Here is a 133503-nt window from a genome sequence, read left to right as displayed (position 1 = left end):
GGCGTAGCACAACATTCTGGGCCCTGTAGGAAGGCATTTTCTATGGGCCCCTCCAGGCCCGTATTAAGACAATATGGTGCCCCCCCCTGTCAAAAATATCAGACATAATATAGGAGATTTCTCAAATGTAATTTACTAACTTGTCCAACTACATACATGTGGGCATATGAGCAGTGAGCACTATATTCAAATGTCTCAATTCAAAATGTCGATCAATTCAAAAAGCCAAAATCAATACTATATATTGCAGCATTGTGGGTACAGTCAAATACGTATTTTTCCGACTTTATTTCACGGGAACTGAAAGCAACTCCTCTGATTGGTCAAAAACTTTCAAAAGCATCATGGAAAAGCTAAAACTGCTTTAAAGGGATGGGCGATACCACACTTTTAGGATTCGATACCATACCAATACTTTTTCTTGCATTTTCATCGATACCGATACCATTAATTTCTGATTGGCAAATTTTGTCAGTAAATATATTGTTACATTTAAGACAAATCACAAGACAAATACAGACCATTTATACAAAATGTATTATGGTCAATACATAATGAAATTTTAATTAAAATAAATAACATAAATATGAATGAAATAAATTAACAAAAACATACACATTTTCACTTTTCTTATTTCTCAAAAGAAGAAAAAAGACCAATCTTGGTAGTGCTGGACTGGCCTTGGCTGTGTCGCTGTCGGCTGTGTCACACGTTGACGCTCGTTCGCTCATCTCCTGTCATGTGACATGGGCCAGCTCAATACGCCGCCAGGTACAGGGGTGTCCCGGCACATAGTAATTTAAGTAAGTAATCTAAAACAGCTGAAAGTGATGCATACACCCCCAATTATTATTAACGTGTTCATATTTTACATTCATCACTATGATAAGATATATTGGGGGGGTTAAACTGGCCACTTTTGATTATTGTTAAAACCCCCCCCATCCCACAAATGATACATTTGCGCGTACTTGTGGACCAACTCAACTCTGACAGACTGGGGGAAGGGGGGTGATAGTGGTCATGTTATATTGAATATGAAAATATTGTTAAAGCTTGTGTCATGTGGTGCCCCCCCCCACCCAACTGGTTGTGAATGGTTGGTGCCCCTGGGCACTGGCCCACTTGCACTTATGGATAATCCAGGCAGCAAAATTACGAATCCTACTATGGCCACGCCAAGACCCGCCCTACGAAGCAGCTCGATTGGTTGGGGTTAGGCATTTGACCTCGAGTGGTTAAGGTTAGGGTTTAGGGGATTGGTCAGGGGATAGGACCTGTACATGTAAGCATGGATGCCTGGCCAATAGTATTGTGTGAATGCTATTGAAGGGCGGGTCTTGGCGTGGCCATAGTGGGAAAAAGAATATCACATCCGGGCATGGATTAGCTATTCATTCTAGCATCTTTTTGGGCCCTCCTCACATGAGGGCCCTGGGCACCCAGTCCCCTTTCCCCCCCCCCCAGTCCGACAAAAAAGCCTTTTATTAAAAGTTTGTTTAGATTTTCTGAAATTATCCAGTACCAAAACAGAAAATAAAAGAAGAACAAAGGAATTAAAATGTATAATGCTTGATTCACGTTGTTTGAAAGATTTCTGAATACCTTGCACTTGTATGGTGCTGGTAAGTCACTTATGCGATTGGATTGCCTCTCTAAATGCAGATAACGAAGCTGTAATGGCATTTTGAGCCCAGAATGCACCCAGCCTCACTATCGTGAACTATGATACAGTTTGGCTTCTATCAGCGGCATTGTCATCAGCCGGGTTTTCATTATGGAGCTGGCTTATTATGCTACACTGTCCTTCGGTTTCCCCCAAAACCAGCATTAGGGCATTCTTTGTGTATTTTGCTGTTTGTAAAAGTGCGGAATAATGCTCAACATATGAGTAATTTAACAGCCTTTTTAATCCTGTGCTCTAAATTTTAGGTTTACAAACCTGCCTGCAAACCCTTTTTTTTTTTTTTTTTTCAGCTCTGCTGTGGAAAGAGGTAATTGTTATTTTTGTGAAGTGCAACACATTTGCAGTGCCCTTTGACCTACTGCAATGTTAATAAAGATTTTTTACTAGTTTGAGTTGCCCAAACCTCAATCATACAGCTTGCAGAAGAGAAATGATTTTAGGTTTACTATTTTGCCATGGAAATATGAGAACTTGTTGGAAAAGATTGAATAAATTGAGGTGTTGGCAATCTTAAACACTCCACTACATCCAGGTTTCTACTGGACTATTCTTTCTTAATTTCTTCTATTTCTTTTCTTAACTGTCTTACATGTGTCAGTGGATCAAACATGGCGGCTTGAGGCAGCCCCTCGGTGGGTTTGTCGGTCTGTTCGGAGCGGTCAACCTGTCCTCCGTCCAGTTACCGTCCAGCTGTCAGGATATCCAGACACAACACGTGCAGTGTTTTGGCCCGTCAGGCAGGCCATTAGTAAACTGTCTGCATACACACAGGCTGGCATGCTCACAGACTCATATGTTACCGCAAATAGCAGCAGCTGATAAATGAGTGGAGCACCATCTGCCCTGCTTGTGGAGGGGAAGTGGACACGGAGCAGCGAGGGAGAGAGAGGGGGGGGTGGGGGGGATAAAGGAGTGGTATATGCCACTTTGCTTTTGCTGGTGGGGGAAGAACTGTATATGAGTGAATCATAGCATGACAGCAGAAGCAGGACAAGCCACGAGAAATTAAGAGTTAAGGCAATCCTGTTGGATATTGGGCCCTAGGTACGGAAAGGTTTGAACCCAGAGAGCAGGATGAAGAGGATATATTGCACATATGTCCTGACCAACGCTGCTGCTCAGTCATGCTGCAGAGCAGAGCTGACGTTTAGTGGACCAAACAGCCTGAGTGGCTGCAGGGCCACACAAATCCTCAGACTGCAGTTACTAGGTGAAGTTGCCTTAAATAGAACGGAAGTAAAAACAGTCTATTTAGGGGGAAATAGTGTTGGTCTTTGTGGTTGAGAAGGTGTATGTATATAGGAAAAAAAGAGAGCGACACAATGGGTGAGAAAGAGTGTGTGCATTCATGCATTGTGTTCACATTCGTCTTCAATCAAATATGTTGGGACAGTTTCAGCGGTGTCACACACACACACACACACACACACAAGCACAAATATTCTACGCATGCATTCAAACATCTGTCAACAGTACACCCACAAACTACACATTCTAATCACTGCTGTGCTGTTGTAATTCTTTTTTTATTACAACTTTGGTCTTATATTTTCATAGTTGTGGCGACATTGGTAAAAAGAAGTCAGGTGAGGCAAGGCACATTGATATCAATCCCCCAGGTTACTTCACTGTAAGTTATTTATTAACGGTAAAATTATAACCCAAAAGTGAACCTATCTGACCACATTTACTGGGCACAGTCACAGGAAAGGCCGTTTTACAGTCGCCGCATCCGAGTTTGCGTCAAAATGACGTAGATCTCGCTGGCGCGACAGGATTTTGAGTGCGCGTCCAGAGGGCGTGCACCACTGTATTTTTTTCAGTGGCACGCGACAAAGCGGAAACAGGAAGCCTGAAGGAGCTCAAGGATTACCGGATGCCAGGACTCTCAGAGTGACTGCAAGACTCTCTTGTAAACTTACCGGGTTAAGAGGAGTTCTTTCATGACGAATGAAAGGTGTGATCCGACAAAGTAGGTCTGTCAGTACCTGATCCGTTCCAACTGCACAATCCGTTCTGCGCATGCGCAAGATGTTCACGCATGCGCACATGATAATACCGTTTTACGACCTGCCCGATCTGTTCCACGCTAGCCTCCACCCAAGCTAACGGCTAATTCGGCTAACCGCTAGCCGACAAAAAACGCATGCGCAGAACGGATCGTGCAGGCAGAACGACAGCTAGATTCAGTCTAAAATAACGTTAAGTCAAACATAATGGGAAAAGCAGGCTACAGCAAAATTAAGACTTTACAGTAACAATAAAGACAAGTATTGAGTGATTGTATTTTAAATGAGCACAAGTAGAACTGACGTAACAGCTGTTATATATGTTAACGTTTGTTTTGAAGTTTTATTTTGAGGGTCTTTTAATAAAGGTTTGCATGCTGTCTCAGCTACCGGTTAGCCAAATTAGCTGTTAGCTAAACTAACGTTAGCTTAACTGTGGAGGCTGACGGACGGCAGACCGCTACAATCAGCTAGCGGTTAGCCAAATGAACTCTTAGCTAAAGTAACGTTAGCTTCCCAGTGGAGGCTAACGGCAGACCGCTATTATCACCTAGCGGTCTGCCCGAATTAGCTATTAGCTAAACTAACGTGAATTAGCTATTAGCTAAACTAACGTTAGCTTCCCGGTGGAGGCTAGTGTGGGAACAGATCGGGTAGTGTCGTATATCATCGTACCACAGCGCATGCGTGAACATCTTGCGCATGCGCAGAACGGATTGTGCAGTTGGAACGGATCGGGTACTGACAAGGTCATCGAATCAAATCAAAGCATTGACGTCAATGCTGCTGCCAGTTCTGCCGTTGTTCATCTTTTTCTTCTTCTAGTCCGTAGAAATAGCAAAGTCGGTAGCCTTTGCTCACTAGCGCCACCGCTGTTCAGGAGAAGACTGCAACTTGTGTCCCGACCACCACGCGCGGGCATAAACGGGTACGGCGCTCCCATGACGTCACACTGGCGCTCGACAGGCCGGCTGCGGCGAGTATACCCCGCGTTTGAGTGTGGTCCATTATGCCATTGGTTCCAAAACTTGTTGACATCAAGGACCTCTAAACTGACACGAATAAGACCACAGACCCCCATTTGGTTTTGATTTTGTCCCAATCTGATAGGATTTTTGCTTTTAGATGTTTAATTACAGAAAGTGTATGAAACCCATGACCAAAATAGTCCTACATTCTGTCATTGTTACTTATGGATGGAATTATAGTGACAACAAATATTCCCCTTTTTGCTGAGGACCTCCTGGAACCCCGTCAAGGACCCCTGGGGGAGAGGTTCCCTGACCCCACTTAGGGAACCACATTATTAATAAACGTACACAGGTATGATGTGGGAACTTTAAACCTCCAGTGCACATAAACATGGATACATTTTTTGTGTCCATTTGTTAAGCTTTTAAAATGAGGAATATTTGCATGTTCATATGTAGATTCTGGATTTTTTTTTTTAATGAAGAAGAAGGAGTAGATGTAATTTTAACTGAATAATTTAACCTTTTATCGCGGAACAACATTATCAAAGCAGGGTATTTTTGAAATGTCTTTAAAACAATGTCTGGAGGGGATCTTTAAAATGAACACGAATGCACACTTTGTTAGGCATGCTTCAACTCTATCTTCATCCTTTTTATGCGATGAAAGAGAGAGAGAGAGAGAGACAGAGAGAGACTGTATGATATTGATGTGTGGTTTTCTGGCATTATATGGTTTAAAATACTAACTAAATGGCATTTACAGCTGCCGGTGAGATCCTCATGAGCATTATTTTTTGATGTCAAACCTATAATAATCCAAATCAGCCAGCTAATTAACTTTGACCCCATCCTACGCACATGTTCAACTTCTCAACAATGGCTGTACAAACACAGACTTAATACAACTTTGGTTCTCGAGACATAAAAGCAAATAGCTGAGCAGGGCTTTCTGTTGTGACATATTAATTCATCTTCACAGCATGCTGTGCATGTTGGTGGTCTGCTGTACTCACGTAGCTCACTCGGTTCTGTTGGGACAATGTGACTTCATTGTTCACACAGGCCTCAGGCACACGTCTCGGTACCAGGAAACCGCTGATGTGATTGCACTGAGAAAGATGGGTGGCCCCCCACACATGTATAGTTAAAAGTTTGTTGACGCTGTCTTTTGGAAATTCAAACAAGTCACTGCATGTCTCTCTAAAAGTCTACATTCTCCATAAAATCCAAATTGTCAGGAAGTCTGACAGGAGACATAAATATTGCTGCATATTACAGATGTAGCAGTGGAGACTAACAGATCAGACAGTTATGCCGTGAGCAAAGAAGATGTAAATAATAATAAGAAATATAGTATAGTAAGTAAATAAGTAATATTAACCCTTAGAGAATGGAGATCCCGCGGGCAGCGGGAGAGGTCATTGTTTACATCAGTGGTTCTCAAACTTTTTTCAATAATGTACCCCATTTGAATTGGGTTTTTAAGCCATGTACCCCCTGACCAGCGATAGATTTACCAAACAGCAGCCATGTCACTGAAAAACATTTAAATGCTGATGTTAAAAAAAACTTTTTAAAAAGTCGGTAGAAAGAAGGAAGTAAGGCAAGAATAGTAACAAAAACTTAGAGAATAGCGACAAAAACTTCGTAAAATCGAAAAAAAAAAAAAAAAACTTCAAAAAAGTGACAAAAACCTTGAAAAAGGCAGAAATGTTTTTTGAAAAAAGCGAAAAATAAGGAAGGAAGGCACTTTATTAATTTATTATATTTATTTATTACACTTTATTAATTTGGTTTTGGGAGTGTTCTCCAGGGTCTCTAACGTCAGCTGCACTGAAACATCAGGGGGCAGGCAGGCACTAAGCTGTCGCTCAAACGTACTCCAAAAACTAATTACCCAATGGGGACGCACCACTGTAAGACCTGCCCACGCGAAAGGTTTGTGCCAGAATTGCAAACAAAGAGTTTGGAAGCGCAAACGAGAAAAGCTGGGAGCGCAAACGTGATGGAGAGCACAAAAGACTGATCATTGAGAAAGAAGCAGAGGGAACTGTAAACAAAAGGACAGAATATCCAACAAATACAAATCCATTAGTTTACGACTACACAAATGTTTTGTTTGCAAGTTTTACCTTTGAGATGACAACTTTTTAGCTTGAGTTAGATATTTGAGAAGTTTTGCTTGGAATTAAAAGCACAAAAATATCCCATAATTATCTGTATTGTGGCCAAATGTTCATGTTTTGTTCTCCCTGAATTCAAAGCTGCGTGTAAAAACAGACCCTTTAGAGAAGGGTGTCAAACTAATTTTCCCTAAGGGCCACACTGGAAGAAGAGAATCACACCAAGGGCCAGACATGTAGAGTTTGACGTGCTTTTGTTACTGCATGTCACTTTTTTTTTTTTACATTTTGGTAGCTTTTTTCCTAATTTTTGTTGTTTTTGTTCCGACTTTTTGTGGCTTTCTCAGACATTTGACACCTTATTGTAAATTTGTTGACATTTTTGTACGCTTTTTGTCGCATTTCTGTTGACATGAGCCCCTACAAAAGTTATCAAACGAGTTCCTTAGCCATCATACAATTTAGCAAATAAAGCAAAACCATGATACATTTTTTTTAAAAACGTATTCACAGCCTGAATATGAAAACTCTCTGCTTCTTCTGGGAGAATTTCTGGAGTCTGAGTTGGCAAATCTGCCATATTCTGCTAAGAGAAAATGCGGTCAGAAAATTGTAGTTAAAAAAACACTTTCCTGTGTTTTTGGTTTGGCGTACAACTAGGTGGGCCAAAACTTATTGTGAACCCAAATTGATACACGTGCCGGATCTAAATATGCAAGGGGCCGGATTTGGCCCGCAGGCCTTGAGTTTGACACGTGTGCTTTAGAGGTTTGGGAGTGAACTTGTAGAAAGTTGACTTGACTCCCCCTCTCAGCAAAAGCTCCTCAAAGAAAAGATTTGAGTTTTAAGGCTTCAGCAGCAGCTGTCAAGGGGGGGGAGGGGTCTCCCGGTAACAGACCAAACTCAAACCCAAGTGTCCAACACCGGAGAGCTAAAGGTGTCTAAAGGGAAACACTTATCCACAAGTGCTAGATTTCACAGTTAAACTAACTGCACTATCACGTTTGGGCATATAAGAGATTTTTATTTAAAGGGGTGATAGAATGATTATATAGGGTATTTCACACTGTTCCTTATGGTCTCCTAATGGGGTATGTACATTAGTTGGGCTGAAAATGGCCTGGTTGAAATTTTGTTGGCCCTTATGCATCCCTGTGTTTTGGCCCTATTTGTAACAAGAGCTTTTCTTCCAAATATGGTATGCTCGTGAATATTTAGATGAGCTGCGCGCTGATTGGTTGAGCAAATTGCCATACGCAGACATTAGAGAAGCGACAGAATCTCATATTCCAGACACTGCAATGTTCTATTACCAAATTCACTTCTGAGACTTTTTTATGTGAGAAATCAACTATATAAAGCTCAAATATGGGCCATTTTATGAAAATTGATGGCTAATTGCAAATATGGTAAGACTTATGGTAATGTCGGACTTCAGTGGCGGTGCTGCTGCCTTGCCGCCCGCCCAGCCTTCCTTCACAGACCCTCCGTTAGGCTGGCAGCCCTGACAGAGCTCCAGGGCCTGCAACTCCCCTCTTCCTGCTAGCTAAATGGCCCGTTGTGTGAGAGTGAGAGCGCGGTCAGCGAGCTTGTTACACCTGCAATCTCTTACCACATGTTACACACATGTCACGCCACTTAGCTATACAACATCTAAATGTCTTATAAAGCTAACAACGGTGTCCAATTTCAAGTTAATTAATATTTGTGAAGTTTAGCTAGGTGTTTCGTTAGCTGCGACTGTCACTTCAATCCTATCTATGTGTAGCTACAAATGATGGATAGTTAGCTTCATTTTTGGTCGTAATTTGAGTATATTAACAGTTTGAATTTTGTCACGCCACTTATACAACATCTAACTAAATGTCTTATAAAGCTAACAACGGTGTCCAATTTCAAGTTAATGACAATTTGTGAACTGTAAGCGTTTTGTTAGCTGCGACTGTCCCTTCAATCCTGTGTGTACAAGATTGCGACTAGTTAGCTTCATTTTTGGTCGTAATTAGAGTATATTAAGTTTTAGCTGCGACTGTCCCTTCAATCCTAGCTGTGTGTAGCTACAAATCACGGATAGTTTGCTTTATTTTCGGCGTAATTCCGAGTATATTTACAGTTTGAATTTCGGCACGCCAGTTATACCACATCAAAATGTCTTATAAAGCTAACAACGGTGTCCAATTTCAAGTTAATGAATTTTTGTGAATTCCAGAGGAATTCTAAGAGGAGGCTAGCTAGCTCCATCCAGCCAAGAGGCACAAGAGGCGTGTATTTCCCCAATCGTTTGTTTAAATAACTCAACACATTATAATTACACACATTAAAAGATTAACTGAAACCTGTGGTAAGAGATTGCTGGTGTAACAAGCTCGCTGACCGCGCTCTCACTCACATACACCGGGCGTTTAGCTAGCAGGAAGAGGGGAGTTCAGGCCTTGGAGCTCTGTCAGAGCAGGGGCATTTAGTTGTCTATTACCCCAAGAGACGCTGATTTTGCGCTAACACAAGCAGCACCGGCGCTGAACTCCGACACACAGTCGAACAAAATTTGCAATTAGCCATCCATTTTCGTAAAGTGGCCCATATTTGAGCTTTACATTTGTTATGGAATAGCTACTTATTAGTAGTGTGCTTAGAGGAGGATCGACAGCATTATGAATGATTTAAAAAAGCAAGCAAACATTCGAATGCATTATCAAAATTTGAAATATTATACTTATGATTATTTTGTAGTGGTGATATTGACGTGTTTTTTTTATCATGGATCTTAAGGGCTGTTTTATGTAATGATTCAAGTGGTCTTAAGGCTGTCTTACCTGCTTGAGACCAACTTGTCATGCAATACAAAAAGTGTGGAACAATCATTGCACTTAAGTAGGTATTTGATGCCTTAATGGTAAGAGAGTTTCTTATATGTCTGAAATTTATAAGGTTAAATTTCAGTGTACTACTCATTTTTTTAACATGTTTTTAAAGGTAAGAGTTTTTTTTTATGTCAAACCTATAATAATCCAAATCAGCCAGCTAATTAACTTTGACCCCATCCTACGCACATGTTCAACTTCTCAACAATGGCTGTACAAACACAGACTTAATACAACTTTTGTTCTCGAGACATAAAAGCAAATAGCTGAGCAGGGCTTTCTGTTGTGACATATTAATTCATCTTCACAGCATGCTGTGCATGTTGGCGGTCTGCTGTAATCACGTAGCTCACTCGGTTCTGTTGGGACAATGTGACTTCATTGTTCACACAGGCCTCAGGCACACGTCTCGTACCAGGAAACCGCTGATGTGTTTGCACTGAGAAAGATGGATGGCCCCCCCACACATGTATAGTTAAAAGTTTGTTGACGCGGTCTTTTGGAAATTCAAACAAGTCACTGCATGTCTCTCTAAAAGTCTACATTCTCCATAAAATCCAAATTGTCAGGAAGTTAGAGAGGAGACATAAATATTGCTGCATATTACAGATGTAGCAGTGGAGACTAACAGATCAGACAGTTATGGCGTGAGCAAAGAAGATGTAAATAATAAGGAAAGTAATATTAACCCTTAGAGAATGGAGATCCCGCGGGCAGCGGGAGAGGTCATTGTTTACATCAGTGGTTCTCAAACTTTTTTCAATAATGTACCCCATTTGAATTGTGTTTTTAAGCCATGTACCCCCTGACCAGCGATAGATTTACCAAACAGCAGCCATGTCACTGAAAAACATTTAAATGCTGATGGAAAAAAAAAATAAATAAAATTTAAAAAGTCGGTAGAAAGAAGGAAGTAAGGCAAGAATAGTAACAAAAACTTAGTTGAAGAGTTGGGTCCAGGGTGACACCCAAATATTTGAATTCGTCCCCATTTTTAATTGTATGCCCATTTACTAAGACCTCAGGACATTCCTTAAGTTTGCATCTATTTTTAAAAACATGGTTACCGTCTTTTCAGTATTCAAAGTAAGACATGAGTTATGTAACCAAACAACAACCTTATGCATAGCATTTGTTAGTTTTAAAGCAACCTCTGTGGCATTCTTCCCATGAGTGTACAGCACAGTATCTTCTGCATACATTATTAAATCAATATCATTACATACTATCCATCCATCTTCGTCCGCTTATCCGGTGTCGGGTCGCGGGGGGAGCAGCTCCAGCAGGGGACCCCAAACTTCCCTTTCCCGAGCAACATTAACCAGCTCCGACTGGGGGATCCCGAGGCGTTCCCAGGCCAGGTTGGAGATATAATCCCTCCACCTAGTCCTGGGTCTTCCGAGGCCTCCTCCCAGCTGGACGTGCCTGGAACACCTCCCTAGGGAGGCGCCCAGGGGGCATCCTTACCAGATGCCCGAACCACCTCAACTGGCTCCTTTCGACGCAAAGGAGCAGCGGCTCTACTCCGAGCGCCTCACGGATGACTGAGCTTCTCACCCTATCTCTAAGGGAGACGCCAGCCACCCTCCTGAGGAAACCCATTTCGGCCGCTTGTACCCTGGATCTCGTTCTTTCGGTCATGACCCAGCCTTCATGACCATAGGTGAGGGTAGGAACGAAAACTGACCGGTAGATCGAGAGCTTTGCCTTCTGGCTCAGCTCTCTTTTCGTCACAACGGTGTGATAGATTGAATGCAATACCGCACCCGCTGCGCCGATTCTCCGACCAATCTCCCGCTCCATTGTCCCCTCACTCGCGAACAAAACCCCAAGGTACTTGAACTCCTTCACTTGGGGTAAGGACTCATTCCCTACCTGGAGAAGGCATTCCATCGGTTTCCTGCTGAGAACCATGGCCTCAGATTTAGAGGTGCTGATCCTCATCCCAACCGCTTCACGCTCTGTTGCGAACCGATCCAGTGAGTGCTGAAGGTCGCAGGCCGATGATGCCATCAGGACCACATCATCTGCAAAGAGCAGCGATGAGATCCCCAGCCCACCAAACTGCAACCCCTCCCCACCCCGACTACGCCTCGATATCCTGTCCATAAATATTACAAACAGGATTGGTGACAAAGCGCAGCCCTGGCGGAGGCCAACCCTCACCTGAAACGAGTCCGACTTACTACCGAGAACCCGGACACAGCTCTCACTTTGGTCATACAGAGATTGGATGGCCCTGAGTAGAGACCCCCTCACCCCATACTCCCGCAGCACCTCCCACAGTATCTCCCGGGGGACCCGGTCATACGCCTTCTCCAAATCCACAAAACACATGTAGACCGGTTGGGCATACTCCCAGGCTCCCTCCAGGATCCTTGCGAGAGTGAAGAGCTGGTCCGTTGTTCCACGACCAGGACGGAATCCGCATTGTTCCTCCTCAACCCGAGGTTCGACTATCGGCCGAACCCTCCTTTCCAGCACCTTGGAGTAGACTTTACCAGGGAGGCTGAGAAGTGTGATATCCCTATAATTGGCACACACCCTCTGGTCCCCCTTTTTAAAAAGGGGAACCACCACCCCAGTCTGCCACTCCTTTGGCACCGTCCCAGACTTCCACGCAATGTTGAAGAGGCGTGTCAACCAGGACAGCCCCTCCACACCCAGAGCCTTGAGCATTTCTGGACGGATCTTATCAATCCCCGGGGCTTTGCCACTGTGTAGTTGTTTGACTACATCAGTGACTTCCCTCCTGGGAAATCGACGACAATCCCCCATTATCCTCCAGCTCTGCCTCTAACATAGAGGGCGTATTAGTCGGATTCAGGAGTTACATATCATTACATACTAGTGGAAGGTAATTTTTATATATATATATATATATATATATATATATACACTAAAAAGAAGCGGTCTGACCCCCATGGTACATCTTTTCAGTGGGGATAATGTATTGTTCATCCGCACACAATGATGTCGTCCACTCAGGTAAGATTTGAACCAGTTTTCTGTGCTTATTGAAAGATTGTAGTTTGCCAATTTGCTTAGTATCTCATGATTAACCGTATCAAAAGCCTTGCTTAAATCAAGAAAAACTGCTCCCACCACTCCACCTTGATCTAAATTTGTTTTAATTTGTTCAAGGAAGTAGCAGCACACTGTTTCAGTTGAGTGTTTTTTCCTGAATCCAAATTGCATAAGGTGTAAAAAGGCCTTAGAGTCAAGGTGAGCAATTAGTTGCTTTACAATGACCTTTGAGATGACTGGAAGGATGCTAATAGGTCGGTAATTGCTAACCTCTTGTTTGTCACCAGATTTATACACCGGGGTCACAATAGCAAGCTTTAACAGGTCCAATATGTAATATTTGTACTGTAATAAATCCAAAAATGACACCAATGCCTCATCAGATATTAAGGAAACATGTTAAACTGAATCACTATCTTTTCTGACAACAATGCTAGTATTTTTTCTTTTTGAAATTTACATTCCGTGACTGAATTTATGTTTTGGTCTGTGTGTTGTTATCAACGGCCCAGTTTGACAGGCAGGCCGGGTGGCCAGATATGTGTGAGGAAAATAAGTATTTGAACACCCTGCTATTTTGCAAGTTCTCCCACTTAGAAATCATGAAGGGGTCTGAAATTGTCATCGTAGGTGCATGTCCACTGTGAGAGACATAATCTAAAAAAAAATAATCCAGAAATCATATTGTATGATTTTTTAACTATTTATTTGTATGATACAGCTGCAAATAAGTATTTGAACACCTGTCTGTCAGCTCGAATTCTGACCCTCAAAGACCTGTTAGTCTGCCTTTAAAATGTCCACCTCCACTCCATTTATTATCCTAAATTAGATGCACCTGTTTGAGGTTGTTAGCTGCATAAAGGCACCTGTCCACCCCATACAATCAGTAAGAATCCAACTACTAACATGGCCAAGACCAAAGAGCTGTCCAAAGACACTAGAGACAAAATTGTACACCTCCACAAGGCTGGAAAAGGCTACGGGGAAATTGCCAAGCAGCTTGGTGAAAAAAGGACCACTGTTGGAGCAATCATTAGAAAATGGAAGAAGCTAAACATGACTGTCAATCTCCCTCGGACTGGGGCTCCATGCAAGATCTCACCTCGTGGGGTCTCAATGATCCTAAGAAAGGTGAGAAATCAGCCCAGAACTACACAGGAGGAGCTGGTCAATGACCTGAAAAGAGCTGGGACCACCGTCTCCAAGGTTACTGTTGGTAATACACTAAGACGTCATGGTTTGAAATCATGCATGGCACGGAAGGTTCCCCTGCTTAAACCAGCACATGTCAAGGCCCGTCTTAAGTTTGCCAATGACCATTTGGATGATCCAGAGGAGTCATGGGAGAAAGTCATGTGGTCAGATGAGACCAAAATAGAACTTTTTGGTCATAATTCCACTAACAGTGTTTGGAGGAAGAAGAATGATGAGTACAATCCCAAGAACACCATCCCTACTGTGAAGCATGGGGGTGGTAGCATCATGCTTTGGGGGTGTTTTTCTGCACATGGGACAGGGCGACTGCACTGTATTAAGGAGAGGATGACCGGGGCCATGTATTGCAAGATTTTGGGAAACAACCTCCTTCCCTCAGTTAGAGCATTGAAGATGGGTCGAGGCTGGGTCTTCCAACATGACAATGAGCCGAAGCACACAGCCAGGATAACCAAGGAGTGGCTCTGTAAGAAGCATATCAAGGTTCTGGCGTGGCCTAGCCAGTCTCCAGACCTAAACCCAATAGAGAATCTTTGGAGGGAGCTCAAACTCTGTGTTTCTCAGCGACAGCCCAGAAACCTGACTGATCTAGAGAAGATCTGTGTGGAGGAGTGGGCCAAAATCCCTCCTGCAGTGTGTGCAAACCTGGTGAAAAACTACAGGAACCGTTTGACCTCTGTACTTGCAAACAAAGGCTACTGTACCAAATATTATATAAATATTCAAATACTTATTTGCAGCTGTATCATACAAACAAATAGTTAAAAAAATCATACATTGTGATTTCTGGATTATTTTTTTTTAGATTATGTCTCTCACATTGGACATGCACCTACGATGACAATTTCAGACCCCTCCATGATTTCTAAGTGGGAGAACTTGCAAAATAGCAGGGTGTTCAAATACTTTCCTTACTGTACCTGTAAAAACGTAAACCAAGCACGCTACAGCTGTAACGGTAGTAAAGTCATGAAAGCAGCAAACAAACGAACAGGATCAACGGAGATAGATTCTACCTGACGTAAAAAAAAGAAAACAGCATGTTTCTAACAGTTGCGTGACCAGAGACGTAACAACCCCCTGGTAAATATTGGAGATGTATTTGAAAGATGGAGACAGCTTAGATCCCAAAAGGACGCAGAGTTGGCTTATTTTCTCCTGAACAGGTAAACATTAGCTTCAGGCTAATTTATCACAGCTACTAGAGATGGGCATTTTTTGTCATTTCAACATTTGTGTACTCACATTGTGTTTTTAGTGGTTCATACTGTAATTTTAAGCCGAAAAAGTGTGTCTGTCAGTTGGTTACAGAGCTCCGCGTGAGCACGGGCTTTTATGTCAATATAGCCAGCATCTAACGTTAGCTACTCCGCTGTGCTGTGGAGTAATGTCTGGCTATGTGAGACTAGCATCTAACGTTAGCTACTCAGCTGTGCTGTGGAGTAATGTCTGGCTATGTGAGACTAGCATCTAACGTTAGCTACTCCGCTGTGCTGTGGAGTAATGTCTGGCTATGTGAGACTTGCATCTAACGTTAGCTACTCCGCTGTGCTGTGGAGTAATGTCTGGCTATGTGAGACTAGCATCTAACGTTAGCTACTCCGCTGTGCTGTGGAGTAATGTCTGGCTATGTGAGACTAGCATCTAACGTTAGCTACTCTGCTGTGCTGTGGAGTAATGTCTGGCTATGTGAGACTAGCATCTAACGTTAGCTACTCCGCTGTGCTGTGGAGTAATGTCTGGCTATGTGAGACTTGCATCTAACGTTAGCTACTCCGCTGTGCTGTGGAGTAATGTCTGGCTATGTGAGACTAGCATCTAACGTTAGCTACTCCGCTGTGCTGTGGAGTAATGTCTGGCTATGTGAGACTAGCATCTAACGTTAGCTACTCCGCTGTGCTGTGGAGTAATGTCTGGCTATGTGAGACTAGCATCTAACGTTAGCTACTCCGCTGTGCTGTGGAGTAATGTCTGGCTATGTGAGACTAGCATCTAACGTTAGCTACTCCGCTGTGCTGTGGAGTAATGTCTGGCTATGTGAGACTAGCATCTAACGTTAGCTACTCCGCTGTGCTGTGGAGTAATGTCTGGCTATGTGAGACTAGCATCTAACGTTAGCTACTCCGCTGTGCTGTGGAGTAATGTCTGGCTATGTGAGACTAGCATCTAACGTTAGCTACTCTGCTGTGCTGTGGAGTAATGTCTGGCTATGTGAGAAAAGCGTCTGGCAACATTGTTGTGAATGCTGCGGTCTCAGCCTGGCAACCCCCGTGAACTTCGAGTCTGGGCAGGAGGGGGCGGGGGAAACGACTCCAGTATTTTGAATTGGTAGTGCAGTAACTATTTTAACCGCTAGCTGCCAGTATTACACACAATATTACATATTGCACCTTTAAGACACTTGGAAAGGTGCTTTCATTAATAGATTTATTTAATACTTTAGTTAAAGGGATGGTCAAAGATTCTTTATGAGTTTTTAAGAAAGCAGTATCAAGACCATAAATGTCCTTTGCTTTACTATTATTCAGTGTTGAGAGTATTTTACTAACCTTTATATCGTTTGTGAGAGTCATAATAAAATCAGCGCTATCACAGACTAGGGAATAATTCAATGTTTTTTTAATAAAATTCTGACCCAATATTTCCACAGAATTAAAAAAATAATCATTAAATTCTGTTGCAATAGCTAGGCTATCGTTTTGAATATCATTATTTATTTTGAGCTGTATGCTATCACACTTGGGCTTATCCTTGCCAGTTATTTTGTCAATGGTCTTCCATAGTTGTTTATTATTCCCTTTTGCTTCTCTAATGATTTCAAGGAAAAAAGATGCTTTAGCCTTTCTAAGCTGCATTGTAACCTTATTTCTCAGGCCTTTATAGATTAGATGATCAGTAGTTAAACCCGAATTTAGAAACCTTTTTAGAAAAGCATCTTTTTTTCATTAGTTCACGGAGATTACTATTAAACCCAGGCAATCTTAGCTCTAGGTTTTCTGGCCATTGTTTTTGTATATCTTGCTATTATATCTTTGAGGGCTGAAATTATTTCATTGCATGCTTGCTCACAGGATTTATTTTCAACAGTGTCCCTCCAATTTGTTTGCGTTATTTCATTCTCAATTTTTATTAACTCTCTCTTTGGAATAAATGATATAGTGGAGTTACCTTTCACTGTATTTTGGTCCCTGTATCGTGATTTAGCCAGTTTCCTAGCAGCTAATAAGATTATGATCTGACAGGCCAGTAACACTGGTTGTATGTTTTAGTTATCCTTTCTGGTGTATTTGTAAAAATTAAATCCAATAATGTTTGGGAAGATTTAGTTATTCGTGTGGGTTTATTTATCTTTTGTACCATATTAAATGTTTTTGCAACATCCTTAAGCTTTTTTCTGCATGATTTATCAAGCCAGTTTAAGTTGAAGTCACCCATAAGTATAACTTCTTTTCTTTTCCATTCCTTTTTAATTGTGGGTGTTTCCTTGAATGAAAAACTCTCCCAGGTTAAGGACACACCTCTGATTAAAGGCTTACTCCAGGTCACAGACAAAGGTTGTTTATCATGGTAGTGCCAATTCTATTCAACTTTACAGAGATCTGCATTTCCTTTGTTCTAATCAAGTCTGTCAAGTCTCCCCAAAAAGCAGAAACAGCAGTTAACTTTCCTGTGGGGACAATGAGTCTTCTCCAGTATGCTAAATGTCAGACATGACCTGATGATTCTTTAGAAGCTTGAGAAGGTGTGAGCCAGACAAATGTTAATTAAGTGTAGTTAATTGATTAGATCTGGCTGCAGGCTACATAAAACCAAAAGTACATTGTTTTCAAAACATCAGCATCGTTTTTAGCTTTTTAAAACCTAACATTTGCTACCGGTAACGTCAGTACCTGAAATGAATAATGAAAACTAAAGAGTGAAAGTCTGAATGAATGCAATGTATAGGGCCAAGCTAATTGCCCATTACAGTAATGTAATGATACATATAGGCCTACATCTTTATTTCTTGATGCAAGCAGGAGGAATAGCCTACGTATTAAAGGGAAACTAGGGTTTTTTTTTTCAACCCTATTTTCCTATGTTTTTGTGTTTAAGTGACTGATGAGAAGAACAATCTTTGACATTGGTCCAGTATTAAGCGAGATTGCTGCAGTCGGCGGGAAACAAGCTACAATGTAAGTTAATGGGGCAATTGTGCAGCTTGTATTTATGTTCACATGAGTGTCTGACAACATTATGGAAAGGATTTTTAAGGAGGTCGAGCTTTCTGTTAAAGAGTAAGATCCTTTTTTAAAACATAAAAACATCCGCGAAATTACCGTTTGCTAAATCCACCAGACTCCATGTTAATTTTAGCATCGTAAAATACAATTCATTCAAATGCGACAGAAACAAAATAAAGCTATGAAAAGCCATTTTGGGTCGTTTTTCCACTTTTCTTAGCACCACAACTGTAGTTTTGTTTGAAAAAAAAAAAAAAAAAACCGTTTACCGATTTACATGTGAAAATACGTTCGCTCTATACACGCTAAAACTATAGCTTTTTTAAAGGGAGTCTGGTGGGTTTAATGCTAGCGACTTCCGAGTCGTTTCTGGTTAAACAGAAACGTCTTAAAGAGGTTTTTAAAAAGCCTCTCTCTATAGGGATCCTTCCCATAATGCGGTCAGACACTTACAATATTAATCTGAGGCCAATGAGGTGTACAATTATGGAACAGTTTGAATGAGGACCTCAAGCAATGTCCAAAAATGGAACAGTTTAAAATGAAATATAAGTAGTTGATTCTCACAGGGTACAGAGAGAAAGGTGCTTTATTATCATAGTTTGTATACGGATTAATTATTTAGATTCATTAACAGCTTCCTTTTTTCATTTTATTTAAATTTTTTGGGAATTTCCAAATGAATTTATATTTTTGATACTAAAATAACTCAATGTTGGTTACAAAAGATGCCAAAAATTATAACACACAATTGATAATATATGAGAAATTATGATTGTTTTTTTCTGTATTTTATTTTTTTACATATTCGGAAAAACAATTCAAAGAACAAAAGCCTTTCAGTGGCAAAATAAAGCACTTTCAGTGGACCAAATTGACGATGCACAATTTCCCCCATAGGGTTACATTGCTGTCTGTGGCTGCCGGTTACAGAGTTCACACTTCATACTGGACCAATTTCAAAGATTGTTGTTCCTATCATTCACATAGGAAAATAAGGTCCAGGTTGAAAAAAAACGGTAGTTACACTTTAAAATATAGTTTGATTTGATAAAAATAAATAAAAATAAAGCTTTTTTTATTGGAACCATAAAACTATATTCTTATGAATATACTACTTTCAATTCATTCATCATTTAGCATGACCCTTTAACGGTGTCAAAACAACGGAGAGAGAAAACATGTACTTGAGTACAATAACAAGGTTAGCCTGACCTCTGTTGGACAATTGTAGTAATTACATTACACTTTTTTTTTTTTTTTAACCGGAATTAAAGTAAAAAATAAATAAATGAATCTGATCAGATACATTTTTCATTTAGTTAATCTGAAGACTGAGAGTCGGCTCCTGTCAATGACAGGGCTTGGAATATTTTCTTATTTTTAGTCAGACACAATTGCTTTTTTGTTAGTCATCCAATTAGAGTTAAAACAATAATAAAATATGGACAAACTTATCTGATGCCCCAAGCAATGATTCTTGCTAATATCATAATTTTAGTATGTAAGATCACAATGATCATTAAATAAAATACCATTTTTTTTATAGCCTTAAGCCCCAAAACAGCATGTGAACCCTCCATTACTGTCACAACACACATTAAATAATCCAGTAATACTCTGCTTATATTGTTATTGACTCACTTGCATTAAATTCTTTCTCCAGTGGAGCCGCTCTCAGTTTTGTATTGTTGTGTGAAATGATTATTGAAATAGGACAAGCATTTAAAATCCAATTTGATACATGTTGAACTTAACACATTTATTTCAATAGGGTGTGATTGATTTATATTTGGCTTTATTATTTGCTTTTGAAGCATTTAATTGGTTAGAGCAAAATAAAAATCACCTTCTCTACCCAAAGACTTGGTCTTGTGACACAGAGTCATGGAATATCTTCTTTACACCAATGGCCAGGGTCGGCCCAGGGTTATCTGACCTGTGTTATCTGACCTGTGTTATCTGACCTGTGTTCAACCCGTCTTTTGTCAATTCAAACCAACATGGTTGATCCCTGGTCATGACAATTCTAGGCTGTGTCTCAAACCACCTACTTTCACACTTCAAAAAAACTTGGTTTTAAGTACATAGTGTAGATAACGCAAAAAAGTACCGGGATGACCCACTAAAAACGGCCAAAAAGTTCAGTGTGGAACGATGAACCCTGCTCGCACTAAACGGGCCAACCCGGTCTCACGGCATTTCGTAAACGGTCACGTTATTTGTATTTATTGATTCGTGTACAGGTCACAATTTTCGAACGTTACCATTTCACGAACTGCCGTGACACTGGGCTGCTCTGGGGGACGCCACAACGGGGAAATGAAACGCCACAACGGGGAAATGAAACGCCACAACGGGGAAATGAAACGCCACAACAACGGGACGGTTGTTGTTAGGACGAGAAATAACGCGGAAAGGAACTGCAACACGCCGGGCGCGATCCCCGGTCTCCGGGGTGAAAGTCCTGTATTGTTTGACCCATCCACCACCCCGACCAACCTCTTTACGCCGATTTTCATACTACTGCCTACCGTTGTCATGCTGTGATCACAAAATATGCTTTAATTTAAATACATTAAATTATAATTTGTAATCACCACACGAAAAAAAACCCGACACAATCGTGTCCCGTTCACGAATCAATAGATTCAATAACGTCACCATTTCACGAAGTGCCATGAGACTGGGCTGAAACGGCCGCCATCTTGACTACAAAGTGGAAGGGGAGGGACCAGGGACGTCGACCGGTAGCTGATTGGACGAACGCATACACTACTATTCACCGAAACGTGTTTCTGAAAACATAAGAGAGAAATAGGTCATACAGTTGCTGAATCTGTCTTATTTTCGTCTACTTCTATTGTATAGATGGCGTTCAACGGGCCCATTTGCATAAAGATGGGCATCGGACAGCTTTTTGGACGCGCAGCATTTTTTCAAATCAGTATCTACCTTCCACTCCACGCACTTTAAGCAATTAAACTCCATGCCTTCTCTTTTCTGTTCTTTTCTTTGTCTTAAAAAAAAAAAAAAAAAAAAAAAAAAAAAGATCTTTGGTGTGTATTATGTTTTTCTACCTCCAAGATGATTCTCTTGTCGTCCGTGGTGTTGTAAAGGAGACAAATGATATTTGGGGGTGTGTGTTTTGGTAAATTGACTGCATGCTTTCGCCGTTTCCCTTCCTGCCCAGCAGTCTGAACGCCCGAACGAAGATAGACCTGGCGCGTATCTTTAGCGGAGCAGAAGGCCGCTTCGCGCACGCTTCTGGGACGCGCCGTGACGCGGCTGGTGGAATAGTAACGGTATAGATCCACTTTTGCGACACGATTGACGTGTGGTGTCGCGACGCCTCCCCTCATTTGTACAGTGATGGGCGTTCCTCAATTTGCCGCATTTTTTGCAACGTCTAGCAGAAAAAAGGATCCCACGTTCTCCCGTCTCCTCTGTGCTCTACTTCTATTGGATAGTCACGTTCAACGGATTATTTTGCATAAAGCTGGGCATCGGCCAAATGTCTCAAATGTAGCGCCGCCTTCCCAGAATGCTTTTTCGGGCACGTTGAAGTCGCTTGACGTCACCCATAGGAATAGAGTGGAGCGCGGCGTGACAGAAGCACCGCACGGACAAGTGGATCTGTACCGTAAGCATTGACTTGAATGGCAGCGATTGGTCGGGTGGCATGCGATATGCGCCCGGTGGAAATTAGGGCTCCTGCACACTGCCTGCGTAGCATGAGTGTGTCAGCTGCGTGGCGTATCCATTTTTATTTTGGCTCCCATAACATGGGTTCATGGGTCCCATAACAGGTTAGAGCTTGCACACTGCCTGCGTGACACGCGCGTCTCAGGCGCATGCTAGAAATAGGACCGACGCCTATTTTTCACGCGACGCTCAAGCGTTTCCAGGCAAAATAGAATACAAAAAGATGGTTATATGTCATTTTGACACAAATACATTTAATAAATGACATATTGATGTTTGAAAGTCTCAAAACGGAAACGAGCTCATATGAAGAAAAAGAAAACAGATAGCAAAACAGTGATTTCACAAATGCACATCCTGTTTGAAAAGCATGCACACAGCATACACAGAGGTATATACACTCACCTAAAGGATTATTAGGAACACCTGTAAGATTTCTCGTTAATGCAATTATCTAATCAACCAATCACACGGCAGCTGCTTCAATGCAGTTAGGGGTGTGGTCCTGGTCTAGACAATCTCCTGAACTCCAAACTGAATGTCAGAATGGGAAAGAAAGGTGATCTAAGCAACGTGGCATGGTTGTTGGTGCCAGACGGGCTGGTCTGAGTATTTCACAATCTGCTCAGTTACTGGAATGTTCACGCACAACATTTCTAGGGTTTACAAAGAATGGTCTGAAAAAGGAAAAACATCCAGTATGCTACTGTCCTGGGGGGCGAAAATGCCTTGTTGATAGACTAGAGGTCAGAGGAGAATGGGCTGACTGATTCCAGCTGATAGAAGATCAACTTTGACTCAAATAACCACTCGTTACAACCGAGGTATGCAGCAAAGAGTTTGTGAAGCCACAACACGAACAGCCTTGAGGCGGATGGGCTACACCAGCAGAAGACCCCACCGGGTACCACTCATCTCCACTAAAAATAGGAAAATGAGGCTACAATTTGCATGAGCTCACCAAAATTGGGACAGTTGAAGACTTTAAAAATGTTGCCTGGTCTGATGAGTCTCGATTTCTGTTGAGACATTCAGATGGTAGAGTCAGAATTTGGCGTAAACAGAATGAGAACATGGATCCGTCATGCCTTATTACCACTGGGCAGGGTGGTGGTGGTGGTGGTGTAATGGTGTGGGTAATGTTTTCTTGGCACATTTTAGGCCCCTTAGTACCAATTGGGCATGGTTTAAATGCCACAGCTTACCTGAGCATTGTTTCTGACCATGTCCATCCCTTTATGACCACCATGTACCCATCTTCTGATGGCTACTTCCAGCAGGATAATGCACCATGTCACAAAGCTCGAATCATTTCAAATTGGTTTTTTGAACATGACAGTGAGTTCACTGTACTAAAATGGCCCCCACAGTCCCCAGATCTCAACCCAATAGAACATCTTTGGGATGTGGTGCAACGGGAGCTTCGTGCCCTGGATGTGCATCCCACAAATCTCCATCAACTGCAAGATGCTGACCTCTCAATATGGGCCAACATTTCTAAAGAATGCTTCCAGCACCTTGTTGAATCAATGCCACGAAGAATTAAGGCAGTTCTGAAGGCAAAAGGGGGTCAAACACTGTATTAGTAGGGTTTTCCTAATAATCCTTTAGGTGAGTGTATAGCAATTATGAGTAGTTGGCACTTGCCCCTATTTAGCATTTGTAAGCAGTATACAAACATTTTGTGAATGTAGTTGTAGGCCGCTATAAGGATTTGTGTTTATCCATCCATCCATCGAACCGCAATATGTACCGGTTTTTTTATGTCTGTCTGTGTTTGCAGTTTCACATTATACCCACAAGATGGCTCTATATTACACAGTAAGCCATGTTACATTGAGCAACAGGTGTTTTTTGAAACCTGTTTCACAAAAGTAGAATTTATAAATCCACCGACTGATGGCGTAGGTAGCCTAAATATCTACATTAACTGACCACTGCTCTGAATTGAAACCGTCATAATCATACCATTCAAGGATTAGGCTCCTAATCATTTGCACAAATTAACATTATTGCCTTAAAAGTGAGCAGAAGGTAATTTTACTCAGGAAATTTACCATGAAGATCAATTTTCTACAACGCTAGAATATGATGCGTAAATATCTTTCATTCTGTTTCTCCCCCTCTCTCTCATGGGATAAAATATACATTTCCTAAGTCATATTAACTTCCACTGCTCGCTTTTTATGCAAAGTGTACAACGGTTTGTTTTTGCAAATGACAAGTGCCTCATTGAATGGTTTCAGTTAAGAGCAGTAGTTTGTAAATGTATATTTTTAGATATATCATTCAGTCAGTCTGCTTCTGCCTCGCTTTTTCACACTTTTTTTTTTTTTTTTTTTTTACAGAGGCAGAGTTTCCGTCATTACATATTATATGCTTTGCTTCCTCGTAGGCCAATATATAGACATAGACACTGAAGAAATTGGACTCTTCCAATCTAGAAACTATAAAAGAGAATTAAGTAATAAATTCCATGCACACTGTAAACATGAATGTAACAGAGTATATTCATCAGTTATTTCCCCCCCGGCAAAATATAAGGTCAAAAACCAGTGAGGTGACCTCTCCCTGTTGTTACGTGAATGTACAGTAGTCTACACTATATAGTTACTGGTCCAGTAAATTAAAACTATAATTTGGGAGGATTGTACAATTAGGATAGGTTCTTAAAATTGTACAATCCTCCCAATTATGGTCCAAAATACAATGTACATGGAAGAGGAACAAACATGATCCTTTATTGGATCATAAAGAAAAATAAGTAAAAGGTGCATTGGTCCACTATAGAAACACACATGTACAGCACTTTATGTATTGCCCTTAGTAACAGACACATTTGGCAACTTTATCAGCCTTTTCTAATTATCTCAACAACTGCCATAATATATTCATCAAACTTCTAACAACAACAATATGAACAGCAGTCTTCATACAGCAATACAACAGTAACCATGACTGTCACAAGAATAATTATAAACAAATAATGGTCACAACTTTAAAAAATAACAGTGCTTAACTGAACAGTAATATATACCGGTTGTATTTAAAGTGATGGTTCGGAGTAATTTCACCCTAGGGTCCTTTGCACCATGACCTCGAGCCAAACACCCCCCCAGAAGCTTTTTTCAGCTGGGTCTAGCATTGGGAGAGTTAGCGTAGCAGCGTTATCAGCTGAATAGCTTAGCGCAGGGGCTAATGGACCCACGTTTGTATCTGGTAAATGACCCCACTAATAATGCCCGAAATGATACCAAACGTCTACAGTAGTACATATAGGTTATGCACTCATAAAACGATGGATTGGAAAGTTTGTAAGTACACCAGAAGTTTATGAACACTTGCCGGCTGGCTTCTGCTCTCTGTTGTTGCTGCTGCCGGCAGTAAGACGAGTGCTTAGGGCTGTCTACAAATTACTACACCGAAAAGAAATGCAACAAAAATATTTTTTAATTTAACTTTTTTTGTTAACTAAGTGCTGTAGTATAACTAGCAGGAGACAAGTAATAACTGACGTAAGTTTGGAGACATTACCTTATTTAATCATTAAATTAAATATTTTTGTTTTATCTCTTTTCGGTGTAGTAATTTGTTGACAGCCTTAAGCACTTGTCTAACTGCAGGTAGCAGCAGCAGAAGCAACAGAGAGCAGAAGAGAGCAGGCAAGTGTTTATAAACTTCTGGTGTACTTACAAACTTTCCAATCCATCGTTTTATGAGTACATAACGTATTTGTACTAGTGTAGAAGTTTGGTATCATTTCGGGCATTATTAGTGGGGTCATTTACGAGATACAAACGTGGGTCCATTAGCCCCTGCGCTAAGCTATTCAGCTGATAACGCTGCTACGCTAACTCTCCCAATGCTAGACCCAGCTGAAAAAAGCTTCTAGGGGGGGTGTTTGGCTCGAGGTCATGGTGCAAAGGACTCTAGGGTGAAATTACTCCGAACCATCACTTTAAATGCAGGCTGTTAACAATAGGGTAAACCCACTGCTGAGTGAACAGAAAAGGCAGCAGGATTAATAAATCCTGGCTGTTAGTCTGGTCGGGACCAGGCTAACTTAACCAGGCTTAATCCGCTATAGGTTTTGTGAAAGCCTTACCTACTATGGCCACGCCAAGACCCGCCCATCAATAGCATTCACACACACTACTATTGGCCAGGCATCCATGCTTACATGTACAAGTCCTATCCCGTGACCAATCAGCAAAGATTGGCCACTGTTTTATACAAAGCATGTGGGGGGCCAGCGCTGAGCTATCATTTTCTTGGTCACGGTTGATCCAGCTAACCAAACTCTTTGGTCTCCCAAGCAGGTGTAATTTAGAGTCGTCATTAAGTAACAAAACAAATCGGGTCAGTAGGAATTCGACATCCTATCACATCAGATATTGATGAGGTTTTATTTCAAAACTCATGCACTTGTTCACAATCCCAGACCATATGCAGGAAAGTTCCAGTTTGTTCAGGTTGACAGAACGTGCAGTAGGGAGTATTTCCTTCATATCTCTTCTGAGGAGTCCAATATGTCCTATGGCATATGTTGAAGTGGATCTGCTGCTTTGGGTTCTTGGAACAGTGGGAAATATTGTCCCCAAACTGTCTCCCAATTAATTACTTTCCCCTCCGAGCTCAGCTCACTTCTTTACTATTGGGAGTTCTCCTATGGATCCAAGCTTCTACTTTTCAAAAATAAAAGCTTGTGTCCGGTCCGCTATGTCTTCGTACTTTGGTGTTTTGGATGTTTTTTGAACTAAACAGTTCGGCAGTCATGCTAATGAATACAAATTATTTTTTTCAGCAGATGTCTTAGTTATAACACGAGTGAGCTAGCAAAGCAGTTCTGTGTTAAATATGTGCAGGATTTATTCAGTTTGGGGAATCCCACGGTCTCTACAAAGCTATATAGATTAGAACTATATAAATTGAATATTCATAAATGCAGTTTTTGAACTATAGAAGAAAACAAAGATTTATAATAAAATATTGGTTACCTACATTTTTAAATCATATCCCCTTTTAATGGGAGGCATGACAACCTTTTTATTGTAGCCTACCTGGCATACATTTTTTTTTTATGTTAAACTGAATTACGAATTTGCAAATAAAGCATTAATAAAATTGTAAAGTCATTGCAAGTTTCATCAAATAAACAATATAGCCTACGTTAACATCAGGGATACAACAATAGCATCCACACATCTGCCAACTATAGGCTATATGTGGCTATCGTTAATTTAAGAGTTTAAACGGTTTTCAATTGATTGTAACAATCGCGATTTCGTATTTTTGACCCTGTGGATTTACCGTTGGACACGCCCAGGCATGAGACGGGAGGCATGAGACGGGAGGCTGTAGCCATACACTATTGAACCTGGAGCCAGTTACTGTAGATCAGGGATCTTCAACAGGGGTTCCGGGACCCCTAGGGGGTCCTCAGAGACAATGCAGGGGGGCCTCCAAGTGATTGTTAATTTTTGTAAAGTTTTTTTCAAAAATTAAAAAGTCTTAACATTAATCCAACATATTAGCTAATGTAAATCCCCACTGCTTACTGGCCTATAAGTAAGGCCATCCACAGATACTGTTAATCCTAAGGATTCACTGTGTCACATGTATGTTTAACATTAAAACATGATATGTATAAAGGCTTTAGGCTGCCCTACACGTTAGGCCCAGTTTAATGTGCAACTTTATTTTCTACAATATATGTAGTAGGGGGTCCCTGATCCGTCTCTCTCAGTTAAGGGGTCCTTGGCTTAAAAAACGTTGAAGACCTCTACAGCGTAAATGTATATAAACTTTTGTTTTCATCCAGTTACCGTCCATTGTATGCATTTGTCTGCAAGCATGCATCAAACAAGAACAGAACAGTGCAAATACATTTACATCATTAAAGGAGCTACCAACACTAATACCTTGGAATCACGGTTGGGCACTGAACAGCTTTATTGGAGGTGTTCATGTATGGTGCCCTTTCTCAAGGTATCCTTAATAATAGCTTTTCAGAAACAGTTACAGCTGAGCCATTTATAAAAGCTAATATTTCCTCGGAAGTCACCTATAAAGAACTATGTCGATTTGTAATAATAACAACAACAACAATACATTTTATTTAAAAAAGGCGCCTTTCTCGGCACTCAAGGACACCGTACAGCAGGGGTGTCAAACTAATTTTCACTAAGGGCCACACTGGAAAAAGACTCACACCAAGGGCCAGACATGTAGAGTTTATTGGCGTGCTTTTGTTACTGCATGTCACTTCTTTTTAAACATTTTGGTGCTTTTTTTCCTCATTTTTGTTGTTTTAGTTCCAACGTTTTTGTGGCTTTCTCAGACATTTGTCACTTTATTGTAAATTTGTTGCTTTTTCCGACATTTTTGTACACTATTTGTCGCATTTTTGTTAACATGAAGCCCTACAAAAGTCATCAAAAGAGTTCCTTAGCCATCATAATTTTAGCAAATCAAGAAAAACAATTATTTTAACAATAACAACCTGTTTCACAGCCTGAATATAAAAACTCTCTGCTTCTGTGGGAATTTCTGAGTCTCAGAGTTGGCAAATCTGCCATATTCTGCTTTGAATGACAGGTAATTGCACTTTAAAAACCACTTTCCTGTGTTTTTGGTTTGGCGCACAACTAGGCGGGCCAAAACATATTGTGAACCCAAGTTGATATACGGACTGTATCTAATTCTGCAAGGGGCCGGATTTGGCCCGTGGGCCTTGAGTTTGACACATGTGCTGTACAGGGATACATAAGACATTTAAAAACTAAGAAAAATAAAAAATAAAAAAGGAGCAGAACGGCTGAACGCTCCGCTCCCCATGGAGGTGAGACGGGCGGAAGGGGACAGACAGGTGTATGCAGGAAAAGGATCTGAGGAAGCGGGAGGGAGTGGGACGTGGGGGGGGGGCTACTGGGGCCTACTGCTCTACTTAAACCCAAATAAATAGGCCTTCTTAGTCATTAATCTTGAATTAACAGTACGCAGTCAATTGGAATTAATTATTTGGAGGTGAACCAGTTGTACATGATGTACCGGTTAGTTTTTATTGGACATTTTGTGTAATTGTGAAATGAAGTGTAACATAATGTTCATATTGTCAGGTAAATTGCGAGGCTTGGAGCCAAAATGCAGAGTTGAGGAATTTATTGAATAGAAAACTTACAACAAAGAGTGTCCAGAGGTAGGCAGGCAGGCAGTCACACACGAAAACAATCCAGAAGACATGAAGGGAAGGAAGTGAGGCAAGCCAGCGAAACCCGACGCAAGACAATACACTGGACACTGAACCCAAGACAATGAACCGACCCGAGACAAAGACAGCACAAAGACTAAATACACAAAGGTGACGAGGTAGAAACAAGGGACAGGTGACAACGAGGGCTCGGGAACAGGTGGAACACATCAGGGCGGGGCAGACAATCAGACAGGAGGGATAACACAAGGCAGGGAGTCAAACAAGACAAAACGGGGGGGAGGGGGAGAGAGAGAGAGAAACTAGAGAATCAAACAGGAAAAACTACAAACGTCACAATCGTGACACATGTATGTTGAATTTTATGTTTACCTGTAGACAAATTCCTCATTTTTCCATGTGACATGCTGTGCTCGGACTAAATGACTGTGGGATAATTTAGCAACTAATTGGAATTAGTTAATTCGAAGATAAATGACTTAGGAAGTGTACCTAGATTGAACACTGTCTCTGTTTTCCCCAAATCTAGTATCAATTTGTTCTTTCCAGCAAACTTCCAGGAAATCATAACTCTGAAATTACAGACCCATAAAATAAAGTGTATACTTGATGCCAACTTGACAAGAAAATCATTCACATTCACGCTCGTCTGTTGGTGGACTGAGGAATGACTAATCTACAATTTTCTATGTCTAATTAGCTAAGTGTATTGATTAAATAAAGACATTCTAAATAAAGGCATGCGTATGGTGATCTCAAAACTTTGGGAATAAAGGCTAAAATGTGGACAACAAATGGGCTGCTGCTAAAACAGAAATCCCCAGATGTAAATGAAGACTGTTGTTCCCATAATCCACTGGGACAGCTAGGCTTCCACTGTGTGGCATTCATACTGGCCAACAATGACCCGTGCTCTGTGTGCGTGTGTGGTGCATGCAGTCAAACACATTTGCTTAGAATTTGTGTGTATGTTGATTTTTGAAAGGTTGTTGACACTTTGCTTAAATGGATCCTGTCAGGATGAATTGACCCTCAACTACTTCCCTTTTTCACAGTTCATTCTCTGGTTTTGGAAAGAGAAGCTGGATAATTGGCAGCGGGTACTGTGCTACTGTGCAGCAGTGCTTTTTTATGTACTACAACGTCATCACAGTGGCAACCCAGGCTATTTTTATCTAAGGGATTTACAAAATTAAGGTGAAAATCAAAATCCTATAGTATGGAAAACAGAAATCAATACACAGAAATAAGAATTTCTTGAACAAAAAAACCTCTCTGACAACAAGAGACTTAACCCAAACAAAAGTGATTAAGGGCACTGACAGTGTCACCATTATAGTACAACATATTGTATATTAGTGCACAGGATTTGAAGATAACTTCTGATTTTATTTTTACCCGTGTAAAAAGAATATATCAGAATCATTTACCCCTGTTTAAAATTTTTCAGGCTTAGGCGTATGATTGGTTTCTGTATCATTTTGTCTACTGACTTTCTTTCTCAGCAATCACATTGTTTTGGGTGTGGTGTAAATGAAGTGAAGTAAATAGCATGTTGTCACCACAGCGTGCATAAAATAGGTTGTCACTTAGCAGACAGGGAAGATCCTATCCTATGACCCTATCCAGAAATGGATTTAACAGAAACACAGAGAGGGAGAAATCAAGAGGGGGGATTAGAAGACTGGGGTGAAGGACATTTTGCATCCTTTTCAGTGTCAACTTGTTACTAAAATAACTAAATAATGTTGTGGAGCCAGAATACTGGGAGATTTAACTGACTGGTATAGCAGCTTTGATTCTCACCCTGACCAATAAAACCACAGGGCCTCACACTAATCTACCTCTCAGACCTCATTACAGTTACAATATACAAACCTGCTGTCTTTTGATTCTAGTTACAAATAGTTTTTTCTACTCTTATATTACACTATACACTATATAATAGTATTCTCTTCCATTTCTATTTGTGTAATAATATTGTAATATAACTGTATTGTGTGTGTATATTACATCCACAGTTATTATATATAACATTATATAATTCAGGTATTATTATGTAAAGCCTATTGTACAACTTATTCATATGCTTAAACTATATACTGTATGTATAAAGTTCACACATGTTGGACTACTGGACTTCTTTTTCACAAACATTTGAACAAATCAGACATATAGCCTAAGGTATTGTAATGTATATTATGTAGCTTCTAAAATATCTTATTTTATTTTGTTGATTTCATTCAAATATATCTGTTACCTGTTTTCTTATCGTTCAGATTGTTTCTGTGCTGCTGTAATGTGAATTTCCCCTCTGGGATCAATAAAGCCTTATTGTAAAATCGTATATACATTATTTCTTATTTTGGTGCACCATGCACTTTGAATGTATCTTGACTTTCATTGTGTGGAGTTTTTTTGTTCGTTAACTTTTCATTTCTGCATGTTATTGGTAACACATGAAAGAGCTCAAATGAAGTCATTCTTTTTTTTTAATTGAACTGAATTGAATATATTCTCCTCAAGCAACACAAACCTTGGCACTCTAGTCTGGACAGAAGCAGAGTCCAGTAGGGCTGTGCTCGATTGAAGAAATTCTTAGTCGACTAACACTCATTCAATTGTATCCACTAATCGATTAGTTGATTTAATCAACAGATATGTTTCTTGGAAATAAGTCATTCATCAGGGGAAAAAAAAGCTTAAAACATGACTGATCGACTAAAGAAATCTAAGTTGGCTAAGACCAAAACGACCGATTAGTCGACTAATCGACTAAGAGGGAGCAGCCCTAGTCTCCAGTCAATCATGCAGTGTCATCCACGATAAAGACTTACGGGTAATTAGGCCATTATCAGTTCCTCAAACCCTAATGACTGGTGGTTCAGTAACAAACAACCACAAATGTCACAACAGTTGGGAGGAGCAGTTAGAGTGAATTAAGTTTCGCTCGTACACACACGCACGCGCCCATCCGTACAGTAGTTACTGTACTTGCTGAGTGGGCCAATAATACAAGAGAGGGGGGGGAGGATCAACATTCCATTAAGCATTCCTCTCGCGGGACTGTCCTGGTTGAAACATCGCGAAGTTTCCTGCTATTTAGTATTTTGGTGGTGGTGGCAGCCGCAGGCAACCAGCCCGTGGAGGCAAATCCAAGAAAGGTGGAGACTCCTGGTTAACTTCCTGCCCAATAATCTTGAAGCACCACCAAGAGAGAACTGGGGACGCTGCTGCTGAGGCTGCTTCTGCTGCTGCTGCTGGGGCTGCTGCTGGGGCAAGGACGAATGGATATACCGCTCACTTTAATAGTTTTCCGGCAGTGAATCGACTAAAAACACTTTGTTGTTGATTGTACACCTACTTGGCTAGACGGAAGCTAGCAGTTAGGCTGTACGAGATTCCAAACATTGGATAGCTTGGCGGTGCGAAGACAGAAATGGGTGAGTTTTCCATGATGTGGCGCTTATGTTGTCTTTAGCTTAACGTTATATGTTTACTGTTCCTTCTTTTCGACCCAATATACAAAGCAAGTCGAACACACGTAAGGTATTCAACCAAATGTCAGTGACATAAATCATGCTTTCAGCGTTTGCCAGCAGGGAGTTAAAGTTAGCAAGCCTGTTAGCTAGCTAGTTAGCCTAGCCAAATAGCTGCCTGGTTAACTGGATAACGCCACCTCCATCCTTTGGATTTGGCTGCATGTCTAGCTAATGTTAACATGAGCTAACGTTACGTCAAAGCTGATGTCAACATGGCCTATACTGTAACTTTAGCTAGTTGGTTGAAATTCCCAGTTTATTCTCGCCTGGCTGTGCTCTGTAATCCAAAATTAGGACTATATGTGTCGGACAAACTCCACAGACAGGAAACTCCAGACATTAAGTTAGTTTCTAATGATATAGTAACGTTCTAGGTTAATTTCCCCTTTTGCAATTCGCTTTAGTTCTGATGTTACGTGTGCAATACGTCAGTTTTATTGTACACACAGTGTGTCTTGACATTCTTTCCGTGACAATGACAGTTTTACTGTAAATTCCCATACTCAAATGCATGTAATGCTTTGCTTGTCTCCACTTAACACTGGACTAAACGCACCATGGTGCTCTTTGATGTGAACCCATGACCCCCATCCGTTAACCTAACAACAGGGTATTAAAATGGCCTGATTCTCAATGTGATGGATGTAAACTAAACTTCCACTGCCAAACTTAAAACTCTGTAGTAACAACCAAAGAGGGTTGTTATTACTTGATGTGATATGCACAAGTTAAACAATGAGTGGATAATGCTCGTTTGGTCTTTTGTCACAGAGCAGACAGATCTCTTAAAGTGGTGTATGTATGACACGCCAATGACACCCCTTCGTATATACAGTACTTATTTTTCTTACACGCTGTTGGATGCTGTCCTCCTCTCCTACTTCAACGCCTAACCAATCTATCTCTTTCTCTCCCTGACCCTCTCTTTCACTGGTTGAAGCCTGAAAATATTGTAAACAAATAAATAACATAACTAATTACACTGGTCAAGGTGTTCACGAGATAGATACCAACCTTCCGTGAACTTGTGAATTTCACCAGCCATCTTCTCTCTTTTTTTTTTTTTTTAACGTGGTGTGTATGTTTACAGCTGCTATATACAGCATAGACATGCACGTGGATAGCTCAAAATGTGTACAGATAACACGCCATTTGGCTTTAGGAAAGTGGCCTGTATGTTTACGCAAAGTCCTGATGCCATGTTGCACAGAGAGTGGTTGTTGTGGTGGTCCTGCAGACGGAGTGTAGAGGAAACGCTCTGATCTACACCTATGTCTGTAAATTGCAAACGTCTTTACTGTATCATGAAAACAGCCCACAGCGTCTCGCTATATGTGTCTGTGGTTGTGTGCAGTAGGACTTGTTTAAAAAAAAAACTTTGCTATGTTGTAAAACAGGTTTTAGCCTTCAGATGTGTAAGGTTGCAGATGGTGCTTTTTGTCATTGTAATTCAGAGAACTGTTTTAAAAAAAAAAAAAAAAAAAAAAAAAAAAAAAGAAATGAAATGTGTTGCTTACACTTGGCAAGGAATAGTACAGTGATACACCACCGTGAGGCTGTAGGCGACATATGAAACTAACACCGCGCTCGATAAGCAAAGAGAATAGCAAAAAACATTGCAGGCGGTAATCGGACAACAAGCCGAGGAGTTCTTAAGAATGTGAGCCCACAAGTATAGTTGATCGCCCGATTTCTCAAACTCACTAAAATATCTGACAATCACTCCATATGAGAATCCAACAAAACAGGCTTTGTACCTAGTATCCAAACACAGGACACTAGGTTCACATGTAATGCATTGTTCTTCTCTTTGGTATGCATTTTACTCAGCTGGCTCATCTCTCAGGATATCTCAGCTGTGTTTGAACATGTCGTGTGTGTGTGTTTCTGTGTGTGTGTGTTTCTGTGTGTGTGTGTTTCTGTGTGTGTGTGTGTTTCTGTGTGTGTGTGTTTCTGTGTGTGTGTGTGTGTGTGTGTTTCTGTGTTTGCTTTCTCTGAACTTAGCTTAGGCTACATGGGTCCTGCTACTGGTTGACTAAAATCCACAAACTGGAATTTAGCTGTGTTGCATCAAGTGCTTGGAAATACTGGTGCTTTTGTCTGGTCTTACCCTCTACCTAATTTTTTCAGTTTTTTGTTGTGGTTTTTTTTTGGTAATTTTTCCCTTTTTCTTATTTTGATAGCAATTGGTGCAGAGGAGAAAGGAAATGAGGGGGGGCAAGAGCAGGGACAACATGCAACAAAGGTCCCCAGCAAGACATGATCTAGCGACATTTTGATTAGGCTACATGGACAACTTCTTAAACCCCTAGGCCCACCAGTTTCTTATCTATTTCACTAGCCAAACTTCACTGTAGGTTTCCATAAAACCTCCGAAACAAAGACTGGACATGTGCCAGAATGTCTGATTGAATATTAACCTGGCAGGCCTAAACCAATATTTATCAGCTTGTGGTTCTTGTTTGACTTCCCACTGTAGTTTTAATTTAACCCAGGGCATATTAAAAAAAAAAAAAAAAAAAAAAAAAATAAAAAAAAAAAAAAAATATATATATATATATATATATATATATATATATATATATATATATATATATATATCAAGTGCATATTAAAACCCCAGTGTGTAACGTTTGCAGTTGTTCCATTATCAAAATCTGTATTGCCCTTCACAAACTTGTCCTTTTTCATGAATATTTACCACCACCATCAATTTCAAGTATTCCTATTAGCTTGGAATTTTACATTTGCGCTTGCATGAAGAATGATGCGCCATCTTGAAATACGTTAGCCGGTAAGGGACATACAGTACATAGTGGTCCGCCTTTCGCATTTTCGACTCACAGCTGCTGCTAATGGGTATCGTCGCTTCCCGGCCCCCGGCAAGTTTGAAGAAGTAAACGTGGAGGACCACACATACTCAAAATTTCAGGAACAGGATTCTTCTTCTTTGCCCAGAAAAAGAAAACTGATTATTGAAAAGAGCAAGAGACCGGAAAAGGAGTGAACATTGGAGCTGCTTTGGAGGCACACACCAAATCCCAACTAGTTAATTGTCCTCCGGACCGCTGCAGTCTCCTTTTCTTTCTCTCTCCTTTCCGTCGGGTGGCGCGCGTGCCCGCTCGTGGTGTCCGCGCCACTCTCGGCCATGAACTCATGGATGTATTAAGAGAACGCATGAACTCCAACAATGACGGCTGATAGACGGCCTTTTGTACACCTTCGCTTTTTGAAGCGTGAAGGCTACCGTAGCTGCAATACCGCGTGGCGAGAGAGCGTTGATCGCGATATATGATCTCAACGCTAGATGGGAGCAATTCTTACACAATGCAGCTTTAAGTAGCCACATGTATCTGTTTTGGTCTTGCGCGGGCATCGCTGTTCAGAATACTGTCCATAATGCAACGCTTGTATTGTGTTGTGAGGTTGTTATTAGCTTCACTGCTGCTAGCCACCTCCATTGAGCCACAGGGACTTGCTGTAACGTTAGAGCACTCTAAAGGGTGTTTACCTTTCATTTGATTGTGTTTGCTTGCTACGTTGCCATCCTCTTGAATGACATTAAACAGAATATGTAGTTCATGAGTGGTTTTATCTGCCCAATTTAACGTGTTGAAGCTCCCCGGCGGCGCTGTAGCTAGCCGGTAAGGGCTGCTGGAAGGCGCCATCCGCATGCTGCTGCCGTAAAACTGGACACGCCAACGTTAAGTGTCACTGCGGCGACATCGGGTCCTCTTCCAGCATTGCTGGAGGACAACAGGCATCTTGCATCGCAAGAGTGCTGTACAAAAATGTAATTTTATAACTTTTTATTTGTGTATTTATTTAATTCGTATCATTTCTTCCCCAAACTCATAAAATAAATTTGGGTCGCACATAAATTGACAGGGTCGGTCGGAAAGAGGAACCAAACAATTATTTTTGTTAGGCCCAATAAAGGTCAGTTTACCTAGTCTGGTTAATCTGCTGTTTGTTTATTTGTAATAAAATGAACCCACTCTGTTTAAGATGTATCTAGTTAAGTGGCAGTGCCGAGCAGGCGCACATACATAGAGGTTTTGAAGATTCAACATAGAAGGCACCATTGCTGTCATGACAGTAAAGAAAATATTTAAAAAATATACCAGCTCTAGTCTACAATTACAATGAATTCAACTTAAAATTAAACCTGCATTGTTTAGGCTACTACCCTTAGGATTGGGTACCTTTCACATCTGAACCAATATCGGTACCGATACCTGAAATACTGTTCAAGTACCCAACGGAACTTTTTTTGGTACTTTTCCTCTGTAATTACAAAACAATTATTTCAGTTGTAAAAATAATCCCAAACCTATTCATCCTATGTACTTAGAACATTATGTTATTTTATTAGAATGTTGCACTCTAAAGAAATAAAAAAAAATCCTACAACCTATTGAATTGAATAATTATTAATTTCTTACTCACTGTAACTTTTATTCTTGTTTTTGTATATTATTATTTTTTAGCCTGTTTTATTTTCATCAAGACCGTTTTGAATTGCTCTTTAATGTTTCATGTAAAGCACTTCGAATTGCCTTGTTGCTGTAGAAATAAAGCTGCCTTGTCAGTCAGTCACCAGGGCATAGAGACCACTGAGCCTGCGGCTTGTCTCAGAGGAAGTGTAACGTCAACAGCGGCGCAACCGCTTTCGCCTCGCCATTAATATCATATCGCAGCAAACGCTGTCTGCATGAAGTTTTTAAAAACTGTAACCATACTTGCAACCACTTTATCGGCATTGCCGTGACTTCAACAAAACTGCAGCGCCCACGTAGCTAGTTTGCACTGTCTGCACCTCTGCGTGTGTGTTTGTGTCAGAGCTCTGCTCTCTGTCAACTTTCAGAGAAGACAGATAAGCTCAGGTACCGACATTTCGACATTTAACGTGTAAAAAAAAAAGGGGGCAAATTTACTGGTCGCACATGTGCGACTGGATGTAAAATTCAGTCGCACACACTCAAATTTTGGTCGCCACGGTGAGGTCATTTTAAACTAGGGACAACAACGGTGTTACAGATTTGTTATTCATCAATTAATTTTTATTACGGCAAGCCTACTGTACTGTCCTGAGATCATAATCGTTCAACAATATGCATGCATTTTTCACATCTCATCTAAAGCTGCTTAAGGTAATGCCAAACTCTGTAGCAGCCGGACATTTCAGTGGATCCAAAATGATGGAGGATGAAGACAATGAAGGGTCTTTTTTAAAAAAAAAAAAAGAATTTTAGGCATCTTTACACCAGCCACCTTTTGCATTTTAAAATTTGATGTAATGTAGAAGTCCCCACACTCCCACTCTCCCCTGAGTGGCAAATATATATATTAAATTTGGGGACAGGGGATGTTTGGGGCAGATAGCAGGTCAACAGTATACATGGTATACAGCCTCTGAAAGCTGGAAACCTGAAGAGTAATTTGAGATGCAGTGTAGTCAGCACTACACAGTATATATACAGTGTATATATATATATATATATATATATAGCGATATTATTTCACAAGATGTGTTGTAATTTCCAGGATTTACAGGCTACATTACAGTAAAGTGATGTCATTTCAGTGTTTCCTCTATGTTGATTGGCAAGTGGCGGTCCGCCACGGTTAGATTTCTTCCGCCACGGTATCAGAAAAAAACGTCTATCAGCAGTGATTGTTAGAGTCGCAGAATAGCGCGGACACTCAACTCACAACGCGAGTGGGCACGCGTGCCACTCAGAGAAAAGGGAAAAAGAAAAAAGAGATGGCATGTGTGCATCCTTGAGAACTGTAAGTCCTATAGCCTAACTTATATTGTCAGTTCATTTAAGCCTGTATTAGTCTATAGTTCTTGCACATTTTTAGTTTCACCTTCACCTGCTAGCTAAATTGCACGTGGCTGTTGATTCAATACAACGCCCTTGATATCATATCGTGGCATAGTAGGCTAAACCGTGATTATTTCATACATTCATGTCCCGAAACATATTGGGGGAAATTCATTCAACATAATTCCAGCCAAATAACAATTGAAAGTAGGCTATGTTATTTGAACATTTATAACCTAACCTAACTGGCAATGCCTCCGTTTTTGGTGTCTGCTGTGGTGCGCAGCGCAGCTCGGACCGTGCGCCGCTTCCCTTTTTTTTTTCTCCATAAACTCCGCTCTCGGCTCCTCTGCCAGTCGCTGCATGAACTTCCTCCGGGACATTTTACAGCTGGTGCTCTCCTTGGAGAGGATGTGTGTAATGATTCCAGCCAGTTGTAGCATGTATAAAGTTATATGAACACATAGACAGCTACCGGCCATCTAGGCTACGTGTAGGCCTACGGCGCCTTTCACAGAGCGAGCGCCCGGTGCTTTTCTTCTGATTCAGAACCGAATCCATCCACGCCGTAGCCTGCGTTACCGACTCTGGCTTTGCCTTCGGCCCATCGGTGATGCCCACTAGAGTCCGGATCGGGCCGAATTTTTCTGTCCGAGCCGGCCCGCGTCTGACAGAGCTGTGACCGAACCCGGCCCGAGCCCGACAGGCATTAAGAAATTTGTGTCCAAGCCCGACACAGTTAAAATCATACTACAATATATAATAAAATACTCCTACTAATGACACATGTAGGCTACGTTTGGTTGAGTGGAAAGCCCTTTTTTATTAAGCAACTGTAGGAAGGCATTCGGAAATGTCAACAGATGAGCGCATCAGCGCATTGGGGAAACAAGCGCACGTTAATCAGCTGTTAAAATGTTCAATGGGTTAACCTCTCCTGATCGCTTCGTTTCCGACCGTGATCAGAAAGCCAGGAGAGACTGGTTACCTCCAGGGCCGACGGTATAAAATGAATAACCACTAACTCTGCTCCGGTTGCATCTACAACACGTCTGCTTCCTCTTTCTCTATCTCTCTTCTGCCCACTTAGGCTACCACCTTAATGCCCTTAATGCCCACACTTGTTACTCGAGAACACCAGTTACGTTACTCGAGAACGCCAGTTACGTTTATCTGACAGACTATTATTATTACTAAGCAACCAAGATGCATCTTCAACCACGCAAAAGATTAAAAACAAAACCACGAAAATGGCCAAAATAGGTAAAAGTGATTGTATTTTCTTTGCCTTTTGTGTAATGTATATAGCCTACAAACAATTTTAAATGAAAATACAGACTCTTTTAGGAAAAGTCAGGTACCAGCAGGATTGTATTTTTTTATTTAGCAAAGTTATTACACATAAATTTCAAAAGTCCAGGCCACAGGGGGACCATCTAGCAGCATGTATGCTACTCAGCATTAATGGGCCACCTCTTTCTGAATTCCCCTATAGCCGAGCCTTGGAATTATTTTTCCAAAAGCCAAGAAAAATCAAATGCACACAGCAAGGCTGCCAACTTTGCCACTGAGGCAAATATGCAATTGGTTTCATTATGAATGGTTTCATACTATAGCCTACTTTGGGTTTTGGTTTCCCTATGAAGAATTTCTTGTAAAATTTATTTTGTAGACCTACAGTTACTCAAAAATACAGTTCAACCAAAACAAAATCAAAATATGCCTCATTGTGTGTGAATAGTGGTGAATAAATATTTGTTTGTGTTGCAGCGAAGTGTCCGTTCCGTTTAATACATAAAACATTTGGCGGCTGGGCGCGGGACTGGGGGGGGTACCGACAGATCTGCCCCCACTGCTAAAAATAATCCTAGAGGAAACGCTGCATTTTCTGAACTTACTAGTGGTTTATTTGCCTTTACCCGCTTTCTCTTTGTATCCACATTACTGGTGATTATCAAAACTCTCATTGTGAAAATATTTTGTTAAAGCACCAATAGTCAACCCTACAATATCGACATTGATGCATTTGGTCAAAAACATCGTGATATTTGAGTTTCTCCGTGTCACCCAGCTTACTTTGAACATAATACACAGTAAAAGATAGTCAGTCAGATGGTGTTGACGGGACATTAAGTCAGACTAAGCGGTGAGTGAAACCGAAGCAGAGGGACCGACACAGAGCTGTAGCAGAGCTGTATATATGTTTATGTAGCCTATATATTAGTGCTGTCAAACGATTAAAATATTGACATAAAAAAAATTACTTATTTATAATTCGTTTATTTGATTCACAGCTGCTATATAGTGTTTTAGACTTCGACAACCCAACTGCATTTTACCGCAAACTTGTGACTAGTTAACTTTCTAAAGCAAGCACAATCGCTTGTTTGCTAAGAGTCGGGTCGGTGATTGTGAATGTGTGATTGTGTAAAGGTGTTCACGAGATAGATACCACGAGATAGATACCAACCTTTCGTGAACTTTGCCAGCCATCTTCCCTCCTTGATGGAGACAGACGCTTGTGTGCACGGTGGGCTCGATGGTGTTTTCGCCTTCCTGGCAGCTAACCCTCACCTTAACCTAATTATAGCCATTGCCGCACTGTCTGAAAGACGACGTTGGGGTCTAAAAACACCAAACACTGTACGGTGGCTAATGTTACGTACCGTACGTTAGTACAACATTACGGAGCTAACGTTAGGTATGTTTATGTATGTTGAGGCTAGGTTTTACCCAGACACCTTACACTTTCCAATGAGATAGGTCTAGATGTTGAAGTCTACCATGTAGCCATTTGAGTCAGCTAAAACAAAAAGTTGTATGCCCCACTTTGTCGGCTTGTTTGTGTTTTTTTTTTTTTATGTACTGTTTTAGCCCAATTTTAACCTTGTGGCTACCATAAGCTCATCCACAGCCAGGTTCAGATGAGGATGCTAAACAGCCTTGCCTTTCTTCCTGCTATTCACCGTATCCTCTGTATGAGTGTCCCTCATATGCATGTTCCAAGATATGGTGAGAAACCTGTCTCTGAACATGTACTTGTGAGGAAATGGGACATGGAAGATGCTTTTTTTACGTGCCACATGTCACTGTCCTTTGGTAGATTTAGGACACCCATATAAAACACCAGCCCCATATATTTGGACAATTATTCTGGAGTAACTGGAGTCCATATTAACTTCTTTCCGGCAGCATTTTGTGTTGCATTTTTGTTTGTGTTGTCACACAAACTTAGAACAGCTTCACGGGACTTGGTGTGCATCCAGAGGATAGAAGTGGCCGCACACCGGGATTGCGCTTGGGGAGGAACCTCGGGGAGCGGCTGAGGCAGAGCATCCGGCTCTTCCTCTTGTCTTCCACCCATTAGGCTGTGCGGAGGGGGCCGAGTGCTGAAGAATCCTGAGCACGACTTCCTACGATCTTTTCCATGAGCACGGCTCCCGCTGCTGTAGCCACGCTCAGGAGCCCGGCGATCATGGCGACAGCCTCTCATATGTGGAAACTCCACATCTGCAAAGGGCTGGTGTTACCTGCTGCCGCTCAGAGGGTGTTGGGCTAGATGATGGTAGGTAGAGATGGTCCGATACCATTTTTTGCTTCCCGATACCGATTCCGATACCTGAACTTGCGTATCGGCCAATACCGAGTACCGATCTGATACCAGTGGGTCATATATTTTATTATGTTTTAACAACTGTATACTACTATCCCTGTATGGATGTGATATGATAGAACAGCTGTATACTACTATCCCCGTATGGATGTGATATTATTTCTATCTTTGTTTTCTGTCTGGCTCAGGTTAAACTCTTTGAAAAACATGAACAAACACAAACAATGAATGTCGTACAACTTTCTTTTATTCTCCAGTTTGACAGTCGGTTATAACGGAAAAAGAACATAAATAAACGACTTTAACGTAGATTTTCTTTAGGGTTTTATTACGTGGTATCGGATCGGTGCATAAACTCCAGTACTTCCCGATACCAGCGTTTTAGGCAGTATCGGAGCCGATACCGATACTGGTATCGGTATCGGAACATCTCTAATGGTAGGCGCTGTGTTTGACTTTGTGAAGTGGGGTGCTGTGCTGGAGTGAGGAGCTGTGCTCTGGTGCCGCGTTGTTGTGCTCATGTGCTTGTCCTCTGTTGCTCTTTCATCTCCAGTGAGGCTAAATCAAAGATGAATGAAAGAATATTGGATTGGATTTGACATTATTGTCTTTTGTGACGAGCACAGGCACAAAGTCCATGAAATGTCAGCATCTAATCCGAAGTGCAAAAAGGCTAGAAGTGGGCTATTTACAGATAGTTGGTACTACAGTAGCATACTAAATGTATTGTTTAGCAATCACTTCACTCTCTAAATGCGTAATTGTTCAGGTGTTGGAATAATAATCCCTAAAACATACTACATCCAGATACTAAAAGAAGGCCAGCAACAACCTCTTCACCCTGCTACTGTCTGGCAAGTGATACAGAAGTAGCCTCTCGGCTGCTGTACAGACTACAGAGCAGCTTGTTTCCTCAGGATGAGACTCCTTAATTTATCCCCTGCACTCTACCATAAATAATAGTTTGACATATTATTTATTCATCCATGTATATCTTTTTTTAGTAAGTTAGCATAAAGGGACTACAATAATATATAAATGAACCTTGTACCTTGAAAAGCCTTTTTTTTTTTTTTTTTTTTTTTTTTTTTTTAAAAAGATTTTTGCCATCAAGACAATAAAAGACAAGGCAAAAATGCTCAAATACATTCTACAAATATATACTATATGGTTCAAATACAATGTACTATAAAATACACTAACAAATTATCCAAACTTATGTACTGACTGACTATTTCTCCATCTATTACTATCATTATCCATTACCTGCTCCTCTGGCGTAAAGTGAGGACGTCATCATGAACTTACAGCGTGATGGCTGGGAAGACGGAAGCCTTAGCTTTCTGCTGCAAAAAGAATGAACGCTCTAGCTGTTTTTGGTTTTTATTTTCGATCATTTTATACAGGATCATTGAAACTACGATTTCCGGGGGCCATTATACAGGGGAATTACAAGTCGCCACCGCTAGTTATCGGGCCGTTTTGGACCAGGTGTAACGTAACGTGGTGACGTCATCGTTGCCGTACAACGTGATGGCGGAGACTGCTCTAGCTGTTATAGTTTTTTTTTAAGATTGATTTTAAAGCTTTAGTGCGTAACTTTACGTACCGTACGCGATCACAGAAGGCTTGTATCATGTGGACGCGGCAACAGTTTTGTTGTCGTTACTTAGAATTCCTCAGAAACTACGCACTGTAGCCTTTTCCTTATTATTTACATCTTCTTTGCTCACGCCATAACTATCCGATCTGTTACATCTGTAATATGCAGCAATATTTCTGTCTCCTCTCAGGCTTCCCGGCATGTTTGGTCTTTGACATTTTGACAGCCACATCCACTGTTTGCACATGACTGTATGCCTTTTTTTTTTTTTTTTTTTTTTTTTTTTTTGGTTATAGAACTATTGGTTATGTAATTTGTGAAACAAGACCGTTCTAAACACTTGAATCATTACGAAAGTCGCCGTTCAAAGCACGTTTGATTGTCTAGCTGCCCAAACATAGCGTCCAGGTGTGTGCAGTGTGTCCGGGCGTTCCGCTGTTCTCCTTAACCGTCTGTGCTGTGGGTAAATAAAGGTGAACAAGAGAACGGAGTCTCTCATTTAGAATCGCAACAGCTCTCTCGCTCACTTTCATGTCTTCCATTTTCTTTGGTAACACTTAGTCCTTCCTATCCGCTACCTCTCAGATCGGTGGGAAGGAATGCAGTTATGAGTTTCCTCTTTGATGATTGTGTGTGAGTGACTGAGAGAAGCACAGAGAGCATACTGATTTACGCTGTCTGCCTGGCAGTCAGCTTGCCTGCGTGGCCCTGAGTATTTTCCCCCCACCCCCCTTTTCTTTCTCTTCCTTCCTTCCTCCCCCCCCACCCCCTCCCTCCACCCATTATATCCTCCTGTCTGTCATTGGCTTATATAAGACCCATATTGTGCATACTCTTTACCTGGAAGCATTGTGTGAGGAGAGGAAAAACAATAACCTGGCAGTTCCGTTCCTCCTGCTGAACCTCAACCCAGCACACAGACCGGAAGTCACTTTCAAATATGCCCTGCACTCTGTTTGATTGCTACTCTTGAAAGTAAAGAGAACACATAGAAAATCAAAAGAATGAATCTAAGCCTTGCAAATATGTCTAGTGAAATGGAAATTTGTACTTACTCACTTAATATAACTCTTAACCACTGCGTGAGTTGGGTAAATTGACACTAAAAAAAAGTGGTTCTCAAAATTTTTTCATTAATGTGCCCCTTTTTGAATTGTTTATTTAAGCAAAAGTACCCCCTGACCAGCGCTAATCATTTTTGGTAGAAAAAAAAAAGTCTATATAAAGAGGAACAGTACAGCACTGTCAGTGATAGATTTACTAAACAACAGCCTTGTAACTGGAAAAAAAAAACATTTAAATGCTGATGAGAAAAGGAGACAAAAACTGTAAAAAAGACAGAACCTTGAAAAAGATGTTAGAAAGAAGAAAGGAAGTAAGGCAAGAATGGGTCGAAAATAGTATCAAAAACAGTGACATAAAAAAAGTAGAAGGAAGGAAGGCAAGAATAGGTCCAAAGAAGGCGACAAAAATGTCACAATTTAGGTTGAAAAAGAAAAGTCTACATAAAGAGGAACAATGTTCTGGACAACAGCCTTGTAACTATTAAACATTTTGTTAAATATCTCATGTACCCCCTGCGGTCCTCCAAAGTACCCCTAGGCGGTACACATACCCCCATTTGAGAAACACTGCTCTAAAACACACAAAAAACAATTGTATTCGAGTTAAGGCCATACCCTGATTTCTCAAACACTATGTAAACACCTTACTCCGGTTAAAATCGGAGTTCTAATAACCGGTTAACAGAGGTAGAGAACTCCTTCAGTAACCAGGGTATCCCTTCATGTATACACCTTAACCTGGCTATGATCGGTTTGAGCGTCTGCGCCACCTACTGTACAGGAGGTGGAGTTACTCTAGTCATTCTCCCCATTCTCCCCCCACTCATGTATACGGGAAGAACTGGCATAACCCGGTTATTCACTTAACCGGTTAGCCCGGTTACTGCTGTGCATGTAAACGTACTGACTGTGGTGAGGAGGAAGAAAGCTAAAATGTATTTGATACTCAACAAGAGTTCTCTGTGATGAGAATAATCCAAAATACTTCAATTTCAATGAAAACAATTATTTTAGAGAGGCAAGAATTAGAAAAATATAGTGTGTGTGTGTGTGTGTGTGTGTGTGTGTGTGTGTATATATATATATATATATATATATATATATATATATATATATATATATATATATTCCAGTTTGATGGACATGTGTGCGAGAAAAAGAATTGTTCTAATGGTTTTTCTGCCATTACACATATCTTGAAATTGACTGAATTTAATTAAATTCCTAACCGTGATATCTTGGGGTTTACCGCAGCGTTGTATAGTGAAGACTTCAACAGATTTCCCCCGGTATAAAATCGGTAACTACCAGATAATGGTAGCGTTGGGCCTATGCCTAGATGGTATGGGTTTTTACTAGGTTATGTTTTCTGTTATGATTTGATTAGCTAAAATAGTTTGTACTGTGGCAACATCTAATAGTGTTAGCTACCTTAGGAAATCTCCTTACATTAGGGACATCAATAATCTCCACCAATTTTTCCAGAAGCCCAGAAGGATAAAATGCTCCCAGGCAGGATGTGACTCATGCCACTGAGGCTTCTTGTTCCCATGTCCAATAAAAGTCTGTATTATGATAAGTTTGAAAGCATTTACAAAACGTAATTCGACATCTACAATGGTGTACAAATAATACCTTCTCTGACGAAAAAAGTCCGTGGCTATCCAACGCAAAGCTTGCCTTGATCCCTTTCCAATCCATTCATCGGTTTGCTTTCCTCACGGACTACTGTCACAACTCGGCAGCAAGTTGCGGACGAAGTGTGTGTCTGCAGAGGAAACGTGCAAGGACTCAGCCCAAAGGGCTTTGGAGGGTCTCCTTTTAGCTTTTGATCATCTCTCTCTCCTCTTTTCGCTCATGTGTCTCAGCTGCTGCAGATATGTCGGGAATCCTCAGCTGCTACTCCCCAAGGCCTAGGTGTCATGCCACTGTTAATCAGAAAGATAGGTTTCCTATTGTATGCTTGTGTGTATTCTTTTTTTTCCCTCTCTTCCACTCCTTTCTCTCGTTATCTCTCACCGCTCCTTTGATACATGCATCGGAGATAGTCGACTTTAGTTTCCCTTTTGTTCCTGGTGGGCGGTAAACCTGTGGGCAGTGTCGACTAAACCACCAGGAAGGAACTTGGCAGTGCGGTTTGTATCAGTCTCAAAGTGAATTTTGCAATAGGCAGTAGAGTCAGACACTCTTTCTTTATCTTCATATCAATCAGTCAAACACCGTGTTTAGGCCAATGAACGGGAATGCTTTTGGTCATATTATATCTCAGTCCATATCAGTGACACACAAGAAGCAGGAGAGGCTGCTGAAGTACCTGTGGTGGAGGAAGATTATTACTCATGCCTATATTTAGGGCTGGGTATCGTTCAAAAATGTTTGATGCCGGTACCAATACAAGTATCTTACCAGAAAATGACTTTGGTAGAAGTTAAAGTCACCTTTTACAAAATTACTTGGAGTAAAAGTCTTAAAGTATCTGATATTTACTGTACTTAAGTATCAAAAGTAATTTCATAATATTAAATGTACTTAATTATTAGAAGTAAAAGGCAATTCAGTCGGTGCCTAAAACCTGTTGGATAAGGGATAAAACGGGTCTTGAAATCTGTTCCCATCGGTGTTATTTTTCTCGGTTATAGAAAGAAGCAATTGCATTTTAACACACATCAAATTTCTCGTTCTCGGACACTTATTATCGTCCAGGGTTAGTATCTCATCTCAGTCTTGCACGGGCTTTTGACTCTTGCTCTATTCTCATCATTTGCTTGACGGCACACCATTTAGTGAATGTGCATTTGGCCGTAGTGCTTTTGGCTCTTAGCTTTTTGACCTCTTTCTGCATTTGTGGCAGGATAACAGAACAGCTCTTGCAGCGTGGTTGTGGCTGCTGCTGGGCCCTATGATGTTGTTTTTTGAAGGCTGTGGATAGAATCGTATGTCGCTCAATAATAGGATAGGGTTGGGCGCAGAGACCCGGTGCTAATATGGCACCAATGCCTTAAGTATCGCTATCTACCAGAGCGAATAGCAACGCAGATTTTGGTGCCTAACTTCTCTCTGATGCTCTGAAACAGACATTGCGCTAGTGACAGTTTCTGACAACATTATGGAAAGGATCCCTTCAGAGAGAGACCTTTTTAGAACCTTTCTGTTTAACCAGAAACAGCTCTTAAGTCAATAGCGCTAAACCCACCAGACTCCATTTAAAAAAGCAATCCTTTTAGCGTGTATAGAGCCAACATATTTTCACATGTAAAACTGTAAACTATGTGTTTATTGGAAAAGTGGAAAGACGACCCAAAATGGCTTTTCATAGTTTTATATTGTTTCTTTCGACTTTGAATGAAGTGTATTTTACGATTCTAAAAGTACTGTTTATTTACATGGAGTCTGGTTGGTTTAGCGAACAGAAACAGACCTCCTTTAGATATCCTTTCCGTCAGACACTTAGAATATTAATCTGAGCCTGTCAGCGGCAAAACAAGCACTTTTGTGAAGGTAAATACAATTGTTTTGCTGCTGCCGACTGCAGCGATTTCGCTTAAAACCGGACCAATTTCAAAGATTGTTGTTTTTTGAAAAAAACGGTAGTTACCCTTTGAAATAATCGATAGCTGCAGCCCTAAAGGTAACGATTTCCCACCTGCCTTGTCCACAGTTGTTGTTTTTACACTACCACAGCACCTAAGCCCTCCAGAAACCTAGGGAAAACCCTGAAGTCTACGGTCTTTACATTAAGTTTTATGATATTGGACGTTATTTTATTTATTTTTTATTTTGTAATGTGTAGGTATGTGGATATTTAAAAAAAAAAAAAAAAAGATATTTGAATGGTTCAAATCTGTGTCTTTCAAGGGTTCAGTTTAGTTTATTTTTTTTTTGTTTTTGAACAATTTTGACAGCCCTTTTGTATAGCCTGACATCATGTTAGGCCATGAATGACTAAGCAGACCTGCTGACCCACATCCACACTGATACATTAACTAAAGCTATCCAGGGAGAGAAGCCACTCAGCTTCCTGCTTTAGAAATGGAAGCTGTTGGCTTTTTCCACATTCATTTATTCAATTAACATCTCACTTGCATTCAAAAACACATGCAATGTACTTGGCTGAAAAAAAAAAAAAAAACGTAATAATGAGCTGGTAAGTTAATGCAATGTAGCTCTTCCTGGGACCAGTGTCCAGAGGAAGTACAGTGGATGAACAAAGTATTTCTCCAACATTAGCGAAAACCCCAGGGAATACCCTGATTGAACGCCCTTATGTGCTTAGACCTTGGATAGTTGTGTTCACTTTCGTTTCTCATGAATAGTTTCAGTTCTTTTACCCCCTGGGCCACTTTATAAGCCAATCAAACTATTTAGGCCAGAATCTCCCTGCTGCCGCCTGACTGCAGTGAAGGAGGAAGGAAGTTTGCTCACACACACACACACACACACACACACACACACACACACCACCTGTACTTTGCCTGTTTTTGGCTGCGTTTAATGTATTTAGAAAGCCATTTCCTCTAAGGAACAAACCAAGAAGATTTTGTCCACTGCCCCAACTGCTGGTATTTCACAGGTCAACACCCATCACTCATTCAGTAGGATGAGCCAGAGTCAGACTACTAGGGGAAGTGTCCCAGACACAGTGACATTTTGCAATCACTGCATTAATGCACCATTCTTACCCCCAAAGCTCATTTTATCAGTTAATCAAAAATCTTTAAAGGAACTTAATTGAGTCTGGCCGGCCCCCTAAACAACGATATGACAAAAATATGAAATATTCCAGGTTGTAGGTGGAGGTAAACAAGCCATGAGTACTGTGGTGGCCTCTCACTTGTACACCCGTAAAATAACTGATTAACTTGTACACACAGACTACCTTCATTTGTCGTTAAAGGCGACTGCAGATCAACCTATACAGCTGTGCTTTCACTGTCAGTGGTAACTTTCCATCCGATGTTATGCACAGTAACATGCAAATTTTAGTATTATATTTTCTTTTTTTTTGTGGCATTTGTATGCCTTTTATTAGACCGGACAACTTAGATATGAAAGGGGCACATGCTCTACCAGGTGAGCTACTGAGGCACCCAGTAACATTACGCAGGTTTAAAGGAATACTTTGTTGAAATAGTGCATTATCATGGTCTACCCTGGCTGTAGATAGGGGGGCCAATGCATTTTTTGTCTCATTGCAAGTAAGTAGGTTGTTTTTTTGTCTTTTGTTGGCTCACTTTTACTCACAACATGCTAACCGTCAACATAGGATTCCGTTCACTACGCTGAGCTAGCTAGCGGCGGCGCTGCCGGTGTTGCAACGGACTAAAACAATGCATACACAAAAAATGCGCTTGCCCACCTATCCGCATCTTAAATGATTGAGCCCCTCACTGTGTGTTTTCACTTCATCAATGTTGATTGGAGTATATTGGTTGCTAAAAATGTCTTGTTCAGCATGTGGGAGCACCTTGCTAACCAAGACTGGCTTGCTAGCTAACCTTAGGTTTGACTTTGTTGGGAAACAATTTCAGTTTTCTTCACATCAGTTTTATGTCGCATCCTGCCCTTCATGTAATTTTTCTATTGTGCTTGGTTGAGCTATTTCCACAGTACTGTGTTATTTAATAAAAAACGGTTTAAAATGAATAGGAAAGCAAAAATCCTGAAATTGTTTGCATCATTTTTTTCCTTCACTGAAGACCACAATAACTGGTGTCTTCAAGATAAAGTAAGTGGGCAAAATCCTGTACAATCCCAAACCTAAAAAGTGTGCAAACATTGTAACGTATCTGCGAACTTGTCGCTTTTCAGCGAAAATCGCCGTTTTGAATGTTGAAAATGTCATCCACGTGAATTGTGTAGATCCGAAGAGTTTTTATTTTTTGGGGGGGGGGGAGTCCGAGACCCGGTGCTAATACGGCACCAGTGCCTTAACGACCGTTATCTACCGGACCGAATAGTAACTCTGATTTCGGTGCCTTATTTAGATGCCACTTCTTCTCTCTGAAGCTCCGAAAATGGACGTTGGCGTCAACTGAAACATCGCCGCACGGGATGCTACGGTAACCCTAAACTCGACAGCAGGGTACATTAGCCTACCGTTAGCTAGCAGCCGGAGTAAACCCGGTTAAAATGCTGACAGCTAAACGGTGTAAAAGTTTGTCTGTAGTTCACTGGAGAGGATACCAACAACAGTCTATTGCTGCCGTTGTCTGAAAAACAACACAGATGTTGCGCTGACTTGAAATTCGACTCGCCAGCCTTGTGCTGCATTCAAAGTTGTTGTAAAATACCCTTTTCCCATCCGGTGGTTGTTTTTGTCATTTAACAGGAATTTACTGTTATTGTTATTACATTTTTAATAAATCATTTGTGACATGATGCGTCACCTTTTTCAGCCCTTCAGAGTTTGCAGGTATGTTGTAAGTGTATAGCAGTGTGTTCAGAGGGGATTTAAGTGATACGGAGTTGAATGGCCTGCGTTCTCAGGCAGGGTGTGTTTGTGTGGTTGCAGCGGCGCTGTAATCTCTGGTTGCTTCACATCTAGTCATCTGGAAGTTGCGCCATTAACTCTGCAGAGTTGACCGTGCATGACGGTGCATGACCGTGTCGGTCAGCGTTGCCTCTTTGTTTTGTTCACCACAGCAGACCAAATTTCTTCCTGTGGTTACATGGACAGATAGTAACAAATTACTATCTGGGGCCTTTGGCTGACTTGTTTATTTGTATTTGTGTATCGCTCAGCTTGTGCTGTCTGCTCTTCCAGTGTCTAGACTGGTTGCATTGTACTGCTTGGAGCTGACGACTTAATAAGCTTAAAAATGGTCTTATTTAAAGTTGATCTACAGTGCTGGCGGGAAAGGGAGTTTAGGGTAGCCAGAACCCACCAAACAGCAGCTGGACTCGTTACTAACAGAGAGTGAGAGAAGAGTTGTACTTGCCTCGTCTGGCAGTAAATTAAGCTCAGAGTGGTTTCACAGCCTGATCCGTAATGTCTGACTGGTCTCAACCAAACTCGATGAGGTTTACGACCCTCTTCAGCACCTTTTATACTAGATTTGGCTTTTGACCATGGTGGAACTGAAGTGGGACGTTTGTGATTAGTCTCGCTTTGCCAGACCTTCCTCCACAGTGCTGCGGAGGAGGATCTGGCTAGTCCACACAGCATTCCTGGATGGAAGAAAAACATGCTCTGGTTTATTGGCATTTCTTGAAACCATCCCAATCGTCTTGGGGCGGCGCTAACCGGAGAAAAGCTGCGGTGCCGCTGCAAAATAGGCTCGGCAGGAACTTGTTTTGGTGGAACGTGTACATTTAAAAGTTGTTTAAGCATTTTTTTTGCAAGAGCAACAGAAAACTCAGATTGGACAGAGATCTGAGGAGCAGTTAACCATAGTCCTCATTAATCCATCGGAGGTTAGAACGCCAAAACAAAGGAAGCCCAAGGCAACGGATATCCGGCCTAAATGAGTGCAATCCGGCAGATTTTCCGGCGGCAACGGAGCAATCCCGGAAGTGGAACGTTAAGGATATGGACTATGATTCTAATGACCTTTTTGAAAACATCTCTCTAATGCATGACATTCCAAGGACATTTTTTTTTTTTTTTTTTTTTTATTATCTCCAAGTGAGGAACTTTATTTCTTCAATGCAAAACCAATCCGTATGGATTCCTGCACTCTCATCCTTAGAAGAAATTTTAACCGACAATTGCAATGAGAGGGGTTTCATTGTCATCAATATATAACTGGCTTGCATCTGGCTCTAAAGCAAAGTTATCGTTTGAATATTTGCTACTACCACCAAGATCTGCAACTGAAAAACAACAAGCAACATCAGTAGACAATAAGCGATTATGGTCCGTCACTGCATCAATGCAGAATCATCCAGGTCCGCATCGCGATGCATCGAGGCAATGATTCAGTTCAACAGCCCTAGCACCTAGGGCTGTCTACTTGTGATCCGATCACTCAGGACAGATGTTAAAACCAGGTCAGAACAGCCTATACATGCAATTTCACATTAACTATTAATAGCCTAAATTGGCTTTTTTAAATTAGCTGAATACATTTTATAGTGTTTAATATTGATCTTATTTGGGCTAATTATGACGGCCAGAGAGAGAGAGAGAGATACTTTGCTGCCACTTTGCTGCAGGGTTTGTTGACACTTTGTTGGCGTTTTGTAGTGCTCAACATGGTCGGAAATTCAGTTTTTCATACTCCGTAATTACGTTGTAAACGGCACGACGTGAACGTGACCTTGTGTAGGAACTTGCTTCAAACTATGACACGATTGGTATCTGCTCTGTCAGCCTATTCTAATCAATTTGAAATGACATTATGGTGATCAGTATCTGCCCTAAAAAGCCTGATGGGAGCATCCATGGATTTCATCAGCATTCTATGAAATAATGAGACCCACTTGCTTTGAAGAACATGTTGTGTGTGTTTGGCCCTCTTGCCCCTTACTGCAGACAACCCTGTTTTTTTTTTTTTTTTTTTTTTTTTTCTTAAGTCAGTTAGACGGAGCAGGCAGCTGGGCTAAGTAGGCACTCCATTTTCTCCCTCCGCTTGAACCGCTGCTCCCCTTATCCTCCTTTTCAAAGTCTTAATGCTGAGTGTTTGATGTAGAAGGGGATAACTGTTCTGAGATCATTGGTCAGGGCCAATTTCTTCTTGGTGGTTGGCCCAGGCTGCTGTAGTGTTGGGGCCGATGTAAGTGATGTCAGAGGGACAGTAGAGACCCAGCCGTTAATCTTGTATTGCTTGGCCAATGAAGTTTGCTGGATGACTCTGCCCAGGTGTGTGTCTGTGTGTGTCGTATACACCAGGGTTTCCGCCGGGGTCTTAAAAAGTCTTACAAATTCAAAATATTTAAAATCAAAATGTTTTTAAAAGTCTTAAATTTACTCAAGTATTGTGTTCTGGGTCTTGAATAATTTTAAACAGGTCTTATTTTTCCTACATCAGTGCAAAGCTACCAGTAATGCTCTTTTTTTATTTTTGTTTATTCCATGGTGTTGTAGTTCTTTCTTTCGCTAGTCCAAATATAATTTTGCTGTATTAAGACTACACATGAGTAGGGTTGTGCCGATGGCCGATATCATCGTCCATGGCATCACGATGGAGAGCCACCATTGCGATGCCCCCCCACCCTGTCAAACACAATAATCCTAGTTGCGGGCGCTGGACAGGAAATTGACAAGTGCGTCGGTCTTAAACTAGCAAAGACACAAAGACAGGACATAGGGCTCCTTAAGTGGAAGCTACTTTTCCCCCCTTTACTGCAACCTATTTGTGAAAAAGACCATCGCTTTGAGCAGACTGGATTGGCTGTAGTGATACATTCTCTCTCTCTCTCCCTGTCAGTTGTAGCTCGCTCTACCTTCTAGTAACGTTGGACGCAGCGGTCTCGAGTGAGAGAGAAAAAAGCGTTAAAAGTGGAACGCTATCACACTTTCCTTTCTCCCCTCATTGGACTAAGTTTGTCGACACTACTCTGTGCGTACATCAATAAGTAAGTCTGAGGTCCTGTAGGTACGGGACGATGTTTATGAATGTACGTTAGCAACAGTAGGCTAATTCACGAGGGTGCTATTTTATGTGTGAGCTAATATTGCGCATCTGTTCATGTGCGCTGCAAGAGTTCTGTTTCTGTTTATTGAATGCGTTATTTGGTGCAAACATAACCGAGAATGTAGTTTAAACTCCGTAATGATGGTATGTTAGGTTATTACTGTCGCTCTGTTGAAGGCAAACGTCCCACTGTACTGTCGTTACACAGATCACGGACATCTGATTTATTTTACTGCACCATAAGTGAAAATAATTTGTAAAACCTACCAGCAGGGCACCATTTACAGAGGGCATTTAAATATATGTCTAAATATACCATCACGATGTTTTACTGTAAACATCGTCAACTGCCAATTTAGGGGACATCGCCCAACCCTACACATGAGACCAACATGTAACTTACACTCACCTGAATGATTATTAGGAACACCTCCTGAACTCCAAACTGAATGTCAGAATGGGAAGGAAAGGGGCGCCAGGATAGCTCAGTTGGTAGAGCGGGCGCCCACATATAGAGGTTTACTCCTCGACGCGGCGGTCGCGGGTTCGACTCCGACCTGCGGCCCTTTGCTGCATGTCATTCCCCCCTCTCTCTCCCCTTTCATGTCTTCAGCTGTCCTGTCAAATAAAAGCCTAAAATGCCCAAAAACAATCATCAAAAAAGAATGGGAAAGAAAGGTGATCTAAGCAACTTTGAGCGTGGCATGGTTGTTGGTGCCAGACGGCCTGGTCTGAGTTTTTCACAATCTGCTCAATTACTGGAATGTTCACGCACAACCATTTCTAGGGATTACAAAGAATGGTCTAAAAAAAGGAAAAACATCCAGTATGCTACTGTCCTGGGGGGCGAAAATGCCTCGTTGATAGACTAGAGGTCAGAGGAGAATGCGCTGACTGATTCCAGCTGATAGAAGATCAACTTTGACTCAAATAACCACTCGTTACAACCGAGGTATGCAGCAAAGCGTTTGTGAAGCCACAACACGAACAGCCTTGAGGCGGATGGGCTACACCAGCAGAAGACCCCACCGGGTACCACTCATCTCCACTAAAAATAGGAAAATGAGGCTCCAATTTGCACAAGCTCGCCAAAATTGGGACAGTTGAAGCCTGGAAAAATGTTGCCTGGTCTGAGTCTCGACTTCTGTTGAGACATTCAGATGGTAGAGTCAGAATTTGGTGTAAACAGAATGAGAACATGGATCCGTCATGCCTTATTACCACTGGGCAGGCTGGTGGTGGTGGGGGTGTAATGGTGTGGAGGATGCTATCCTATAAATATGGGCCAACATTTCTAAAGAGCACCTTCCAGCACCTTGTTGAATTAATGGCACAAAGAATTAAGGCAGTTCTGAAGGCAAAAGGGGGGGGGGTCAAACACGGTATTAGTAGGGTGTTCCTAATAATCCTTTAGGGGAGTGTATATTGCAGCCAATAAGCTTTTGTGTTATTGGTGCGAGTCTCTTTCAGATTGTCCCACAGATATAAAAGCTATGTGGAAGTGCAAGTTAAGCGGTACTTGGCTTGAAAAACCAAATTGAAAAAGAATTTAGGGCTTAGTTGATAAAGGTCTTAAATGTCATTCATAATGGTCTTAAAAATGTCTCCCAAAGTCTTAAATTTGACTTGGGGAAACCTACAGAAACTCTGATACACATGCACGTGTACCCTTTCTGTTTTTTGTTTTGGCCGTGAAGTCAGGCATGCCAGTCGAGTTTCTCTGCTATGAGTCATGTGTTAAATGGCCGTAGCACTTCGTAAAATACCTCCCTGCCAGTTAGTCCTCTGCAGCCCGCTTATTTTTAGAGGCTGCTCAACCTGCTGCACTGGAAGCAGTCCGTTTTGTTTGGTTTTTTTTGTAGCTCAAACAGGACTTTAACAATCAAGGAGAAGCCTTTTTTCGATTTATGTTGAACCCGTATTCCTGTTCTCATGCTTTTTGTAAAGGTATCTTTTGGTCTCATTGTGCATGTTACTCAGGGCTCCAGTCTGAGACCATTTTGTGAAAACAAAAATGCTTTTGTCGTGTCACGTCTGATGGACAATTAGTTAGCGGGAGTGAGAAACACAAGGCATTGTGAGGCAGGGGGGAGTGACGGGCTGCGGCTGGGAATGGGAAGATGGATGGGAAATAGCTTTTAACATGACCTCAAAATCGACATCCGCCAAGATTCAAAATCCTTTATTAATCCCACAATGGGGAAATGGATAAGAGGAAATGCTTATGTTATCATTAGTTAGCTCGTTCTTGTTTCCTAACTGCATCGCGAGTGATGGGAGCCTAGCTGGGAGCTTCATGGAGACAGCTAAAGTTGATGTTGGCTGACCTTCAGCTGTCAGTTAGCTTTGACTTCATATATTACCTTCTAATAGCTGTATTCTCACTAACGTAACAATATGCAAGAAACGGGTTGCTTGTAAATCACTAAAATAGTAGTGACTGCACCTTTTGGTAAACATACCAAGTCTTTTTGACCATGTATTCCTCATTGATTGCTATTTTATAATTTAGGTATAAGTGACATGTAAGTCAAGTTGTCACTGACCGAGACATTCATTCATTGTCAGAGCGGAGTCAATAGATTTTTTTTTTTTTTTTTTTTATTTTTGTTTTTTACCCAGCATTACCTTATTTAGGGTAGGTTTGTAAGATTTGTTCTGTGGTCATTGTGATGCTTCTGTGGTCTGTGAGGCACATCTCTATTTTCTCACCGCCGGAACAGAGTGATGCATTTTTTTTTCTCTTTTATATAGGCCTTAGTGGTCCCCTAATACTGTATCTGAAGTCTCTTTTATATAGGCCTTAGTGGTCCCCTAATACTGTATCTGAAGTCTGTTTTATATAGGCCTTAGTGGTCCCCTAATACTGTATCTGAAGTCTCTTTTATATAGGCCTTAGTGGTCCCCTAATACTGTATCTGAAGTCTCTTTTATATAGACCTTAGTGGTCCCCTAATACTGTATCTGAAGTCTCTTTTATATAGGCCTTAGTGGTCCCCTAATACTGTATCTGAAGTCTCTTTTATATAGACCTTAGTGGTCCCCTAATACTGTATCTGAAGTCTCTTTTATATAGACCTTAGTGGTCCCCTAATACTGTATCTGAAGTCTCTTTTATATAGGCCTTAGTGGTCCCCTAATACTGTATCTGAAGTCTCTTTTATATAGACCTTAATGGTCCCCTAATACTGTATCTGAAGTCTCTTTTATATAGGCCTTAGTGGTCCCCTAATACTGTATCTGAAGTCTCTTTTATATAGGCCTTAGTGGTCCCCTAATACTGTATCTGAAGTCTCTTTTATATAGGCCTTAGTGGTCCCCTAATACTGTATCTGAAGTCTCTTTTATATAGGCCTTAGTGGTCCCCTAATACTGTATCTGAAGTCTCTTTCCCGAAATTCAGCCTTGGTGCAGAATTACAGCCACTAGAGCCAGTCCCACAATCAGCTTTCCTTAGGATGTGTTCAGTTTCTGTGTCTGTAGCTATTGAGGAGGAGAGCGGGGGGGAAAGGTGGAGGGTGGGGATGTGGCCTTGACCAACTGCCATGCTTTGCTCGTTTGAAATCCATGATGTCTCTCTCTCATGGGTGAGCCAAATTCTCTGGGCAGAGACAGGGGAGGTAACCTTGCTCCTTATGACATCATAAAGGGAAGATTTCAGATCGGCCCATCTGAGCTTTCATTTTCTCAAAGGCAGAGCAGGATAACCAGGGCTCGGTTTACACCTATCGCCATTTCTAGCCACTGGGGGACCATAGGCAGGCGGGGGGAACTCACATTAATGTTAAAAAACCTCAAAGTGAAATTGTTCATGCCAAGGGACCTTTTTAATGTTTTAAAGCATTTGTCTGGATGACACAACTAAACCGATAACTAATAGGAGTGTAAATCACACGTTTGATCACGATACGATATTATATTGGTTCTTTGGACAACGATACAATATTTACTGACCTCACAAAGTCTGCCACGGTACGATGTTGATTCCATTCAGGGGCCTGCAGCCGATACAAGACGATACATAAGTCAATTTAACACAATCTGTTACATTAATATGCATTTACAAAAAGCAACTAAATTGTGATTTGGCAATTTCATTACTAAGCTATTCCAGACATTTCAATTAAAAACCAGTCTACTCTGTAGAAGTGGGAATTTCAAAATAAAGGCGCATCTTGAAGATAATGATATGTATCGATATTTTTACTTTGTATCCATAATATTGGATCATTGAGGATTTAACCTATATAATGATCCAGGTCGATGTCAATCACTGCAGAGTCCAGTCCAGAAGTTCAGAATCTTTTTGGCTTCTCTTTCAGTTTTAATTATTGTGACCATTGAAGATTATTTTAACTATTGAATTGCTCTTCAGTTTTCTATACACAGTGCTGTTCCAGCCAGAAATACAAAAAATTGGGTTATTATTAGGTTTTACCACTCTGGAATTCAATTTAACATGAAACCGACATTTGCTCAGTTGCTGCTATTGTTATTTTGAGATCACTGTTGATATTTTGTTAATTTATGTCTCCATTGTTTCTTTTTTATCAATTTCTTCAAACCCTTTCTTTCCCTAAACTTTCTCATCTTATTGCTTTCACCCGTATGCTCTTCCTGTCTCTTCCTTCTCTTTACTCCTGCTTGTTTTCTTCTTTTCTGCTCTCTCTCTCTCTCTCTCTCTCTCTCTCTCTCTCTCTCTCTCTCTCTCTCTCTCACCCACCTCCTGTTGCCTCTTTCCCCTTGCATTGACCTCCTTTTCTTTTCCTCGGTTTCCTCCCTCATGCTATCTGGAGTAGAGGTCGTAGTGGAGTATGAGTACGAGGCGCTCCATGAAGACGAGCTGACGCTGCGACTGGGTGACATCATCAAGAACGTGCGGTACATAGAGGAGGATGGCTGGATGGAGGGAGACCTTAACGGGAAAAGGGGCCTCTTCCCCGACAACTTTGTCAAGGTGAGAGGAAGCCAGTTTAGTTTAGGTTCATTTTAGAGGGTTGCCCTTTTGTCATGCCAATTTCTTGATCATATTAAAGGGTAACGTTTTTTCAACCTGGACCCTATTTTCCTATATTTTTTTGTGTTTAAGTGACTGATGGGAACAACCATCTTTGACATTGGTCCAATATTAAGCGAGATCGCTGCATTCGGCGACGGCGAAACAAGCTACAGTGTAAGTTAATAGGGCAATTGTCCAGCTTGTATTTACCTTCACAAAAGTTCTTGTTTTGCCGCTGACAGGCTCAGATTAATATTCTAAGTGTCTGACAATATCATGGAAAGGATTTCTAAGGAGGTCGACCTTTCTGTTAAAGAGTAAGATCCTTTTTTTAAACCTAAAAACATCTGCGAAATTGCGTTCGCTAAACCAACCGACTCCATGTAAACAAACAGTAATTAGTAAAATACACTTCATTCAAATGCGACAGAAACCAAATAAAACTATGAAAAGCCGTTTGGGCTGTCTTTCCACTTTTACAACCACCACAACTCTAGTTTAGGTTGCAGTAACGACATAGTTGACCGATTTACATGTAAAAATATGCTTGCTCTATACACCCTAAAAGTATTGCTTTTTTAAATGAAGTCTGGTGGGTTTAGCGCTAGTGATTCAGAGCTGTTTCTGGTTAAATAGAAAGGTCTTAAAGAGGTTTTAAAGGTCTATCTCTGAAGGGATCCTTTCCATAATGTTGTCAGACACTTAGAATATTAATCTGAGCCTGTCAGTGGCAAAACCAGCTCTCTTGTATAGGTAAATACAAGCTGGACAATTTCTCTATTAACTTACATTGTAGCTTGTTTCACCGCTGCCGACTGCAGCGATCTCGCTTAATACTGGACCAATGTCAAAGATTGTTGTTCCCATCAATCACTTAGACGCAAAAACATAGGAAAATAGGGTCCAGAGGGCTGTTTCACAAAAGCAGAAATTATAAATCCAGGATAACCGATAAAGCGAGGCTTGACCTAATCTAATCATTGCAGCCTTGCTTGGTGCGTTTCACAAAGGCCAAGCCAGGCTGAGGAGGAGCGACTAGGTCGAGCCTACCTGCGTAGGTAGCCTAAATATCTACATTAACTGACCACTGCTCTGTTTTGAAACCGTCATAATCATACCATTCAAGGATGAGGCTCCTAATCATTAGCACAAATTAACAGTTGTACTCTTTGCTTAAAAGTAAGCAGAAGTTAATGTTACTCAGGAAATTTACCATAAAGATAAATTTTCTACAACGCTAAAATATGATGCATAAATATCTCTTTCATTCTATTTTCTCCCTCTCTCTCTCATGGGATAAAACTGACCCTTTTAAGTCATTGGGTTGTAATAGAGTTAGCTTGTTGACACTGTAGAGGTGAGGTTTCATGCTGGTGTTCCATCAGAGATGATCCTATTGAAGCTGCGAGCATTATCAGACCGTAGCGGTCTGCGGCTGAGTGTTGGTCACAGGCTACAGCAGATGTTGTGACTGTTTCTTTTTTTTTTTTTTAAGAGTCACATCTGGATTGCTGTATGCCTGGTTGAAAAGAAATTAAAGATATTTCTTTGTTGAATCACGTGACTGTTTTGACAGTTTTACTAGATTTTCCATTATCCCATTACTCAGGGTTTTTCCTGGCTCACAGTGGGCCTTTGGGGGTGACTACGGACGGCAGTAATGATTGGTCCGCATACAGTTAAGGAAATAAGTCTGTGTTACCTTATGTCACAGAAATCTAAGCATTTTCCCTATTATTTCTGACAATTTGATAGCAAAAACGAATATTTTGCTTGAGCAAATAAACCCTTATTAACAAAACTGGTAAGAAAAAAATATAGGCCTGTAACAATTTTTACATAATTGTCTAATTGTCAATTATTATACATAATCGCGGTTTCTTTGTTTAACCGCAATTAATTGCTAACACTAGCTAAGGCCTTAATGACTGTTAATGGTAGTTCTTGATTTTGTTTAGATATGCCAAATTGTAATTATATGAGTGATTATTGGTCAGATTATAGATTTTATTATTATTTCAATTGTTAGTTGTTGGCACTTGGCCCTATACAAAAATGACAAGAGGGGATACAGTTAGAAAAAATGTTTTATGATATATTTATGGTTTACTTCGTAGGCTGTGTATGTGTGTTACTATATTATGTGGGTCACATGACAGTGATATATAACCAAAAGATGTATCCGGGAATTCATTGAAAACTTAAATTAGTTTAAAAAAAAGTAATAAATATTTTGAAATTTGACTGAAAGATACAATTATATTGTTAATCGCAATTATTTCTGAGGCAATACATTGTACGGTAACTTTTGGAATTGTTACAGTTCTAACAATATATCTATTTTTTTCATAAATCACCTGGAGAGTCCGGTACAGCCCGACTCTCAAGATCAAACTGAAATCAGCTCTCATATTCAAGTTGATGTTCTGCTTGTTCAACGGGTGTTTTGGTAAATTGCTCTCAATCACATTTAGAGAGGATTTGAATTGCTATTTTTATACTCAATTCTTGTCCTGTTTGGTGCTGGTGATTTATGCAGGAAAAACCCCTGGCTGTTGTTCCATCAGAGATAATCCTACTGATTATCAGACCGCGGTCTGCAGGTCAGAGTCACTTCTGCATCGCTGTATGCTCGTTTGAGAAGAAATGAAAGAGATTACTTTGTTGAATCACGTGAATGGTTTTACAGCAACACATTTTGTGCGTTCGTAATTACTCAAATCGAGCGGCATAGCGCACTCTGGCACCAAACTGGACCGGAATATACGAATATCGGTTATTCAGAGCACCACACTCGGAGCGTAGAGTTTTCTCTGGGCACTCTTTGATCGGATATTGATAGTGGTGTAGTAGAGGTTAGGGCTGGGCGATATGGTTGAAAACTGTATCACGATATAAGTTTTTCATATCGGTCGATATCGATAATTATTGATATTTTTTATGACCTATTTAAAATAATGACCAGGAGAAAAATATATTAAATTTAAACATTTTTATTTTAAACTTAACCCTGCTCTGATTATAATCCCCTCAGTTATAAAAGCAGAAATGTCAACACAACCATGGAAAACACTCAAATAATTCAAATGTAAACAGGTCTAAAATCACAATGAACACTTAACAATTATCTCTTAACATTAAGGTGCAAAATTAAAGAATAAGTAAGAAGTGCTTAATAAAGTGTCATAAAATAGTGCAAAGTGTTAGCTAAATATAAGAAACCTGAGAAGGAACTATTTTCTGCAGGTTTAGTGCTAAGTTGGTAACCTGGCTTCTGGACAGTGCTCAGCACGTCTGCCTTCGTTATTTCTTTGTAGCGTTTAGTAAGGCGCTGATGCAGAGTACCTCTCCATGGTGGTCTGCTGCTTGTGCGGTGTAGCAGCTGCAAATGTTGTTGGACGTTGATGGCGAATACGGCTGTGCTCGAAAGTGTGAGCGCGGCTAAAGTGGTAAAACAAGTTTATGGTATTACCAGTGTTGGTCTGATTTACATTGGTCTGACTACGGTCAGACTTATAAAATCCCCAAAACTGCGATACTGACTTTTCCTGTTTTATCAACGATTTACCTCGCTCGCTGCGGCACTCACTTTCCACTCCACGCCGGTTCTGTTATTGAAGAACACGAGACAGCGATGTGGCGCAACCAAACTTGATACTGTTACATGATTGGCTGTTAGAGTGTCACTCCCCACGTTGCTAGGTTGCCAGAGAGTGAGGGCCTTTGTTCATGCAATCAAACTTGATTCACAACCTCTGGTTTCTTCTGATGAAGAAAAACAAGTTATCGAACGTTTTATCGACCGCATTTTCTATTGATATTGATTATGTGTCTATCGCGATACATATCGTTATCGTTTTATCGCCCAGCCCTAGTAGAGGTGGTCCGATACCCATACCAGTATCGTTTCACAAAGAGTTTAACCTGAGCCAGACCGACAACAAAGATAGAAATCATATCACATCCATACAGGGATAGTAGTATACAGTTGTTAAAACATAATAAAATATATGACACACTGGTATCGGATCGGTACTCTTTATCGGCCGATACGCAAGTTCAGGTATTGGAATCGGTATCGGGAAGCAAAAAATGGTATCTGGCCATCTCTATGGTGTAGCCACTGGAGTCGACAGTACAGTGTTCAGATTCTACTTTGTTCAGTCTGTCAATAAATGGCAGGTAGCTAACGTTAGTAGCCAGCGGTCTGCAGATAACAGGCTGATGTCTGTCTGATGAGTTAGTGTGCATGCTTTTCTGATCCGTCTGCGCTGAGACTGATTGTTAAAGTGCATCTCTGTGCTCTTAATTAGTTGAAGCATATTTTTAGGCCTTTATTCGACAGGACATTTTACGACAGGAAAGGGAAAGAGGGGGAATGACCTACAGCGTAGGGCCGCAGGTCGGAATTGAACTTGCGGTCACTGACGGTAAGAACTTTACACAAGAACTTTGCCCAAAGGACGGAGCCTTTGTAAATGATGTGTCACCTTTTTCAGCCCTTCTGAGTTTGCAGGTATGAATATGACCGCAACAGTTAATTGGAAAATAGCGTTGGGCACACTGACTTTGATGAATTTCCGGTTTATCAGACCCCAGATGAGACAAGAAGCTAACGTTAGTGAACGCTGCGGTCCCTCTGACACGTAGGAGACGCAGTATTAAAAAAAAAAAAAAAAAAGAGAGATGCTGTATTCTCCCGACACGCTGTATTAATGTTACGGTTTAAAAGTAATCTTCCCTCAGCGTTTAGTTTTGTTGCTAAACTGTGTGTAAAATGAACGGTGACGTTAAGTGATCTGTTTCAGGTAACGGCACAGGGTACTGTCTAATTGCTGGATTGTTCCGAAATAACCGTCGGTAGCTAACGTTGACACAGGCTAAGCCTGTTGACAGCAACACTAGTGTGCATATTTATGCACAATGACACATAAAGCAAACTTGCTAAAAAAGGAACTACACACTGTTTTCAGGTAACGTTACTGTTGACATTCAAATGGGCCTGTGTGTGTGTGTGTGTTTTGAGAAATATCTTTATACTGGAAGGCTGATTATTTTATTGCCATTACCGGTTTTCCGTTTTCAGACATACAGAAGTTTAGTTTGCTAAATATATCACATTTATTTAGTTGGATATTGGATGTGAAAAGAAGGAAATGGTTCTTCCATAACATTCAGAGGTGTCAAAAGTATTCACATTCATTACTCAAGTAGAAGTATAGATACTAAGGTTTGAAAAGACTTTTGTAGAAGTTGAAGTATCAACTCAAGCTTTTTACTTAAGTAAAAGTGTAAAAGTACTGCTTTCAAAACTACTTAAAGTATAAAAGTAAAAGTAATGTAAGGCAGAGATCTTCAACAGGGGGTCCTCAGAGTCATTGCAGGGGGGCCTCCAAATTATTGTACATTTTTGAGTCTTTAAAAAAAATAAAAATAAAATGCCTTAACATAATTCCAACATAGTATTAGCAAATATAAATTCCCACTGATGATAGGCTTACTGGCCTATAGGTAAGGTAGTCCCTAAGATATCAGCCCACAGATACAGTTAATCCTAGATTTACTGTGCCACATATGTAACATTAAAATATGATTTATAAAATCATGCCAACAATTAATATTTTAATAGCTTATGAAAAAACGTGTAAGAAGAAGGCTTTAGGTTACCCTAACAATTATTGTAGGCCCAGTTTAATATGCAACTTAATTTCATACAATATGTAGGGGGTCCCTGCTACATCTCACTTTAAGTTAAGGGGTCCTTGGCTTAAAAAACGTTCAAGACCCCTGATGTAAGGGGGGGAAATGCCATTAAGGACAACAGCTTAACTCTAAAACGCGGGGACAAAATCATATGACTATAATAATGTTACAGTATATTAAAATCATACCTGCAAACTCAGAAGGGCTGAAAAAGGTGACACGTAGGCTACATCTCTTCTGTGTTTTTCAGACAACGGCAGCTACAGTCTGGTGTTAGACTCCTCTCCAGTGAAATATAGACACACTTTTACACCGTTTAGCTCTCAGCATTTTATCATGTTTACTCCATCTTTTAGCTAACGCTAGGCTAACCTGCTTGCTGCTTCCAACTGTAGTGTTGACTAGCGTCCCGTGCGGCGATGTTCAGTTCCCTCTAACGTCCGTTTTTGGAGCATCGCGCAGGCACCTAAGGCACCGAAATCCGTGTTGCTATTCGGTCCGGTAGATAACGGTGGTTAAAGCACCGGTGGCGTATTAGCACCGGGTCTGTACAGGTGTAATGGATCACGTACAAACCAATAGGGTGTCGGAATAGCTATGTTTATACTTCTCATCCAACCACAATCAAATTCACTCTCTCCGGATGGAGCGATTTGGATAGTTTTTTTTTTTAACGATGACGAGCCGGAATGAAAACAAGCCGAACTGAAATATGAGTAACGAGGCTATTTTTAAAATGTAGGGAGTAGAAAGTACAGATAATTGCGTGAAAATGTAAGGAGTAGAAGTAAAAAGTATGCTGTAAAATAATTACTCCAGTAAAGTATAGATACCCAAAATTTCTACTTAAGTAAGGTAACGAAGTATTTGTACTTCGTTACTTGACACCTCTGATAACATTGCACTTTAGGTGTGTGTGTATTTCCCACACCAGGAGTAATTTATATAGTTCAATTTTTAGCGATCGATTATCTAGTCAAAATTTTTTCTATGCAAAATGTAAAATTTTCTATTAAAGAAAAGATAGAAAATAAATATTTGTGAGTGCTGTAAAGTGGTTAGAAAAAATGAATAGGCTAAAATCGGTATCGGCTGGTCAAACTTGCCCTAAGTCTGAGAGAAAACTCTGATGAGCTATAATGTTTAAAAACATCTTCTTAATGACCCTTTAGCTAGCTATATAAAGAGGCACTGTATTGTATTTTATTTATATTAATTTGTTGTTTTTTTACCAATAATGTTTTGTGCAGGTCAGGAGGAACATTAATGAAAAAAAAAAGTTTGAGAGCCACTGATTTAGTGAATATACTATACTGATACTCCACTTAAATCAATTGAGTTCAGAGTGAAATGGAGCTGACATACAGTAAATGGTGGAGAGACTGGGCTCCGATGCTAAATCAAAATCAGGTGCTAAAAATGCTACTTCAACATCCTTTTTAATTGAAGTGCTGGGAAAATTCCAAATTCAATTCAATTTGGAAACTCAGTTTGCCGCAAATTATCCCACACGGTTTACGACAGCATGCAGCTATAGACCAATAGATACACAGTTATCAGTGGTTTTTGTAGAGTTGGGTCATAGTCATCTCTTGTTATGACTTGATAGTACACTTGATACACCCGAGTGCAGCTCTACTGGGAAATCTGCATTTTCTGTGTAAGCTATTTACACAGCTAATGTGAAATGCGTCACTACTACAGTGCAGTTTGATTTTCTGCTCCTCTCTCTTGCCTTCTTTCTTTGACCCTCGCTTCTCTCTCTCACCTCGCTCCTGTTTTCCCACATTCTACAACCCTACGTAGTGAGATAGGTAATCTGCTAAACAGCCTGGCCCAGCCACTGGGCGCGGATAGTTAAGCCTGTTGAACTTTGCTCCTGACTACGTTGCTGTCACCTGAGACGTGCGTCTGCTTCCTGCTTTCTTTAATTGGTGTTGTCGCTGAATCGGGGGGGAATGAAACATGTCTGGGGGGGAGATGGTAAGGAGTGATTCATCATGGTTAGTTTAGGATTAATTGACATGCATTTATCTTGTTTATTTGAAATTAATTTAATCAATGAAAGATTGTCATTAAGATAGAGATGTCTGTGTTGGGTATATGTTGTTGTTTTTTTTTGGGGGGGGGGAGGAGCAGTGTTTCAGGGTGTGTGATATTTTATCTGACTGTGTGAATGTAGGAATCGCACTGATGGACATTCTGAACCTTTCGTAAGGTACAAATAGTGCCAAAAAGTTAATATTGATGGATTGTCTTATTTCTATGCTCTAAGCTTCGGAACTACAGTTCCCATTATAAACAGGAAGTATAATGTTGCCATAGTTGGCTAAATTAGTTAGTTACTTAGTTAGCGGGGGGAGGGGCGATTCAACTTGAGGGGGGAGGGGTAACTAACTATTTAGTAACCGTTGAAAATAGGGGCAAGGTTGCGCGACTTGCTTCAGTCAACCGATTCGTAGCGTTAGAACCGGGCCATCGGTCGAGTCTTGGTCCATTTAGACTGATGCAGGGGATACCAATTCGTAGAGCTGGGCAATATATTGATATTATATCGATATCGTCATATGAGACTAGATATCGACTTAGATTTTGGATATCGTAACATGGCATAAGTGTTGTCTTTTCCTGGTTTTAAAGGCTGCATTACAGTAAAGTGATGTCATTTTCTGAACTTACCAGACTGTTGTAACTGTTCTATTATTTGTCTCTACCCACTTAGTCATTATATCCACATTACTGATGATTATTTATCTAAAATCTCATTGTGGAAATGTTTTGTGAAAGCACCAATAGTCCACACTACAATATCGTTGCGTTATCGATATTGAGGCATTTGGTCAAAAATGTCATGATATTTGATTTTCTCCATATCGCCCAGCCCTACCAATTCGTATCGGTGAATCTTTACACCCCTACTGCTAACGTGTCTCCTCGTTTCCCTCGCTCACTCTTCCTCGCGTCTTAGCTCCTCCCGTCGAGGAAGTGTGAGAGAGGGAGATGCGAGGAAGAGACGTGGGGACGGACGTGCCGAAGATGCCAAATGAGAAGTTCTTGACTCCATAGTGTCAGCCTTAAGATACATCAGTTATTTATGTTGTGCTGCACTGCTGTATCTGTCATGTGGAGGCGCGACTTTTATGCAGTGAAACATTTCTTACAGAAGTTAAAACGTGGCATAGATGAGAATTCTGAGAATTGCATCCTGAAACTCGTTCCCGTGTACTTTGGTCTTAAACGTAAAGCTGTAGAAGGATATTATAATAATCTTATAGTGGACAAGATTTTCTTAGCTTGTGCTGCTTACTATAGCATTTTATTTGTATTTGGTTGCTATAATTATAGTGACATTAACGCAATTAATAATCTAATTTTACTTCCCACCAAATTACACGTTCACAAATGGAAATTTACAACAGTACGTGTCAATGATTTCATTTCTTACAAAACATAGAGGCTGTAAATGTTTTTAATGTTTTTGAGTGAAATTATCGTCATACACTTGAATATTCATTTCGACTTAATTAATGCGAAACAAAAACCGTTATCGTCACATACACAGTACAATGTGGTGAAATTGAATTTCTGCAATTTAACCAAGAGGTGCAACGTTTATATCAGGCCATTTGATAAAAGACTTCCCCGTAGGATACACCAATGTTTCCTCTCTCCTCGTGGTGCATTTAAGGGATTGGAATATCCTCTGGGAATGGCGGAAGGGGGAGCGATTTCCCGGTCACAGGAGGAGAGAGGAGGCGTTGACGCATAAGTTAGATTAATGAAACAGCACCCATGGTGTATGTTAATGCAAAATCGTAAGAAACCATAATAAATCCACGGCCACAATACCGAGCTAACATTGTCCTTGGACAGCAAGGAATTAGTCTTAGGAATAAAATACAAAAATCCGTTTTCTTCATTCAAATTTACAAAATTTTATCGGTCACTTTCATTTTGATGTAAAATATTGCCTGTCATCTAATCACTAAAGACGTCTTGTATAAATATGGAAAGATTATTATTGTTCAGTATTGTAAAACATACTGTAAAAAGTTTTACAGTATGAGTAGTAGATGTATCTGTATATTTCAAATGCAATTAGGTATGGAAACCACAAATGCAGACATTTTCACATGTTGTAGTTCCAATAATTTATTAATTGTGACACTAAAGTATGCTGCATTAAAGACGGTGTAGAAAAGAATGCTTCCCATTAATTGCTGTGTCTGCTTTTTTGTTTTAGGAACTGAAGAAGGAATCCAAAGAGGTCAAGGAAACAAAGAATGAGCCCAAAGAGGAGGCCTCTCATCCTCAGAAGAGAGAGAAGAGTGCAGGAAACGTGGCCAACCTGGTTCAGAGGATGAGCTTTATCGGCATCCCGACTGGTGGCTTCCTGCCTCAGCCGCCAGCAGCTGCAAAGAGTAAGAAGCACTAGTTTTGTTTGGGTAAAATGATGCCTGTAAGTAATTGTTTGTTTGGTGCACAGGATGGGGTGAAGTGGTGTGATGTGGTTTACTGCATGGGACAACACTTACTTGCAAATTATTTGACTTGTTATTTTCCCCGTTTGCTGTGTGTCCATTCATGCATACATATAAAAAAAAAAAGGAGAAATGTCCAAGGCACTCTTTTGGCAAAAAGTTAAAAAGCCTATATTTAGATGACTATTCCATATTGAAATTGCCATCTAAATAAAAGCTCTTTAACTTTTTGTCACAAGAGTGCCTTGGACCTTTTATTCTTTTTTGAACTTTTGAGTTGTCTTCCAAAGAGCACCTTAATTATTAGTTCGAACTTCTGAGCACTCTGGACCTTTATATATTTATATATATATATATATATATATATATATATATATATATATATATATATATATATATATATATATATTATTTTCATGACTATTTACATTTTAGATTCTCACTGAAGGCATCAAAACTAGGAATGAACACATATGGAATTATGTACTTAACAAAAAAGTGTGAAATAACTGAAAACATGTCTTATATTTAAGATTCTTCAAAGTAGCCACCCTTTGCTTTTTTATTAATAAGGGAAAAACTTCCACTAATTAACCCTGACAAAGCACACCTGTGAAGGTAAAACCATTTCAGGTGACTACCTCATGAAGCTCATTGAGAGAACACCAAGGGTTTGCAGAGTTATCAAAAAAAGCAAAGGGTGGCTACTTTGAGGAATCTAAAATATAAGACATGTTTTCAGTTATTTCACACTTTTTTGTTAAGTACATAATTCCATATGTGTTCATTCATAGTTTTGATGCCTTCAGTGAGAATCTACAATGTAAATAGTCATGAAAATAAAGAAACACATTGAATGAGAAGGTGTGTCCAAACTTTTGGCCTGTACTGTATGTGTGTGTATATATATATATATATATATATATATATATATATATATATATATATATATATATATATATATATATATATATATATATATATCATGTCAGTTCCTGATCCGTTGAACATCTGACCGAGGGCTCCTCCAGCACCAGCTGGCAATCCTCACCCTGCAAACTGCTGTTCAGTCACGGAACATGACGTTAATAGCATGAGAAATGGTGCTTCTTGATTTATTCTAGTTGAATTAATCAATAGAGGCACGTGCGCGATATTTGATCAGATATAAACCAGCTTTTTTTTTTTTTTTTCTCACAAGAGCTGACCATAAGATATTAAACATGTACTGTAGATAAACTAATGCTGGCCCTTTTTAATGATGTTTTGTTGTCACTTGATCATCACACTGAGCCTATTCGGAGATGCTGTGTAGGCTACTTACACCTCCTGTTTTTCACACTGTAAGATGTCAGATTTGAAAATAAAAAAATAAAAATTAGATTCAACATAAGATAAATTCAGCTGAGACCCCACTGTACAATATACATTGTTGTAAGTCTTTTGCTTTAGTTGCGTCTTGTCCATTCATGTGCTTGCATTAAAAAAGGTGCCAAAAGTTAAAGATACGGGGGCAGTTCCCCAAATTTGGCAAAGCAGGAAAGGCTGCATGATTGAATATACACTACTCCTGTGGAGCACTTGGTTTAGAAAGAACACATAAGGGGCCCTATTTTAACTATCTAAGCGCACGGCGTGAAGCTTATGGCGCAAGTGCGAGTAGGGCGTGTCCAAATTAGGGGTGCACAATATTGAATTTTTTTTATATTGCGATATCGATAATGAATATTGCAATATCGATATTAATTTCGATATTTTTAACCATGTAAAATTACCGAAGTTACCGGAAAAAGGTGACACATCTCTATATCTCTATCACGATAACGATATTGGGTCGATATATCTTGCACCCCTAGTCCAAATCCACGTTTGCTAGTTTGACAGCGGAGCCCCGTGAGCCGGGGCATGGTTCAATTGGCTTAATTATTCACAGGTGTGTTTTGGGCGTGACATGCAATAAACCAATCATCTTTAAAAGCCAGGCGCGTTTGGACCTTGGCACATTACTCCTATGATGGCGGATTTGCTGAGCAGGCAGCAGAGAAGAAATTGATCGTATCATAATACTATTTCACATTGTAATAGGTTTGTTTAATATTTTGCATGCTGCGCACACGAGCCTAGGCTCATTCTACTAATTTGCTGTTAAAATAACAATAAAATGCTCCGTTACTGACTTTTAGACCAGACTTTCGTTGGTCAATGGCGCAAACACTTCCCGCTGCTTCAAGATAGCAGTACGCCAAGAATGCACCTGAACACACCGCCGTGTAAGACCAGCACGCCCACGGCCACACAGATGGGTGCAGGTGCGTTTGCTATTTAAACGACATGGGCGCTGGAAGGTCTTAAATAAAAGACACTTGATTGACTGCACCGGGTGCAAGATAGGGCCCTATGAGTGCATTCGAGGCTGTGAAAGTATTGGCCAATCACATTCCCTACTTTCACCCCCTCAAATCTCAGAGCTCTCCCCGACACACCGACAGTTTGGGAGTCCTGTAGAGAGTTTTCCTCAGAGCAAACGTATCGTTGTCTGGGACTTGGGATGGAAATGATTTAAACTTTAGTTGTGAACCCGAACAATCTCTAACAATCGCATCATGCTGCTCATCACAGCCACACAAAGGCTACCTGAATTATAATAAAAAATGTGGAGCTCCAGGCAGCCAAAATAGATGGCACTCGCAGCCGTTTCCAGTTACCCAGTGTTCAGGATGCCGGGTGAAAGACTGACGTGAACGGATGTTTCTGAGGGATTTCTACAAGAACAAGAAACAGTTTATTATCAAGCAAAACGACACGTTGCACATAAGCAGGGGTTCTATGGTTAACGTTATTTTACAACATACTGATGCTGGTTGCACAAAATGTAACCAGTGGATTAGGGCTGGATGATTAATCAAAAAATAATCAAAACCGAAATTCAGAACCTATAACCGACTTAATTTTACCAAGTCGATTATTTCGGTCTTTTAATCCTATTAATATTTCCGCGGCCGCCCACTGTGTGTTAATGTACTTTCCCCTTAAAACATATTACGGCCGCCGCGTGTGTAGTCACGTGACTCCGCCCCGTTTACATTAAAACTTAAATTACTTTTTTATTTTTATTTCATTGTAAAATCTACAGTTGTAGATTTAAGTTCAGTTGTTTGAAATATTTAATAAATAAGCATTAATTGCTATCTGTGTGTTGTTTCCTTATTTTAGAGTCACAAAGGATTCACTTGTACCACATTTATGTTTACATTATTATTAACTTGATTTATAAAATCATACCTACAATTATTATTTTAATAGCTTAGTATTATTCACTAAAAAGGTATATATATAAAGGCTTAGGTTGCTCTGCAAGTAATTGTAGGCCCAGTTTAATATGCAACTTAATTTTCTACAATATATGTGGTAGGGGGTCCCTGCTCCATTTCTCTTTCAGTTGAAGGGGTTCCTTGTCTTAAAACAACCAAAGATAGCAAGAGCATGATCGGGCGAAATGTCTCTGGAATAGGCTTTTGACAGCCACTTGAGCATCTCAGTCCACAAATGATATAGTGTAGAACCCAGAGCCTTCCCTAAATCGAAATAATGTGACACATCTGTTATGATTAGGTACGGAACAAGTTTGCATCATAAGAATATTAGTTTTCTTTGAACATACTCTACTTGTATCCTTCCAATATGGCAGTGACTGATTAATCCCTTTATCAGGTGATCTGAGAATGTAAATAAACACACAAAGGCCTCTGGATGAAGTTATTTGTGGTAAATGGGGACCACCCAGGGTCTTACTGTCCTCAGTCTGGACTTGGAATGCTGGTCTACACACACACACACACACACACACACACACACACACACACACACACACACACACACACACACACATGCAAGCTTATTCTCAATTCTCAAAGACTGGCATGAGCTCACATGCACAACAGGTTGGTTGACTAACTGGTATTTTCTGACCTGCTTCTCACAGAGCCCAAGAAGAGACAGTGCAAGGCTCTCTTTGACTATCAGCCGCAGAACGAAGATGAGCTGGAGCTGAAAGCCGGAGACGTCATAGACATCACTGAAGAGGTACTTTCAATGCTTGATCCAGTGTCCAAGATATCAGTTTTGGTTTTTTTTTTTTTTTTTTTTGGGATTTGAGACATACGGTGTAATATTACAACCACTCATTTTGTTTATCCACTGAAGATACAACAACTGTTGTAGTTATAACTTAGTTATTTGTGGTGCTGGCAAGTTGGAACAAGTAAGAGCCGGAAGAAGTGTTAATAATAAGTCAAGCATCATATGTGTGTGTTGCAATGTAAAGATTGGTCTTTAAGATGTTAATACTACTACTTTAATACTACAGTTATTTATAATTTTGTATTTACTGGATTTTATTTGTATTTTTTAAATGTTTATTATTTATCTATAGCAACTTACTGTGTATGTGTAGCACTAGGGGCAACAGTGTCATTTTTGTGGAACTGTTAAGCTTCCCAAGACGTCACTCCCTGAGGTACACCGGACACTCGGAGCCACCACATTTCTTTGCATTTAACATTTTGGAAAAAAAAAAAAATCACATTACGATGTCAGGTGGTTTATGTCTCATAATGTCTTCTCTGCAGGTTGAAGAGGGCTGGTGGAGCGGCGACATGAACGGCAAGTCAGGACTGTTTCCCTCCAACTTTGTCAAAGAGCTGGACGCCACGGGAGAGGACGGCGAGTCCAACGACACGGCACCAGACGAGACGGGTAAGATGGAAACAAGCCGGGGCCCATCAATGTGAAGGTGGCAACTTGGTTGGATAAACATTAGAGAAGGTGAACTGGAAATGTGTGTTTGGTTAGGCAAGATACCAAAACAAAGTTCAAGGCAGGCGCATAGTGATGGTTTTTCCTGTTCTTCATAGACTCAACTGTGGCTGTCAGTCGGCGTAGAGCTTTAAAATGCACTTCATGTTCAGGAACAAGGCCGATAAATTCCCCCCCGCTTTTACTAAGTCAGCTCTGTTAGCATATAACGTCTGCTTTGCATTTTTCAGAGACCGTTTATTCTCTGGTTGAGATATTGGAGAATTTAATGCAGAGCATTTCTTACCAGTTCTTCATGTTGTTCTCTTTGCATAATGGCCGTTAATTCATTGTCAGTAAAATGAAGTGTAGTAGTGGGACGTGCAGGTGTTACTGTAGCTGAAACAAGCCTCAACAAGAAGTTTGGCTGAGGGTTCAGTCTGCAGCTGGATCTTTCTAAGCCTGTCTGCTTGTCTGCTTGTTATGTCTTGTTGTTGTATCATTCATATATATATATATATATATATATATTCCCTGTCTTGCATCTGTTTTTCATCAGGGCTGTGGTATACTGTAGACATTCATAAGAACTATTGAGTTTTTTAATGAATGAATATTTTTTTCATATACATAGCAATGTTATAATGTAAATCTTTTCTTAGCACGCACGCACACAATCTTAGCCCCTTCTGGTGGCTGAAAGGGGAATAAAATGTGTATTTTCCAAGACAAATCATGGATCCTATCATCTAAAGCAGCATTTGTCGACTTTTTTTCAGTCCGGGCACCCTTTCAAAATATGCAAAATCTCAAGTGCATGATGAATTGAAAAAAAGTAGACCCTCTCTGACGGCCAGCACGCACGCACACACATACACCTGACAAAGCAGCATTGCCGAAGTCGATAACTGACAGAAACAATGCATGCAATAGTCCACTTTCTCTTCCACTCGCTCTATCCCTTCTTAAACACTTCAACTTTATTCAATATTAAATAAATTAATAAATACATGAATAAATAAATTAATTCATTAATAAATACATAAATAAATAAATAAAATAAATAAATAAATAAATGTGCCTTTGAAATACATCATGAAATAAATAAATGAGGCAAAAATGCATAAATAATTAAATAAATGTAAATATTCATATACAAATTAATCAAGTTTATCAGTTTAATCATTTATTTATTTCCGTTGACTTTTATTTGTGCGCTGGGTACAGAGCTGCGGTCGTGGTGCCCACGGCTCTGTTCTGAATGTGAGAGATAGCCACGCCCCCTGATTTCCATGTAAGAACCGGAAATAAATAGAGAGGGAAATAAATAAATCTGGCACTAGGAAATAAAAGTCTCTTGAAATAAATAAACATGGACTTATGAAATAAAAGTACCATGAAATAATTAAAATGAAAACCTTTTAATATATTTATTTAACTAATTGATTCATTTTTATATGAATTTTTACATTTATTTAATTATTTATGTATGTATTGCCTCTTAGTTATTTCATGATGTATTTCAAAGGCATATTTACTGTATGTATTTAGTCATTTATTTATGCATTTATAACATAAAAACCCATCTCTTCCGACTACACCTCAGATACACATAAAAAAATAAAAACCTTCAGGGTTGAAAGCGCTTAATTGGAGGTTGCTTTGGATAAAAGTGTCAGCTAAATGACATGTAATGTAATTCAAGCTCTGTCTCCCCCTGTTGTATCCCCTCCGCAGATGGAAATGGAATGGAAAGCGTCCCCACCCCCACATCCCCTCAACCTGCCTCAGGGAACGGAGTCATAGCTCAGCCCAAGAAGATCCGAGGCGTTGGCTTCGGAGATATTTTCAGAGAAGGGTCAGTCAAACTAAAGGCCCGGCTGCCAAGCTCCGAAACCGAGGAAAAGAAGGCGAGAGTAAGTGTGATGCAACCTCTGAATACACATACGTAACCGAAGAAATGCTGCTGAAGCTGAGCTCCATAGAAAAGCATTCTGATTTCCCTTTTGTGTATTTACATATGTGTCACAGAGCATTATAACATTGGCGAAAGAAACGAAAACATGAATCCCTGTGGTTCATCTTTTCATTTACATACCACTGCAAAAACAGTGTTGCTGCTAAAACAAGCCACCCATTTAGACATATTGACCATTAAATATCAGAGACATTTTGCAGCCGAATTGTATTGAAAAGTGAAATTACCAAAACAATTTTTTTTTAACGCTTTTAAACTATTTCAGAAAGTGTAAAAATTAGGATTCAATACAGTAACTATTTACTTGTCAAGACCGATATTTTTCCGTGTAAAGATACAGAGAGACATTAAAATTTCTTACAGTACATCCTACTTTAGCTCCTGAAAAATGTGCACTTTTAAATTCCACATGTACTTTATTTCCAGAGGTTGCATAAACAGGGGCAACCGTTGTCTTGGTTTTGTGTATAGATTTGGATCAGTAATATAATGGTCTAGTCAAAGTGCTAACAACATCAATTACTTTAAAATTAGATATGTCGGAAGGATATTTACTTGCAGCCCTTTTTTGACGCTAAATAGTTAAATGGCATTTGTCCTTATTTACTAAAAGACTGCACTAAGGTTTTGTATTGGCTGCATTATGTATTTTAGGGACTTCCTGTTTGCTAGCCCAAAAAAAAGTGTGTACAGCAGCAGTCTGCCCTTCTACAAACACTATGTTTACATGCACACTATCATTCCGAATATGACAATATTGGGTCTTGTAAACAACATATTCCGTTTGAATATTCAGAATAAGGCATTTTTTCCAAAGCATTTTTCCGATTAAGACATGCGGGATATGCCGATATTATTCGGGTTCTAGAAGCATTCTTAGGACATGTATACAGCGCATTTAGACAGGGTTTCTGCGGGGTCTTAAAAAGACTAACATTTCAAAATCAAATTTTTAGGCCTTAAAAAGTCTTAAATTCACTGTATTTAACAGTATTGTGTTCTAGGTCTTAAATTATTTTAAACAGGTAACTTGATTTTCCTACATCCACGCAACGCTAGCTCTAATGCTCTTTTTTTTTATTATTATTCCGTGGTGTTGTAGTTCTTTCAGCTTTCGTGATATTGGCGGTGAGTCTCTTTCGGATTGTACCACAGACATAAAACTGATTTTATTCTTCAGCTATGGGGAAGTGCAAGTTTAGCCATACTTGTCTTGAAAAAACTGTTAATCTATTAAATTTAGGGCTTAGTGGGTGTTGTGATAAAGGCCTTAAATTCCATTCATAAAAAGGTCTTAAAAAAGTCTTAACTTTGACTTGGTAAAATCTGCAGAAACTCTGTTAGAATATGCGTATCGGGTGCCTGGGTAGCCCGCCTGGTAGAGCAGGCGCACATATATAGAGGTTTACTCCTCAACGCAGCGGCCACAGGTTCGACCCCACCCTGCGGCCCTTTGCTGCATGTCGTTCCCCCGCTCTCTCCCATTTCATGTCTTCACCTTTCCTATATAAATAAAGGCTGTGAGTTGCTATGGTTATCACCAGAAATCAACCAGCCAGCAGTTAGCATGGCTGCGGTAGTCATGCATGTCCAAAAGAAAAGTCCACATTTCTGGTCGGTTGGAATATTGTCTTTTTCAGAATTGGGGCAAAAAAATCTGAATATTATGTGCATGTAAACATAGTCACCGTCATTAAAAAGATTGCATTTATCCCCATATTTAAGTGATATCGCGTCAATCCCCTACTCTTGCAGTATAAATAGCCTGGCATCTGATCCTATTTAGCAGCAACTCATGCAAATCAGATGAACAGTGTCTGGGCTCATTTACATCTGTAGTCTCAGTAAATAAAATACATGCAAAATGTTGCGCTCCTGACAGTAATTTGGGGAAATCAATTTAAAACTTCCCTCTCCGTCTCAGTAACATCTCTTCAGTCACATCTCTTCTTCATCTATATGACATGTGGGTTATCGAAATGATTTATTTCTGTGTTGTTTTGGAGGAAGTGTCTTGGGTCAGCCTGGCACAGATTTACCTTTTTTGTTTTAGAGGTCCGTTTAAAATTTTTCATTTGATTTTTATTAGGATCCCCATTAGCTGATGGAGAACATCAGCCACTCTTCCCAACAACAGATGAGACTTTTTCAGACAAAAAAACCACATGAAATAAACATAAATAATGTTGTTTACTGCCTATGCTAAAGGAACATACCCATATTCATGTGAAGTTTCTGTTTGGTGTAAATACACTTGTTTCGCTGTCCTCAGCACATGTAATGTTCTTGCATAAAAAGGCAAGCTGGATATACAATTTAAACTGCCATCCAGTTTGAGATCGATTTGGAATTTTAGCCAGCATGGAAACAATTATTCTAAATTGTAAAACAAAAAAAAAACCTGAAAACCCAATTTTAGATGTCTTTTTTTTCCTGTTTTGTTTGTAATTTATTTACTTTTTTTTTTTGGGGAGCACAAGGGAGGTTAATGACATGTTGATAAGAACACGCTGACATACAGATGTATCAGTTCCAACAGAGGCTCACTGCTTAGTTAAGCATGTAACTCCGCTCTGAAACTCTTCCCTCTTTTCCTTCTCTCTCCCCTTCACAACAGCCCTCCCACTCTCTTTCACCACTAGCACGGCTTCCTTCGCTCTCCTCCACTCCTCACATTACACCACATGTCGCATGCTCTCACACTCTCTTTGGCCTTGACCCGCCCACCTCAGCCTATCACTGCCCTCCCCTCTGGCTGCAGTAGGATCAGGGACATAAAGTATCCTGCTTATGACATTTTCACTTTTTGACTTTTTTTTTGGGGCAGTTATTGGTGATTTCTGAACTGATCAGTTTACATTTAGTACCATGCATTCTGTTAAAGCTTTAGTGCGTAACTTTGTTTATATTAATGAACGTCCGTTACATTCAAGCCGTTGCCAAATGAGTTGACACAAAGCTAATCTCGCATAGCCAGACCTTCCTCCACAGCGCTGCGGAGGAAGGGCTGGCTGGTCCACACAGCATTCTGGGATGGGAGAAAAACGTGCTCTTGTTTATTGACATTTCTTTAAACCAATCCCAATCGTCATGGGCGGTGCTACGCGCCGAGCGGAGCCACGGTGCCTCTGCAAAATAGCCTCGGGAAGGAACTTGTTTTGGTGGAACATGTGTACGTTCAAAAGTTGTTTTTGTCATGCAACAGAAAACTCATTCAAAAGCAGACATCCAATAAGATCCGGCGAAAGTTCCGGCACAACAAGAGCAATCCCGGAAGTGGAACGTCGTGGATATAGACTAATACAAAGCTAATTAAGCCTAGCAACTCCACAAAACTCTTTCTTTATTTCTCAGTATGGCTGTTTAGAAAATGTTGTCATCCAATGATTTTTGCACGTGTAGATCATTTCCTCTTCTGAAGAGTCCATGTTATTTTAATCCTCCGTGTCCTCCTTGGCTACTAGCAGCTGTGTTGAGGGATGGGGGCAGTGGGCAATCACGGAAGGCTTGCATCATGTGGACGCACCAACAGTTTTGAGGTCATTACTTAGAATTCCTCATGGGGGAGACAGAAACAACGCACTATAGATTTTGATTTAATTTTAAAGTGTTTTTTTCCCCCCCCGAATATGTAAAGAACAGCAGACAAGAAATAAAAACAAAACAACAATGTAACAACTTAATGTTGAATTCATACACTCTTTTCACGTCGTAGGAAAGCACATCGTAGAGCTGGCCAATACATCGATATTCTATCGATATCGTGATATGAGACTAGATGTCGTCTTAGATTAGAAAGCTAACGTGAGCCAACGAGCAGCAGCCGGCCGTTTGGTTGCTCCGCTCCCACTATAGGGAAACTCATTTAGGCCACAGAGAGAACAGCTGACAGCCCGGGAGAGGCACTGTCTGGTTAACACCAGTTTTTAGCTGTGACTGTCCTTCCTTTGCCGTACCCGAAGTTGCTGCATTTTGGCTGCTGTCTGGAGATTCCTTCATGAACAACTCGTATTCTTTCGGATGTTCCATACGCAAATGTTTTAACCGCAGCGATGATGTGTATAGTTTAGGGTCCTTGCCACCACGAGACAAATCGGCATTGCAAATTGAACATGTAGCTGGACTTGAATGGCCTTCTTTTGACTGAAAGTACTGCCAAACAGCACTTTTTCTGCTCACGAGTTCCATGTTCACTTTCTCACAGCCTACTGCATACAATACAATTACAGCCTAGATTCTTTTTAGATTTATGGAGTAAAGCATGTTACAAAAAATTACCACTCCTATTTAATCAGTTTAACCTGGAAAAAACAGTGGAATTTTTTTTTAAGGTTCAGCAGAAACCAAACTCCGTCAAAAAGCCCAATATTCAGCCGGATCCGACCCCGAATCCTGGTTCTTTTTTAGTGGTGCCATTTTATATTCAATTCAATGTTCAATTTCTTCAGTAAAACAATGTTGGAAATGATTTCCTTTCATTTGTTTTAAATTCAACAAGCAATTAGTTGTATTTTAGCAGAATACTGAAAGCAGCAGAAATGCAGAACTGAGTCCACTTTAATATCGGTTTATTTATCGCCAGTAATATTGTTGTCGAGATATTCAACAACGTTATCGCATATCTTCCTCATATCATGCAGCCCTAATAATGGTACACCTTTTTATTTTATCTTTATTTCAATGTAGTCTTTTTGACTCACTAATCATCACTTGCAAGCTGTAACATCAGACATCCCTTGTTTAGCAGGAAAGGTATTCTTTCTTTCCATATCTGCTACAATCCTTAACTGCTAACCCCAAAATTAACTGCATCATTCATACACATTTCTACTTAATAATTCCCACACAAATTCACAGACAGGACTCCTTCACATGAAGCCACATATCCACTCGTGCGATAAATCATTTCCATCTGTATTGTTTGCTTCATTTTAGCCAATCCCATCATTACCATCTGCTGCAAAGCCCGCCCATCCCAACGTGACCGACTCGCAGAGAGCAGACGGAGACAGCAAATCCAAAGGTATATATAACACTACAGTATGAAATTGAATACTGTAAAAGTATATAATAAAAGGATACTTTAAAATGTGGGAAGTGTATTTACTATCCTGTTTACTTTTAAAGTTGGTTGTTAGCATTATTTGCATCTGTCATTAGTTACAGCTCCACTGTGTAGTTTGGATATGATGAAGCATCACTTGCAAATACTGAAAAAGCCATTATTCAAAAAGATTTGACCCCAAGTAAGTGGACTGTAAGCCTTATTTTGTTTGTGTATTGGGGAAATATGATGGGATGTTCAAATCCCTAAGAAATGTCATCTCTGGGCACCTGGGTAGCTCACCTGGTAGAGAGGGAGCCAATATATAGAGGTTTATTACTCCTCAACGCAGCGGCCGCGGATTCGACTCCGACCTGCGGGCCTTTGCTGCATGTCATCCCCCCCCCTCTCTCTCACTTTTCAAGTCTAAGCTGTCTCCTATAGAAATAAAGGCCTCGAATGCCCAAAAAATAATCTTCAAAAAAAAAAAGACGTGTCAGCTCTCAGACGTACCATTTTTTAAGACGTGTGCTTGTCTGTGTGCTTACATGCAGGGTGCGATTTGTCGGGGTGGGGGGGATGCGTGGGATTTCCCCCTTTTCTGGTCTACAAATCCCTTCCTCTGCTGACCTATACCTAAAATAGAAGTATTTTAAACTAAGTAAATGTGAACACGTAGTGCCATAGAACGATAAAATCCGAGCGGCAGTTGCTGGTTGTATTTAGCCGCTACAGAGCTCCGGGACGCCGGCTACCAAGTAGAAAGCATTTTGTTTTTACCGCGAAGTGAATTACATTTTGAGATTATTTTCCAATAAATATTGATGTTCATAAATAAGTGTTTTGGCATGGCTGGCCAAGTGGCACTATATCCATGGTATAAGAAGGGTAATTTTTTTTTTTTTTTTACAAATCGCACCCTGCTTAAATGAATAATAAATACTGTAGCGGTATACTTGTACTTCTAGTATGCTCTGTTTGGCTTCCTTGTGTGCTTTTGCCTATAAATCTTGTTAAGACTCCATTATTTCTGTTTCCTCAGCAAAAGAGTACTGTAAGGTCACATTTGCTTTTGAGGCTACAAATGAGGATGAGCTGACCATAAAAGAGGGCGATATCATCCACATCCTGAGCAAGGTACGTTTTCGGTGCATAATGCATTAAAGTTGTGGAATTGAATGGCAAAACACCTGGGCTTATAGACTGAATCACTGTGACATCACGCTAACACAACAATCACTTCCGGGTTGACAATTGGCAGTTGATTTGAATTGTGGAGATATGTAAAATCTGCCAACTTTTTAAAATGTATTTCTGTTGTAATTTTCAGCTGTAACCGTAACATTTAAAGATATATTTAGTTAAACACAGTGATCCTATCAATATGTGACGTTTCTGCTGAGGTTATTTTCTGTACTGTCTTGCTTTGCTAGCGTGTTTTGATAAACCAAATTTAAGGTTACAAACAGCAACAGGTTTATTTGAAGGGGCGTAAGACTGACATGACAACGTCATTATTATGACATGACACCTGTCATGAACATGAATTTGAAGTATTCATGACTGTTGTCATTAAGCGTCATTGGTATATAGATATCATTCATGACTCCGTCATATAAGCATTCGATGATGAAATCAAACTTCATGACAGGTTCAAATTGTTTCACTTTACATGAGGTCAAGGAAAAATATTCATGACACAATTATAATGCTCTCATGACAGCGAATGTAAAAACCAACCTATTAATGACATTTAAATGTAATGTTAACACATAAAGCCAAATAGTTTATTAAAGTTTGGTATGACCTATTTATGACCGGTTATGTTGTCTAGGTTAATGTCAAGTTGTCATTACAAAGACATTGACAGGTTGTACTTTCTTGCATAATGTCAAGTTGTTATAACACAGAGATTGTTGGGTAACACTTTACTTGAAGGTACCTACATAAGAGTGACATGACACATGAACCCTAACTCTAACCCTAACCGTAACTTGTCATGACAAAAACCGAATGACACTTAATACAAGAAGCGTTATGTCATAAATGTTTATGACTTGTTTATAATGTTTGACACATTCGTGACCGTGTCATGTCACTCTTATGTAGATACCTTCAAGTAAAGTGTAACCGATTGTTGTCTTATTGTCAAGTTGTCATGACGAAGACATCTCGGACAATGTTAACTTTGCATTAAAAGTGTGTAATAATTTACCTAATGACAACAGTCATGAATACTCAAAATGACTCATTCATGTTTATGAGGGATGTCTATGTCATAATAATGACAGTGTCATGTCAGTCTTATGAACACCCCTTCAAATAAAGTGTTACCCAGCAACAACTCGCCACCGGTCAGACCAACGGCTAGTTTTGGGTGTTGTCATTTTCTTTAGTCTGTGGCCCAACAGGTAAATTAGGTTTCCAAGCTAATGTTAGTAAATGTGTTGAAATATGAAATATCAAACATAGATTTTAGATGATTTAGATGAGTATGTCACGTTGTTTCTCGCCCCCTGTTCGCTCAGCTCACGACCATTGAATTGTATGTATATTGAATGTACACATGCAGGGGATTTCTACACGGAAGTTATTGTAAACAAACATTGTGATGGGGTTAGGGCTGGGCAATATGGAGAAAATCAAATATCACGATATTTTTGACCAAATACCTCAATATCGATACCGCAACGATATTGTAGTGTTGAGAGATTTTTGATAATCATCCGTAATGTGGATATAATGACTAAGTGGGTAAAGGCAAATAATAGAACAGTTACAACAGTCTAGTAAGTTCAGAAAATGACATCACGTTACTGTAATGCAGCCTTTAAAACCAGGAAAAGACAACACTTATACCATATTATGATATCCAAAATCTAAGTCGATGTATAGTCTCATATCACGATATTGATATAATATCGATATATTGCCCAGCTCTAGATGGGGTCTGTTTGGAAACATATTACGATAGATATTGTGGGTTAAGGTATGGCTTTTCCTGTAATGACTTTACTGTTCCCAGCATACCTATCGGTTATAGAATATATTCTGTATCAGAAGTCAGAGGTTGGATGGATCATTTGAGAACAGATTTACAGCTCCCTCTTAAGAGAAATGAACAGAGGATGTATTCCCTGATCATAAGTATTGTTCTATAACAAAACACATTCTGAAGTAGTAAATACACATTGAAACCAGTGTTGCAACTCATTGATCACATTGCATGTCTCCAGCAATATTGGTTGAGGCATTTACAGATGTGGGTTTCTTTCTTTTCTCACTTTAATTATTTCATATTTGTGTGTCAATTACAATGACTCATTATCACGCAGTAGCACCTTTTTTGTCATCCCCATTCATTCGTCTCAGTTGAATGTTTTACTTCAGAGAATTGGGGCAGAGTCCCATAAAGATACATAAAGACTCTGTTGGCAGAGCTCAGTGGCCACTGACAAGCTTATCAGGAACTGTTGCACAAGATGTGCAAGAAAGGGGGGGAAAAAAGATGCTGCAAATGTATCAGTGGTATGTGTATGGGTCATCCAATGTCTTCTCTGTCTGGCCACAACATTTTATCGACATCACACCTGATTTCCTCCCTTGCAGTGCAACGAGGGAACATTATTTTGGCATGATGCAGCCACCCACAAGAACAATCTGCTGTGATATCCTCACCTGTCACCTGAGTTTGGTTGCTCTAAATTTAGAGGGAATTGAATTGTTCCCCATATAGCCTAAGTCTTCAACAAAACCACATACCTATATGTGTATGTGAGGTTATTGTGATTATTGGTTGCTATCTTTTGCATGTAGGGATTTACACAATGAACATGTGAATAGTTGCATTTGAGTATATTATGATTCAATAGCAAATGAATGCATTTTTACATTACATTACATGTCATTTTACATTACATGTCATTTTAGCTGATGCTTTTATCCAAAGCGACTTACACTTGCTATATATGTCAGAGGTCGCACGCCTCTGGAGCAGCTAGGGGTTAAGTGTCTTGCTCAGGGACACATTGGTAGATGTATCACAGTGGGAATCGAACCCGGATCTCCCCACACCAAAGGCATGTGTCATATCCACTGCTCCATCATAAATGACTATAGTCATAGGAACAACTGACCTAATGTTCATATAAATAGCCTTATATTCGATGATTGTGCCAAAGCAATTGAGAAAAACTGTAATAGACCATGTCTCCTTCAGTTTCCCCACCAAGACTATATTAGAAAGCTACCGCCATCTAGTGGACACTGTTGAGAATTGCTTGTGAAATGATCAGAAGGGTTGTTTTTTGGTAGTTTTTTTTGTGGAGCCCTTTCAGCCCCTTTTTTTTTTATTATAGAGACATTTTTACACCTTCCTTTACATCCTCCCTACTACAGTAGAGTGAATTTAACATTGGACGGTGCTTTAAAGTTAAAGTGAAAATAAAGAAATAATTATTAGACGGGCATATTAGAAAGAAAGTGACAAAGCAAAGATCACAAATAGATCACTAAAGTGTTGTCATTCACTCTTTGTTAATTTGATCTCTAACAGGACACAGGAGAGCCCGGCTGGTGGCGAGGGGAGATCGGGGGCAGGGAGGGTGTCTTCCCTGACAACTTTGTAGCCATGGTGACTGATGCAGAGAAAGAGGTGAGATCATCACATGGACAAAACTACTACCGTTGGAAACTATTTTCATAACCGATTTTAATCATTTTGCACGGCTAATTAGGGCTGAGTATTGTTCAAAAATGTTCAATGCGATACAAATACTGTGACTTTGATACCGGTTCCTAAACGATCCTTTTTTTTCTATACCGATTTTATAAAACAAAAAGAAACTACAACTTTACACATTAGGCACAACTCTTAGCAGTATTATTAGATCTCGGTAGAAACATGCTGCATACTTATTGGCTCACTGACGCTGATGAGATTTATTCCTTAGATATTGAATTTGGGTATTGAATGACGAGGCATTAGTCGATTAATCGATACTTAGAAGATAATTCGGTTGGTGCCTAAAACGTATTGTTGATTGTACAAAACAAGCAATTTGATGACATCACTGGGCTCTGGGAAATTGTGATGGGTATCTTAGACTATTTTCTGACATTTAACAGATCAAATGATTAGATGATAATGACACTAATTGTTAGTTGCAGCCCTTATAACTGCTGTAGGTAGGATTGTGAAGATCCAGGACTTTGCCAACAAATTCGAACATCGACAACTTCTCAGTCCCTCCCCCCTTTCTGCTGAAGTCCAAACCGTCTCGTAAGCCCCTCCCACACAACGGAGTTTGACAGAACTGCCGACATGTCAGACAACATTTTCAATAACTAAAACGCTAACACAATGTTAACTTTACTCACCAACATAACTCACCAACAGTAAAACGATGCTAACTAGCAGGCTACTGTTAGCCATTTCAGCATCATATCAGACCGTAGCCTGGGTAAACCCTGACGAACTTCCGGCAAATTTGAGATTTGCTCTGCAAGTCAGTCTGGCGAAGAGCCCATTCAAACCCATTCCCAATGTCCTCAAAATTGAGGCACCAATCACAACCGCTGAGGCGGGCTTTACGCGACGAGGATAGCGCAGCGATGGCGAGCAGCTTTTTGTTTACATTCAACATGACGGCTACCGAAGCTGTGCTTCACGTGCTCGGCAACCCGCAGGTCAGTGTGACATATGCCGATTTCATGCAGGTCAATACTACAATTAACTGACAACATAAGTTATATATATATAGGGAAGAACGCTATATATGCGTGTGCGTGCCTGAGCAGTGATTGACACGCAGATAGACACCCCCCGTGGCCCTGATTGGAGAAAATCAACCGGGAGCGGTGGAATTTTGCCAATCGCACTACAGGCTGTAGGTGGTGCCAGAGGATCAGGATTTTTTTTATATTACATAATTCATGTAGTACTACTGGATCATAAGGTCATTTTCAGCAAATATGACAGAAAGTTACTTTTACCTACTGCATGCATCTTTAAAGGAACAGTAATTATCTTTTTTGTATTGCACAAAATGGGTGAAATTTGTAAAAAGTCTTTTAAAGTCCCCCTCCACTCAAATATGTGTTTTTCTCATTGTCACTTCACTTAGATGTATGCATGGTGTATGTACAGAGTGCTGCAAAGAGACTCCCGCCCACTGTCTAACTTAACAAAAATAAATGTAATAGCTGGCAACGTTTCGGTACCTGACCATCCTCAGGCAAATCTGTTCTAGAGTGTGACATAAAAACGCTGTTTTCACATCTGCTAAAGAGGGAAAGTTTAACATGTGGACGTACCAGCAGGGATTTGTGACAACAGAACTAGTTTTGAAGCCGGTTGTGGTCCAATATGCAACTTAAGCAAGTGTAGTGTGGAAATTAGCATCTTACAGGACACATACACTAGGAATTGGACTTTTCAGTGAAGTAGTAAACATTTTTTAAATTGCAAATATTTGTATATTCTTACATCATAATTCAATGCGGGAGAAGAAATAGGTGTAATTTTAAGACTGGGTCGTAGTAAAGTAGTTTGTTGAGCTATTTTTGTGTGTAGGGGATCTCTAAATATTCAGTGGAAATGTAATGTGGCTATAGTGGGTGTTGGTGCCTGCAATGCTTGGGCCCTATACTTACCTACACTATAAATAATAAAAAAGAGACCATCATTAAAAAGCTTTAACAAGTTTGACTTTGAAGTGAGAAACAGTTTAGAGCCTGGAGATTTGTTTTATCTTTTTATTTATTTTTTTTTATTTATCCTTTATTTTACCAGGTGATGTCCCATTGAGATAGTCAAATCTCTTTTACAAGGGAGCCCTCTTAATGTCCTTTCACCAAGATATCTTGGCAGATATGACTGAACAAAACCATACTATACCTTACATCATCTAATTAATAGTATGTAGAGTGTAAGCACAGCTTAGGTTTTCCACATAGAAAATCCTGTTTTAATTTTCATAAAGGCTCTTCCACATCAGCCAGATGCCTTTTAGGTGAGTACATATGCTGCCCTGTCGCGTCCTTGCAAAGACTGATGATGATAATAATAAGACTTCAATCAGGCTAACCTTAAGAGGATTATGGCTGACTTCCATCAACATATTGACTGCCACTCCACACCACAGTTGACAGCAATGATGGCATCCAAGTTCAAAGTAGCTTTATTGTCATTATATTGAGAACAATATAACGAAATTTAGTTGGCAGTTCCCTGTGGCATAAAAACAGGGAAAAGACAGGCACAACAATAAAACATAAAATTACTAAGAACACAATAAAGTGCAATGTGATGGGCAAGCCCAGTGGGCAGCATAAATACTATATATTGACAAGGGCAATGGAACCAGTAAAAACCATTCAATGTTATGTTGTGTTATTACACAATGGAAATACTTTGTGTGATGTGGATGTGAATAATGGAATATTAGTGTGCATGTAAATGAGAGCGTCCTGACGGGGACCATCACTGCCTGGTACAAAAACAGCACCTAACAGGACTGCAAGGCCCAGCAGAGAGTGGTTTGTCTGGCTGAACACACAATAGGCGGTGCCCCCCCCCCAAAAAAAAGGCTAGCAGAATCATTACAGATCAAAACTTGCCGGGTACCAGCCTTTTCTCCTAGTTGAGGACGAGAAGAAGGTACTGGATACACCAGGCCAGAGGAGTGAGTGTGTCTGTTCTGTATGAAGGCTGACTCCAACTGATTTCTGTTTGTTAATGCAAAGGACATTGGAGCCCTTTGATGTTATCGCAGAAAAAGGTTCGAGGTTTTCCACAGACATCATTTCTTCATTATATTCTGTCTTCTTATTTATATTTTAGACTCCCACGTCGAGAGGGTCACTGAGATCATCTCCCAAGCAGGAGTCTGAAGAGGTAAGCTGTCAGTGTCTCTGATGAAAGAAGACCACCTAAGGTCTTTGGTACGAGTGTCCGTATGTTTAATACCAGGGTGGATTAGAGTGAACTCGCTATCAGCTCTGAACATGTGGTGTGTCGTAATCATTTCAAAAGAGAGAGAAAATAAAAATAAATCCCTGCTGGTTCTGACTGCCTTTGGATCCCTTTCAGTTCAGGTCTCGTATTTATGCATGTCATGGTCAGGTAGGTTTTCCTTCAGGTTAGGTTTCCATGGCTCCATTTTGCACAGCAGGTCCAAAACGTCTAGTCACTACCACCCTCAATTGTTTTTTTAAATACAGGCACAATCACACATACGTTTCTGTGCTTAGTCCAGACCCCTGTTGCCTAATCTAGCTTGTAGTTCAGCTAAGAAACCGAGAAAGACTTTGGCTCAGCATCTTCATTAAAGGAACACAGCGACTTACTGGGACTTTAGCGTATTCACCGTATCCCCCAGAGATAGATAAGTCCATACATATACTTCTTATCTCTGTGCGTGTCATTACTCTGTCTGGAGCACCCACCGCTAGCCTCACTTAGCACAGATCCTGGAGGACACTTTCTGTTGTATCTCCTGGAACATTCCGGAGGTAATAAAAAAGGCAATAGTAGGTCTGAAAGACAGAATGTCAGAGTTGCAATGATATTTGAAGAAGAAGGGCCGATTGGCTCAATGAATATGGGCAGAAACCCACATGACAGACAGATTTTGTCACACTGCTGAAATGTTCACGGACAGAAGGTTTGTAGGGGGACATACAGTATATGCACACACAAATAGCCACATTTCTTCTGCCTACCACAGCCTACAAACTCCCTTAGCCCACAGTAAGTGTCCTTGGGTTTCATGAAAGGCGCTATATAAATACGTTATTATGTGTATTACATGAAATGGCATATTTATAGTAAATCATTATGGATTTTAATATTAATAGTAGTGAATTGTTGCCCAGCATTTTATGAGGAAGTACTAGACTTGCTTTCCCTTGCAATTCTGTAACCATTAGGGTTCAAGTCTAAAGGCTCTATTTTAACGATAAAAGCGCCTGGCCTAGGTGCGTTTAGGGCCTGTACGAATCCACTCTTGCTAGTTTCACGGCGGAAAAAAGGGTCCATTCCCTTTTTTAAAAGCCAGGCGCGTTTGTACCTTGTTGCATTGCTATTGTGATGGCAGAGTTGCTGAGCAGGAAGGAGAGAGTTTCGGGAGTAGAAACTGATCTGCTCGTGCGTGAAGTGAAAGCTCACGAGCAGATCACACATGGCACGAGCACTATGCCACCAAAACTCTGCGAGGTGAAGCAGGCGTTGAAATAACAATAAAATGCTGCATTATTGACTTTAGACCAGGTTTTATGGTTGGTCAATGATGCAGTCCCTTTCCGCTGCCTCAAGATAGTGATACGCATGAACACACCTCGCTGTAAGGGCAGCACGCCCATGGGCGCACAGATGGGCGCAGGTGCATTTGCTATCTAAACCACGTGGGCGCTGGACGGGAAATTGTCAACTGCGTCAGTCTTAAACTAGCAAAGACACTTGCCTAGTTTGTTGTTCTTTCTCTCATCCCTCAGGCTAGGGATTTCTGTATTCACTCTGACCTATTTTTCATCCCCCCCTCTTGCTCCCAGAAGCCGAAGAAGCCACCTCCACCATCAAAAAGCATAGGTAAGTAACACTTTTCACCCTGCACCCCATTAAATCCTATCCACTCAGTGGTATATGTGAGGAAATGGTGCTACTTTATGGGCCTGGCAGTGGAACACACTGGTTCTCCAACAAAAGCTCACTTAATGTTGAATACATTTACCGTATACTGCCTATGAATATGCAGAGGCGCATTGATAGGATCTATAGTTGTAGTATCTGATTACGTGTTGGTTGCAGTCACAGCACATTTTTAGAGTTACAGATTCTCTCATTTAAAGAACTTGTTAAATATAAAAAAAAAGAGAAGGGTTTTCACTCAACCTTTTAACATTCGGTTCAGGGATTAGTAAATCATCCAGGCGTAATGAAGTGGTTTTCTGTCTATAGACTGGTTTACAAATGTGAGATGTTGATGGGCTAGTTCCTGACTTTGTCTTAGTTTTGGAATATCACAAAAGAGACTGCCATAGAACGGAGATAGACTTTATAAATGAGAATATGACTGAGAGCTGGATATTGGAAGCAGTTTAAAAAACAAATGCTGTCATACCTTGAAAGTGGAGTGGTGATCCCACAAGATCCTGACAGCTGTTATGATGTTTGGGAATATTTAAAATGTTATGTGGGACAGTTGCCTTTTTAAACTACATAGCCAAGTAATACTAAATAGGTTTTTTGCATGGTTCATATAGAATGCAATTACAAAGTATAAAAGTATGATGCAAAACCAGCAAAGTAAAGACCATATGATCTAGAATCCTCTATTATGTCACATCCTTTCAGTACTTCTCAGCAGTATATGACAATCATTTCCAATGATTTGGTTTATACGTGTGGAACCTCCCGATGGTCCAATTAGGTAACTTGCTAACATGCTATCCACAGGCTAGAAATCTAGCTGTGTAGGACAATTTCTCTCATTTCCCTGACCCAGTGGTCTCAATCCCTGGTCCAGGGACCTGTATGAAGCCGTGGAACATTTCCTACTGGACCATGAAATACAAATCATAATTATAGAACTTATTTATTATTGTGGCACTGATTTGTTTAACTAAAGTAGGTCATTAGTACTAGAGGTGTGGTTATTTAAATTTTTTTGTATATCTTTTTTTTCTTCAAAGGGCACTGTGAACACACCGCAGGGCTTCTTTCTTCATAAACAGTTTTGTTTTTTTAAAGATTAATTTTTGAGGCTTTTGCACCTTTATTCGATAGGACAGCTAGGGGAGAGAGAGGGGGAAGACATGCAGGAAATCGTCACAGGTCGGATTTGAACCCTGGACCTCTATACACTATATGTGCGCTCGCTCTACCCACTGAACCAACCCGTCCACATAAAGTTTTATTTTGATCAGCCACAGGGGAGAGCCCATCTACCGGTCAAACAAGGCAGAACAGCCACAGCGGGATCAGACAACTATGCTAGAGGACTGCATTGGGATTGGGATCCCGCGGGACCCAACACAAATCTCGCGGGAGCGGGCGGTTTTAACAGGGGCTGCGGCTGGAAGCGGGCGGTCCAAAAATAGACCGCGGGTCCCAGGATTTAGGGCTGCTGCCCCTGATCAGTGCTGTAACCAACTTTTAGGTTCGCCTTGCTAGATTGCAAAAAAATAAAAATCAGCAACGCACACAGTGCATCCACTTAAAGACCATTCAAATGCTTTATTAACACTCCTCTACTCTCACTTCTTTCCCGGGGCTCTGTGCCCCGCCCCTTTCTCCTACTGCGACCTGAGGGATCCAATCAACAGGGACTTTAACATGAAATCTGTTAGTGCGTTATAAGACAGAGAAATGAAACAAAATAAAACAACCTGAGCAAAGAAAACCACATCCAACAACACGTTCTAAAATAAGTGAAATTAAATAAATGAATACAATGTCGCTTTGCCCTTATATTGCGCTAGAATAACTAATTATTGCACTTGAATGTAATTATGCACAAGAGCGTAATTTCGCTACTTATTACTGACCGTAACGTATACACATTTATTAATACTACACCTTAAAATTACTAGTTTCCTTGCAGGAGGGGAGAAGACACAAAATCAATGGGCAATCTATTGGTAGTCAATCTTGTGTTTGCGGTGCGGGCGGGACCCAACGCACAAGCTGTGGGTCCGGGCGGTAATGGTCAGAAAGGATTTTAAAAAAAAAAAACAGTCCCGTGCAGGGCTCTAAATTAGGCTTCTTACCGGTCTAGCTAGTGTGGCCATAGCTTACTTTTTAACATTAGCTATTTGACCTACTGAAGCACGGCTAGTTTACATACGCTTAGTCGTATCTTTAAGTGAGAGGTCGTTGCATTGAAATTGAATTCAAATGACTGGGTCAGCTTCAACTGTGGTCATTGGGTTTTATAGTACAGTAACCATATAAATACAATTCACACAAAGGACTAAGCTCTAAAATGTAGACTTGTTGTAGTTCAACTCAATACATGAAAGGGTTTCAAGAGAACCCCTATTCCAGATTGACATGACTGTTTCTTTTAATGTGTTTTTCTAGTTTTTCTTTCACCAAACATGAAAGTCAAAAGCAGGTTAGGTGCTTCGGTGTCACTGCTTAAGCAGCAGTGCTTCATATCGGCACCAAGATCTAAAGTTTGCAAAGTGCACAATTGCATCACTGTTTTTCTGTCTGCACAGGAAGTAACCGCGTTTGCTTTCATGACCTTGTACCACTACATTGTGTTGCAGTTTGCAGTCGGTTTCTGAGACATCATTAAATGTGTCCGTGACTTGACTTCCTGTCTGTGTTGAGATAATTTTTAAGTGTATATGTCTCGCGCCGTCAAAACCACAAATAGGTGAAGACAGCTATACGTGCACAGTACAGTGTGTGATAGAGATCAATATTAAATCTGTGTATGTTACTTTATGTCTCCCAATGCCTGGTAGAGTGCGGTGTGAGTGTGTGTATGCTTGTGTCGAGCGAGCAGTAGTTTTCTTTGTGTGCTTGCACTTGTGAAAGTGTGTGTGTGTGTGTGTGTGTTCCTTCTCATTGTCTGGTGAGTCTTGAATCAGACAGATCAGACAGACAAGGTGACGTTCTGTGGACCATGTTTCGTTTTTCAGCTCCCAAGCCGGAGGTTCCCAGTGCCGACAAGAAGCCTGTTCCCATCATGCCAGAGTACAAAGGTAGGACCCCCTTTATCTTGCGTCACATCCATCTCTACCGTCCACACATCCGAAAGCTGCCTTTTTGACGCCTTTTCCAAATTCGGAAAACTATTCCTCATGTACAGTGTTCGCTGCTAACTCTTGACCTGCGAAGGAAAGCACAAATTAACATTTATTTCTAAATTAAGCTCACAAGCAGCCTAGAAGCTCCACATAAGGTCAAGTCAACTTTGTCAATCCTGTATGTGCCAGATATCCAGAGGTATTGAAAATGTGTTTCTCTTTGACCCACGGTGCAATAAGTGAAAATAAATATACACAAAATATTTACACTATAATAATAAACTCCAAATAGTACAAAGAGTTAAACTTGGGATTGAAACTGCTGTTTGAATTAAAAGCATTGCAGTGTTGCTCACTAAATTTCCGAGTGTATGCTACTCATAATAACTTATGGGATAATAACTTGTGGTGACATTATCAACATGTTCAAAATCAGCATAGACAAAACTGCTCTTTGGAATCAATGTAGGCATCAACAATCCCCACATGATACAAAATAATACTATAAAACTATGGAGGAAAATTCAGTTAGAGTAAAATGAATATGTTATTAACAGATAGGAATGAACTGACTTCCTCTGTTTAAACTTCTGTGGTCGTTCTGGGATTGCAGGATGCATTTAGTTATGTAATCACATCACATGGCGAGCAAGTCATTCTTGGCAAGGAGAAAAGATTCTTAGTTTCTATCTTACTGTGCCGCACACAGGAAGCTGTGCGTGTGTTTCGCCTACACTGCTGTGTCGATGTCGCTTTTTTGCACCTCGCAAGAATTTCAGATCTGAGTGTGTCATTGGTCATTTAGTTTTGCCATATAGTTTTTAAAATCAATATGTAAAATTTAAAAAAAGTTATGAAATGGTAATAGGTCAAATAAATGTAGATTTTCTCAGTCAGAACTGGCACAACATCTAAACAAAATGTAATTATTGTTTTCCTGGAGAAACTGTACTTCTATGATGATTATGAAATTGCTAACACAAATTTAATTACACAATAGAAAGAAGCATGACTATAAACAGTTTGGCTATAAAAAAAAACTTGAAAACTATGAAAAGCAGTTTTGGGTCGTCTTTCCACTTTTTCAACCTTTCCATAATGTTGTCAGACACTTAGAATATTAATCTGAGCCTGTCAATGGTAAAACGAGCACTTTTTGTGAAGGTAAATACAAGCTGGACAATTGCTCTATTAACTTACATTGTAGCATGTTTCGCCGCTGCCGGTTACAACGTTCACACTTAACGTGCTCTGGTTTATTGACCAATGTCAAAGATTGTTGTTCCCATCAGTCACTTAGGAAAATAAGGTCCAGGTTGAAAAAAACGGTAGTTACCCTTTAACTGTGTAATAGAACTTGCTGTGGTTTCACAAACTCCACAGAAATACTGAATAGTAGATTTGTTATGGTGTACTGTGCAACTAGCGAAGAGTTTTATTTCATAGACAGCAATCAACTCCCCTAAACAGGAGGAAGTCACGAAACCACGATCAAATTTTTATTTTATACTGGACCGATAAAACCTGATATTAACATTTTGCAGATACGTCTGTGTATATGTCGCTGATAAGTAAAAAAGCAATTGCAATATAGAAATGCCAAACTAGGTTTGAGGTTATTTATCGCTGACAAGTTGATTTTTACACTGTAAATGGGGTATGTTATTATATTATGTTTTGTTAAAAAAACTATTCTATCTAGCCAATACATAGTTATCAGCTATCGTCTCACAACTGTAACTGAGAATATGTAAATGGGAACGACAAAACTATGACTTTTGTTGCAGTTATGGCTTGGCATAACTGCCTCGAGTCTACTCGCCGTTTTTGGTTTTCCATTACAAAAAAAACAGGTATTTTTTTTAGTATCGCCTCCGTCGAGGTTCCAAGCGAGCTGTGGCGATACCAAAAGGTGACGTGAAAACCTGCAGACTACCGATTGGTCAGAGAGAATCGTCACTAATCACTGTGTCATCGTTGCTAGCGACAGACGGGGGTGTCCTGAACAAACCCGCCATTTTTAAATAGTTTTTTTGCTGCCTCCGGCTTCTTTTGAAACAAAATGTGTCTTCTGGCTGTGGCAACAGCCACATGCCGAGAGTCAAAAACAACACACCTTCGACGTTCTGTGTGTTTGTGTGTGTCGCGTTAGGTCACGGCAGTTTCCTGCGGCGTCACTATGACGACCAGCCACGCTCGCCTCAGGCATGAGGCAGTACTAAATCTGCAATGGAAAATGGAGGACGGTGCACCGCGGTCGAGCCGAGTAGAGTCGAGCAGGTACCATGTAATGGAAAAACGCCATTAGTCTCGCATTGCCAGACCTTCCTCCACAGCGCTGCAGAGGAAAGTCTGGCTAGTCCACAAAGCATTCCAGGATGGGAGAAAAACGTGCTCTGGTTTATTGCCATTTCTTTCAACCAATCACAGTCGTCTTGGGTGGTGCTAAGGCGGTGCTAAGCCACAGTTCCACTGCAAAATAGCCTCGGGAAGGAACTTGTTTTGGTGGAACGTGTACGTTCAAAGGTTGTTTTAGTCGTGCAACAGAAAACTCAGATTGGACAGATAGTCTAGCTGGCTGTCTGGATTTACCCTGCAGAGATCTGAGGAGCAGATAACCATAGTCCTCAGAAATCCACCCGAGTTTAAAATTCCAACACAAAGAAAGCGGAAAGTAACAGAAAACAAGCCGAAAAGAGGGAAATCCAGTGGAATTTCCAGCGGCACCAGAGCAAATGCAGAAGTGGAACGTCGTGGATGTAGACTAGGCTAAATTTAACCACAGTAAAAGTTATATGACGGGCTATCTTTACATTTCTGAGACTCTCTCTTCATCCACAGATGACTGTAATGCTCAGTTTTGTTGCTTGATAACGAAAGAGAATATAGATTCAGTCCCCCCCCCCCCAAATGTTCTATTGTAGGGGTGTAAGAAAAAATCGATACACTTCAGTATCACAATATTTTATTTTGCAATACTGTATAGATTTTCAAAAAGGCAATACCGTTTTGTTTTTTTTCTTTTTTTAAACGTTTAAAAATATTCATGTAAGACAGTCGTTCAAGTTTATGTTGCGTTTAAACCCCCTACCACTAGATGGCTACCACTAGATGGCTATGCTGAGACGCACCACTAGTGTCCTTCCCTAACAGTGCCTAGCAGTGCCTGACTTTTTGCTAGAAGCTAACAATGTAGCTATGGCTGAACTTTAGCATATAAACATTTGCTCACTAAGAACCTGTGAACCACAATCCCAAACTGGCAGTTTGATTTTCTGTGTACTGAATTGTTTACCTAAAGTAAACAAAAAGTAGTGTAGCCTGTGGCCCAGTGTTAGAGTGGTCGCCTGCCAATCGGAAGGTTGGTGGTTCGATCCCTGGCCCCGCAGTCCCATGTCAAAGTGTCCTTGGGCAAGACACTGAACCTCGAGTTGCCCCCGATGCTGCACATCGGAGTGTAGATGTGTGTGAATGTTTATCTGATGAGCAGGTGGCACCTTGTACGGCAGCCTTGGCCACCGCGTATGAATGTGTGTGTGAATGGTGAATGGTTCCCGTACTATGTAAAAGCGCTTTGAGTAGTCGTTAAGACTATAAAAGCACTATATAAATACAGTCCATTTACATTTAAACTTCTTTGACTTTTATGAACATCGTGTATTTTTTTTTAAAAATATTTTTCTAAATTTATACTTAAAACAAATCCCAATTAGGGCTCGAATTTAAAAAATCGATAAAATTTTACTAAAAAAGTTGGCAACCAATTTCATTATCGATTCGTTGTGTCGCGCAACTATTGCGCCACTCAGTCGCGGAGATAACATTTTTTTTAAGTTGAACGCAGAGAGGAGCAGCGCAGAGCGAAAGAAAAGAAAAAAAGAGCAGAGCGGGGGTAGAGGAAATACAGAGAGAGACCGGAGAGACCCGTAACGTTGTTCTGAAACACACGGCGGAGGCAGAGAAATCAGTACGACCGAATATAAGTCATCCAAGGTGTGGGAGCATTTCACACTAAATAAATCAGAAACGTGTAAATTGCAAGATAAGCAAAAGCGACACGGCATGGCAGGGGCGCACCACGGTGATGAGTCAGCACCTAAAACGTAAACATGTTGGAGTCCTCGATGAGGAGGAAGGGAGTTCAACAGCAGGGTAAAGTCACTACACTATCCTACTTCTGTTCCGTTCTGAAGTGAGGAACGTACCGTCCCTCCAGTAGCTCTTCTGGTGCTGCTGTTTACTTGTTATCCAGCTGACTAGCATGACAAGCTAGCGTTAGCTCGGTAATAACAGTAATAAAGCAGGGTTGGTATAGTTTGCAAGACTAAAGACACGGTTTTATTCACTCGCCTTTTGTGGCCCATTCATTTTTCAATCTGTTGTCATGTATATATTATGTGCTTTGTCCCATATCAGTTATTGTTGACAAATATATTAGTGTGTGGTGTATAAATGAACTTAACTTGCACTTACTACAATGATGGTAATAATTGAATGAATAAGTGTGTGTGTGTGTGTGTGTGTGTGTGTGTGTGTGTGTGTGTGTGTGTGTGTGTGTGTGTGTGTGTCTTGTCTGTATCTGCTATTTGGGTTACTTACCTTTACACAACTATTAACTAAAACAACAAGTATGTATGTATTGAGTTGATGTAAATTAATGCTTTTTTGTTTTTTGATCCGATTCATCGATTAATCGAAAAAATAATCGACAGACTAATCGATTATTAAAATAATCGTTAGTTGCAGCCCTAATCCCAATATATCGCCATACGCACAGTATCGAAATATATTGCAATATATTGAATCGTGACCCATGTATCGTGATACGTATCGTATCGCCAGATTCTTGCCGATACATAGCCCTATGTATGTGCGAGAAATTCTCATTTTCAGGTTTCTTAACCACATATAAACAGTGATTACAGATTTATCCACTGAGGTTAGAAAATTAGAAAGAGCGGTTGTAGGATGGAAACATGTCATAGGATAGACAAGACAAAAGTCCCTTTCACACAGCCTGACAAAGCAGCATTGCCGAAGTCGATAACTGACAGAAACAATTCATGCAATACAGTAGTCCAGTTTCTCTTCCACTCGCTCTATCCCTTCTTAAACACACACACACACACACACACACACACACACACACACACACACACACACACACACACAATATACACCAGTGGGCGCTGCGGCGCCACAGCCATCTCTGTCCTTTTCTCTACTAACAATTGTGCTATTTTAATGCATAAAGTTGGCGGCCTGCGGGACCGGTAGTGTTCTTTTTCCGGGTTTATTTACGATGCTGACTGGTTCACACACACTAGACAACCGACGCTGTTGTATTACATGTCACGTCTCTTTTGCTCCCGCAATGCTATGTGAAATCACACCCTTAGGCGGCATTCTGCTGCCTTTGCTTGGTTTTCTGTGAATAAAGCCGGCATAACAGCAGACCTTCATTGCAGCAGTTTCGGAATCTCTGTGTGAAAGGGGCTAAATTATAGTAACCGAGAGAGAGAGGGAGATCAGAAGAGTGCTGAATGTGTAATGACATTTCTGTCTCGCCCTGTTGCACAACTGCACTTTTACGAGCGAAATATCCAGGAAAAAAAACACCGTTTTCTATTTGGATCATTATGTTAATTTCAGTGCACTCTAGGCCAGGTGTGTCCGCATTGCACCGACATCACTCTGTTTCATCATGAGCTAATGTCTCGGTTTAGTTAACAGCATTAGAGATCCTACTCTTTCTGTTCTCTGGTACAGCGGGTCATAATGATAAAGAGCCCCTATTATACTTTTTCCAGCGTCATATTTGTACTCTTGGCGTCTACTTGAATCGTTAGACATGCATTTATGTTAAAAAAACAAACAAAATAACTATTTAAAACACTAAAAGATGGGAAGAAATCCCAAAAAGCATAATAGGGGCTCTTTCAATTTGTCCTACATACCAATTTCAAAAAAGCATGAAACAGAACTGACTTGAAGTACAGCTGTGGATACACTTTATCAGCAGACAGGCTTGTTGAACATCAGTTTGTCCTGGTCTTTTCAGCTCTGCACAAAAACAAATTGACTTTTTGTGACTCAGACTTAAAATAATTTACCTCAGTTTATGTGTATATAATTTGCAGGAAGGTGAAATTTAGTCGGATGCAATGTTCTCTTGGAGACTGTCCAGGATTATGGAGCTAAATCGGGGCCAAATGTTTTGTTCATTTGAAAAAAATATATATAGTTGAAAAAATAAAGCTTGAAATTGAAAATTTAAGTTTTGGTCAAAACTTGGAAAAAATAAAACCATGTATTCAAACTTAAAATAAGTGTACCAATTTTTCTTTCAGTTTGAATAAAATATAGATTAAATTCTGGAATTATTTTGAATAAATTATAAATTTTCATTTTTCACTTTAATATTTGTTTTCAGTTCCACATTTCATGTTTTCAGATTCAAAACTTATTTTTTACGCCTTCAAATCTTTTTTTTTTTTTTGGTTTCAAATCTTTTTTTTTTTTTTTTCAGATCTGTTTTTCACTTTCAGATAAATTTTTTTCGGTTTCAGACTTTTGGCCCTGATTTTGCGTGGGGGCGTGGCTTCAACTCAGAGGGGCGTGGTATTATGAGTGACAGCCTAACAACGAAGGCAGAAGACTCCTCTGTCATGTTGACTTCAGGAAATGGTGTTACTGTGAGAACTATGACTGAATGCTTTCTATCCACTATATACATGTGATGTTTACTTAATAAACTGATGCAAGTGACAAAGTTCCATTTAAAAAACTGTATTGGACAACACATGGTACCAATTACACTATAAGAGCAATAAACTGATTGTGCAGTTCGGCAGGAACAATGACTTCTCCCACTTCCATGTATGACATTGAATGTAGCACCACAGTATTCACTCGGCAGTCAGCATAGCGTCCGCTCCGCCAAGGCAACCTGCTGGCGCAGCCCACAGGTAAGACATGTGAAAGATATTAGCCTTTTTGAATAGATACTTTGGGACATTATCCCCGCAGTGGCATTTTTTTTGTCATTAACGCATAAAGGGAAAATAGGTGGACAGCTGGAAATGAAGCATCGCTAGCACAAAAGTTAGCATTAACTAACGTTAGCTTCACACTAGCTGGTGTTTTTACACCAATTTTAGTGTCCAGCTCAAGTTTTTTGACTTTAACGTGTAGTGGTCTTTGTTAACCACTGTTTGTCAGAATGACCATAACTCGACAGTGGGTGCCTGCAGCCGTACAGCCTTATAAATGTAAAACATTATAGATAACTAACATTGCTAGTGTTACCTTTTCATGGTTAGTTTAAACAACATAACTTGTCCTGGTCCGCTTTGTTAATCAATCAATCAATCAAAGCTTTTATTACGGACACACACGGTCCAGAAAACAGACAGTAAGACATACAAATACAAAAAGACAAGTTAGTGTATTCTGATACTTAAGTATAGGCTGTGGTAGAAGCCTTCAAAGTTTGCCCACTTGGCATATTTTGTAAGGCATAACTGTCATGCTGTTACATGTAACGTTATAGTGTAAAACGTAATTTATCAGGCCAGAGCATTAATGTAAAGTCATATTTGTCTACTCTATAAAAGGAGACCTTCTTCACTGCAGCCAGTGTCAAGTTATGGTCATTCTGACAAACCGAGGTTAACAAAGACCAATACACGTTAAAGTAAAAAAAACTTGAGCTGGACACTGAAATTAGTGTAAAAACACCAGCTAGTGTGAAGCTAACGTTAGTTAATGCTAACTTTTGGTGCTAGCGATGCTTGATTGCCAGCTTTGTCCAGCTGTCCACCTATTTTCCTTTTATATGTTAATCACAAAAAAAATGCCACTGAGGGGATAACGTCGCAAAGTATCTATTCAAAAATGCTAATATCTTTCACATGTCCTACCTGTGGGCTGGTGCCAGTGAATACTGTGGTGCTATAAGTCATACATGGAAGTGGGAGAAGTCATTGTTCCTGCTGAACTGCACAATCTGGCACAGTTTATTGCTCTTATAATGTAATTGGTACCATTTGTTGTCCAAAACATTTTTTTAAATGGAACTTTGTCACTGGCATCAGTTTAAGTAAAAATCACATGTATATAGTGGATAGAAAGCATTCAGTTATAGTTCTCACAGTAACACCATTTCCTGAAGTCAACATGACAGAGGAGTCTTCTGCCTTCTTTGATAGGCTGTCACTCATAATGCCACGCCCCTCTGAGTTGAAGCCATGCCCCCCACGCCAAATCAGGGCCAAAAGTCTCAAACCGAAAAAAAAAAATATCTGAAAGTGAAAAACAGATCTGAAACCGAAAAAAAAAAGATTTGAAGCCGTAAAAAAAGATTTGAAGCCGTAAAAAAAAATAACTTTTGAATCTGAAAACATGAAATGTGGAACTGAAAACAAATATAAAAGTGAAAAATGAAAATTTATAATTTATTCAAAATAATTCCAGAATTGAATCTATATTTTATTCAAACTGAAAGAAAAATTGGTACACTTATTTTTAGTTCAAATACATGGTTTTATTTTTTCCAAGTTTTGACCAAAACTTAAATTTTCAATTTCAAGCTTTATTTTTTCAACTATATATATTTTTTTCGAATGAACAAAACATTTGGCCCCGATTTAGCTCCATACAGGATACAGTGGTATTTCTATTATATATAGGTGTACAATATCTCTTCTCTGGCACTTTGTTTCTCAATTATCATTCACAATTTCATCAAAATGGGGTCCATCTTCCATTTTCCAACTCTCCTCTCACCTCAGCTCTTCTGTCCACGTTTCAGTTGACAAGCCGACCCCAGATCACAAACCATCCAAGCCTGCAGCGCCTTTGGTCCCGCCCAAGAAGCCGGTCCCCCCTCCTGGGAAAGGCAGGCCAGGTAGCATCCCACCAAAGAGGCCAGACAAGCCTCTTGCTCCCTCGCCAAACCTCAAGTAAGTCTATTATGTTCAATCTCTCAGTCCAGCATTTGTTCATCCAGCCTCTTTGTCCATCTATCTGAATGCCATTAAACTTTTATACTGGCACCTACTCATTTCCTGTTCTACTTCTCCGTGAACAAAATGAAATCAAGGAGAGGGTTATAAGCGAATAAGCCCTGTTTAAGCCTGTTGGGTGCAAAATCTAGCAGGAGGATAACTCGGTGTAGGCAGCACCGATTGTTTTCGTTTTTCTTGCTACTGACAGTACTCCTAATTTGCAAACAACAGAGCTACGTGTTGAAATCGACCTCCTGCCAGATATAATGGTAACTAGCGAGCAAGTTGCAGCAATGTTTCTGTTACTTCTAACGTCCATTTTGGAGCATTTTCAGAGAGGAGCGCAAGCATTTAAGTAGCACCAAAATGAGGCACCGAATCCGCATTGCTAGGTCTCGGTACCCAACCCTACATGGCGGCTCTGCTATTCTCTTAAAGAGATACGCTTAAACAACACAGACACCAGTGCACACGTATATAAACTTCAGGCCACTTTCACTATGGCGAAAGCTACCCCTCAGAAGCATAAATCCTCTTTAGCCTGTATGAAACATACAGATCTACAGCTGGCCAGAACCTGGTCAGACCAATCACAACCGTTTATCTTGTATGGGACGGGTTTCAAACAATGACTTGTGGAGCCTTTGGGCTTTACACAAAATACGTGAATATGGAATTTTTGGCATGCGCACCCTCGCGCCAGGGACATTGCAGCGAGCGTAACCTAGCTTAGTAAAGAGGAGCGCCGTTTTGGCAAAAACAACCAAAATGGCGGCAGCTGAAGTGTTACTTTATGTTGTAGGACTATTTTAAAATTCTGATGGCAAAAACAGAAACACTTGCTCGTAGACATGTTGATGCAACACAATCAGAGCTCATCTGTGCACGCTGTCGTCAGTTTACATTCTTCGTCCATCTCTCAGTGCTACATTACGTTTTGCTGCTCTGATTGGTTGCAGGTCTTTTCAATTGTGTCCAGAGGCATTTTAGTCAACGGCCATTGATAACGCCCCTTGGAAATAGAAAATGAACAGAGAGGTTCCAGAATAACTCTCATTTGCAATTTGTTCTTGCAATGTCAAGCCAGAAGAGTCCAGTCATTTCATGTCGTCTCTTGTCTATCTTTTCCATGTTTCCCTCTTATCTACAGGCACAATGGAGAGGTGCCTTCCACACGACCAAAGTCAGACTTTGAGCCATCATTGCCCCCGAAACCCAAAACTCTGTCTGGGGACTGGGCGGAGAAGTCTTCGGATGTGGGTATGTACATGTATAGTATTGCCTACAATGTGTCAAACTATAATAAAAGTCCTGACTAATGGGATTATTACTTTTGCTTGACTTCTGTCAAATTCTTGAAATGAAATTGAACACAAATCTGCTCCTCTAGTTGAACATTTGACTTTGTTTGCATGCTTCATCTAAATACTGCTACAACTACTGCTACTGTATTACTGCTACTCATGTTGTAAAATGCTACTTTATGGTATTGTTTACAACACTTTCTTTGGAAATTGGGGTTTGTGGTGTCTGGAAAATATCAGTCCAGCCAGGTTCATACATAAGATGATTATCTTTATTCAGTAGGGGTGTGAGAAAAATGATTACCCCTAGTACTAACCTTGCAGCTGGGGCTAAAACTGTAGTATTTATCATCACCCCGCAGTCTCTTCTCTGCTCTGTGTCGGGGCTGAGCTTCACATACAAGCACACACACTCACTCTCACTCACACCCATGTATAATTCAATTTGGCAAATTCTTGTAAACTTAGCTGCTGACACACACACACAAACGCACAGACACACAGGGACGCACACACACATACACACACTCCCACACAAGGCGGTGTGCCCTTCATCTGCTTGTAGCCTACTCGGCTTGTGCTGCTAAGCCCGTGCATTAAAACGGTTGGAATGGGTGTCAGCAGCAACAACAACAACATCCAGCCTGTATTGAGGAAGTTAATCAGCTAATTGATGGGCAATACAATTACGATGTAGTTGCGATACAGTTTGAAAGGGTAATCATCAATGGGGAAATGCCAACACTGACGTCATCACACTTACTCCGACCAATGGTAGACCTTCACCACTCATGTCACAGAGCGACAGAAGTACAGCGTTTTGAGATTGTAGGGCTGGCCCTGTGGACCACGGTCCAGCAAAAAAAGTAGCACACACCTCTTTCTTTATTTTCTTGTTCGGTCACACAGTGACCCTCCTATTGTATTTCAGTGGTGGAAGAGCATTAAATAGTGACAACAACAAGAATCGGAACCAAGTTGCAAGAAATTCAAAAAATCCCTCCAGCCCTATTATAGAGGCATTCATTTCCTTTTTCCGTTTAATTTTATGGATACAAAGATCTGCTTGTATACCAAGTTGGTTTATATATTAATTTAAAATTGCCACAAAATGTAAAAAATCAACTTGGTAAAAGTACCATGAGTTAATCCAACCCAGAGTCTTTATAATGGAATACTATACTGTTAAAAGGTATTTCTAATTAACCTTTCCTACCAAGAGTTCCCTAACCCAAACTTCAACCTTTAAAACATTGTCAGTCAGCAGTTTGCAGCTGTCAGGTTTTGAAAATTGTAGCCGTCAATGTGAGTTTGGGAAAATTGATCTGTACATTATATGCAAATGTGCCTTAATAAAATAGTGAAAGTATCTTGTCTTGTCCTGATGTGTGTTGAGGACCACAATGGAAATAAGTCTTGTCTTTATTGTGTTTTTATCCTCGATTGTATTTGATGTCCTTTTATCATGTGTAAGGCATTCTCATACAATTAAATAAATCAAATCCAAGACATGAGGAAGCACAGAGCTCAACAGTGACCGCCCACCTTTTGAACAGCTCTGGTTACGAAAGTGTTTCTCCCCGTTCAATATCTCCATTGGTGTTTCATTAAATGCTTATATAAAGAGTGTTGAGGCCTGGAACAAAGCCAACCGACTCCCCTACGGATGCATCTGTAATGTGAAGCGATGTTGCACGATGGCCACTAGCCCAAAAAAATCAAACCCCCTTACAATTGTTGGGAAGAAGCGGTTGTCAAATGGTAACCAATTTTTTGATCCATTTGGTCTAATAATATGTATCTGTACAGAAACTATCATAGACTTCAATGGTAGAAGCACGCTCTAGCTGTTGGAGGGTTTGCGGGTGTGGTAAACACTTCCATGGTAACGGCAAGTTGGACCATTCAGAGACATCGCTGTTACGCTTAGGATTGTGGGTAGTGTCATACTTCTCCATAACGTCGCGAAAAAAAACATGAACGACGTTGATTTCATACAGACTTCTAGCTTCTAGGAGCAGAAACTTTGGTTTCACAACCTCCGAGCTCGTGGATGGTCTACCTTGGATGGTTTAGCCATTATTGCTAATACGGTAATCAAAATCCGTATGGAGAATATGAATGGCAGAGCTCAGTGTAAGTCAGAGAGAAAAATTTCAAAAAGAGAGGAGGTGGTGGGAAAACTTTGAGCGGGATCAGACGTAATTGGAAAGATGAAATAGTTGAAAGGTTGATAATGTTTTGAGAGTGGAAGAGAAGCGTTTAGTGATAGAGACAGAGACACAAAGGAGGCCAAAAGATCGAGAAAAAAATCTGAGATGGATTTGACAGCTGACCTTCAGGTTTTTCACTGTTCTCTGTGTGTGACTGATTGCTTTTAAAGGTGATAAAGTGCTGCTAAAACTCCACATTTCTCACAAGGACACCAATCGACACACATGGAACATGAAGATTCAATCTTTCATGCAATAACAGGCAATGCTTTTTAACTTTAGCATTTGACCACTGTAGCTGCAAAGTGTTGTTACACCACAGTTGCAAAAGCTTTTCAGCGTTGCGTAACAAAAATGGGAATGACTCCTTATTTCCTCTGTTTAAGTTTGATCTGTTCATATGCACATACTCATAAACAAATGTTATGTTACGTTACCATATATTTAAATGCATACCATCCATCCACCTATTCCTAAATTTACTGTTTTAATATAGGTATATTTGTTCAAAGTTTTGATAAGAGATGTACCTGTTTTCTGATTTGCTCACATTGAAACTTTCTTTTGATGCAAACTCAACACTTCATCCAAGTTTACTCGGTTGTCCTGAATTTCTTTATAAATTCAAATCACTTGTACCTTCTACTTTGCCCTTTCTTCGATCGCTGGTATGCTACGGTCAATGAAACTCGACACTTAAATCACTAATCTTTCACAGTTTAAACGGACCGAACAGCTTGTGTGTGAAAGCTACCTAATGCTGCAATAAAGCTAAAAACCTACTGTATGCCTGACGTTGGCTATGCTTGATGATAACCCACTTGATCATAAGCGAAGGGATGTCTGCACTATATGTGTGCAGATCCTTCCAGATACTTCCAAAGGGGCCATGAGCTCCACAGCAACAACTAATAAGGAGAGATCTCTACATTGTATAACGCTTCCCCTTCTACAGAAGGGAAGAAACTGCCATTTGCTAGCAAAAACACCTCTTTGGCAGAGGAAAGAAAAATACGGCTTAATAATGATACATAAAGCCTGTTAGGAAGTACATGTTAACTAAGCATTATGGTCTGTATACATAGCCATGGAGAGCACAAAGGTCTGCCCAAGATGTGATTACACTCTTTATAACTGTGTGTGTGTGCGTGCGTGTGTGTTAAACAGTTTCTTTTCTGCTGCTCTGTTTGCTAATATCATTAGCCGACAGAAAAAGCTAAAATGTGCCCAAGCTGTTAACTTGCATTCAAATTAAATTAAATTAAATTGGCAGTTCACGCTTTAATGTCCCCTCAGTCACGGCTGAAATATTCCACTGTTAATTTAAACTATAAACTGTAGTCGCTCTCAACAACAACATAATCTCCGACCCGCTGGTTTCCACCCTGGCGATCCTCAATAAAGACAATGCATCTCACCAGCTACAGATTAAACACCCAAGAGCCTCCACTCTTCACCTTAGACAGATCCAAAACGGACAGCACTGGACGGGCCTCAGACTGCAAGGAAAACTCGCATTACTCCAATTTGCCAACCACTCTGTGTCTCATTCTGTCCTGACCAACCCCTCAATCTCAGATGACATCCTAATGCTCATGATAAAAGCAAGATGTTGTGTTTCCCAACCAGGTGCAATCTGTCAACATGGCAGATTCATCAAAGTACGAACCCTACTGCATATTACACCCTCACACAGTCAACAGTGGAAACCATTGCACGCATACTAAACGGATGCTACAATTATAAAGGACTGTATGTGGCCAGACATGGCCATCTGGTTGATGTGGTTGCAAAGGACTAGCAGAAGATAAACTATGGACATGATAACAAGATTTACAAGCACAGCACTGTAAATATCAACTGGTTCCATCATAACACATCTGACAGTGACTACTTTAAAAACATTCCAAACACTCCTGACACTGTAAATGTAAATGAGGCTATGAAATCTTTATGTATCTTTGAGGTAGGCTACTGTTTCGATCTGTATATGGACACTTGCTACTATTCCAAACTATTGAAATATCAACCACTGGTAGATCTCATTCACCAACTTGGATACAACTGTAAACTAATAACTGGCATTTGAGAGTTGAGGCCATGTCCATAAGAATGTGGTCAGGGGCAACATTTTGGAAAGACCTGTAAAAGTATGTGAGCCATGTAGATCTGTCACCTTGTCAATACTCTTCCCTAGAGTATTTGGATCTTGTTTCTTCTCTTGCGATGCCTTTCAGATTCAAGTGTGTGTGTGTGTGTGTGTGTGTGTGTGTGTGTGCCAAGCTTATCAGCTTCCATTCAAATTGAATGAAATGAAATTGGCGGTTCACCCTGTAATGTTCCCTTAGTCACGGCTGAAATATTCCACTGTTCATTTTTCTTCCTTATCTTTCCTATCTGTTCTCAACAGATCTGATGAGTTTTGATGAGTTGTCGTCTACCTCGGAGAAGCTCTCTCACCCCACTGCTAACAGACCAAAGATGCCTGGCAGGAGGCTGCCCGCCCAGTTTGGTGGAGCACAATCGGTATGAGCACACACATGCACTGTTGGGATGTTTAGAATAAGCAAAATATGGGACATTGTCTTTCTAATTTGCATTTTACTGACTATTTATTTTCATTGTGACGGACAAGATGTCACATTGCGATTGCAGGTGGAGAGTCACGTTCCGATGTCACAAGTGATTTCAACATACTGTACTGTATATGAAATAGGGTTGGGGGTTCTGATAACAGTTCTATTTTAGATCTGGCTCCGGTAGACAAAAATCCCCAGATTCATTAAGCTCAGGCACTAACAAATCTTTTAACAAACTCTTTTTTCCCCTTTCCTTCCTCTTTTTTTATTTGCAAGTAGCAATGTAGAAAACATTTCAGTAACATTAGGTTACTTTTAATTATAAGTGAGCTGGTGATGACTTTTGCTTTCGCCAGTTAAAATGACACGCATCACTTGCCTCAAATTGTTCAGCTCTAGCTTATCACCGTTAATTCTGTAACGTCTAAAATGACAATTTTGGCTGGTGTCTGTCCGCCATGCTGGCGTCTATGCTTTATATTTTGGTGAGGGTTAGACACCACTTTACAAATGTGAGTGCATTGTGTCTTTTTGATGTTCAACAAATGATGTAGATGCATAGTAATCACAGTTCAGAAGAATCTCTGGATCAAAGTTTTATTGACATCGATGCAAATTTAAAGCTAATAAACAAAATAGTTGTGCATATTGATCTCTAATATTTCCCAGCCAGCTTCCATGAGGCTACACATATTACTTTAAGATGCATTTAATCATCATAACATATTGTATGCTGCTGATATTATTTTTGTTTCAAGATGAGAGCTACAGGTTGTGAACATTAATCAGACTACCATTCAAAACTGTCAAACTAGGTTATTACAAATCCATCTTGTTTATGCTCCAGTTCCAGATGAGTTTTACTTTTCTTTTCTCACTTTTTTAATATTGATGTCCCACTCAATGGATTTCTCTGAGCTCCCTCAGCTCTCTGTAACCTGTCACACCCCTTCACTCACTCACCCTCTGTCACGCTCACTCTCACTCTCACTCTCATTCTCTCACACACACACACACACACACACACACACACACACACAAGCAGCCCTCCTCCCACAGGGGTCTCACCACCTGCCTTACTCTCCTCAGCCTTCAGAGCAGTCACTTGTGTCGAGGCATGACTTGTCTGAATGACGTGTGTGAGAATAACGGTCAGGCGTCATTGGGGAAAGGCACTTCCCTGCAAGTTGGTAGAATATGATCCCGTCTGTACCCCGTACTAAGCTGAAAACTAAAGGTGATAAGAGCTTTTGAAACTGTTGCTCCTAGACTGTGGAACGCGTTGCCTCATGTTTTAAGAGTGGCTACGTCTGCTGACATTTCTTTTTTTAAAAGCAGCTAGACGTTTTTAGTCAGGCGTTCGTTTAACCACATTGTTGACTGTATTCCTTTGTAGTTTATGGTTTTACTATGATTTACTGTGATTTATTGTGCTTTTTATGATTATGAATTTGTTATAATGTATTTATTTAGTTGGCCTGTGAAGCACTTTTTGTGACGCTGTCTGTGATAAGTGCCTATATAAATAAACTTGACTTACTTAGGTTTTTCAGGAAGTTGTAAACAGAAAGTCAAATGAAATGTAAATCAAACAATAAATGAAACTCTTCCCTTGCAGCCCAACAAGGAAGTGAATGTGGAGAAATCCTTCAAGGTTGATGAAGAGGATGCTGCCAAACCAAAACTAACAGAAACCAGAAAGGTAACTGAAACAAACACTGCAAATGGCATGCTATCCTCCAAATGAAAAACTCACTATAACTTCCCACACCCACTCGTCCCTCATATCCCTCATTTGTTTAGTGTACTCAACAGTTATGTTACATATAATATGTCTAATATCAATTCTTATATAATTTTAATATATTCTCTATTTTTTTTTTTTTTTTTGGTTGCGGTTGCCACATTTTGAGCCATTGTTGTGGACTAAAGTTTTTTGCCCTCGGGGGGCCCCAAGCAGTTGCCTGGTTTGCTGTTGACAAGCAGCAGTTCTGATCTCACCGTGAATGAATTGTTGGCGTCGCACAATGATAGTAAAATTTCAATTCATCCGATTGTTAGGGGCCCCCCTGGAACGTCAGGGCCCTGAGCACGTGCCCACTTTGCCCATGTCGTATGGTTAGAGCAGTGGTTCCCAAACCTTTTCACGGCACCGACACAAACTAGACCCCAGACCCCTATTTGATAAGATTTTGTCCCAGGGTTCCCCCTCTTTTTATTACAGTAGGTGAAAAAAATATACATTCATTCACCATCATTGTGTAACTTATGAATGGAATTAGAGTAGAAATAAATGATTCCCCTTTTCACCCCTGGAAAAAAAACACCTCACGGACCCTCGAGGGTCCCCGGACCCCGCTTGGAAAACCACAGGGTTAGAGCAGTAACCCTGTGGGCCTATTTGATCCCCTCCCAGAAAACCCTGGCTCAAACACTGACCACTTATTTTCAACATCACAAACCCTTGGAACTCTGCAATAGAAATGGTCCCAGAGTGCCTACATTGGTATGTTTGCTTATTGGGATGTCATTTCTTGGAGTATCTTCAAATGCTTCGTATCCCTAAAATCAGTACAACCTCGGCTAACAGGTTATGTAAGTCGATAAACCATAATAATTAATGAAAGTATTAACATTGTGTCAGAGATGATAAAAATGGAGATAAATAAATAAATAAACCAGAATAAAAAGGTATAAGCAAATAATCTTACAACTGTAATTAATGAATTACAAATAATAAAATAAAAACAAAATGGCTAGATTCCTATTGCATAACTAGCCACGTAATCCTTACTACTCTACAGCAGTGGATTTAAATCCTCACCATTAACCTTTTTGTTAGAAATGCATTAAACTTGGGATGCAAGCATCAAAATGACATAAAATCTATAGGTTGCAGCCATTGAACCTGAAAACTGGCCCAACCGGGTAGAATGGTAAAGTCACGTAACAAAATTTTTTTTTCTTAACAGCATTACAGAAATGATAAAGACATACCTGTATTGATCTAACAACTCAGCAGGGACCAGAAAGGATGCAAGGCAGCATTCAAACAAAAGAGAACACAAGAGAGCAAAATAAAGTGAAGACAAAAAAACTACTGTACTCCGAGCTTCGCCATATTAGAAAGAAGAAATGAGTGTGAAGGTTCACAGTGGGATCTGCCACCAGGACAGCTTTGCTTGGAATAGGTGTTAGAAGAATAATGGACAGATGCAATGGCTTTTCTCACTACAGTATTTTCCGACGTTCTATAGGACCTAACCACTAATGGACACATAGTTGTCACAATAATCTATTATTAAAGTACATGTTTGTTGTAGGCCTAGAGCACTGTGGAGTTTGAGCCTCGTACAGAGAAAATATATCAATGATAAAGACCGACAAGCCAGTTAATTGGAACCTTTCAGACAGTGAAAGAGCTCTCTGCAGTGTGTGTTTGTGACGGAAGTAAACGTGGAGAGAAGGAGACAGACAGACAGACAGACAGACAGACAGACAGAAACAGGACGACCACCATCTGCTAAGTCTTCCTGTTCAGCATTTCATTACTTGCCTTAGATGCTATCTAGTCTCGATTAGTCACTGTCAACCAAGGATAATTAGACCTCTGGCTGTTCAGCAGGGGGTACAGCTCGTCAGACCACCCTGTTGTAAACACACACAAACACACACAAACACACACACACACACACACACACACACACACACACACACACACACACACACACACACACACACACACACACACACACACACACACACACACACACATAGAGAGAGACAGACCGAGCAGTCAGACTGAAACCTAGCTTGGAGCACTCTTAATCATGCATCTCAGACTTGTGGTGAAATTACACCACGTGGACTCTGTGTGCCCTTCTCTGGTTCACCGTGGGATCTCCTACCAGGACAGCTTTTTGTTAGGATAATGATATGGACAGTTACAATGAAATACTGTTAATACAGACGGATGACAACTTAGAGGAAAAACTGAAATACATAAGTAAAGAAACTAAAATGAGTATCTTCTTCCCTCTATTATTGACAGTGTTTTGTTTTAGTTAAAAAGCAAGCCCTAATTGTTATTTAAGATACATTAATACTTCAGTGGCACTTTTGATAAGGGTATGCATCTGTTGTTTTGCACAATTTATAGCAAACAATGGGAAAAATTCAGTCATGTTTGCAGCTCATTCTGTTAAAAAAAATTCCTGATAAAATCATAAAAAAAGAAAACTGACTTAACAGGGGAAACACTGGAATAACTACTGAATAAGAAATGTTTTTGCCTTGAGTAAATATTGTCCTCCTCCTTAATTGTCTTCTCAGAGTACACCAGAGTGTTACATTTTAAAAGTTGATATTTCAAAGAAATCTTGTCCCGGGGGAGCATGCCCCCAGACCCTCCCTAGAGGGTTCGGGTGTTTGTCACCTTTTTCACCCCTTAAGAGTTTGAAGGTATGAATGGATAAAATGCAGAATATATCGTCAATTGCTGGTTGCTGGGCTGAAAGTGCCAGTTGGAAAATGTTGACATATTGCCCAACCCTAATAGCAACACTGTCTGTTGTATTGTATTGTTGTACAGTAGCCTATATGCTCAGTTTGCAAAGTTTGTAAGGGTTTCATTCTGCTGACTTTTTTTTATTAGTTTTTCTGAGTCGCTTTGGTACATTTCTCGAATCATTCTTGACATTTGCAAACCAGTAAGTCGATTTCACAAAACAATTATTACAAACGGCACCACACAATGGGTGACCTGCAAAAGCCTGTAACTTGCTCAAAATATCTAGTCCATTCCTCAAAAGTAAATCTTTATGTCAATGAACATGTCCGTGCTGTCAGAATGTCAAGTCCTTGTGTCATTGTTCACAAAGAAGATGCTTAGTTTTGTCAAAACGCTTAGTGGTGTTGTCAATATAACATTGTATTTTCTGATGTACACTAGGGCTACATTTTCGAGGACGGTGAAAATGCACAAGGCTGCACTTTTGCTGTATGGAATTCATACATTTCAACAGTACAAAGTCACACATTTCTTCATGTGAGATTAGGACTGTAAGAGATTGAACAGGATTCACATTTATGCTTTTATTTTCAGTTTTTCAACAAATTACAGTGTCATTGCGATTCAGAAAGAAAAACATAAAACTACTTTCTAGCACAAAGAAAAAAATGACACCGAAAAGGTTGGACCGATTATGACGATGAGTTCCACCAATTTGCATTCAAAGACATTTTCCACAAACTTGTGCCTAGATGTTTTGGGGGGTAAGACATTCAACAGACTTCCAGTAACAGCAGAAAATGTTACATGATTAATTGCATGCAAGTACAAAAGCAATTGCAATTTGAACAAAACAATGATGAATTTCTTTTATCTGGTACACAAGTGACTAGATCATGTGAAGGTTGAACAAGCAGTTTTGAGAGTGTCATTTGTGGTCTTAGAAATGTACCAAAGCGACTGAGGAAAAACTGAAATACATTTGATGGAAGTTGGAACTTTGATCATAGCATTTGTGTGTTTTGCATTTTATTGTTTGAATGTAGGCCATTATATGGCTATTTTAAATATATGGCCAGAATTCTAGAAATATAACCGCCATATTGGCTGACCAAAAGAGACCAAAAAGAGTCATTCTTCTGGCGAGAAAAAAAAACTGGCATGGCCATTTTTGAAGTGGCCCTTGACCTCTATTTAGATGGATTTTATGGGTACCCACGAGTCTCACCTTTACATACGTGCTAATCCCATTTAGTGTTTGGCTACAACCATGCATCTTTTCTGGCGAGAAAAAGAAAACTGGCATGGCCATTTTTTAAGTGGACCTTGACCTCTTAACTCAAGATATCCTAATTTAGATGGGTTCTATGGGTACCCACGAGTCTCCCCTTTACGTAAGTGCTAATCTCATGTAGTGTTTGGCTACAACCATGCATCTTTTTGCACGCTGTATAGATTTCTTATTTCCGCCTGTTCTAAAATGAAAGTCTTTGAATTGCATAAATTGGGTAAGCGTTAAAAGCTGAGACTCTTGTTAATTGAGCCTATTTTTTTCATGTGCGATGTTGCCATTTCATTGTAGTGCGACAATTTTTGGAAAACTTGTGTCACTGTAGAAAAAGGCCTGTTGTGACATCTAGAACAATCACAGCCTCATGAAACTTGACAAACTAGATACCCAGGGCATTGAACGGTTGAATTGCTCTAGGTATATACCGTCTCTGCACCACGCAAGGGGACGTTAACAATCAATTTTTTTTTAGTACAGTTGCACACATATTAAACACTGAATGTAACTGCTTTGGGGACAATTCTCAATTAAAATTGGTATTGTAACTGAAATATCCCTAATTGAATCAATTGGAGAACAAGTTGAGTCAGGAACTTGTGAATCGAATTTGAATAGATTCCTTTCTTTCTCCCAATTTTATAAAATTTCTTTTCTTCACAGCCTTCCACAAACACATTATCCCAGTCACCGTCACTCCACAGGCCCGCCATGGCCAGCACCGAGGCCAAGCCGATCCCTGCAGCAGCCCCAAGCTCAGACAGCGTGTCGCAGGGCAGCAGGGCCCGGCTGGAGCCCGAAGAGCCTAACTCGGAGCTTGACGAGCTGAAGAGCCAGATGAAGGATCTGCTGCTGTCTGTAGAGCTGCTCAAGACCCAGCAAATGTAATAAACCTCAATGAGATAAGAACACGGTCTGGATATGATAGCTTGAGAAGCATAAATGGAAAATTGTGTCACGCAAGGATCCATGCTTGTAGGAATGTTCTGATCCACTTCCATCTATAATGTATCTTTTTAAGTAAACATACTGTACATTTTATACAACACTCCAGTCACTCTGAATTACTAATAGTTTAAAATTCTGTCCATCATTTACTTTGCCTACAGCAATATTCCAACTATCATTTCCCTATATGTGAAGTTGATTACTTAATACTATTCATTATATACGATATTGTTATGTGCACACAGGTCGGACTGTCACTTTACATATTGCACTTCTGGCTGTTTTTAAAGAATGAAAACCCGCTATTTGGCTCATTTGAAACACATATGTAATGTGGGTCATTAACCATAAAGTCAGTGATGCAGTGCTTCATGATGATGCTTAGACTTGAGCTGACATTGGGTTTTGTTAGTGGAACTTAATGTATGTTGAGACTTAAACCTATTTTGTAATCTCCAAAGAACTCATGGTAGTTAGATCAAAAGCATGAACCTTTTATATATGCCGCAGAACTAAACATGTGCTAATGTGTGTGTGTGTGTGTGTGTGTGTGTGTGTGTGTGTGTGTGTGTGTGTGCGTGTTTCCAGGAAAGAGATATCGGAGCTACGAGCAGAGCTGGATGAGGAAAGGCTGAAGCGTGTTGCTCTGCAGGTAACATTGATCCACACAGCAAAGCATTTTGGGCTGTCTACATTCATTACGCTCATTTGTTTGACCAAATATTGATTGACCAGAGCAAGCACACATTCAACACAATGCAATTATATCAAATTTCTAGCAGGGGGCAACTCCACTGGTTGCAAAAAGTCGGTTTTTATAAAATAAAAATGAAATGACCCTCGTTCTCACTTGATTTATTACTTCAGTTAACATTTTCATATTGAGTTTATGATCTCAATCGCTATATTCAAGTCTTTGTCCATACAGCATGATGTTCATTTTGTAAATTAGAATCCCATTTATTTTAAATTTGTCGTTAAATCAAGGGATGCCTTAGGGCGTGGCTACATGCCGACCTATGAGGAGAGAGGTTTAGTAATGCTAACCCTATCCCCGCGAACATTAAAAAAGCCGAGAACTTGTTTTTGGGTGTTTTGGGGTTTCATCTTAAACTTTGTCCCTCTCACTGTGTGTTTTCAACTTGATCTTAGTGAATTGGAACATTTTGGTCGCCTAAAAATCAGGGTTCAGTACCCGGATGTCAGTGTTTACTCGCCGGTACTGGATCTCCACTGGATGACTCGCTTTCTGCAACTTTCCCTCTTTAGCTTAGGCATCACAATTGCAACCATGAACAACAATGGCTTGGGCGCTTAATCCTCCCTAGCAGTCCACAAACCAATGGGTGACGACTTCACTGATGCTGCGTCCACTGTTTGTTCTGTCTTTGGCACGCGTGCGCGTGTTATGAAACAGTAATTGCATGTCTTGATTGAAAAATAAATTGGAATTCGGATCTACCTGTCCAGTACTTCTACCTGGCTGGACAATGAAACGACATACCTGAAGACAGTTTTGTTGTAGTAAAACTGTATTATTTTCAGTAATATAACCATTTTAAATGTTTACAGCTTTTGTTACATTGTATTACAAGAAAATAGAGATAAACCTCCAGCCATTGTTTTTCTTTAAGCCAGGTCAGCTACTTCTGTTAGTTACATGGCTGCCATCATGCTCACCTGAGTGGTCCCTCGAGAATCTCCCTTGCTGCAGTGAGCACATTAAGCTTCCTTGACCTCTGCCGTCCCCCAGCATCAGGGGTCTGACAATTACATTCTTCTGATGGAACCGAGGCGTACACGGCCCAGCCCCTCTCAGCATGGCACTAATATAAATGGGAAGAGTGAATCCCTGCTGGGAGCCTCAGGCGTTCATGGTCCACACACCCACAGAAACATAATTAACCCTTGTGTGGTCCTTCGGGTCCTTGTGACCCAAAGGACAAAACAAGGGTTAATACAGCACCTTAGTGCTTGTTTGTACAACATTTTGGCCAGCTTAAACTGTGTTTAAATGTGCTCTAGAAACAAACTTTCTCACTTACTTTACGAGAGACAGGGTTTAGAGAGCAATTCTCAACAAAATAAACGGAAGTACATAACCCTTGTGTTGTCCTTTGGGTCCCGGTGACCCGAAGGACAACACAAGGGTTAAAGATTTATTTGACCCCCCCCTATGGTCAACTTCCACTTCCACAGATCTGTAAAAATATATGCAAACCAGGGAAAGCAAAGGATAATGCATGCTTATTTTTAGAGATTGCCATCCGAGTTATTATTTTGGACTTTTGGAGCTTTGATCTTGGCTAAAATTTCGATATTTCTGTAGTATCAGTGGTCGTAGTACAAGTAGCAATTATAGCTGCGCTGCAGAGATGTTCGGGCCGAGTATGTTGAGCAGGGAAAGAAAAAGGCGGTGGATGGAGAAGAGGGGAAAAAGGCAAATAAACAACGTAACCGCAGAAATGCCAAACCGAGACATTCCTGCTCACCCGTTGAGTATGCCCATAAAACAGGGCTACTGTTTAAGTGGCTGGTGAGTGGTGCGTTGGGGATTTGAACTCCTAACCTCTCAATCTGAAAACCAGTATCAACCTTGTTGAGCTACCGCTCCTCTAGGAAACATGTGTGCCCAATCTGCAATAGTGCCAGAGTTCACAGTGGCATGTTGAGCTAGGACACAAACTAATGAGCTGATCATTTCAGACAGGTGTGTTGATGCTGGTAAACATCTAGAACATGCACGGAAGGTGTACACAGCACAATGGCTGACTAAGTTTAAAAGATGGCCAACTTGAATCAAGGGAGGATTGAACTCCCAACCTTTGGTTCTGAAGGCAAGTGCTGATCTCAGTGAGCTAATTGGCCAGTTGATCACTTCCACTTCACAACATTGTATAGAAAATATACAGGACTGCAAAAAAATGCAGGATTTAAAAATGTCCAAAAATCATTTATCATTACAAAATTCTGAGAATTTGTGTACTTCGTTAAGACAACATAGATATGCCTGTGATTCATTTTCACAATAACTGACAAACTGATGTTTAAAGATGTTTTGCATTGACTGCCATGGCGTCGATGAGGACACAATTCAACTTTTATTTTATTCCCTTTTTGAGATAAAATTCAGAAATTTTGCACACTAAATGTATAGTGACCTCAAAATGTTGTGAATGTTTTTCCATAAGCAAAGATTTGGTTTGTAATAAATTGCAGTATTTGTTTACACTACTGTATGCAGTAAACGTTTTAATGCACTGTGGGCTCAATTTTCGAAATATCAATTATCTGTATGGTAAATTTGTGGAGGACAGTCTGAAGTCATCTCAAGAACTGAGCATCAACATCAGTATGAGAGGAAAAACTATTAACATAAGCTGAGATGTTGTAGAATGTATGGTTGAGCTGTTATGAATTCTTTTAAGTTTAGGATTTTAGATGGCTGCTAGTGCCACCATCAGGACTATTAGCCTACAAATCGGACTGATTAAGTATGGCACAGGACTGGACTTGCGTGCAAAGTGTGGTGAGTTTTCGTGCTTCGCTGCTTGGCCCCTAATAAGAGTTCCAGGAAGAAGATGATTTGATTTGAATTAATTGATTTATTGAGTTCTCTCTTTACCTTCCATAGACAATCTTCTTCCGTTGGCTTGACGTGTACATTAACTCTGCATATAACTGTCTTTCGTGTCAATATCTAGCATCAGTCAGTATAGTGTGAGATTTGGATCCTTGAACACAGTGCAAGTTAACTACACTTTATCTTGGTTTAGACATGCCCGAACTTTGTCTTGATGTGATAAACGGGAGAGAGAGCCTTTCTTCTTCTGTCCATAATCTGTGGAGGAAAAAGAATAGTTAGACATTTTGTCCGTTGACTATGAAGCTACAAGAAATGTTGGTTAGCTTTAATCTTGATTTTCTTTTACCTTTAGACAGAGCCAGGCTAACCATTCTCCTTGTTTCCAGCCTTCATGCTAAGCTAAGCTAACTGCTTGCCCAAGTTTACCGTAAAGACATGAGTCGTAATGATCTTCTCATCGACTCCCGGCAAGACGAGCTAGTAACTAGACTCCAGATGTATTCATGCCGTTTAATGTTCAAATTAGGTGATAATAAGTTGTGGACCAAGCTGCTCTAGTTCATGGTTTTTCTTCCGTATGCATTGAAATTCTTTGAAAGTCTTCGAGAGTGAAGTTTAGTAGTCATGACTTAAAGAGCAACAACCAAATTCAAAGTTTGAAATAAAAAAAAAAACACTTAGGTATTATTTATTTACAGTTTAACACTGAAAACCTCAACTGATCTGCTTCAGAAAGTGTGGGTGTGGTTTGAGCCGATTTTATGATGGTGGTCTGGCAACATTAGCAGACCTGCCAACATGTACGCATTTTGCGTACTCGGCACGCATTTTGACCCTTAAGTACGCTTGTACGATTCGCTGCTCTCTAGGTACGCATTTTGTTGCATCTCGCATTTCTCCGGTTTCAGTTTCTATGCACTCTACATCTATGATGTTAAGCTTTCGGCCAATCAGAGCGCTGCATTTTAACCCTCCACCCACCTGCCCTTCCTAGCCAAATGCTTTGCGCGTTTAATTCAATTCAGTCACAGTGCCTCAGCAAGCCAGGCTGTACTCATAATATTTCTTCAAGGTTGGCAGGTCTGCATTAGTCAAGTTTCTTTTCTTTTTTTTTAATATAAAGGGTCAATTGCTGCTCCGCTCACGTTCTCCTTCAGCACGTGACTTTATTAACATCCTAGTTCTCCTAATCCACGCCACAAAGAATTCCCTTCCACAGCGGGAGACCTTCACCATCGTGATTCCCAGCAGAGATAGATAGATAGATACTTTATTCATCACTCCGGGGAAATTTGAGTATTCAGCAGCTTTACTGCATTTCCTCCTTTTCATACACAACACAAAAATTCCATGAATAAATAAAATTCAAAAGAAAATGCTTATACGAGAGAGCAGCATAACTAAAACAGTACAGCTATTGCCCACAGCCCAGTTCCAATGATCCTGATTGGCAGGAAGGGGAGAGGTAAACGTGCAGAAAGTTACTGCAAAAATCAAAAGATCTGAGATGTTGGCTTAATTTTGGGCTCATCTTACTCTGGCAGATAAGGAATTTAAGCCCTTATTCCACCTTAAGGGCTGGGTTGTCATTTAAACATTTTCAGAACCGGTACTGATACCAATAACGTGACTATGATACCGGTTCCTTAACAATACTTGATCTATACCAATTTATAAAAAAAAAAAAGAAATGACAATATTACACATTACTGCACAAATCTTTTCATTAATTTTGCAGCTCCTACTACATGAGCCGTCTGTACGTAACGTAGAGTTTTTCCTGCGTGTCTCTTGTGACGTGTAATGTAAGACAGCCGATCACAAACTTGGTAGATCTTGGTAGAAGCATCCTGCGTTCCTATTGGCTCACTGACGCCGATGAGATTTACTCCTAAGGTATTGAAACTGGGTATTGAGTGACGAGGCATTTTTCGATACTCAATACTTCAGAGGCAGTTCAGTCGGTGCCTAAAAAGTATTGAAGTTGGTACCCAGCTGTAATTCCACCAGGGTCGGTGTCAGTACCCAATCCGTTCCACCTGCACAATCCGTTCTGCGCATGCGCAAGATGTTCACGCATGCGCAGATGATAATAATGTTTTACAACCTGCCCGATCTGTTCCACGCTAGCCTCCACCCAAGCTAACGTTAGTTTAGCTAACCGCTAATTCGGCTAACCGACAAATAATTCATGCGCAGAACGGATCGTGCAGGCAGAACGGACAGCTAGATTCAGTCTAAAATAACGTTAAGTCAAACATAATGGGAAAAGCAGGCTACAGCAAAATTAAGACTTTACAGTAATAACAATAAAGACAAGTATTGAGTGATTGTATTTTAAATGAGCACCAGTAAAGTAGAACTGACGTAACAGCTGTTATATATGTTAACGTTTGTTTTCAAGTTTTATTTTGAGGGTCTTTTAAAGTTTACATGCTATCTCAGCTAGCGGTTAGCCAAATTAGCTGTTAGCTAAACTAACGTTAGCTTAACTGTGGAGGCTGACGGCAGACCGCTACAATCAGCTAGCGGTTAGCCAAATTAACTGTTAGCTAAAGTAACTTAAGCTTCCCAGTGGAGGATAACGGCAGACCGATATAATCACCTAGCGGTCCGCCCGAATTAGCTATTAGCTAAACTAACGTTAGCTTCCCAGTGGAGGCTAGTGTGGGAACAGATCGGGTAGTGTCGTAAATCCTCGTACCACAGCGCATGCGCAGAACGGATTGTGCAGGTGGAACGGATTGGGTACGGACAGTCGGTCTACTTTTTCAGTCTTATAATCTCCACACTGTGTGTTTTGTAACTGTGTCCTCGCAGATGGAGATAGAAAAACTGAAGCGGACCATCCACTCGACGTGAAGTCCGCAGTCGGCTGCTGGGCTGTCGACCAACCGGCGGTGACGGACGGATCGCTGAATGGACGGAGGGGGGGGCAAACCACCTCGAGCACAATCCTTTTTCAGTGATCTACGGGGGACTCTCCCAATATTTGTAAGATTTACATTTTGCACATATAAAGAAAATTCAAGCTAGATGTAATTACGTTACAAATGTATATGTTTCTCTTTTTTTCGTTTATTTTTTTCTTTTGCCAACACAAAAAAAAAAAAAAAAAAAAAAAAAAAACGGAGGCCTTACTTCAAACTACTGCGCTGGACTTTGATCTCTGCCACTCCCACTTTCTCCCTGTCACTCCAGAGTTCCTTGAACCCCTCAGGGAGGAGGTCCGCTCTCAGTACTACTGACTTTGTATAAAGCAGGGGACGCTTGTTTTCCTCTCCTAACTCTTTTTTTTTTTTCTTCTTCTCATATTTTTTTATGATGCACAAATAGTTGATTTTAAAAAAAAAAAAAAATAAGAAAATGTTTGATTTCAGTTAACATCTTTTTTTGATCCTCATAAGCAAAGGATTTTTCTTTCCTACACTTCAGAGAGAGCTCTTCTTCCATCTGTCTTTTATGTGGTTTCTAGCATTCCTATCCAGGGTATCACTACTGTGCCTGTTTAAAAACAAAATGATATTAAGTGTTTGTATTGGGAGCTTACATATATATACCACGATGGTGTCTGGAAATTTTGCAGCATGATATTGTATATCTATATTTTTTAAGTCTACTGACATGCCTATTATATAGAGAGGGCCTCTCCTATGCTGGTCTCTTCTATTTTTGTCAAAATGTTTCACTCGCTGTGAATGTTTTTAGAACTTTAGCCAGAGTAACACCGAGATTCCACCGGGCGCAACTATTAAATGAGAAAGCTTGCGATTCCACCGGCCGCGACTCAGCGGCTCTCCGCTCCGCTAAACCCACACGCCGGGAGACGTTCCAACAGGCCCGGGCAGGTAGTGGAAAGATAGAGCATCCAGTCAAGTTTTCAAAAATAAACTCCGTGTGAAGACTCCCGCTTATATATCACATCACTGCACTGTTCCAACAACTAAAACACAGCCTAAATGAAAGAAACCATTTTAACTATGTGGAATACTTACTTTCATTGGTTGAACCGCAGATATGTAGGGAAAAAGGCCAAAGCGACAAAATCTGCGAGTCGGGGAGGCAAAACCGCTCTGCTTCCGCGCCCCCTCCCGGTGTGGTACGAGGCATTGGCGGAGGACGGAACAGAACCACGGCGCAGCCCGGAACGCGGCACATCCGCGCCTGGTGGAATCCCGGGGGGAGGGGTTTATAGTCTGCAGGTAATGCAGAGTCCACATGCAAAAAAAAAACAAAGAAAATCCACTCTTCCATTATAAAAGGTTGATAACCAATGCATATTTATCAACAAAAAAACAGCAGCCTCGCTTTGATCATCTCTGCGACCTGTTTTTTCATCTGGCCATCATCCCTGTAATCTCTGTCACGGCCCGTTCTACCTCGGACTCCCTTTCATCCCATCCCTCTTTGATTCAAGGTGAATCGTTAGCTCTGAGAGGAGCCTTGTCGTGCTGCTCTGTGATGTGTTATGCATGAGCATGCATGAGCTCTTCTCGTCTCCATCTCTTCCCAACATTCCAAGTACGCAAGTATAGCTAACTGGAAGCAGAGAGCAGCAATAATAATAAAATAAACTCACATTCTCCTGATCCTGTCTCTCTTCGAGGAGCTAAGAGTTTAAGGCCCCTATGTGTAGAATTTTTATGTGATTTATATATTCCTTGAAACGATTCTCTCGGTGGAAGTTTTTGTCAAGACAATCCCAGTGAAACTTGGTGCAATCTGTGTCAGCCCGTGTCTTTTTAGCCACCTAGCGCAATAACTTTGGAGATAGCAATCGCTATCTGTCTCTCAGTTGATTGGTCAGGCCTTCATTTTGGTCCACAATGGAATAGGTGGATAGCTATTATATGGGTTGCAAAGATATTTGGTACAGACATTAATGGTCCAGGGAATGAATCCTCAGGATGTTGGTGGTCCCCTGATGTATGTGTGTGTGTGTGTGTGTGTGTGTGTGTGTGTGTGTGTGTGTGTGTGTGTGTGTGTGTGTGTGTGTGTGTGTGTGTGTGTGTGTGTGTCACCACCAAGAGTTCTCACTTATCCTGTGAAATATCCCAATATCTAACCGATGCATTGGCCCAAAAGGTATTATCAGATGATGCATCTTATTACTTTAGTGACTCTCTAACTTGTCATCCAATGCCAACATCAGGATGACATGTTAGAGTAACTTAACGCCAGGCTGGAAAAGTCTGACCACACTCTCACGCTGGGTGGAGTCCCGGTGTACGTCACTGCAGCATGGCGAGAGGATCAGCACAAACAAGTCTCTTATCTGTCCGATACTTTACCAAGCCGTTCTCACTCCCAACTGGTAAAATCCGGACGCTTTGGGCAGTGACTCTCGCCGTCAGATACGACGCAAAAAGCACCCTTCGGCGTGTGTGTAGAACGCACCGGGCAGAGCAGCAGCTCTGCGGCGCTTTAAGATGACATAGTATTAAGAGCGACAACGGAAAGCGAGTAGTATGAAAGACCGAAATGCCGCGTAGGGAGGAGGGTGGTGGCAAAATACAACACGGGACTTTCACACAGGAGACCGGGGTTCGTGTCCCTGAAACGTTCATTTTTTTTATAAGCCCACCCACGATATTTCTCCTAAACCTTACTGTCCCGTTCTTGTGCCGCATGTCAATTTCAGTTAAACGTACGTCCCGACCCAGAGTGGCAAAAGTGACGACAACAGCGCCGACCCCGAGCGTTTTAGATATGACGCTAAAGGAGACTTTGAGCGTCAATAACATCGCCTAAGGCACCTGGCCAAACGTCGGTATTTTACGCGATGGGAGTGAGAATGTGTTTTTACCAAATACCTGCAAAACTAATGGCATTCCTATCAGCCTCTGCTGCACTTACTGGTGAACCAATTTTAGCATGCTAACACGCTAAACTAAGTTGGTCAACATGCTTAACCTTATACTTGTTAATATCCGCATGCTAACATTATTGCCTGACCAATACTGGATTTTTTAAAGGCCAATATTAATATATGAAAGTTTAGAAAAAAAATATCTGCTAGCAAAATGTCGGCCAATGTTGTTGTTTTTGTTTTCATATAAAGACGTGGCATAAACAAAACAATTTCATAAGGATTGTTATTTTCAAATTATGATCAAGATATGCTGAGTCGGATATTTTACGGTGGAAGACTGCAAACAAACAAAAAATTGGTCCTGCCGTTTTTCAAAACGTGTCTTTGGAGCTTGTTAGCATTTAGCTCAAAGCCGAGTAGACCCTCCCAGAGCTGCTAGCATGGCTGACTCATAGTCTTGTTTGAGGCTTTAGTGTGGCAAATCCTACATGTTAGAGTTTTAAGACTTAGTGTACACCACACAGTTAAAAAAAAAAAAAAGTGTGTTCAGCAGAACTACTGCTGCCCTTTAATACCAGGGTAAGTGGATTCTTCCCACTGCTAGCAAGGTTCAGGGCTGCAGGTATGAGTAGAACTAATGAACAGTGCCACGTGTGTTCCTCTGTCGGCTCTAACTCGTAGCCCTGAGCCCTGAATACCGAGTGTGGTGCTGTGCTGATTAACTGCTTATCTCGGTGTTGAGATTCTTTTTGAAAAACCGAGTACAGTACCAAGGTTAGCTTCTGGTCTCTATATGGGTGACAGCAACATTTCAGCCCCCAATTGTTGATCTACAGCAGGTTTAATTTTCCAAGTCAAAATGTCGTATAGCTGTTTCACATCTACTCCTCTGTACCACAAAAAAAACAAACAAGTACTGGTTACTGTTTTTGTATTTTAAATATCTTGTCTCACAAATGTCTTAAAGCAGTGTTGCTTTGCTTTTAAATCCTCTTCCGGCTTCATTCCGTGTGTTCGATGTGTGTGTGTGTGTGTGCGCGCATGCTTTCGCTCGTGTCACAAAGTGTAACAAGAGGACTCCGACAACCGTGGACTCCAGAGTGCTTTGACCAAGTTGATACTGTACAGTATATCTGACCTTAATGAGCATGGCACTCATGCAATATGTTGATGCCTAACAACATTAAAAAAACAACAACTTTTTAGCAAGCAGCTTATACACGATATGGCTGGACGATGAAATAATCACAATGTGGGAAAGCGGGACCGGGGGGCGTTTGGGTGACAGCTCTTCATGTTATATCTGTAATACAGCTAACTTCCACATATTGTACATTCCAGTTTGACATCAAGAAGAAATCTGTGCACATTTATAACATATTTTCAAGTGATTTTGTTTACAAGAGCTGTATCCTTGCATGAGCTGAGATTCTTTAAAACAAATAAATATCTACTTTATTTACTGTCACAGCTTCTTTTCATCTTTCTTTCTCCTTTTTTTTTTTTTGCCCGTAAAGTGTGCGTCACATGAAAGTTTTCCAAGAAAACCTTGAGACTTTGTCATTCTTAAAACTCTTAAAAACTCTAGCATTCTTGGAAATATTGAGTGAAAAATATTGCCCGTTTAGAAGAGAGAGAGAGTTTCTGAGAAAAATGCAGCAGTGGAATCAACCCTGGGTGATGTTATGCTCTTTTTATGGCATCTGACGTTTTTCTGGTTGTCATGGTGAAGAGGGTGCTGAGCCGGAAGACGAGCTTTCGATTTAACAGTCGATCCATGTTCCAACCCGTAACCTATGGTCATGAGCTTTGGCTAGTAACCAAACCCCAACATACAGTTGGGGGTATTTTGATCATGCACAACAAAACAAAACATGCAAGAATTAAATCACCCTTTCAAAACCATGATTGCCATGCCAAAACATTTTTATTTTGGCATTATTTTTTTTATTTATAAGCTTATATATATGTTTTCAATGGAAAATAATATAAAAAAAATTGCACAATGTGGTGTCAACATAAAACAGTGCTTTCAAGCCAGAGAGCGGAGTTCACTTCGGGGGGGGAAAACTAAATACTTTCACCCAGTAAACGATCGTTAGTTCCTGGGGAGTGTTTTAATCCAAAAAGGACTCCACCGCTTCAGGTCACAAACGGTTATTTCAGTTGGTGATGTGCATGCAGGACACAAAAAGTCCTCATCCATATTGGGACTTCCACACACAGCCAGTGAAACCATCGAGTGCATGATGTGCATCCAATCTTAAATATTCTTTTGATTTTTTTTTAAATAAAGAATGCACTTTCCATGAAAAGAACTTCAAAGCTTCCTACCCAACGGTCCATAAGTGCCTCCAGGGTGTCCCTTTTCTCAGTATCCATTTCCCCGCAACAATGGCACCGTTCATTGAGGTTGTCTATTAAAAGATATTCCAATTTTACAGTGAGTTAAATTATGTGCAAATGTTTCAGTGAGGTTGATACACAGTTAATTGAAGCTTACCAGAATCAATCATCAGTCTCCTGGCAATTTCTTCCCTCATGATGTCGATGCCTGCCGCGTCAACATCAAATTCTATGCTGGCTCCATTTAGGAGTGGCTCTGCTACGTGAAAATACAGGTTTTTTTTAATTGTGTCCTTATAAAAATGGTTTTAAAAAGCACACTGGGTACATTATCTTACTTTGCACACCAACAGTCCACAGGATGTGGAATCCTGCTGACAGGGATGTGACACCACATCACACCTCCATCTTGACACATTGTTTTTTTTTTTTTCTACATGAATGCAAAGTAAAGAATGAATAAGCACATCAGAAACATATTAACAAAAGACATGTCAATAAATCCTGAATTTGCTTTCCTTGTTAAATTCCTACGCTGTGTGAGTTGTTGGGTAGTGGTTCAAAATGGATCGACAAAAATAGATCTGCCCTCTTTTGGATACATAGCCTTTTATAAATAGGATAATTTAATGTACAAGATTCTCAGAGTTGCAAATATTGAGAATGAGGACATACGTCATGGTAGCTTGCTGTCACGTCACGATTTGGGAGGTGTCTGAGCCCGTCCACCATTTTGTACCAGTGTACGAGTGAGCAACACACAGAGACGGACCTGGAAAGACCTCGAGGAATTATTATCACGGTGTTTAAACGGCGAAATCACAAGAAAATTAAGAAGAAATGGAGAAGAAGGCAGCAAAAGAAAAGTGCTCTGACAGGGAGAAACTTACTACCAGCGCCAAGCAGAGGTATTTATAGATGTCATGTAACTGTTCACATGCTGGATCTAGTTTATGGCGTAAGGTTACACTAGGGTGACCAGACGTCCCGATTTGACCAGGACAGTCCCGATTTGACCGGGACAGTCCCGATTTTTAATTGCTTGTCCCGAGTCCCGACAAAAGCCTGTCGGGACGCTAAAATGTCCCGGTTTACACCAGGAGCTGCGACCATGCTGTATTTGTTGCTATCACCTAGCAACCGTCTCTCCGTGAGGAAAGCTGTGAAAGGGGTGAAGTTTTTGGAGGAATCATAGTCAAATCAGTCTAATACAGTGATGTCATAAACACAAAGTTTAGGAGCGCAATACTAATGATTTAGTTTGAAGTTCCCGTGACGTGACGTTTCCAGTCTATGGTTCAGACTCAAACACAAGGAGCTCTGAAGCAGACCTGTGGGTCGCTTAGTGTCCACTCTCTGTAAAATGCAGCGCAGCTTCAGGTTCATGGATGCGCTCAGCTGTGGACATGCTGCGGCAGATGTGTTGCGTTTGTGCTCCGTGTATTCTTTAGTTTTGGGTTTCTACCTCCGACGTAGAGAAGCGTACAGCCACTTCCATACCTAAACTCTTTGTCTCATTTAGAGACCAGAGACCCAAACGGGGCTCTGTGTCTGTCAGAAGGTCTGAGATCTACCGTATCAGCAGAGCAATCACGTAATGCACAGCAGACTATGGTGCAGGTATAGATTATTTTCTGAAATATAGCTTGTGATTTTATTCTTGTAATAGCCTATTATCACTTTATTTTTCTCAAAATATCACGACTCCTCCAAATCACAGAGAATACTACTGTGTTTATATACTTTGAATGTGCACAAAGTTTTGGACAAGAGCAGTAAATCTTGCTCAAACATCTGAAATATTACAGTCCAGGGGTTTATTAATAAATTAAAATGAATGAATGTATCATTGAGGTGAATAATTGTCATATGCACATTAAGGAGGTTACTTAACCAACAAAAGACGCAAAACAGGAGGTAAGAGTAAATGATTACTATAGGCTACATGTGTGCTAACTCAGATATAATTAGAAAAGTCCATCCAAAGGAGAATAAATAGTTGAAAGCAATACAGAATGCCTGACAGCCTTACTGCAATATATTCCATTATGTTTTTATATTTGGATTGTAATCTGTTTCTCTTTAAATAAAGATATTTGCAGCATACATTGATTCAGTAAAAGGTAGAAATAGGTGCATAGAAATTCACCAGAATGCAGGAAATTAAGTGTTTAATGCTCAAAATTTTCAATAAATCATTTTAATTACTTTGCTGTTATTGGAATAAATAACACAATATTTTTTAGAAAAAATCTCAACATAAATCTCACACTAAACTGAAAAAGGCTGTTACTGCAATTTTGTTAATTTCAAAGGAAAAAACACTTACTATTAGACGAGGAGCCTAGGATCAAAATAATGAAGTTACTGTCTGTGTCTGTTTCTGAACAGGGCTGGCACATGTTCACGTTAAAAAGCGTGTGCGTGCACAAACACACTACGGTCACGCTCAAAGTGTCCCGGTTTTAGCTCCAGGAAATCTGGTCACCCTAGGTTACACTCATAGTGATGAGGCCCCACAAGGGGGCATGTGATACGTTGCTTAAGGCAGTCAGGAAAAGGTGCTAGTCTTGTAATGCCATATACTACGGCCTATACTGTACACATGTCAGGAGACGAAATAAAGGAGAGTTGTACGAACGTGTTACGGAGCATTCTTTTAACAAGGAGGAACTTGTACATGGTGTCAGAAGTGAGTCATGGCGAAGTTCAACCCACCCGAACCGATGGACTTTACGCGGCTGGAGCAGTGGCCGGAATGGAGGCAACGATTTCAACGGTGTCGTATGGCTACTAAGCTAAACGGGGAGAGCGGCGACGTGCAGGTTAGCACGCTGCTTTATGCGTTGGGCAAAGAGGTCGAGCAAGTCTTCAACACTTTTGTCTTCGGGGAGGTGTTATCGGGGAGTGTTAGCGAAGCTCAATAGTTACTTTGTGCCGAAAGTGAACGTTATACACGAGAGGGCTCTTTTCCACATTTGAGCACAGAAGCAAAGTGAATCAGCAGAGGAATATATCCGCACGCTATATGAGCTAGCCGAGACATGCCAGTTTGGCTCAGTGAAGGTTCAAAACATAAGGGACAAGCTGGTTATTGGGATTTTGGACAAGCTGCAGCTGACGGCAGACCTGACACTTGAGAAAGCAGTGGAGATGGTGAGGCAGTCCGAGCAGATAAAGGGCCAAGTTAGCCAGCAGGCTAGAGCTACCTCGGCCGAAGCTAACTAACTCAGCGAAGTGGCACGGAATCATACACGCGCACTTTCCAAGCAACATGGAGGGAGAGAGAAAAAGGGCGGAAATTTCCATGGAGGAGGATTCCGCGACAGAGGTAGAAGACCACCAAAGCCTACTACAAAATGCTACAGGTGTGGTAAGGACAACAAACACACTCAGTGTCCAGCTAAACATGCTCAATGCAGGAACTGTCAGAAAATCGGACATTTTCCTGTTGTGTGTCATTCTGCTAGAGTGAATGAACTAACTATAGTGGAACAGAATGCCAGCCAGTCCAATGGACACTTTCTAGGTGAAGTCAAAACGTACACCTACATCTCAGATGACAACACTACACCATGGACAGTGAAACTGAAAGTTTGCGAGACACCACTCTCCTTCAAGATTGACACTGGTGCAGAGACCACCGTGATATCAAAAGAAACCTATCACCAGCTTAGACACCTGCCCCAGCTAGAAAAGAACAACCAAGACTTTGACAGCCCTGGAGCTAAACTGAACTGTTTGGGACAATTTGTCACCTTAACAAAGTACAAAGGCCAGTTCTACAATTACAAGGTCCATGTGATCGAAACGGTAAACAGCAGCAACCTGTTGGGTCGAAATGTGGCAGTGGCAATGGGACTCGTAAAAAGAGTGGATGAAGTCCAGGAGAGCCAAAGCACGTTTGGTAAGGATTTGGGACTTTTAAAAATAAAGCCAGTAAAAATATGTTTAAGAGATGATGCAGAACCATATGCAGTTAACACGGCAAGGAGAGTGTCTGCCCCCATGCTTCCTAAAGTCAAGGCTGAACTGGAGAGGATGGTGAAATGCGGAGTCATCGAGGAAATCACAGAGCCGACTGAGTGGTGTGCTCCTATGGTTCCTGACCCAAAAAAGACCTCAAACGGCTCAACAAAGCAGTAAAAAGGGAAAGGTTTGTCCTACCTACGGTGGACGACATACTGCCACGTTCGGCAGAATCTTGTGTGTTCTCCCTGCTTGACGCTGAAAGTGGCTTTTGGCAGATCCCGCTGGAGCGTGATACAGCCAAATTGACCACATTCATCACGCCCATGGGGAGATACTTCTTCAAGCGGCTCCCTTTTGGAATCTCCAGCGCACCAGAGATTTTCCAGAGAGAAATGTCGGCACTGTTTAGAGGCCAGGAAGGAGTTGAAGTTTACATGGATGACATTCTCATTCACGGGAAGGATGAGGAGGAGCATGAGAAAAGGCTCCAAAACATACTCCGGACCCTGGACAACGCAGGCTTAAAGCTAAACTACAAAAAGTGCCACTTACGTCAAAGGCAGCTGAACTACTTGGGTCATATCATCGATAGAGACGGCGTCCGGCCCGACCCCTCAAAAGTAGGTGCCATCACAGAGCTGCAGCCGCCAGAGGACGTGCCAGGTCTGAGGAGGTTCCTTGGCATGGTCCATTATCTGGGAAGATATGCCAACCTGACCGATGCACTACAACCCCTAAATGACCTGCTAAAAGATGACACAACCTGGACCTGGGATGCTGCACAAACGCCTTTCAGAAGGTAAAGAAACTCGTCACCCCAGCACCAACTCTTGCTCTCTATGATATACACAAACCTACAATAGTGAGTGCAGACGCAAGTAGCTATGGGCTGGGTAGTGTTCTACTGCAACGACACCCTGAAGGACTGAAACCAGTAGCGTTCTGTTCTAGAGCACTGACTGATACAGAAAAGCGCTACGCACAGATAGAGAAAGAGACTCTGGCTGTAGTCTGGGCCTGTGAAAGATTTTCCACTTACCTGTATGGCCTTAGTGAGTTCACAGTGCACACAGACCACAAACCATTGGTTCCTCTGATCAATAACAAAGACTTAGACGCAGTTCCCCTGAGTTGCCAATGCCTACTTATGTGTCTAATGAGATACAACCCCACAGCAGAGTACGTTCCGGGGAAAACACTGACAGTAGCTGACACACTATCTAGACAGCCACTACCACTCATACACAGTGAAGTGTGTGAACTAACACATGATGTCTCAGCATTTGAAGCGGCAGTTCACGCAGCCTGGCCTGTGTCACCGCTGAAGTTGGAAAGGATCAAGCATGAGACAAGCATGGACAGAGAAGAGGAGCAAGAGCCTACCACCAGTGGAGAAATAGATAATATATAGACTGTCTGTGTCAAAAGGTCTCGTGCTTTATGGCGACCGCATTGTCATCCCGCACAGCATGAGAAGAAACATACTGCACCGTCTGCACGATGGGCACCAGGGCATCACTAAATGTCGCGAGAGGGCGTGCATGAGCGTGTGGTGGCTTGGGCTTGAGAGCAAGATCCAGGACCTGGTGACAACATGCCCAGAATGTATGGAGGTCAGACCAACACAGAGGAAGGAGCCTCTGATAACAACGCCACTACCACAAAGGCCCTGGCAAAAGATTGGGGATATCTGTGAGTATGCCAAGCAGAACTATCTGGTCGTTATCGATTATTTCTCTCGCTATCTCGAAATAGCCCATCTGCCTGACATGACGAGTGAGACCACCTGTGCACGGCTTAAAAACATATTCGCCAGATGGGGGTGTCCAGACGTGCTACACACAGAGAACGGAGGGCAGTTTACAAGTGAGAAGTTTAAACACTTTTCAATGACTTATGACTTTAAACACATTA

At 40.6% G+C, this 133503-nt stretch overlaps 1 protein-coding gene across 1 annotated transcript; it reads left to right on the top strand.

Annotated features, from left to right (window-relative positions):
• Positions 1-31976: 31976 nt before the first annotated feature.
• cd2ap (CD2-associated protein) lies at positions 31977-122416 on the top strand. The gene is made up of 19 exons (XM_028605281.1): positions 31977-32480; positions 59065-59222; positions 69211-69388; positions 73431-73531; positions 74077-74203; positions 75980-76158; positions 81156-81243; positions 82307-82401; positions 85820-85918; positions 89108-89161; positions 90817-90853; positions 93916-93978; positions 102836-102986; positions 104182-104291; positions 108959-109074; positions 110746-110829; positions 115589-115809; positions 116462-116525; positions 122280-122416. The coding sequence occupies exons 1-19, from the start codon at positions 32477-32479 to the stop codon at positions 122319-122321; spliced, it is 1971 nt and encodes a 656-aa protein (XP_028461082.1). The 5' UTR covers positions 31977-32476; the 3' UTR covers positions 122322-122416.
• Positions 122417-133503: the final 11087 nt, after the last annotated feature.

The sequence above is a fragment of the Perca flavescens genome, chromosome 18, assembly GCF_004354835.1.
Source record: "Perca flavescens isolate YP-PL-M2 chromosome 18, PFLA_1.0, whole genome shotgun sequence".
Lineage (NCBI taxonomy): Eukaryota > Metazoa > Chordata > Actinopteri > Perciformes > Percidae > Perca > Perca flavescens.
The sequence above is the reverse complement of the archived record's forward strand: the minus strand, read 5'-3'. Positions and strand labels throughout refer to the sequence as shown.

Coding starts and splice junctions, on each gene's coding strand:
- cd2ap (XM_028605281.1), top strand. Junction 73,532..74,076: donor TCATAGACATCACTGAAGAG/GTACTTTCAATG, acceptor TCTTCTCTGCAG/GTTGAAGAGGGCTGGTGGAG. Junction 104,292..108,958: donor GGAGAAGTCTTCGGATGTGG/GTATGTACATGT, acceptor TGTTCTCAACAG/ATCTGATGAGTTTTGATGAG.